Raw genomic sequence first — 144,179 nt, forward strand, 5'->3', positions numbered from 1 at the left:
AAATAAACAAATTAACAAACAAACTTATAAACAAACACATAAACAAGCAAATAATCAACAAAATATTAACAAAAAATAACAAATAAACAAACTTATAAAAAATAAACAGATAAACAAAATAACATAAAATAACAAACAAATAAACAAACTTATAAACAAACAAATAAACAATATAATTAACAAAAAGATAAACAAATAAACAAACAAATTAACAACAAACTTATAAACAAACAAATAAACAATATGATAAACAAACAAATAAACAAATTAACAAAGTTATAAAAAATAAACAAATAAACAAAATAATTAACATAAAAAATAACAAACAAATTTATAAACAAACAAATCAACAATATAATTGACAAAAAGATAAACAAACAAATTAGCAACAAACCTATAAACAAACAAATAACATTGAAGTTATAAACAAAAAAATAAACAAACTTATAAACAAACAAAATACAGACAAATAAACAAGGCCATTAACTAAAGATAAACAAACAAGCAAACAAACAAAACAAACTTTTAAACAAACAAATAAAACAATATGATTAACAAAAAATAAACAAATAAATAAACAATTAACAAACTCAGTTATAAAAAATAAAAAAAAAAAAAATATTTAACATAAAATAACAAATAAAATAAACAAACAAAATAAACAATATAATTAACAAAAATAAATAAACAAATTAACAATAAACTTATAAACAACAAATAAACAAACTTAAAAACAAATAAATAAACAAACAAACTTATAAACAAACAAACAAAATACAAACAAATAAACAAAGTCATTAACAAAATATAAACAAACAAGCAAACAAACAAATTAGCAAACTTATAAACAAACAAGTAAACATTATCATTAACAAAAAATAAATAAATAAATAAACAAATTAACATACTCATAAACAAACTAATTAACAAACAAAGCAAACGAATAAACAAACAAACTTATAAACAAATTAATAAAATCTTGTTTAAACAAACAAGTAAACAAACTTAACAAAAATAAACAAACAAGTAAACAAAACAATTAACAAAAATAACAAACAAACTTATAAACAAACAAACAAAATACAGACAAATAAACAAAGCCATTAACTAAAGATAAACAAATAAGCAAACAAACAAATAAATTAACAAACTTTCAAACAAACAAATAAACAATATGATTAACAAAAAATAAACAAATTAATAAACATAAAATAATATGCAAATAAACAAACTAATAAAAGGTGAGTGAGTGAGTGATTCAGTAAAATAATTAACAAACAAATAAACAATATAATTAACAAAAAGGTAAACAAATAAACAAACAAATTAACAACAAACCTATAAACAAACAAATAAACAAACAAAATACAGACAAATAAACAGTTACTAACAAAAGATAAACAAACATGCAAACAAACAAATAAATTAACAAACTTATAAACAAACAAATAAATAATATGATTAACAAATAAATAAACAAATTAACAAACTTATAAAAATAAACAAATAAACAAAATAATATGAAATAACAAACAAATAAACAAACTTATAAACAAACATAAACAAAATAATTAACAAAAAAACCCAAATAAACAAATTAACAACAAACTTATTAACAAACAAATAAACTTATAAACAAATAAATAAACAAATAAACTTTTAAACAAACAAACAAAATGCAAACAAATAAACGAAGTCATTAACAAAACATAAACAAATAAATTAACAAACTTATAAACAAATAAATAAACAATATGATTAACAAAAAATAAACAAATAAATAAACAAACTTATAAACAAACTAATTAACAAACAAACAAATAAATAAACAAACTTATAAACAAATGAATAAAGAAACGTTTCAACAAACAAGTCAACAAACTTATAAAAAAGTCTAAAAAATAAACAAGTAAACAAAACAATTAACAAAAAATAACAAACAAATAAATAAAAATCAAACAAATAAAACAAACCAAATATAAACAAATAGTTAAAATAATTAATAAGCAATAACAAACAAGTAAACAATCAAATAAACAATACAATTAACTAACAATAACAAATAAATGAACCAATATTGTCCATGTGGTAGTTCGTGCACACTGTACTGTGTATCTCGGCATTTTAATACTGCACAGAATACCTAGAACGCTTAATATACGTCATTTAATTAATTATTCATAAGTCGGTCCGGCGGTTGGAAATCAGTGATTACCACTCATAACTCCGCATCACTGCACTTGTTTTTACGATGACCCAACCTCCACATGCGATAAGGCACAGGGCTGACTTCCCTATTCCTGATGTATTTGGGTGGAGTTGTTGCATTTAGCTGATGAGTATTATGTATTAAATCTGACGAATGTCTATACAGTATCAGTGCTTTAAAACAAATCGGAAACAGTATTAAATAAATAAATAAATAAATAAATAAATAAATAAATAAATAAATAAATAAATAAATAAATAAATAAATAAATAAATAAATAAATAAATAAATAAATAAATAAATAAATAAATAAATAAATAAATAAATAAATAAATAAATAAATAAATAAATACATCAAGACCAGTCGGGCAAAGTGACATGCATACTAGGCATACTATAGACCTTTTTCCTCTATCCCACAATGCACTATTCCAGGGGGTATGACGTAGTTCATCAACCTCATAGATCGTGTGCATCCGATGGTCTTTGCCAGGCCGTTGCAATTATTTTGTCTTAATATGGGCATACTGATTCCATATATGCGGATTATCGTAAAGACCATCGATGTTACTAATTATGCAATTATTGAATACACGAGTGCTGCAGTTACGGAGCGATGCAGAACATCTGTGTAAGAGATTCTGTGTTCGTTTTATTTTCAACTCCGAAAAAAAAGTGAAACGGACGCCGGTAAAATACCACTGCGTGTCCCGTCATCAGTTTTTCACCATTAGGTCTATAAAATGTATACAAAGTTAGGTTTCAATAACGGGAAACTTTTTGGGTGAATACACCATGTCCATAAGGCATAGAAATGTTGTTTTTGCCCCGAAAGGTATCAGTGATCGTGGCGCCATTATCATCATTATCGGGGATTCTTTTTTTTTTTGTGATGAAGGCACCAGTCGAAATGTCCGTATTCCAGACTGTAATGAACATAACTCTGTACTCCCCCGGGGAGATGATGTATTTTGCGACACTCATACCCCCCTGGAATAGTGCATGATGGGAAAGAGGGAAAAAGGTCTATATAGAGCTGAAAAAAATCCGAAATAAATAAATAATCTACCAAATCGGAGGCATCATACCTGACTTTATTTTAACATTAGGCCTAAAAGTATCATCTTGGTTTATAAAGGACTGTGCAATATACCCTGGTGTGGTAAAAATCGCTTGCCCCTTTGGCCGTATCAATCCCCACCCCCTTTGACATGCCACAATATATTTGCCCCTCTTCCTCCCTTTACACAGGCTATAGAAATGGGAGTGCTCAAAACTGAGTGCCAAATATCTTTGCCCCCCCACATCATAAATAAAGAAGAAGGTACTATCTACTGATGATAGCAATGCGCACATAAGATGCTATCTACTGATGATAGCAATGGCCTTGGGACTCCAAATCCAGTACCGTCGCTCTATTTTTCCTTTGGCTAATTCCCCAATTTAGATTCATAATAATAGCAATGCTAGATGATGCTATCTAGTGATGATGGCAATACAGAATAAGATGCTATCTACTGATGATAGCAAATTGCTATATTATCAGTAGACAGCATCTTATTCTGTATTGCTATCATCAGTTGATACCATCTTATAATGTTTTGCTATCATCTGTAGATAGCATCGTATCCGCACTTCGTGCGTTACCGTTGATCATCCTTGATCGTATTCTGTATAAACACTTAGGACAATTATGTTTATGGCAAATTAGCAAAAAATAACACAATATACGCTTAACCCCTTAGGTCTATATTCAAGTGCGCCTACGTGCGGTATAATAAAAGTAAATCAAGGATATTTAACACATAGTGCCCCCCTGACAAAAAAATGAAAGAAAAAGTGCCCTCTGACAAAAAAATGAAAGAGAAAATCAGGAGGGCAAAGGAAAAGAAAAAAGGGCAAGGGGCCCTTTTCTAGCAAAATAGTGTAAAATACAAAATTTTTAGCCGGGTAATGAGCGAAAATAGTGTAAAATACCATTTTTTTCTCGCTACGCGCGCACATCATCCCAATAAGGCCCTTTTCGGGAAGCTCGAAGACAAACAGTCTTTATGTATTGTATGATGCAACTGCAATGTTTTTCGTCTGTGCCCCTAAAATTTTATTTTGCCCCCCCCCCCCTGACCAAGAAAGCTGGCTACGCCCCTGCTTCTCAGTAAAGGATCAATGTGAGGTCGGATCCTGTTCAAAAGGATGTTGTACTCTTTTGCGGCAATGGACATAAGCGAAATACCACCTAGCATTTTTATTCTAGCTTATATCGTCAGTAAATATCTTATTCTGTACCATCAGCAGCCCAGCAAACACAAAACGTTTTCGACATCATTCGCAAAAGGTTATAAAAGGTTGTCAGAAAACGTTTATATGTCGGGTTATATAAAGGGTATATTAAGAGTATAAAACGTTTTCATAACCTTAAAAACATTTTTTGATAATGTACTGCTTAGCAAACAAAAGTGTTTTACAGAAAACGTTTAAATGTCGGGTTATACATGTATAAAGGGTATAAAAACGTTTTAATAACATTCCAAATACATTCTTGAAAACTTAATACAAAACATTCTAAACAAAATGTTATTTTGGGATTGAAAAATATTTTGCGAAAAATGTTTGCCCAAAATATTTTCAATAACGTTTTAAAACGTTTTCATGACCTTTATATAACCCGACATTTAAATGTTATTAAAAGGTTTTGAACAAAATATTTTAAGAACATTTCTGTGTTTACTGGGTTCAAATATTTTAACATAATGTTATTTAAGTATTGACACAATATTTGGCAAAAATGTTTGCAAAAATAGTTTACAATAACATTTTTTGAAAATATTTAAAAATATTGTTGTAGTGTGTTTTCATACAAAACGTTTTTAAACGTTATCATGACCTTTATATAACCCGACATTTTAATGTTATTAAAACGTTTTTACCTAAACCAAAAGCCAAAATATAACTTATTTAAAACGTTTTTAAAACGTTTTTGTGTTTGCTGGGAGATAACATCTTATTCTGCATTGCTATCATCAGTAGATAGCATCTTATTCTGCATTGCTATCATCAGTAGATAGCATCTTATTCTGCATTGGGAGTAACTACAGAATACCCCTCTCGGGGGTATAGTTGTATAAAGTTGTAACATGTTTGTATGTATTGGAATAGGGTGTTTTGTGCTTGAGTGGGGTATTCTGTTTTAATGATTTGTGTATGGTAATGTTGTGAGTGTGTTATTCTGGAGACTAAGTATAGGTCTTGGTTTTTTTGTGGGCGCAGTTGGCGCAGACGTAGTCGAAAAACCGACAGAGTTGTAACATGTTTGTATGTATTGGAATAGGGTGTTTTGCGCTTGAGTGGGGTATTCTGTTTTAATGATTTGTGTATGGTAATGTTGTGAGTGTGTTATTCTGGAGACTAAGTATAGGTCTTGGTTTTTTTTTGGGCGCAGTTGTCGCAGACGTAGTCGAAAAACCGACAGAGTTGGCGTTTGACGTGGACGCAGTTTAAATTGGCGGGTTGATCAATGCAGCGTAGATGCATTATTTAAGTTGCAGATGAAACAAAGGAAGTATGTTTGCTGGTACTACTCGGGAGTAGGCCTATAGGCCCTAGGTGTCGGTTTTTAACAAGGCGCAGTCGGCGCAGACGTAGTTGAAAATTGACAGGTTTTTAAAAATGGAGCGTGGACGTAGTATTGCGGGGGGATTTGTCCCCGTTATACCGTTGAAGGAGTTCAAGATGTGGTATTTTTTTGTGTGATTGTATTTGAATTAGTTGTTGGTACATGTATAGGCCTACTAGGACAAATTCTATGTCTAGTTTTTATGTCGGCGTAGTCGGCGCAGACGTAGCTGAAAATTAACAGGTTTGGGCTTTGGGCTTGGACGTGGATAAAATTGGTGATTTTATGAATGGGACATAGTGTTTGGGGATTTGTGCCCATGATGTTGAATTAGTATAATATGTTAAATTGTGTGTGAATGTGGTGGCAGACTGGCAGTACATGAACAGTATGTTGGACATAGGTCTTGGTTTTTAAGTCGGCGCAGTCGGCGCAGCCGTAGTTGAAAATGGCAGATTTTGCGTTTGGGCGTGGACGTAGTTAAAAGTGGTGATTTTAAAATGGAGCGTGGACGCAGTATTGCGGGGGATTTGTCCCCAATGGCGTTGAAGGAGTAGGCCTACAAGATGTTGTTTTGTGTTTGATAGTGTTTGAATTTGTTGTTGGTACATGTAAATTGGACAAAGGTCCTGGTTTAATGTCGGCGCAGACGTAGTCGAAATTTAGCATGTTTGGGCTTTGGGTGTGGTCGTAATTAAAATGGGTGATCATTGGGGCATGGACGCAGTGTTGGAGGGGGATTTGTCCCCGTTGAAGTTGAATTGGGATGGTATGTTGTTTTGTGTTTGATACCAGAAGTGTTTGAGTGTTTTGCTGCTACATGCAGTGTTTGGACCGTAGGTCTTGGTTTTTATGTCGGCGCAGTCGGCGCAGACGTAGTTCAAAAATAGCAGGTTTTGCGTTTAGGCGTGGACGTAGTTAAATTATGTTAATCAAATAAATACCCTTATCTGGAATGAACTTTTGTTTTGGTTTTTAATACTGGAACATTTACGAAAATATTGCAGGCTATTCTTGATTTTTTTGCTTCAGGACTAATGTTGCTAAAGTTTTTACAGCCCCCCCTCTAAGTGCACAAAAACTTTTTAACCTCCTCTTCATACACCCAAAACTTTTGAATCCCCTATATTCAGAACTCCAAAATTTTATAACCCCCCCCCTACCCCCTAATAATTGAAGATTCAGTATGTTTTGAAAGTGATAGGCCCCCTATAGTTCTTTAAGGATGACTTTGGCTATAGGGGTGGGCTTTGGCACGATTTTATGGCACATGATTATTTTGTTAATTGCAATTTTTTCGCGCGCATTTGTCCTGGTAATTAATGTTTTTAGTTGAACGATGCGATGTGGAAATTTTGGCCCCTGGCTCCGGTATCCCCTTCGCATTTTAGCATTGATAGCAAATTTTCACGGGAAAAGAGATTTTTGGGACAGCTTGGAAAAGTTAGGTTACAGATCTGAAGGGCCAAAGCTGAATCATGTTGCCTTGCACAGGGCACCCCCCCCGAGAAAATGGTCTCTGGCAGGAGTGATGATGAGTTCACTGACCTTTTAACAAGTTCAACCATGGTTCAACAAAAGTCAATACGATTACGTAATTGTTCATGTGATGACACACACAGAGGGAAAGTCAATATTTACATTTCTTGGTCATAAACCTCACCTCCATGCAGTAGCCTTTATTATACGCATTATAGCTGATCTGGGTAATCAAAAACAAATCTACCCATCGTGGCTTAGGGTTTTAATAACATGCTTAATTTCCGGGATTGATTGAATTTAAATAATGGATACACATTTTAAGTTTAGCATCAGTTGTTGTTATTTAGTTAAGTTGGGTTTTGAGAATTAAAAAAATATATTTTGCTTAAATCATTAGAAAATATGTACCATATTGGCTGAAAGTGTTAGGTGGAAAAGTCGGGTGTGAGAAGTTAGGGTCACAAATTGTACCAACCTGAAATTTTTATCACTTTGTAATATTTTCATTTGGTATGTTTCTTATTAATATTTTTTGAGGAAAAAAGTGAGGATTTTTTATCACTTTGTAATTTTTTCATTTGTTATGTTTCTTATTTATAGTTTGTGAGGAAAAGTGATAGTTTTTCATCACTTTGCACATTTTGAATTTTTTATGTCTTTTAATATTTTGTGAGGAAAAAGTGAGAATTTTGTCATAACTTTGCAAATTTTTTATTTACTATGTTTCTTATATTTTTCTGGTGAAAAAAGTGAGGATTTTTACTACTTTTATATTTTTGATTTTTAATGTTTTCTATCATTTTGTGATGACAAAAGTGAGGATTTTTTCATCACTTCGCAAATTTTTCATTTGTTACGTTTCACATTATTTTGTATGGAAAAAAGATTTTGAAATTACTTCGGATTTTTTTAAAATTTTCTGTATAATGTACAATGTTGCTTTAAGCCCATGGATTGAGAAATTTAATATTATTATTCCATGCCTTGATATTGTTTGATTGCATTTTGTAATATTGTTTTCAAAGTGATGAAAAAAGTAATGAATTATTATGATGTCCAAAAAATAGGTGCCAAAATTTCTCCCCCAAATCGTGCCATATCTAATTATATTTCGAATGTGATAGAAATCCTCACGTATCTCATCACAAAATAATTTTAAAAATGAATGAAAAATTGGCGTCGTAATGAACAACTTTTTTCATCACAAAATAATAAGAAATATAACAAATGAAAACATTCCAAAGTGATAAAAAATCCTCACTTTTTCCTCACAAAATAATAAGAAACGTTAAACATAACAAATGAGAAGTTGGCGAAATGATGAAAATAATTCTCACTGTTGTCATCACAAAACATGATGATAACAAGTGAAAAATTTCCAAAGTAATACAAAAATTCCTTACTTTTCCTCACAAAGTAATAAGAAACATAACAAACGAGAAATTTCTAAAGTGTTAAAATATCCTTACTTTTATCATCACAAAATAATAAGAAACATAAAAACTGCAAAGTGAGGATTCTTTCTCATTTTTAACTTTCCTTAAAGTAGTACACTTTCTGGCCAATTTGTGCCTATTTTTTTTTTTTTTTTACAAATTATAGCGCATTGGTGACAAGTAAGATATGTATATTACAGGGGCAAGGACTACAACTACTGCACTGGAAATTTTATTTCAGCACAGACAACAGTTGTGGAGTTACAGTCAAAAATGAGGGAAACCCAATATTTGATCAATAAATCAATAACTACTTGGCTTGAGTTGCTGAATTTTCAGTGCAGTAGTTGTAATCCTTGCCCCTATAATATACATGTCTTACTTTTCACCAATACGCTATAATTTTTGAGAAAAATGCAAAAATAGGCACAAAATTGGCCAGGGTGTAGTACCCCTTAAATCGGGCCTCAATTGTCTGAAATTGATAACATTTTATTTTTAAAGAGGGACTATGAATTTAATTCCAATATCATATTATTGAAATTCTCATCAATATTAACTGTATAGTTACTACTAGCTAAAACTACTGTTCTTTGAATGGTACAAAATGCAGATGTTCAATCGAAATACATATTATGCAATATAGGACTGTCCGCATTTTTTTAGGTGGGTAATGTGTATAAAACAAATGAATATCTATTGTCATTATCATTTGTTTCCCAATTTTAAAACAAGATGTTTTAGAAAAGGAAAACAAATCATACATACAAAAAAAATCACATTTTTGACCAAAACACCTTCCAACCCAAAAATCACATTAATTTTGACCAAAAGTCACATTTTTGATTTTTGACCAACAAAAAAAATCAAATTATTGATCAAAAAGCACATTTTAGACCAAAAACTAATTTTTTGATCAAAAATCACATTTTAAATCAAAATATCACAATGTAAACCAAAAATCACATTATAAACCAAACATCACATGAATTGAGTAAAATTACCTGGTGTTGAGTAAGGGGAAAGATTTTACTCTGCTGTTTAGTAAAATTTTGCACAATACCGTACCTGGGCAAATGATAGCATTTTTTGCAAATCATTTATTAGACGAGTGGATTCTATAGCCATTTTGGGTGCTGAAACCGAATCCGGAAAGCTTTTTGCCGGTTTTTTGCATAAAATGTATCTACATTGGTTCAGTGGACTTTTTCAAAATGGCCGGCAGTATATTGTGGTAGGGTTAGGGTTAGGGTTAACCGGCCAATATTAAAAGTACATGACCTAAAATTACAGCTATATTTTATAGGTTAGATGTTCAGAAATTTGGTACTTTGGTAAAATAGTGAGTGAGGGCAAGGCATAGCTAGCCAACTCCCGTGTTAATTGAATGGAGATTTGACCGAAAATTTTGGTAAACGGACCGCTCACTTCTGAAGAATGCCACACGAAAACGGTACAAGCTACATTTAAAGTACTCTCTGTTCGATCATCATGATGAGTTTCTTATATAGTATGCCGAAATGGGGTACTGAAGGTGATTGACAAAGGGTCGTACTTCGCTGATGAGTAAGTGACAGTGAACATGAAAATCAGCGCCCATAACCCAAGTTAGTAGCTAGTTAGCGGAGACCGTCGCGGGACTGATTATTGATTATTGAAGTGCCTTATTTTATAGATATACGCACGATTTAGGGCAAGAAAAAAACCCGGGACACTTTTGGAGACATCATCATCATCATCATCATCATCATCATCATCATCATCATCATCATCATCATCATCATCATCATCACTTTCTACATTTTTTCTAAACAACATACTGTTTTAATAAGATTTTTCTTAAAATGCATGTAACTATAATTATTGTTTAGAGCGTGATGAAATAAAACATCACGATTTTCATCACAAAACAAATATAATGCATAAGAAATCGTTTGTTTTAGAGCGTGATGATGAAATAAAACATCACGGTTTTCATCACGAAACAAAGTAATACATAAGAAATCAATTTTTCGTGAGTGATGAAATAAAACATCACGATTTTCATCACGAAACAAAGTAATACATAAGAAATCGTTTGTTTTAGAGCGTGATGAAATGAAAATTGAAAGTGTTATACAACTCCCGGATACATCTTAAAAAACAAATTTCCATCTCATGATTGAATAGGAAGTTTGGTCAAACAGAGTATAAGGCATGATATTGATAATAAATACATAGTCTTAGGAAGCAAAAACATTTAATATTTCAACCATTTACTAGAAACATTTTACCTTCATTTGTAAATATTTATAAAAACGAAATATTTGAGCAAACATGAATAGAAATTTACAGATTGAAACATACTTATGAGACCTACCTAGAAACAAAAATTCAGCTTTGGTACTCAACTCCATCATAGTTAGATGGCTCTTGAAAATAGGGAGAAAAACCTGTTATTTCTTGTTTAAGGGTGTTGAATTCGGCAACCATGGCAACAAAATATGCAAAATTTTACTTAGTATATATGTGCATATTTTTGGGTCGTACATTACAGACCACTCTAGATGTGTTTATTAGCCTCTAAAACACACCCAGAACAAATTTCATATGACACTTGTGAAAAAACTTGGTCAAATGTTGCTGATTTTGTTGTCATGGTTGCTGAATTCAACACCCTTAGACAAGAAATAGTAGGTTTTCCACCCTATTTTCAAGCTGCCATCTAACTATGATGGAGTTGAGTACCAAAGCTGATTTTTTGTTTCTAGGTAGGTCTCATAAGTATGTTTCAGGGCTGTAAATTTCAATTCATGTTTCAACTGTCAACATGGTCAACCATTGGTCTGAAAGAGGGGTCTCCAGCAAATTTTCACCCGAACCCAACTTCGTATACCGCCCATTCCTCCATTAATGGTTTGATTTGCTCAAACTTGCTTGTGGGCTTAGATATGTACCTATAGACAATGTATCTATGACATTTGAGTCATATAACCACATATTTTTGACACCAGGGGACCCCCAAAATGACAAAATCACACTTGCGGTTGAATAAATGACCAACTTTGGGTGCTCATAACTTTAAAAGGAAAGCAGATATCTGAAATTTAGAGCCAGATTCTGAACATATGACATAAGGTTAGCTAGAATCCAAGATTGCGGCTTTATATCTGTTCAGAACAAGAAGTTATGAGCCACCAAAGTTGGTAAAAATCACCAATGACACTCGCGAGTGCCAAAAAGGGGGCCGGGGGGGTGGTCCGGGCCAAAATTCAAAGGGCCATTTCTCAAAAACGACATGGCCTATGAAGCCAAATTTTGTATGGGTTCATTGTGGCACAAAAGAATATTCTGATGGAATTTCATCAAAATCTGAGAGGGTCACCTGGGAACTTTTTTCAGAAATTGGTTGATTTGATATGGACTGATCCTGTTTAAAATTTCAACCATTTACTAGAAACATTTTACCTTCATTTGTAAATATTTATAAAAACGAAATATTTGGAGCAAACATCGTTTTCAAAATATTTTTTCAACTCCAAAATAACATTATGTTTAGAATGATTTGTACAAAGTTTTCAAAAATGTTTTTGGAATGTTATAAGAACGTAAAACATTTTAATAACATTTAAATGTCGCGTTATATAAAGGTCGTGAAAACATTTTAAAAACGTGATTGTAAATACTTGGACAAACATGTTTTTCAAAATATGTTTGCAACTCCAAAATAACATTCTGTTTAGAATGATTTGTACCAAGTTTTCAAAAATGTTTTAGGAATGTTACAAAAACGTTTTTACATTGTTGAGCAACGATAATGCTGTAGGATGTAAAACATATAGCCCTTAAGTTAGGCCAAATAAACAAAATTAACATGTTTCACGTCTTCTTTGTTTCCTTTGTTGAGGTTTCTTCAATTAAATTTGTATTTTGTGAAAGTCAGTTATTTTAACAAAACAATATATGCCTTGCTAATAAACTAGAAACACTTTAGGAATGTTTTGAGATAAATAAGGGGGTCCTATATGTCAGTATAACAAATAAAAGATTTCTCCTCTTTGTGCAGACATAGTGTATGCTAGAATAACTATAATTATGGGTATTCACGATTCTGCTCTAAAAATAAAATGCCCTTTCCTCCACCTTGTTTTGAATAAGTCGGATGTAAAACATGTTGTTTATTATTGAACTTGGCCTTCACTATATAATACATTAAAACATATTAGAAACACTTTGACCAAGTTTCAGGGCAAATTTATGCAAAATAAAAGTACCCCGAACATTTATGCATGGATTTTTAGCAAAATATTGGCAAAAATTATATGTTAATGAGCTTCTCCAGTCATTTTAGCTTATTGACTTGATTGATTATTGATAAAGACAATACGATACAAAGAAAATATAAATTGATGTATTTTGAAAACCGTAGGCCTATGTCCGATTGATTCCAAAGAAAAGGCATATTGATCAGTGTAGGCCTACTTTGGTCTACTCAATTAATCTGTTTAGAGCACTTTTATAATGCCTGCATAACCACCTTAAACAGCTCAAGACACAAAATGTTAGGCAGTAAGTAGTCCAGTTTAAATATTATTTTCTTCATGTATTAATTTGTAAGTATTTAGTGGTGGAGGGTTTTATGTAATGTTATTCTTCTATTTTGTACAGAGCGCAGTAAACATACGAACACATTGTTCACCCAATTGTAATTAGGTAATGTAAAACAAAGCTTTAACATAGAACTTATTATGTGTTACAATCAACAATATCATTCGGAATCCGGCAATCGTACTTTCGTTTAATATAAGACATCAAGAATGTAGCAATGGAAACAGGCCTTCCTGTTGAATTGTCAAAATGACAATGGGCTGAGATTGAACGTACCAGCCCAGAGGATGATTTAAGGAAGCCCATCATGCACTGTAAAAGTGTTATCACTAGAGTTTCAACCAGAGGATGATTTAAGGAAGCCCCATGATGCATTGTAAAAGTGTTATCACTAGAGTTTCAACTGCCACTTTACTTTTCAAATCCCATTGAACTCTGTGCAAAAGATGTTGTTTTAGAATTGCCCGTGTGTCATTATTACTTGGTCGATTTCAGATCTAAAGTGATGTATGCATGAAGGATAATTCACACCTTCTGTAGATAACATAAAATGTGAAATCGACCAACTTTTTGAAGGTGTTTTTATTGTAAATATATCTGTCCAAATTCAAATTTAACCATGCACATGTGTATGCAGTGGGCGGGCAGTGGTGTCATGTTCACTCACACAGCTGTGCTAACCGCAAGACTTGCTGGGAAGTGCTTTTAAAAATCATCCTCTGAGTTTCAACTGCCACTATATTTTTCAAATCCCATTGAACTCTGTGCAAAAGATGTTGTTTAAGAATTGTCCGTGTGTCATTATTACTTGGTCGATTTCAGATGTAAAGTGATGTATGCACGAAGGATAAATCACACCTTCTGTAGATAAGATAACATAAAATGTGAAATCGGCCAACTTTTTGAAGGTGTTTTTATTGTAAATATATCTGTCCAAATTCAAATTTAACCATGCACGTGTACGTGTGTATGCAGTGGGCGGGCAGTGGTGTCATGTTCACCCCACAGCTATGCTAACCGCGACTTGCTGGGAAGTGCTTAAATCATCCTCTGGTACCAGCCGTGGGACGTGCAATATAGGCCTACAGCCTACCCGTTTTGGGCCCGTGCTCCATAGCCAAAATTATCAAAAAAGTATCATTATCACCTTCAAAACATGCGGAATCTTCAATTACATGCTTATGAAGCTTGCATATTTTCAAAAGAATGACACATAGCCATGATTACCATGATCAACTCTATTGTACACCTTTCTGTATTTCTTAATAAGGGGCTGTGCAATAATTATTAGCCCGGGGGTAAAATTTCAAACGGCTCGCCAAAAATCGCTTGCCCCCTCTCGGCCCGCCAAAATCGCTTGCCCCCCTCTCGGCCCGCCAAAAATCTTTGCCCCCCCTTTGAACATGCCAAATTTTGGGATCCCAATTTGCAAACTTTAAATGGTCTATATGTATGTTGCGAGCGCAGCGAGCAGGAAAATTTGCATATTTAAGCGTTTCCGTACTGTTTTCTTAAGCCTTTTAGAGCGTTTTATTAAAAAGGCGCCCCGTGAATGTGTGCCAAAAATCGCTTGCCCCCCCCTCTCGGCTTGCCAAAAATTGCTTTCCCCCCCCTTCAGCTCGCCAAAAATTTCTTGCCCCCGCCCCAATTTTACCCTCCCCCAGGGCTCATAATTATCGTGTACATTCTAATCTTGTTATAACTGTATGACTACAATCATCTCACTTATATTTGCATCCAATTTTGTAAGTATATTTTGTTATTACTATCAATAAACCATCAAGAATTAAACAATAATTGTGTAGGGGGCCTATATGGTATATCTCTGTCTTTGAGTCACATTTGTATACCATATCCTACTTGAACCTCGGGGGGAGGGGGGGGGGGCACTCAATTTTGGAAGTGACGGGTATGTGCCTACCGGAGTCGCGAAGTAGGGGCATATCGGGTACAAAGCGTTATTTTAAAACTACGGGGGTCATTGGGTACAAACAAAATAAAAAAGGGGGTCATCGAGTATAAGATTTAAAGAAAGGGTCATCGGGTAGAAAATTGTGACAAAATGTAGCAAAATTTTGAAACTTTCGGCATAATTGTGAAAAAATGAAGCAAAATTGGACAGGTTTCTGCATTGTTTAGTTGCATTTAGATGATGCTATTATAGAAAAAGGGGTTATGGGTAGCCGCAACCAAAGAAAGGGGTTCATTGGGTAGCAGCAACTAAAAAAAAAAAAAAAGGGGGGGGTCATCGGGTATGGATTGTAAAGTCCATTTTATCACGTTAAAATTGGGAAAATTCTCCCGCGAATTGATGGCTGAACTACATTCTAAAAAATAATAGAATCCAAATTATATGACTTTGGTCTTGTTGCGATGCATTGCACTTACTATTACATATTTTCTTATATCAACAAACAGCAAAATACATAAAAATTAATGAGACTGATTGAGACTGTTTTTATGGTTTTTACAACTCAAGTAAAAATTTGATACGATTGATTCTAAATATACTACAAAAAATAAGGTCTCTCGTCCCAACGCGCAGTCGGGCTTTCTTGTTAGAACGAGGCATTCCCTCATACATTATGTTTAGTCGTGCATTGTGTTTACGCAAGTGTGTCTATGTCCTGTTAAGAAGCATGCTGTTTTCAAATCAAAGCCCCATATCGAATTCAGAACTACGTCTACGCCGACTGCGCCAACATAAAAGCAAGACTATAAGCCCTCTATCGAATTGAGAACTACGTCTGCGCCGACTGCGCCAACATAAAACCAAGACCTACACGCAAGTGTGTCTATGTCCTGTTAAGAAGCATGTTGTTTTCAAAGCCCCATATCGAATTCAGAACTACGTCTACGCCGACTGCGCCAACATAAAACCAAGACCTATAAGCCCTCTATCGAATTCAGAACTACGTCTGCGCCGACTGCGCCAACATAAAACCAAGAATTGCGTGCATATCCTATTTGGACATGGACGCACTTGGTTAATGGCCCATGGTGTGGAACCTTGGACGTACTCAAATAATGAGTTTTCAATTGAGTCTACGCCGACCAACACCTTCGGGCTGTTTTCAACCAACACGCCCTCTCTGTCTGAAATTATTTGTCCAAATACCAGAATCCAAAAAGCCATGTCGTGACTGTAGGGGGATTATTTGTCCAACTACTAGATAGATGGCGCTTCGTTGAAGACATTTGTCCAAGAACCAAAATGTAAAAGAAATTATGATGTGACTACAGGGGGATTATTTGTCAAAATACAAGAAAATATCAAATTGAGGGGGCTATTCCCTTTGAAGCAGCTCAGGGCTGTGCCCATGGTGTGGTGGGTATTGTGTAGTTATGCCCTGCATTGCTATCATCAGTAGATAGCATCTTATTCTGCATTGCTATCATCAGTAGATCGCATCTTAATCCTTATTCCAGCATTGCTATCATCAGTAGATAGCATCTTATTCTAGCATTGCTATCATCAGTAGATAGCATCTTATTCTGCATTGCTATCATCAGTAGATAGCATCTTATTCTGCATTGCTATCATCAGTAGACAACATTTTAATCTGCATTGCTATCATCAGTAGATAGCATCTTATTCTGCATTGCTATCATCAGTAGATAGCATCTTATTCTGCATTCCTATCATCAGTAGATCGCATCTTAATTCTTATTCCAGCATTGCTATCATCAGTAGATAGCATCTTATTCTAGCATTGCTATCATCAGTAGATAGCATCTTATTCTGCATTGCTATCATCAGTAGATAGCATCTTATTCTGCATTCAGTAGATAGCATCTTATTCTGACATTGCTATCATCAGTGGATGTCATCTTATTTTAGCATTCCTCATCATCAGTAGAAAGAATCTTATTCTAACATTGCTATCATCAGTAGATAGCATCTTATTCTGCATTGCTATCATCAGTAGATAGCATCTTATTCTGCATTGCTATCATCAGTAGATAGCATCTTATTTTGTATTGCTACCATCAGTAGATAACATTTTATTCTAGCATTGCTATCAGATAGCATTTTAATCTAGCATTGCTATCATCAGTAGATAGCTTCTTATATTCTATCAACTGATAATAGCAATGCAGAATAAGATGCTATCTACTGGTGATAGCAATGCGATAATACGATGTTATTTACTGGCGATAGCATTGCAGAATAAGATGCTATAATAAGATGTTATCTACTGGTGGTAGCAATGCTAGAATAAGATGCTATCTACTGATGACAGCAATATAGAATAAGATGCTATCTACTGCTGATAGCAATACAGAATAAGATGCTATCTACTGATGATAGCAATGCTAGAATAAGATGATATCTACTGATAATAACAATGCTATAGAATAAGATGATCTAAGGATAAGATGATATCTATTGATAATAGCAATACAGAACAAGAAGCTATCTACTGATGATAGCAATGCTGGAATAAGATGATATCTACTGATGATAGCAATGCTAAAAAAGCTATCTACTGATGATAGCAATGCTAAAAAGCTATCTATATAGTACATATTTCCTCGATCGAGTCATTAAAGAGATTTTCTCATAAAGTGTAATTTTTGGCAGGACGCGTATTTTTTGGGGGGCTTTGGGGTGCAAGCCCCGGGGTAAAAGCAGAGGGTGGCCAAAACGAAGGGCGGCAAAAAGAATTAGTAAAGAAAAAGGGCGGAAAAATGTGAAAAATGGTACACACCAAAATGTGTTGCTTTTAGCTTTTAGGGCGCTAACGCCTATAATCCTTTTTTTTTTTTTTGCTCTTTACTTTTTCAAACCACCGAAAAAAATTGGGTCAACCTTTTCGGGCTGTTGAGGAAGGGGCGGCAAAATTGAATTTTCTTCCGCTCCCGGGATAGGAGCGGCCACGGTACACCACTGAGCGGCATTGCTAGGCCCGAAAGAAAGAAAGAACAATTTTAAGTTTGCCCTTTAACTTAGCTCCTTTAGTTAGTTCTACATTTCCACTTTTAAAAGACAATGGCTAACTGTGATTTTTCAATTTTGGGGTCTGTCGGAAAAGGACAATCAAACCTTTTTTAGGCCTTAGCATTGATTAGTGTGTAAAAGTTTAGTTTAAAAAAGTCAAAAATTTGTGGTGAAATGACTGTCCATGAAGCCTTTCGTGGAAAAGTTTTCCCTATTATTGTAGGCCTATAAATAACATAAATTGGCAAATGTGGAAAGCAGAAGCGAAAATGGCTACTTGTTTACCCACTACCCCTGAAAAGTGAGAAACTTTTGCAAAATGAAGACCTAATTGAAGCGATTTGGTGGAGCATTTTTGAACTATTACTGTGTAAAATTAAAGATTGAAAAAGGCTAAACTGACGGTCCATGAAGCCTTTTGTATGGAAAGGTTTTCCCTATTAAGTAGCCCTATAAATTGTCGATGGAGAAGTGAATTGACCACTTGTCTATCCACTACGCAGGGGTGTCTGTTCCCCCTCAAAAGTTGGAAAAATTTACAAAATGACGGTCCAATTGAAGCCATTTGGTGCATCATTTAAATCATTGCTTAAACAGAAAAAAGGGCCCAAATTCAATTTGCAAACTTTTAAATGTTACACAGGTAACTGATACTCTATAAAAGCCGTTCCCCTGAATCCGCGCCTGGCGGTGTAGAAGTGAAAGTGATCACTTGTTTATATATACACAGGGGGTGTCTGAGGGGGGATGTCCCCCCTTCAGACGTTGGAAAATTTTGCAAAATGAAGGTCCAATCGAAATCATTTTGTCCAAATGTTGTCAAGATCGATGTTGAAATCAGCATCGAGTCCGTCTTAATACTGATTTTTTTGGTGATAAAATGTGACAGGCCCTGCATATCTGCGGGCCCACAGGAATTTTCACAGACTTATGGGCCGTGGACCCGCCTTCACGCAATGCCTAAAATAACCGCAGGCCTATGGATTTTGTAGGCATGGGCAGTGATGGGCATACTCATTAGGTGTAATTTAACTTTTTTCTTTTCTCTTCTCTATTTCTCCCTTTCTCTTCTGTATTTTCCTTTTTAGGGGTGGGGCCCAAAATGTGGGGGCATTTGATATTGTGTCCCCCTCAAGTGAGGGGTACGTGTCCCCCTGTCCCCCACCCAATTAACGCCCTTGAACTCGATCATTCGTGTACGTGCAATTCAAGAAAGGAGAAAAGGAATTTAAGAAAGACAGGAGAAAAGGAATGAAAGAAAGAAAGGAGAAAAGATCGAAAGAAAGAAAGAAAGGAGAAAAGAAAGATAAGGAATGAAAGAAAGGAGAAAAGGAATGAAAGAAAGAAAGAAAGAAAGAATGAAAGAAAGAAAGAAGAAAAGGAATGACAGAAAGAAAGAAAGGAGAAAAGGAATGAAAGAAAGAACGTAAGGAGAAAAGGAATGAAAGAAAGAAAAGAATGAAAGAAAGAAAGAAAGAAGAAATAAAGGAGAAAAGGAATGAAAGAAATAGGAAGAAAGAAGAAAAGGAAAGAAAGAAAGAACGAAAGGACAAAAGGAATGAATGGAAGAAAGGAGAAAAGGAATGAAAGAAAGAACGTAAGGAGAAAAGGAATGAAAGAAAGAACAAAAGGAGAAAAGGAATGAAAGAAAGACAGGAGAAAAGGAATGAAAGAAAGAAAAGAGAAAACTATGAAAGAAAGAAAGAAAGAAAGGAGAAAAGAAAGAAGAAGAGGAATGAAAGAAAGGAGAAAAGGAATGAAAGAAAGAAAGGAGAAAAGGAATGAAAGAAAGAACGAAAGGACAAAAGGAATGAAAGAAAGAAAGGAATGAAAGAACGTAAGGAGAAAAGGAATGGAAGAAAGAACGAAAGGAGAAAAGGAATGAAATAAAGACAGAAAGAAGGAGAAAAGGAATGAAAGAAAGAAAGGAAGGAGAAAAGGAATGAAAGAAAGAAAGAAAGGAGAAAAGGAATGAAAGAAAGGAGAAAAGGAAAGAAAGAAAGAAAGAAAGAAAAAAAGAAAGAAAAAAAAAGAAAAAGAAAGAAAGAAAGGAGAAAAGGAATGAAAGAAAGAAAGAATGGAGTAAAGGAATGAAAGAAAGAACGAAAGGACAAATGGAATGAAAGAAAGAAAGGAATGAAAGAAAGAAATGTATTTATTTATTTATTTATTTAATCTTTCTTTAACCAGGGTAGCCCCTTCAGTAACTAGTACTGATCTCCAAGGGGGCCCTGAGTGACAATTCACAATATACATACATTGTACAATTTCATAACAGCGGTTAATATAAAACAAGTACCGTCGGATCCGTAGCGGTCGCTGCGGGACAAGGAATTCAATTTTGCAGTGTTGGTGTCTTTGAAGCAGGTTAAAGTTTGACCCCTATTTTGACCTGTAACCCCTCTGTGAGCTTAACCTTTGAGGGCGCTCATCTTAAAATAATGCCAGAAAGGGTATTTCCACCCACACCAAAAAAAAAATCAAAATTTGAAAATTGTGTTCGAAACCGATTTCGGACACTTTTGATGTCCAAACGATTTTTCGGGAAAAAATCGTCTTGACTTCAAAAGTGTTCGAAACTGATTTCGACACTTTTGATGTCCAAACGATTTTCGGAAAAAAGCGTCTTGACATCAAAAGTGTTCGAAACCGATTTCGACACTTGATGTCCAAACGATTTTCGGAAAAAAGCGTCTTGACATCGAAAGTGTTCGAAACCGATTTCGGACACTTTGATGTCCAACCGATTTTCGGGGAAAAGCGTCTTGACATCAAAAGTGTTCGAAACCGATTTCGACACTTTTGATGTCCAAACGATTTTCGGGGCAAAAGCGTCTTGACATCAAAAGTGTTCGAAACCGATTTCGACACTTTTGATGTCCAAACGATTTTCGGGAAAAAGCGTCTTGACATCAAAAGTGTTCGAAACCGATTTCGACACTTTTGATGTCCACACGATTTTCGGAAAAAGCGTCTTGACATCGAAAGTGTTCGAAACTGATTTCGACACTTTTGATGTCCACACGATTTTCGGAAAAAAGCGTCTTGACATCGAAAGTGTTCGAAACCGATTTCGACACTTTTGATGTCCACACGATTTTCGGGGAAAAGCGCCTTGACATCAAGTGTTAAATCCCCTAATTTTGTCAATTTCCCTTAATTCACCAGAATTTCCCTTAATTCTCTTCAATTTCCCTTAACTTCCTCAATGTTCCCAATTTCCCTCAATTTCCCCTCATTTTCCCAAATTTCCTTAACTGCCCTCTATTTTCCCAAATTTCCTTAATTCTTATCAATTTCCTTAATTCACCTGAATTTCCTCAATTTCCCATAATTCTCTTCAATTTCCCTTAAATTCCCTCAATGTTCCCAATTCTCCCTCAATTTCCCCTCATTTTCCCGAATTTCCTTAATTCACCTGAATTTCCCTCAATTTCCCTTAATTCTCCTCAATTTCCCCAAATTTCCCTTAATTCCCCTCAATTTCCCCCAATTCCCCTTAATTGCCCACAAAATCAATTAATTCACCTGAATTTCCTCAATTTCCTTAATTCCCCAAAATTTTCCTTAATTTCCCCCATTCCCCAATTTCCCTCATGTTCCCCACTTTTCCCAAATTTCCCTTAATTGCCCTACAGGCCCTGTCCCTCACCAAGTAGTACCATAGCCATGCGACAAACGATGTTGACGTAACAGCATTTTTTAGAAATTGTTGAAAATCGTGTAATGCCCTTTAATGACCTAATTAGCATATTTCGGGACGAAACTCTTTTCCAGTATGGGGCCGGTACCTGCCTTCCCCTCACCAAGTACCATAGCCGTGCGACAAACGATGTTGACGTAACAGCATTTTTTAGAAATTGTTGGAAATCGTGTAATGCCCCTTTAATGACCTAATTAGCATATTTCGGGACGAAACTCTTTTCCAGTATGGGGCCGGTATAGGCCCTCCCCCTCACCAAGTACCATAGCCATACGACAAACGATGTTGACGTAACAGCATCTTTTAGCGTTTGTTACTAACGGACTAACGGACTAACAGACTAACGGACTAACAGACTAACGGAGAGACATGGTGACTTATAGAGCTGCTACCCGCAGCTAATAAATTAAAAGCAATGCATGGAATCAAAAGTTACATGATAAATTAGTTACATTGTACATCAGGTTCAAAGGAGAAAAGGAATGAAAGAAAGAACGTAAGGAGAAAAGCAATGAAGAAAAGAACGAAAGGAGAAAAGGAATGAAAGAAAGAACGAAAGGAGTAAAGAAATGAAAGAAAGAAAGGAGAAAAGGAATGAAAGAAAGAATGGAGAAAAGGAATGAAATAAAGAAAGGAGAAAAGGAATGAAAGAAAGAAAGAAATGAGAAAAGGAATGAAAGAAAGGAGAAAAGGAATGAAAGAAAGAAACAAAAAAGAAAGAAAGGAGAAAAAGAATGAATGATAGAAAGAAAGAAGCAAGGGAATGAAAGAAAGAAAAAAGGAGAAAAGGAATGAAAGAAAAAAAGGAGAAAAGGAATGAAAGAAAGAAAGAATGGAGTAAAGGAATGAAAGAAAAAACGAAAGGACAAAAGGAATGAAAGAAAGAAAGGAATGAAAGAAAGAAATGAGAAAAGGAATGAAAGAAAGAACGTAAGGAGAAAAGGAATGAAAGAAATAACGAAAGGAGAAAAGGAATGAAAGAAATAATGAAAGGAGAAAAGGAATGTAAGAAAGAAGGAGAAAAAGAAAAGGAAAGAAAGAAAGGAGAAAGGGAATGAAAGAAAAAAGAAAGAACGAAAGCAGATAAGGAATGAAAGAAAGAAAGGAGAAAAGAATGAAAGAAAGAAAAAAGAAAGGAGAAAAGAATGAAAGAAAGAAAGAAGAACCTTTTCTTCTTTCTGAAAGAAAGAAAGAAAAAAGGAGAAAAGAAATGAAAGAAATAACGAAAGGAGAAAAGGAATGAAAGAAAGAAGGAGAAAAGGAATGAAGGAAAGAACGAAAGGAGAAAAGGAATGAAAGAAAGAAAGTAGAAAAGGAATGAAAGAAAGAAAGAAAGGAGAAAAGGAATGAAAGAAAGACAGGAGAAAAGGAATGAAAGAAAGAAAGGAGAAAAGATCGAAAGAAAGAAAGAAAGGAGAAAAGAAAGAAGATAAGGAGTGAAAGAAAGGAGAAAGGGAATGAAAGAAAGAAAAAAGGAGAAAAGGAATGAAAGAAAGAAAATAAGAAGAAAAGGATCGAAAGAAAGAAAGAAAGGAGAAATGGAATGAAAGAACGAAAGGAGAAAAGGAATGAAAGAAAGAAAGGAGAAAAGGAATGAAGGAAAGAAAGGAAGAAGAAAAGGAATGAAAGAAAGAAAGGAGAAAAGGATTGAAAGAAAGGAGAAAATGAATGAAAGAAAGGAGAAAATGAATGAAAGAAAGAAAGAAAGGAGATAAGGAATGAAAAAAAGAAAGAAAGAAAGGAGAAAAGGAATGAAAGAAAGGAGAAAAGGAATGAAAGGAGTAAAGGAATGAAAGAAAGAAGAAAAGGAAAGAAGGAAAGTACGAAAGGGGAAAAGAAAGAAAGGTAGGAATGAAAGAAAGAAAGAGAGAAGAAAGAAAGGAGAAAAGGAATGAAAGAAAGAAAAGAAGAAGAAAAGGATCGAAAGAAAGAAAAAAGGAGAAAAGGAATGAAAGAAGGAAAGGAGTAAAGGAATGAAAGAAAGAAGAAAAGGAATGAAGGAAAGAAAGAAAGAAGAAAATAAATGAAAGAAAGAAAAAAGAGAAAAGGAATGAAAGAAAGAAAGGAGAAAAGGAATGAAAGAAAGAACGAAAGGAAAAAAGGAATGAATGAAAGAAAGAAAGAAAGAAAGGAAGGAGAAAAGGAATGAAAGAAAGAAAGAAAGAAAGAAAGAAAGAAAGGAGAAAAGGATTGAAAGAAAGAAAGAAAAGGAGAAAAGGAATAAAAGAAAGAACGAAAGGAGAAAAGGAATGAAACAAAGAACGAAAAGACAAAAGGAATGAAAGAAAGAAAGAAAGAAAGAAAGGAGAAAAGGAAAGAAAGAAAGAAAGAAAGAAAGGAGAAAAGGAATGAAGGAAAGAAAGAAAGGAATGAAAGAAAGAAAGAAAGAAGAAAGAAAGGAGAAAAGGAATGAAGGAAAGGAAGAAAGAAAAGGAATGAAGGAAAGGAAGAAAGAAAAGGAATGAAAGAAAGGAGAAAAGGAATGAAAGAAAGAAAGAAGGAGAAAACCCGGGAGAAAAGGAATGAAAGAAAGAAAGGAAAGAGAAAATGAATGAAAGAAAGAACGAAAGGAGAAAAGGAATGAAAGAAAGAAAGAACGGAGAAAAGGAATGAAGGAAAGAACGAAAGGGGCAAAGAAAGAAAGAAAGAAAGAAAGGAATGAAAGAAAGAAAGAAAGAAAGAAAGGAAGGAAGAAAGAAGAAAATGAATGATAGAAAGGAGAAAAGGAAAGAAGGAAAGAAAGGAAGAAGAAAAGGAATGAATGAAAGAAAAAAAGAGAAAAGGAATGAAAGAAAGGAGAAAAGGAATGAAAGAACGAAAGGAAAAAAGAATGAAAGAAAGAAAGGAGAAAAGGATTGACGGAAAGAAAGGAAGAAGAAAAGGAATGAAAGAAAGAAAAAAGGAGAAAAGGAATGAAAGAAAGGAGAAAGGGAATAAAAGAAAGAAAGAAAGGAGAAAAGGAATGAAAGAAAGGAAGGAGAAAAGTAATGAAGGAAAGAACGAAAGGGGAAAGAAAGAAAGAAAGGAATGAAAGAAAGGAGAAAAGGAATGAAAGAAAGAAAGAAACGATTGAAAGAAAGAAAAGGAATGAAGGAAAGAAAGAAAGAAGAAAAGGAATGAAAGAAAGAAAAAAGAGAAAAGGAATGAAAGAAAGAAAGGAGAAAAGGAATGAAAGAAAGAACGAAAGGAGAAAAGGAATGAAAGAAAGAAAGAACGGAAGGAGAAAAGAAATGAAAGAAAGAAAGGAGAAAAGGAATGAAAGAAAGAACGAAAGGAGAAAAGCAATGAAAGAAAGAAAGGAAGAAGAAAAGGAATGAAAGAAGAAAGAAAGCAGAAAAGGAATGAAAGGAAGAAAGGAGAAAAGGAATGAAAGAAAGAACGAAAGGAGAAATGGAATGAAAGAAAGAACGAAAGGAGAAAAGGAATGAAAGAAAGAAAGGAGAAAAGGAATGAAGGAAAAAGAAAGGAATGAAAGAAAGAAAGAAAGAAGAAAGAAAGGAGGAAAGGAATGAAAGAAAGATAGAAAGAAAAGGAATGAAGGAATGAAGGAAAGGAAGAAAGAAAAGGAATGAAAGAAATAACGAAAGGAGAAAAGGAATGAAAGAAAGAAAGGAGAAAAGGAATGAAAGAAAGAAAGAAAGGAGAAAAGGAATGAAGGAAAGAAAGATGAAAAGGAATGAAAAAAGAACGAAAGGAGAAAAGGAATGAAAGAAAGAAAGAAAGGAAAAAGGAATGAAGGAAAGGAAGAAAGAAAAGGAATGAAAAATAGGAGAAAAGGAATGAAAGGAAGAACGAAAGGAGAAAAGGAATGAAAGAAAGAACGAAAGGAGAAAAGGAATAAAGGAAAGAACGAAAGGAGAAAAGGAATGAAAGATAGAAAGGAGAAAAGGAATTTATTATTATTATTTATTATTTATTCTTTCTTTATTGAGGGTTATACTGCTTCAGTGACAAGCACTGCTTTTCAAGCAGGCCCTCATTGATACATGTTATATAGCAACAAAATATATTACGATACACAATATTTACAAAGTATCATACAGTATTTACAATGTATTTACAATATATTACAAATAAGTATAATGGTATCATCAACTACAAGATAATTATAAATACCATGATTCAAAATACAGAAATACAATAATTATATTTATATACAAAAATCAGCAAGTAAATGAATAAAATATAGATAAAGACAGGCCTAAATTTCTTTAATTTTTGATTGAAATTGGCCTAAAGTCATATTTTCCATCTGAGCTCTTACTGTCGGTGGCAAAGAATTCCATGCATAGGCTGCCCTGACATGAAAAGTACGTTGACCTGAATTTGATTTAAATTTGGGTACAATCAATGTATTAGAAGTATGATTTCTAGTTATATGATTATGGTTATCATGAACAAAATCAAATTGAGAAGATAAGTATGATGGATATTCATTCTTTAAACATTTAAAAACAGTCATTAATAGAGTATTATGCCATCGATCAAGTTTAACTCACTGCAATGTATTCATTAAATCATTAGTTGGTGTCCTTATACGGTATCTGCTGAGAGAATTATTCTAGCTAAATTATTATGAAGTACCTGAAGCCTATTATGGTACTCTACACTAAAATTTGACCAGACCATGCTTCCATAATCAAAGTGGGGAATAACAAGAGCATTGGATAACATTACAGTGGTTTTGTATGGAAGGAAATATTTTATACGTTTTATTATGCCAGTTCTTTTGGAAATAGTTTTACTAACATTATCGACATGAGCTGACCAAGACAGCTTGTTATCAAATTTCACACCAAGATATTTAAACTCATCTACTCTTTCAATATCATTGTTGTTATATATTAAATGTACATTGTTGAACTTTTCAAGCATTTTGTTTGTACCAAAGATCACAAACTTAGTCTTTTCAACATTTAAAGTGAGTTTGTTTTACTTTGAACCATTATACCCTACTTAGACATGACTCCATTTGAATTTTAAGATCAGATTCATTTTTAGCTTTACACAATAAAGAGGTATCATCTGCATACATTACAGTTTTACATTCAGACACAGCATTTATAGGTAAACAGTTAACAGAAATTATAAACAGTAAAGGACCTAAAATTGAGCCCTGAGGAATACCAATATCAATTGGCCTAAAGTCAGAAAAAGTTGAGTTAACATTAACAATTTGTTCTCTGTTGTTTAAGTATGATTTAAACCATAATAATTCATCCCCACATACCCCATATTGTTTAAGTTTCCTAATCAGAATATCATGATTTACAGTATCAAATGCTTTCTTTAAGTCTATAAATAAAACGCCTGTAGCATAACCTGTATCCATATTCTTTAAAATGTAATCTTGAACATCTAGAAGGGTTGTTGTTGCGGAATGATTCCGACGAAATCCTGATTGAGCATTTGATAATAGTCCTACATTACTCATATATTCATATAATTGATCATGAACAGCTCTTTCAATGATCTTTGATACAATTGGTAATACAGAGATAGGTCTATAGTTACTAACATTAGTTTTATCACCCGATTTAAATATTGGAGTTACTTTAGCCTTCTTCCATGCATCAGGAAAAGTAGACCCATTCAAAGACAGGTTGCAAATATGAACAAGGCATTTTGAGATGAAAGGCGCAGCCAACTTTAATAACCTTACATTGAATGGATCAAATCCTGATGATTTACAATTTTGCATTTTACTTATTTGTTTAAGAACAAATTCATTAGATATTGCTCTAAAACTAAATTTGTTTACACTATGATTTTGATGAGAACATACAGTACAGTGTGGGCCAAAAACAACTTTACCCGAATTAAAAGATTCATATCTCAAAATTGAAAAGTCTGCTGCAAATTGTTTTCAAATATTCGTAAAGAACATTTTCTTTAGAGTATTTGGTGAAAAAACTGTCCAAAAATGTATTAAATTAAAAACGTGACGCTAGTTTTAAATCAAAGAGTCAAAATTAACTTTGTCCACGCGAAGGCCTACTAACTGTCACATCGCATCACTTGCAATGGCGAGTTCATATAAAGAATGAGAACCACTCAGTATACGCACAAATTTGTTCAGCAATTTTACATAACACAATCAAATAAATCAAACATGAACAATTTAAATGTCAAGCTATGATATTTCGTCATGATATGCAGCTTTCACGCTGCAAACATGGCAAAGATAAACACAATTCTCTTCAAATATGCGCAAAGCAATTGTAACCTCAGACCTGATTTTTTTGTCATTACGAAATGTTATCTACAAGAAAGTTTGAAATTATTGAACTTATTGCGTTTGTGGTATGTTCGGCAAATTGTTGCGTCGACAACTGATTCTGCGGTTAGCTGCAAGTTCCCTTTGAACCGCTGCAATATTTGCAGCTGAACGACCAGTTCTTGGACGTCCGCTCCGTGCTTTGCATCTATTCATCACACTTCCGAGGTTTTGAAAGTTGTTCATGTGTAGAGTTATGGTAGGTTTCGGTGGGATCTTACGTTCGGGAAACGAATCCGAAATTGACGCTGCACTACCAAAAAGCTTTATGTTCTTAATTAAGTATACCTCTGCCATAAAAGTCATCTCTTGTGATGTGAATTGCCTTATCTTGACACCTTGCAAACCTATTTAGAAATAAGACACGCAGTCACAAAATGCACGAAGGCCTATTTAAAATTCAAAAATTGCGCCAGATGAAACCTTTGTAATTGTGTAATTGTTATGCTAATTGTTGGTCAATAACAGGAGTGAAGTTCGAGTACATGACAAGTAAATGGGGGTTTAAATCGATTGTATTTCTTTCATGCATGTAAAACAATCATCGCTTTTCAAAGACAAGCCAAACGTGTTTACCAATAATGTCTAACCATATGTATGCCGTACTCTTAGCAATCGGACACATACCATTGAATTACGTGTGGACAAAGTGATGTTTGACCCTCGGACGTAAACCTAGCACCATTTTCTTAATTTAGCTTCTTTTTCTTTCATTTCTTCATCACATACTTTTAGAAATACATACATTTAGAATATGTAACAATATTATGAATAGCTCTTCTACAATTCGAGCAACCACCCTCTGAAATTGGGTAAAGTTGTTTTTGGCCCACACTGTATTACAAGTGCATACATAATTATCATTGTTATTATTAAATTTACTTCCAAGTTCATTACCTATAGAAGTGAAAAACTCATTGAACTCATTTGCCATATCCTTTTTGTTACCTGAGTAATTACCATTCTTTTTAACAACTGCTGTAGGTATACTTGATGTTTTGTTTGGTATAATTTTCTTAATTGCTTTCCAAAGATTTTTACTATTATTTATGTTGTTATTTATAGCCTCGTTACAATAACTCTTTTTCAGTGAATATTTCATATTGTTTACTTTATTTCTAAGAGACTTTGCTTTACTCCAATCTTCAGCATTATTTGACTTATGTGCTTTTGAAAAATAGTAGTCCCTATCTTTACTTAGTCTCAAAAATTCACTGTTCACCCATTCAGGTAAACAACCTTTAACTTTCTTTTCCTTAAATGGTGCATGCTTGTCACAGGCAGCATTGAATGAAGCATAGGGCCTGCACTTTGGCTCGTTTTTTGCAGGTTTACATGGTCCAATAATCACAAGATGACTGACATGTGGTAACAAAGGAAGCAGTCACTGCAATTTGATTATGTCCCATATGATTGGCCATTCAAGACACCCCTGTGAATATACTATAGCGGCCTTTTCAAAATATAATACCTGTTTGCTTGACTGCATTGACAATACCCGGGAACAATACACACAGTATATGCATTGGACAAACTTTTTACAATAAGCATGATAAGTGATGATGTGACCTCCAGATTTATACATCGTTCGTCTCGCACACTGACGACATTTGATTGAATGGACTGCGCCGTGATTACGGTGAAGGACACCGGTTCAAATCCTTTGTTTGGAGCCAATCGATAAAAGCATGCAGGGCCTCTATACCCTATACCCATGTACAGTTTATCCCTTACATAACCTATGTCTTGAATACGCTGGCAAAGTTATGTAATAATCGGATTAATACTATATAGCAGTAGGTAAAAACAAGTTTTGAATAATCCGCGCTACAAAGTCCCATTCAGTGATCCCAGCGAAAGTGAAAACAAAAATCAAATTGTTACGTGTATACATTTTTTAATGAAAAACAAATGGCAAAAAAACAAAACAGGAAAACGACAGTATTGACGAAGTTGAAGCCCCATTCAAATACATGTAGCTAATTTATATACTGTCAGTACCGGTATATAAATTACAGACTCACGTAAATGCATTATTTTTTTGTCTTAGACACACGGCTTTCGGCTGAACCACTACACTAGCAAGCTATGTTAGCACATCTATGACAATGACGAAACGTACAAAATCAGCCATAGGCCTTTTATGACCTTTGACATTCTTTTGTGGCGAGTGACATGGTCTTTCAATTCACGCCGAGTGTCCTCGACAGGTTCGACTATGCTTCAGTGGTCATGAAAGAATTCAAAAGATAACCTCTGCCCCAATAATCCCAGGCAATTATCTGAAACTGCTCCTCGGATCATAAGAACTCAGTCCTCAAATGATAGTCATAATAATGTCCAAAATATAAAAATTACTGACTATCATTGAAGACTGAGTTCCGCAGTCTAGTATCCAAAATCTGAATTTTGATGATTTTTACGATCGTCGGGATGAAAAAAAAAATCAAAAAATCACTGAATGGGCCTTTAGTTCCCTACTCTCCTTACCCTGGCAATAAAAATCAAAGAAAAATAAAGAAAAAAATAAATAAAACAAGAAAAGAAAAAAGACAAAGAAAACGCATTCTGAATACGAAGAATGTCTTTCTGATATCAAATAAATTTCATTGTTTGGAATTCACGATATAATACAAATTTTATGACAAATTATTAAAATGTGATATTTTTCACATGTTTGATATATAACAGTCCTCGAAGTAAATATCATAAATCTAATGATATATTCTTAAACAGTCCCTGGCATACCATACATGTATATGCCTATGTATAGTACATTAGTCTGCTTTATCTGTTTTGTGCTGTTTAAGCAAATTTAAACATAATTTCCTTAAAATGTAAGCTTTTACTGTCAGATATGTCCCCTTTTAATTTTGAGCAGAACAAGTGAGGTAAAGCAAAGAAAATTGGAATTTACTACTACTAGCGCCAATGAATGTTATACGATTGTAAAGCGGTACGATCCTCTGGGTGTGTGTGTGTGTGGGGGGGGGGTGGGGGTGCGTATGTGTGTCCTGCACGCGTATTTTTCTGCAACTATAACGGGACGCAATACGATACCGGTATGTTATAAGAATCAAACTTACAAGAAAGATGGCTCTTGTCAAATCCTACAATTCTGTCAGAGAAAATATGCATATTTGCATTAAATTTTTATTAATTGACATAATTGATTAATTAATAAATATTTTATTTAATGATTTACCATAATTCCAAACATGTCAAACAATATGTCAAATTAAAGCTAATGAAATGCTTTATAAATTGGTAAGAGCACATTTTGCAGAATGCATTTAGTATTTTAGTTACATGATTCCAAACATTCTATTCCAATTTTTGCTACACACGCATAGGAGCTGTACTTTTAGAATCCGCGCCTAATCAATAATAATAGTCTTTCACTCCATTGTCAAAGTACTGTGCTCCCTGTTATAGCATTATGGATTGAGCTGTGTTCAGTTTTATACGACGGATTCATGATTGCCATAATTATTACCTCTTACTTAAGGGATCCAAAATGAGCGTTTATTGCGTTTCGACATTATTTTTTGTGGGACATGAGAGCACCTCAGACCTATCGAATTGCATTCTGAATACGAAGCATGTCTTTCTGATATCAAATAATTTTCATTTTTGAAAATCACAATATATTACAAATTTTATGACAAATTATAAAAATTTTATATTTTTCAAATTTTGATATATAACAGTCCTCGAAGTAAATTATATAAATCTAATGATATATTCTTAAAGTGTATGTAGCAGGGAGGAAAAGCCGACAGTCAATTGAAAATTTTGACCTTTCATATTGAAGATATGGATTTTTTCCCAAAAAGACCTAATTTCTTTTGGTGTTTTTGGGAAAAAAAACCATATCTTCAATACGAAAGGTCAAAATTTTCAATTGATCGCCGGCTTTTCATCCCACCTACATACACTTTAAGTATAAATCATCAGATTTATAAAGTTTACTTCAAGTACTGTTAAATATCAAAAATATCAATTTTTAATGATTTGCCATAAAATGTGTATTAAAATGCGAATTTAAAAAAAAAAATTATTTGATATCAGAATGACATTCTTCGTATTCAGAATGCAATTCGATATGTCTGATGTGCTCTAATGTCCCAAAATAAATACTGTCCAAACGTTCATACCCCAGCCCTTAACAAAAGAAAAACAAATGTATTCCAATTAAAATTCTACCAGGGTTCGAACCCACAACCTTTTATTTAACAGTCCAGATCGAATACCACTACGCTGTGAGTGCTTCTGCCAGAAATGCGTTTGTTCATCATACTTATTGATTACGGAATAAATCGCAAACACACGATATATATATATATATTACTTGTCTTAGTATTAGTAATTCAGTATCGAAGTTACGTAATGTTACTATGTCAACGGGATCACGCGCTAGAGTAATGAACCACGATCGAAATGATCACCACATAAAGTATATGGCACTCGAAGGCATACCAAAGTAGCGTGATCCGGTAACCAAGAGAATTACGTAACCACTTCGATGCTGAATAAATACGTATATAATCTCCAATCAATAATGAACCTTGCCTCCGACTATGCGGTTCCTATGCAAATGTTGACTAGTAAATTAATATAGGCGACCAGGTCCTAGAGTGTGATGGTTGTGTAGCAGATGACAGTGCTCATTCAAGCCTGTCAAGGTCAGTTAGTAGCCACTTGCTGAATGGATGGCCATTATCAGCTATCAAAGAGATGCCTTGTGCAGCTGCCAATCACAGTAGAGGTTTGATAACATTTTGTTAAAAACCCAAATGTGATATAAGGACAAAGCTGTGCATGTTGGTACTTAATTGTTTGGATTCTTATGTTGAAATTCCCTTGTATTAGTATTTTTATGTGTAGTGTATATTGTTCATAAATTATATAGCTTTTAAATTTTGGGCATTTTTGCTCTGTTGCACTGTACCATTATGGAATTTGAGCAAATCAATTACCGACAGTCCGACACAAGCAGGTATACAGTGTATTATTTTATTTTTATTTCGTATCTCAGGAGCACAGCTCACTTGGTAAGGCGTAAGAATTTGGTACACGAGCGCTTCGAACTTTAAATCGGAAGGTGGTGAGTTCGAGCCTCATCACGGTCACATTAATTTTATAAACCAAATATTGTTCGAACTTTTCATATTTGTTTTTCTTTTATTGTTTCTTTTTCTTTGTCTTTTTTTTCTTGTTTTATTTAATTTTTTCTTTATTTTTCTTTGATTCATATTGCCAGGGTAAGGAGTGGAGGGAACTAACGGCCCATTCAGTGATTTTTTCATCTGGACGATCGTAAAAATCATCAAAATTCAGATTTTGTACAATGATATAGTCAGTAATAATCTTTTGATCATGACTATCATCATCCGAAGAGCAGTTTCAGACAATTGCTTGGGATTGTTGGGGCAGAGGTTATCTTTTGAATTCTTTCATGACCGCTGAAGCAGAGTCAAACCTGTCAAGGACACTCGGCGTGAATTGAACTGATTTAATTTATATACTGACAGTATATATAAATTAGCTCCATGTAGGCCTATTTGAATGGGGCTTCAACTTCGTCGATACTGCCGTTTTCTTGGGTTTTTTGCCATTTTTTCATTAAAATTTTTTATAAAAGTAACAATTTGATTTTTTTTTCACTTTCGCTGGGATCACTGGGGCTTTGCAACGCGATATATTCAAAACTTGTATTCACCTACTGTTATAGCATTAATCCGATTATTACACAACTTCGCCAGCGTATTCAAGACATCCAATGCAAATAATCACCTAGATTATGACGTTCATACCGTAAATATGGCGGAGTACTCAAATTCATTCAACAAAAGCATGATTACAAGCTATTGCAATCTACCGCGACAGCTCGTCTCACACACATAACAAATGCACTATAGGATCAAATAGGTTGAGGACAACTTTGATTGAATGCACTGCATTGCGCCATGATTACGGTGAAGGACACCGGTTCAAATCCTTTGTATGGAGCTAATCAATAATTTCACGCACATCCTCTATTATTGCCCAATTATTGCCCGGGATGATTGCACACTGTAAAAGAGCTATTGTTATAATGTTTGATGAAATCGTGTTTAACTATTTGCTTAAGAAAGGCACAATACAGATAAAGCAGACAGATTTACTACATGTGGTACATGTATATACATATAGGGAATGTGTTCGAGTATTACCTAATTATAATAGGGGCGTATCCAAAAATGAATTCACACCCCTTTCAAATGTCGAGCCAAAGTGCAGGCCCTATGCAAGTGCTTGAATGAAAGAAAGAAAGAAAGGAATGAAAGAAAGAAAAAAAGAAAGAAAGAAGAAAGAAAGGAGAAAAGGAATGAAAGGAAAGGAAAAAGAAAGAAAGAAAGGAGAAAAGGAATGAAAGAAAGAACGAAAGGAGAAAAGGAATGAAAGAAAGAAGAAAAAGAAATGAATGAAAGAAAGAAAGAAGAAAAGGAATGAAAGAAAAAAAAAAAGGAGAAAAGGAATGAAAGAAAGAAAGAAAGAAAGGAGAAAAGGAATGAAAGAAAGAATGATTCTTCAAGTCTGTTTCCTTGCCCACAACGCACCCAGTTTTCGCTCTGGACCAGACGCATCATTTTTTAGGGATTTTATTTAGAGTTCGTTAGCTGTTGCAAAATAGGAATGTCAACCCTCAGAAAATATAATTGATTGGGCCAAGTTATACGTTGCCAGCCAATTTGTTATCAAACAATGTTGCCAAATACTAGTATGTTTCAAATAAAATGCTCTAAAAGGCTTAAAAGGGGGCTCATAATTATTGCAAAGCCCCTTGTGATCTGAGAGTCCCGCTGAGAGTCATTTTTTAAATGCCCAGTATTGCAATGGTGAAATTTTGTGTACTAGAGTTGGACTGCCCATGATTATTTAAAAGTTTTTAAACTTTAAAAGTTTTAAAACAAGTTGCCATGCTCCGCACACCGACACCGCCTGGCTAATAATTATTTGGTGGAGCAGAGACACTAAAATGAATACACGGGATCGATACACGTGAATTGCTATGCACGATTTTGATATCAGACGAAAATCTTCGAATACTGGGTTAGAAATTGATGAATATCTCCCGCAAATGAATTTTTCTCAAGAAACCAGATGTGGTCTCATACACTTGAAAATACGTGTTGAACAGATATGATAGTCGCTAGAATGCGCTTTGAACATTGGCCGTGCACTTTGAACTCATAATCTGACCATTTTACATTGCGTTGGTCCTGTATGGACTAGCGTGTACGCGTGTAGTACAGCTGCACTCACTGTAGGCAGTATAAAAGTCGATGACCATTGACCTCAATGGGGTAGGGCCTATACAAGCTTATTCACGCACAACCAAGATCAATTACCCGGCTACCTGGCATGTATGAAAATTCTACATACAAAAATTCAAAAAAGCAAGCAAAAAAAGTGTGATTCTATTTTTTAAAAACATTTTAGGATCATTTTTTAAATCAAGTAAAATTAAACAAGTAGGCCTAGGCCTAATTCATCCCAGGGAAGGACGAATGCCTACTGAGATTGTTAGTGATTGAAAAATCACTAACACAACATTATCAAAATCCCTCTGAGTAAACACCGCGCCGCTGTCAACCAGGAAGTTGGCCAAGTTTTCTCATAGATTCACCCCTCAAACAGCTGATGCTCATTTGACTAATTCTAGCAGCTTGCAAGTGTTGTAAATATTATCAATTTTTATGTTTTTAACAAATAATTTTCTTTGTTAATAATTTAAATAATAATAATAGCATTTAATTGTGCTTATACTATATAATCTTCATGTGAGAAGTTATATTTAATTAAAATTTATTACACGAAATGCACGAAATAACCGGTATTTTCAGCCCGAAAATATTGTCAATCATTGAGAGGAACAGCTTGATTGTGGGTAGAGTGAAGAAGTAGGTGGGACCCCGGCCCATGTTTTTAGTTGAAAAATCACCTTCTGAGCTTCTTTTCGTTGCAGAGCATTTCTTGGAATTATAAGGATATGATAAATTGACGTGATGAGCTAAGAATTGGTAAGGATATGGATTTCAGAACCATGTTTGAATGGTCGAAAAACAGCATGTAACAACTTGCAATTTCAGAAATGTCAAATAATATACGCATTTACACTTGTACTGTAGTGTAGCAATGACTGTAGTATTACTAGGACCCGGGAATGCGGGTGTAGGACAGTATAGGAAGTCGCATGATCAATGATTATATTCACTGCAATAATTTAGCAGTTGAGCTAGGCCCGTAGTAGCCAAGATTTTAGGGATGTACAATGTTGTACTACGGTTGTGGCAATGTGGGACTTCAAAAAGTGTACCTTTTTAATTTTTGTTTGTTTGGTTGGGTAGCAGCCCTCGAATTAACCCACGGCACCGACGGCATATTGCCGTGGGTGCCCACCCCCATTGCCGCAATGCCCTCAAAATATGTCCTTTACCGACGGCAGTCACTTGCCGTGCCCCTAAATGAAGTTGCCGTGGGTGCCCTCGCCGGCCAGCCCTGCCCTTCATTATAAAATCATTAACAAGTAGGCCCTACTGGTTAAATCCCAGCAAAATTGTGGAAAATTAAATCGAAAATCTTGAACACGATCGCTATTTTGAGCATCGTAACCCAGCTATCAATCACAGTATACACAATAGTTTGTTGTGAATTAATATTCATTACCCCTACGTATTACATATTCAGCCAATCACATCGGCTTATACATTATCTGGTTACTAGAAATCTGACTTCATTTTCTCGATTGGTCAGAGAAATACCTTCAACGTACTATCGATGTCGTGAACAAAATCTGAGCGCTGGGCAAATCAATTGTTCTCTCGATTATCAAACATTGACTTCTCGATGGCGATACCCTTCCGGTATCGCCTTATCTTGTACATGTGAGCCCATCTCTAGATATGTTTTGCACGAAATAGTTTTTATCCCGGCGAATTTGATCAATATTATTACCAAAGTTACAGCTGTTTCATCGCTACATTTCGAGTCAGTTTTGCAGCTCAGAACTAGGGATCGCAAAATTTAAGTAAATTAAACTGTATTATAAAGCAGGTTTTTAGGAAATCAGGTTAGTTGTAGTGTATAGATGAGAGTCGAATTTTACTTTGGTGTCGAATTCAGTGATTGGTAATTTGCATCTATTCACTTTTGAAAAATTGCCTTGGTGCCCTTCTCAAATTTTCAACAGTTGCCTTGATGCCCTTTTGAAATATTACAAATTGCCGTGCTGCCTTGCCTTTTCAGTGAAAATCCACGGCAATTATCAACTTGCCCTAAAAAAGTTGCCGTGCCCCTTCAGATCCTTAATTCGAGGGCTGTTGGGTAGTCCTAAATTAAAGTCTTAATAAGACTCTTATTCAGATTTCATTTGACAGCTTGACCATCGCGTATAAGTGTGCGACGTCAAGCGTGTGCATTGGACCTTGTGCAAATAATACGCGCTGGATGGCAAGCAGTACGCTTAATTTGTAAAAGGGAATCTGAATAAGACTTCACATTTATACCGTATCCCCAGAGGGGTACTCACATGTAAATGGGGTATGGGTATGTGCGGCGGTCAAGGCCAGGGTCCCTTTTTCAGGCTCCCCGTTTATAGTTCCTTAAGACCCACATTTGGATCACATGCTCCAGTTCTTTGAGCCTCAAACTCTGGCAATTGTAGCTCTTTGGAATTTTTTAGCTTGGCAAAGGCTAGCCTATAATTTGGCCCGATTTCAGTTCACAAGACCCACCAAAAATGTTGAAATTTCAGTTCATCAAGCCCCTATTTTTCCCAAAATCGGTTTCAGTTGAGTGCCCCCCGGACCGTATCACACTTTGCACACATGACACACTGGCACTGCACAATTTTTACAAATCGTGCATTTTCTTTTTTAAAAATATAGTCCCGGGAATATAGTACAGGAATTTATGTAATAGCTATAAAATATACATTGTGTAGTATAAATACCCGGTAGTAACTTTTTTTATTTTATAAGTTGAAGAAACGGGTTTGTACACCAATGCCTGGCTCAAATGCCCATACATATTGTCTGAATTGTTCCCGATCTCCAGAGGAGTTATTTTGTTAAATCTTTGCACAATCGGTCAATACTCGCAGGCACATTAACTCGGCCAAGCCCAAGACCTCTGGAGACCAGGAACTTTGGCTGGCGACCAGTTGTTCAACTTGTTGTTCTCGACATGACATGTTGGTCGGCAATCGGCACCTATAGTATGTATAACATGGTGCATACATCATTTACACGAATTGTAATGCAAAATTAGTCGTACCGGTACCTGAAGGAAAAGTCAAATTGAAAAAAAATTCTACGTATGACTTGATATTTTTATATTTTTATACCATCGTAAACCTCTGGCTACATCTGGGAGGGGGGCACTTAAATGATGATGGTTATGGTCCCCTGCATGCCTGGAAAGATCTTTTTGGATTTTGCAGCTCCAAAACGATTCTTAAATTCCTAAAGCTCCGAATTACCTTTGATTATTTCAGCTCTAAAAAGACCCCTAAATTGCTCATTCCTCACATAATTTCTGTTTTTCCCCAGGCGATTTTCAACCAGGAAGCTAAGAAAGACCCTTGATTTTGACTGTTCACTGTGCTCCAAAAGACCCCCTTTTACCAGTACGCCTTCAGCTCCCCACAGATCCACCACATCGAAATTCTGGGGGAACATACCCACCAAAAACGTATGATTTTCACTTAGCCTAAAACTATGTACATGTACCGTGCAAAATCAAGGTTTTTTTTGGGGGGGGAATCTACGAACAAATTTGTATGGGGATTTGCTAGGCAGACTTATGAATCCTGACTTTGGTAATATTTGCTCTTTTTGCAACCCATCAGTATACCGTACCAATTTTTCATTTTTATAGCACCCAAATTTACGCACATTGGTCGCTTTAAGGGTTAATTTTGCCCACCCATACCAAAAATCGCTTTAAACAGGTACATTGTACCCAAAATTTGGCACATCTCTGTACACCTACATTCCTACAACCAGGGAGAAACCACCCCTCCTGACTGCAATGCTGCCCTTAAAATATGTCACTTGCTGTAACCTCGCCAAAAAGTCGCCATAGGTCATGCCCCTTCATTAGATTGCAACCTCTAGCCAGTGACGGTGCCATGGGGGATAATCCCCCCAGTAAAAACCCAAAATTCACTTTGCCTTTGAATCCCCCCCCCGCCACAAAAATCCTGCCACTGCCACTGAAAACATAATAAATCTTAAAAAGGGGGAAAAATAAAACAAATGAAACTTTTCAACAAGAATTATGTTCAGCATGTCTAGTTCATTGCAAGGTAAAGGAATGCCATATTAAGCTACTTGCAGGTTCCGCCATTATGCATATGTGCGGGAGAGCCTCGAACTGGCAGCATACATGAAAGGAAGAATTATGTAACCTTACACAGAACGTTATGACTAGTTCAATTCCCATTCATGTATCCTAGCTGCCAGTTCGAGGCTCTCCCAAGACATAGTGCATAATGGCGGAACTGCAAGTAGCTAATACAGGATGATTTCTGCATTGTGTGTGTGTGTGTGCATAAAGCTTAAAATTGTAACAATAATTTATGTTTAAATGTGTTGTGTTGTTGACATATCCGGATTCGGGAAATATCCTTGATCTGTTGACAGGAAAATTTTGTTTGTGTTTTCTTCACTTTGAGAAATTGAAATATTACAAATTATACAAATTGCCCTTTTCAATGAAAATCCCTGGCAATTATCAACTTGCTCAAAAATATGTTGCTGTGCCCCTTCAGATCCTTAATTCCAGGGCTGGGAGAAACCCTCTGGGGTTGGTATAGGGTAAGAAATTCTAATTTAAGAAATTCGGGTGATATCATGAAAAAAACCTGATTTGACTAGTAGGCCTAATGATAATATTATAATGCATGATCATATACCTCAAAAAGAAATCTACCATAATTTACCAGCTACAATTTGAGCTTAAAATAGTTTTGTACAATGATTGATCGAAAAGGTGATACGACCTAGATACAAGGTGCGAATTGGGCATTTTGCAGAGCTTCTTACATGTACCTCTAGACATGTGCATTTTTTTACTTCATCAACAGAATATTTCAACAGGTTTTCAAGACTTCACAAAAAGAAGGTCATTTATATGCAGCACAGTTTGCACACAACATGTTGTTTGTCATTGGTTGTTGTCAGATGCCCCTATTGACAACTTCCTGCACCTTTCCTCAGGTCAGAAGGTCACATCCATATTGGCTTTGTTTGTTGTTGTTAGGTGGAGGAAAGTCAAGGTGTACTTCCTGGCGCACTGAGTTAACAGAGGTCAAAGGTCAAAATTTCCTATTTTCGCACGTTTTTACATGCCTGTATTTTTGCGCGCCAACGTCACCTGACTCTCCGAATAGCATTTCATCAAAGAAGAGGTAATTCTCTGCAAGTACTGAAAAAATTAGCTTGAGATCTCTTGATCTTCATATTTTTCTGATTTTTTTTCACTATAGTATTAAAACCCTTGTTCATATGGGCTTGGAGTAAAGTACTGTGCCCCAATAAGCGCCCACCCAGGGTATTTTCAATTTGCTAAAGGTACCATTAATTAATGTTGAAGTGACAGGTAGATGTTGATACAGTGAAATAGCTGCAGGACTACAAGTCCTGCGTAAACTTGCAATTTACATTTTCTGCATCAGAAAAGCTACTACAGAACCCTTTTATAACATACGTAAATTGGTCTCTAATAATCGCCCCTTGCGAAAAAATTAGGTAAACGAGGTAAAAAATAAGCGCCCACCCAAAATGACTTTGTTAAGCGATGAATATAGTAGATCAAGAAAGATATTACACAGAGAAATCTCTGTGGTAGCGCACTAACACAAAGTGATTGCTGCAGAGATATTACGGAGTGCTTAGACTTAGAGTTGATGACTGGTGGACAAGTATCAGTGTTAAATGATGACCTTACACTACTCTGTGTTACGCTAACACAGAGGTAAGCTCACTGTTTGAACATAACCCTACCACAGGATTTGAGCAGTTCTCAGAGTATACAGTGTATCTAAGCATAGGGTGTTTAAAAATCGGCGCTTTGATAGGGCTATCTGAGCAAGCCTTAAAATTGATGAGAACAGACAGTTCTGCAACACAAAGATAGGTATATGACGTAACAATTGTAGGAAAAGCAACATCATGAGAGTATAAAACCAGCATTTAGAATTTAGAAATATAATGAATACTTGTCTATCGTGGTAGTGGTGTAGTGTTTGCTGTAGAGTACTTTCATGTTGATCTGTTGCTTTGTTGACTTGTTTGATTTGAGAGGCCAAAATGTCCACACTCTACAGTCCAAAGTCTTCAATTGTTACCTAATTTACCTTGGTTGGAAAACAAGAATATCTGCAGTGTATCATTCAACTCACCATGGGATTTGAATGAATTCTTTTGAATCACAGATTACAATACATTTTTGTACATTGTACATTTGTTTTGTCGTTATAACCTGTAGGTAAATTTTGTGCAGTGGTGGTGTGTTGGAATGGTCCCTCCACTCTCCTCACGTTTAATAGATTTATCTCCTAAACTTTGTTTGCAACTATGTCAACTTTGTTGAGCCTACATGTAGGCCTATAACTTCTAGTTCCCATAAGGGTACAAACCATAAGTTTGATGATATCTTTTAAACGGAAGTCAAATAGTTATGAGGGAGAGGGTCAAAAAGTCTTGTAAAAAACATGTAAAATATGATGCAAAAAGTTGATCTTTCTGGTTGGAATTTCCAACATTTCACACTTACATTTCAGGGATGGGTCAGTCTCCTTTAATGAAAGCACTTTAGTTATAGAATGTCATCAAACTTACAGTTTGTTCCCTAAAGCAAAGGCATCTCTTGTGTTTAGTACTTCCCTGCTGTAATTTGTCTGAGGTTAAAAAGAATACTCAAGTCCTGGAAGTGCTTGTTCAAGTAAAACTCTTGAAACCAGTCCTCCCCAGAGGCATATTATAGGTTTACATTTCTCATGTTTGTTAAGCATAGGGGCGTAGGCCCGGGGGGGGCACTCACATTTCCCAGCTATACGGGTATGTGCCGCGGCGACGACCCCCTTTTTCAGAGCCGCTGGCCGTTCCTTAGACCCTCTAAATTCATTGTTAGCCCGCTCAGAAGCCCCAAAATTTTTCTAGCCGTTCCATAGACCCTCAGATCACCGATTTCCGCTCTCATCGGCATCTTGAGAAGCGTGTTTTCTGTCCTACTATTTCAAGCCCAAAAGCAGACCCAAAAGCTACTTTTGCGAGCCCAAAAACTTCAAAGGGAATTTTCCATTAATTTCTTCCCCATTGAAACACATTGTAAGGAATAAGGTGAACTTTGGGCGGGATTTTGGGCTCCTTCCTTAGTGGCAACACTGGTTGACTGTTCATAAACATTGCAGCACTACCGATCGCGACGCCTCCAGCTGGTGAACATTTAGCTAGAAATAAATGATTTTGAGATTTCTTTTGGGAATAAAATTGCCAAATATGAGGAAAAGTACCTTAAATAATTATGCACACATCCTTGCAGCTCTCCATAAACAATGAATTAAAAGGTAATTTACGATCTACTGGTCTAGTGAAATCGGGAGTGGAATGGCTGTCAAATTCTGCACACTTCACTCAATCATATACGAATGGCAGTTCAATGTAGTCTAAATGTTTTTCTTTTCGACACTGAAAAAAATAATTCTTGTGGGTTTGTTTTTATGGTGGGCTTTTATGTAATGTTGCTATCAGTATAGGCTAATACATAACATAGATTGTAGGTCTACAGGGTCTAGTAATTTTGATTTGAATGCTATTTTGCTTTGTTGAGGTTTCCATCGTAAATAGGCCAAACTAGCTCGTTCACGTAGCGTTTTCGTTGTCCCACTGGCCTACTACTAACGTAGATTGCCTGGCGATCGGAGTGTTATCGTCAGAGCACCTCGGACTAAGGCCAAACCAGACCTATTTTGCACTAATGGTTTTCCTGATTAATAATTTAATGCACAATTCAAAGTGAAATCGATTCCTTCACAAATCTGTGGCAAAAATGCAACAAAATTGAACCCTGGTTTGTCCTGCGGGTTTAGTTTCCGAGATTTTTCAGATTTTGGCGGCCGATCAGTTCCCAAGACCCCCTTTTTGGCCGGTCAATCAGTTCCCAAGACCCCCCTTTTGGCCGGTCAATCAGTTCCCAAGACCCCCCTTTTTGACCGGCCGATCAGTTCCCTAGACCCTCCTTTTTGGCTGGCCGATCAGTTCCTTAGACCTCACGTTCGAAACTGGCGGTGGCACACCCCTACCAAAAAAAAATTTGAGTGCCCCCCCCCCCCGGGGGCGTAGGCTTGTAATCCAATAGGAGGTTTCCACAATAATATTTTGATGAGCAAGTTAACCTGCCTCAGCATGAACATCACAAGTAAAGACAACATTCATGAAAGAGGATGAAGAAAAAGATTAATAATACAGAGAGGAGGCTTTTAGGGGTTCAATAAGTTTAAGCTGCTATTCAACTAGTGTGCATCACTCCACATGAGCTCTGACAAATCACCATAATTACGCTGTTTTTACTTTGGATTACCTGTTGAATTTTATATCAACATCTTCATCTTGATGTCTGGATTTTACTGATCAACTTTATTTTATAAACTTGATCACTGTTTTGGAGAAAATATATGACATTTGATTTCATATTTTGTATTATAATTCAACTTGGACTACAACTCTACATCACTGGTATTGATTTTCTTCCAAGAACATCCTGCCTATATAACAATGAACTTAACGAGCATAACAAAGGGAGCTGTCAATCATCTATGGCAGTCTTTCCATGGTACTTTCAATGGATTTACAAATGTGGACATATTTGATCACTCTATGTGGAAAATTGAACCAAAAACTATGTCAACAACAATAGCTGTCAACCCAGATATATTTGATCAACTATCTTATGAACTATGTGCTAGATATGGTACAGCAGAAGACAAGGGCAGGTACGGCCGTATCTTCAGATGTGTTATGCCTGGAGATACATTACAACATGTAACCATCACTTGCTATGCATCTACCAACACTATCTCAGTCCAAGGATCACTCCATCAAACTTGGATAGATACCATCTTAACAGAAATTGGTAAGAAATTAGCAGAAAAGAATGTTGCAGCCTTCCCCTTCACACCTGGTCCTTCTACTTCTACGCCAACACATAACCACGCTATCTCATCATCGGACAAAAGTGAAAATCTGCCAACATTTGAACTCAATCACGAACTGATGACAGACTCTTCTGTTCAAACTAGAGTTACATCTTGTGATGCACAAACTCAAACTGACTCCGCTCCAGATGAAACACCTCAACTCAGAAGGAAAATTCAAAGCCTGCAAGACAAGGTAAAGGATTTCACCTCACAGCTACAAGAATTTAGAGACTTGCGACAAAACTTTACCCAGATTTCATCAGCATTTCGCGAACTCAGTGAGCGTAACAGTGTACTAGAGGCTGAAATTTTCAGTCTAAAGGAGACCCATGTGCAGAACTTTGAACTTCCCAAAACAGCAAGTCGCCTATCCCAGCTAACAGAAAGTGCACCAGCAGTAACAACATCAAATTCCTACAGCGCTTTATTTGATCAGGTAGCAGAAACTGCTGTTCCTTCAGCCCCCAGCATCGACTTGATGACCCCAGACAAACATGTCCCCGCTAACTCAGCAAAGTCAAGGCCTACTACTAAACCATCTCCAAGACCAACAAGACAACCTATTTATTTATTCGTTATTTATTCAGGAAATTCCATCAATACAAATGTACTGGTCTCCCTGGAAGACCTGATTAAAATTATATATACATAATACATGAACATGATAATAATAAAATAAGAAATATATATATTATACAAAATGAAAGAACCAAACATGCATGATACAAAACAAAATGCAGCAATGTTGAGCTCAAAATATAAATACAAAACTTACAGCAGACCAATTGCATTTTGAATCCACCCAAACTCATTGAATTAAAATTGATACGAAGATTTGGAGGAAGATTGTTCCAAGCAACTGAAGATCTGTAAAGGAAAGTTTTCTTTCCAGAAGAGGTTTTCCATATGGGAACAACCAAACTGTTTTGAGACTGACCCTTGTACATTTGGAATGTGTAGAATGAGTGAAAGTAAAATGAGATGAAAGATAATTAGGAGCAATTTGTGTGAGACATTTAAAAGTTAAAATAAGTAATTGATGCTCCCATCTACAGCCAAGTTTAACCCAGTCTAGGTCCCTCATCATATTGTCTACTGAAGTTCTAATGTCTGCAGAGAGCAAAACTCGGGCTAGCCTATTATGCAAAATTTGGAGCTCATTTTTGTGACAGGCACTGAAATTGGACCAAACAGAACTGCAGTAGTCAAAATGAGGAAAGACAAGGGCTTGCGAAAGCATTTTGACAGTTTTCCATGGAAGGTATTGCTTTACTCTACGAACTCTACGAACTCCTATACGCTTGGATATGTTAGAAGATAAATAATTTACATGTTCATTCCATGATAGATGTGAATCAAAGGTAACTCCTAAATATTTAAACTTTTCCACTCTTTCAATTTGTTCATTTCCATAGACAAGAGAAACATTGTTAAACTTATGAAGAGCTTGTCTTGTTCCAAATAACATCAGTTTAGTTTTCTTTATGTTAAGAGTTAAATTGTTGGCCTGGAACCAATCAGCAATGTTATTCAGGTTAGCATTAAGATCATTTTGCAGAATATTGGGATCAGATGAACTAAGTAAAAGAGTTGTATCATCAGCATACATTACACACTTACAGTTAGAATTTACAGACTCAGGCAGAGAGTTAACAAATACAATGAATAATAACGGTCCCAAGATTGAACCTTGAGGAACACCGATACCAATTTCCTTAAAATCTGAAAGGGTAGAGTTTATATTTACTGCCTGAGATCTACCACTAAGATACTGAGTGAAACCAATTAATTGCATTTCCTTTAATACCATATGATTTAAGTTTAGAAATAAGAAGGTCATGGTTCACCGTGTCAAATGCCTTCTTTAAATCTAAGAAAATTGAACCTGTAACTTTACCATTGTTTATATTATTGAGAATATGATCTGTTACATCTAAAAGAGCAGTATTAGTACTGTGATTCTTCCTAAAACCTGATTGACATGGATTCAAAATATTATTACATGTGAGATAATTATACAATTGATCATGTACAGCACGCTCCAAAATCTTTGAAATACAGGGAAGAACTGAAATGGGCCTAAAGTTGCTGACATCATTTTTATCACCACTCTTGAATATAGGAGTAACCTTTGCTTTCTTCCATTCACTTGGGAAGGTAGATGTGAACATGGAAAGGTTACAAATATATGCAAGGGGGTGACAAATTACTGGTGCAGCTATCTTCAAGAGTTTAATACTGAAGTTATCAATACCTGAAGACTTATTGTTTGCAAAGTTACAAATTTGATCAAAGATGAAATCTGGAGTTATGATATCAAATTGAAAATCTTCATACATGTAATCCCCAGTATTAGACAAAACATTATTACAATCATCATTATTAAACTTATCAGCCAACGTATTACCAATAGAAGTAAAATAACTATTAAACTGATTGGCTGTTTCAGCATCATTACGAGTAAAACCATCCTTAGTCTGAACATTAGTAGCAGAAGACTTATTTTTAGGAATCAATTTCCTTATAGTACCCCATAATTTCTTTGAATCATTAATATTATTATTGATAGCATCATTGCAATAGTTCTTCTTTAATGTTTTATTAAGTTTATTTACATCATTTCTTAATTTTCTAGCCATTGCCCAATCATGAGGATTATTGGATTTATGTGCTTTTGAATAGTAATGATCCCTATCTTTAGAAAGCTTTATATATTCACTTGTAATCCACTCAGGAAGTGATCCCTTTATCCTCTTTTCTTTCACAGGACAATGCAAATTGCAAATTTGGTCAAACATGTCTTGAAAACTTTTATAGGCATTGTCCACATCATTACACATAAGTATCTTATCCCAATTAGTTTTCTTAACTGTGTCAATAAATTTGTGCTCATTGAAGTTTTTAAAACATCTAGATTTTATGATCTTAGGAGGTACCTTTACTTTTTTATTTTTACGAATTAAGTATGTAAGAGAGTGATCAGAAAGTCCTAGGCTGTGAACACCAGATGAATATACCTTATCAGGTTTTGATACAAAAATTAAGTCTAGTTTAGATTTAGTTGTCTCAGTTATTCTAGTATAATCATTGATAAGCTGAAGCATATTACAATGTGAAGAAAGATTATTAATTTTACGTGAGTTAATTTTCTTACTTATGTCTAAATTAAAATCTCCTACTACAACAACATCATCATAAAGGGAGGTATTATTTTGAAAGATTGAATCCAACTTGTCCAAGTATTCAGCTTTAGAATCAGGTGGCCTATAAACAGTACCCAGAAGGATAGGCTTGGTATGAGGCAAATTTAGCTCTATCCATAAAGCTTCAACATCATATGAACAATTATGCAAATTGGAATTTTCTTTAAAAATAATACCATCTTTAACATAACATAACATACCACCATGTTGCATATGGGTTCTATCAAGCCTACTTATGTTATAACCATCAATTTGTATCTCATTATCACTAATATTTTTATCCAACCAAGTTTCAGTGAGACATAACACATCAAAATTGTTGTCATTAAGTAAAATTCTTATATGATCTACTTTGTAGCGAAGACTTTGAATATTAACATGTCCTATTTTAAAACCTTTTGATAAAGAACAATTAAAATCAATAAATCTATCCTTGAAGGGAAGCTCATCATTGGCTATTCTGAAAAAACAATTGTCACAAAGCCAGTTACATGTGTAATCAGAATTGTTTTCAATACATTTCACATGAAAGTGAAGATCACAGTTTTACATACTTTATAATCACAGGTCTTAATTTTACAAACACATTTACCACACACATTCAAATTCTGTGAATTCCTCATAAAATATTCACCAAAAGGAATTTGATTATTGCAATTTTTAAAGAAGCAGCAAGCACATACCCAGTTATTACATGAATCTACCTGGGAACTATCAATACAATGAATGTGAAAGTCAAGTGTGCAATTACTACATGTTACAAAATTAATCTTCTTTTTCTTAACAATTTTACTATGACATGTACCACAAGATGACTTATTACCTGTACATGCAGACCCATACATGTATTGATTGGGTTTAATTTTTCCAAACCCACTTGAGTTCAAGTCTCTATTATTATCATCAAAACTTGTTGAAACATTATCAATATTACATTCACTTTGCATATATATCATACAATCAGGATTCAATGTATGCTCAACATTGAATATATTATCAGAAACTTTACCTTTTGCAGTATCCTTTGTTTTGTACATGGAATTAATATTATTTACTTCACAGTCTGATTTCTGTTGACATGAAAATCCCTAATAAACTGTATATAGTTCTGTGCAAGAATAGTCAATCCTTGTTTCCTAAGATGGAGCTTGTCATCGGCTAAGTCTTTGAGTGAAATGTTATTATTATCAATATATGTCCATCCATTGCTATGGCATAGAATTGCCAGTCTCTTGTTGAAGTCGGTAATCCATACATGTCGAGAGCGAAGTTCTTGACGAGTAAGAGATGAGATTGCAACATGAATTCCCACAGGAATATTGCACACAATGTCACACAGTAGATGTATACACTCAGAAGGTGTACGAGAGTTTACGTTATTAGTCCCACAGTGAATAATGATAGAAGAAGGCTTGTATTCTTCGATGAATGTTGGAAGTAATTTAGACCAGATAGTGAGGGTAGTCCCTGGAATGCACCTGTTGATGACTTTGAATCTTCGAGACATCCTGCGACCAGAAAGATCCTTGGGAATCGAATCCCCAACAATCAGAATTGTTCTCTTCTGGGGTGACTGAGGGGGAGCCGAGGCTGTCAGAGGGGGTGCAGGTGTTGCAGATGATGGAGATGGTGGTTTAGCTTTCACTGTTTTGGTCGCTGTAGGTTTCTTGGGTTTCTTCTGATCTTTTCTAATCCATGGAAGGGGCAGAGGGGGAAGATCAGATTCAACACAATCTGCTAAGGACACATCTTCAACTTCAAGAACACTAAATGGGTTGCTGGTAGGTATGGTTGGAATATCAAAAGTTGTCACATTAAGTTGTACATGAGTTGGTTCAGGAATATCTATCATAATATGTTGAGTGGTAGGGGTTGATGTTACAGGAGTTGAAATGGTTTCACAAATTGGAGATGAGGCATGACTAGTCTGAGTTCCTGTTGTATTGAGTTCACACTGATGAGTAGTCTGAGTTGATGTTGTCATGGTAACAAGCTGCTGATCAGTTTGGGTGCCAACTGACTTACATATCTGCTGATATCTAACAGGTGTGGAAGTAACAGGTACACCTGCCGCGAATGAAATTTCATCATCAGAGTCACAAGTTGCAGAGACATTTGATACATTGCTGGTGTGAGTGTCCAGTAAGTCACTAATGTGGCTTTGAAGAACAGAGGATACCCATGTAGAATGCTGGATTCCTTGCACAGACATAGTGTTCCTTGTAGGATAGCAAGTGATGGTGACAGCAAGTTCACAGCATCTAAAGATGAGACCATGTTGCTTGCCCTTGTCTTCTGGTGATGGATACAGTGATGTCAGTTCTCTTATAACAGAGTCAAAATATTCTGGGTTAATTGATATAGTGGTTGAAATAGACTTGGGTTCAATAATCCATTTTGAATCTCCAAAAATGTCATCTTGAGAAAAACCAGCAAAAGATAGGTTAAAGTTTGCCAGGGTTCTATGCATAATACTCCATGCTGAGTGCATTGTCTGATGAAAGGAAGATGCCATTGTCAATCAATAACCAATTGTTACTCCTTGTAAATTTGGATCAATACAGGATGTAGCTGGTAGACATGAAGACAACTTAATATGTAGAATATATGAAGACAGCACAGAATTTCAAACTAAATTCATTAAAATCTCCACAAATATATCAAAATCAGCAATAAAAATTATATGTAGAGATTCCTGGTGATAAGTCCAAGATGATGATATAAAATTTAACAGCAACACAATAGATTTTCAGCAACAACAAGTCAATCAAATGAGAGCTCAGGATATGTGTGTGTACACCTCTTGAGCACCATGTACCTACAAAAAGTACTAGTGAGAAACCACCACCGAAAAGAATGCCCACAGATCCTAATTTTAGTAACTCTATATGCAAGCGGATTGATGAAGATAGATTCTACAAAGGAAGGTCCACAAAAGTATTTGCTAAGAGTGGAGCAACCATAGTTGAGATTCAGAGACTTGTAGAGGATTGTGAGTATGTAAACCCAAAACATGTCATCCTACAAGCATGGACTAATAATGTAAAGCGAGAATCAACCGAGGCTTGTGAAGCCAAAGCGAGACGCCTTGTCAATGCAGCTCTTCAGAAATTTCCTAACGCACACATCATTGTATCAAGTATTCTTCCCCGACTGATCCCCTTTGCAAGAAGTAATGTCTTAAACGGAGTTATATATGAACTGAACACCATCTTTGAACGAAATTGTCGCGCTAGTTCTCGCGTATCATTTGCAGACTATGCCTCATCATTTGTTACAGAAGGAGGACATATTAGAGAAGACCTATATTGGGACAAGGTTCACCTGAACAACCATGGCATCAGCAGACTTGTAAGGAACTTTAGAAATGTAATAGACTCTCAGTCAACCCCTTTTATGTGGAGTCAACATCAGCAAGGAACATAGGCCTTTCTTCTCGTATATATAGTGAACATGGTGAAAAACAATGTGAAATTAAAAGGACTATTTCAAGCGATCAAACTGATCATTCATATTGTATAGGTTCTACATGTAATGATAACACATCTTCTTCATCTATGACTATTGTAAATAATTCTAATAATAACATCAATAGCCAAAATGTAAATTCTATTTATTCACCTCATCATCATGTCTCAAGTGATACCTATTGTGCTCATAAAGTCACTCCCTCTCATCACAATCATCCATTCATTCATTTTCATTCAAGTGTTTTTGATGTTATTGACCAAGGTAATAGTGATGATACAAGTAGATTATGTTTTGAAAAAGCAGATGTTTATCCTGAAAGTACTTCTGTAAATTACAATTGTTCCCACAATATTCCTAGTAATAACAATGTTCATGTAAATAATATAACAAATGATATAAATATTGTAAATAATATGAGTGATGACACTAAACATGTTAATGCTATTCTAAAGAAATCTGTACATATAACATGTAGTAATAATAATGTTTCAATCAGTACTTCTGAAATGGAAAATGAAAATTCTCATGATGTTTATGCCAATGGTGCAGACAATGGAAATCTTGATGATGAAGAAATTACTAGTGTCACAACATGTGACAACAATGAGTGTACAAACAAGTGTTGTAAGGTAAAAGATAAAAATAGTACCGGTAAAAAAAGAACTGAAACTTTAAAAACTGTAAAGAATGTCAAAATTTGCAAGAAAACTGAAAATGATTTTTGTGGTGAGTGTGTAAGAAAAATCTTAAAAAATGATCTTTATGTAACTTGTAATAATTGTACTCTTGATTTTCACCTTAGATGTGTTGATGATAATGATGTTAAGCAAAATAATAATTGGTATTGTAAGAATTGTTTTCACAAACTTGCTAATGATGAACTTCCTCTTAATGAGGGCTTTATTGATTTAAAGTGTAAGATTAGGAAGGGTCTTAAAATAGCTCATTTAAATATCCAGGGTTTAATCCACAAAGTTGATGAGGTTAATTTCCTTTTGAATGACAATGCTATTGATGCATTATGTATTAATGAGACTTGGTTAGATAAGGATGTTGATGACTCAGAAGTAGAAATAGATGGTTATAATACTTATAGACTTGATAGACAAAATGGTAAAATACGGGGTGGAGTTTTATGTTATGTTAAAAACAGTATTTTGTCAAAACAAAATGAGGATTTATATGATAATGATATTGAAGGTATTTTTATTGAACTTAATTTAACCAACACAAAGCCTATTTTAGTTGGCAGTATTTATCGCCCACCAGACTGTACTGTTGATTTTCTTGATAATCTTGATGATATATTTAAGAAATGTAACAATTTATATGATGATGTATATATTTTAGGAGACTTTAATTTAGATCAGGTTAAAATTGGTAATTTAAGAAAAGTGACAAGGTTGGCAAACAATTCTAATATGAAACAAATTATAACAGATTATACAAGAATAACTGAAACTAGTAAAACAAAAATTGATTTAATATTTGTATCAAAACCAGAACTTATTATCTCATCTGGTGTTCATAGTTTAGGTCTTAGTGATCATTCATTAATATATGCTGTAAGAAAATGTAATAAGTTGAAACTTCCACCAAAAATTGTAAGATCCAGATGTTTCAAAAACTTTAATGAAGCAGATTATATTGATACAATCAAAAATATTGATTGGGGTAGAATTGTAATATAAATGATGTCAATGAAGCACTTAATGAATGGCAGTCTTCATTCAATGCTGCCTGTGACAAGCATGCACCATTTAAGGAAAAGAAAGTTAAAGGTTGTTTACCTGAATGGGTGAATAGTGAATTTTTGAGACTAAGTAAAGATAGGGACTACTATTTTTCAAAAGCACATAAGACAAATAATGCTGAAGATTGGAGTAAAGCAAAGTCTCTTAGAAATAAAGTAAACAATATGAAATATTCACTGAAAAAGAGTTATTGTAACGAGGCTATAAGTAACAACATAAATAATAGTAAAAATCTTTGGAAAACAATTAAGAAAATTATACCAAACAAAACATCAAGTATACCTACAGCAGTTGTTAAAAAGAATGGTAATTACTCAGGTAACAAAAAGGATATGGCAAATGAGTTCAATGAGTTTTTCACTTCAATAGGTAATGAACTTGGGAGTAAATTTAATAATAACAATGATAATTATGTATGCACTTGTAATACTATATGTTCTCATCAAAATCATAGTGTAAACAAATTTAGTTTTAGAGCAATATCTAATGAATTTGTTCTCAAACAAATAAGTAAAATGCAAAATTGTAAATCGTCAGGATTAGATCCATTCAATGTAAGGTTATTAAAGTTGGCTGCGCCTTTCATCTCAAAATGCCTTGTTCATATTTGCAACCTGTCTTTGAATGGGTCTACTTTTCCTGATGCATGGAAGAAGGCTAAAGTAACTCCAATATTTAAATCAGGTGATAAAACTAATGTTAGTAACTATAGACCTATCTCTGTATTACCAATTGTATCAAAGATCATTGAAAGAGCTGTCCATGATCAATTATATGAATATATGAGTAATGTAGGACTGTTATCAAATGCTCAATCAGGATTTCGTCCTAATCATTCCACAACAACAACCCTTCTAGATGTGCAAGATTACATTTTAAAGAATATGGATACAGGTTATGCTACAGGCGTTTTATTTATAGACTTAAAGAAAGCATTTGATACTGTAAATCATGATATTCTGATTAGGAAACTTAAACAATATGGGGTATATGGGGATGAATTATTATGGTTTAAATCATACTTAAACAACAGAGAACAAACTGTTAATGTTAACTCAACTCTTTCTGACTTTAGGCCAATTGATATTGGTATTCCTCAGGGCTCAATTTTAGGTCCTTTACTGTTTATCATTTTTGTTAACTGTTTACCTAATGCTGTGTCTGAATGTAAAACTGTAATGTATGCTGATGATACCTCTTTAATGTGTAAAGCTAAAAATGAATCTGATCTTAAAATTCAAATGGAATCATGTCTAAGTAGGGTAGCTGAATGGTTCAAAGTAAACAAACTCACTTTAAATGTTGAAAAGACTAAGTTTATGATCTTTGGTACAAACAAAATGCTTGAAAAGTTCAACAATGTACATTTATTATATAACAACAATGATATTGAAAGAGTAGATGAGTTTAAATATCTAGGTGTAAAATTTGATAGCAAGATGTCTTGGTCAGCTCACGTTGATAATGTTAGTAAAACTATTTCCAAAAGAACTGGTATAATAAAACGTATAAAATATTTCCTTCCATATAAAACCACTGTAATGTTATCAAATGCTCTTGTTATTCCCCACTTTGATTATGGCAGCATGGTCTGGTCAAATTTTAGTGTAGAGTACCAAAATAGGCTTCAGGTACTTCATAATAATTTAGCTAGAATAATTCTCTCAGCAGATATAAGGACACCAACTAATGATTTAATGAATACATTGCAGTGGGTTAAACTTGATCAAAGATGGCATAATACTCTATTAATGACTGTTTTCAAATGTTTAAAGAACGAATATCCATCATACTTATCTTCTCAATTTGATTTTGTTCATGATAACCATAATCATATAACTAGAAATCATACTTCTAATACATTGATTGTTCCAAAATTTAAATCAAATTCAGGTCAACGTATTTCTTTTCACGTCAGGGCAGCCTATGCATGGAATTCTTTGCCACCGACAGTAAGAGCGCAGATGGAAAATATGACTTTAGGCCAATTTCAGTCAAAAATTAAAGAAATTTAGGCCTGTCTTTATCTACATTTTGTTCATTTGCTTGCTTATTTTTTTGTATAAATATAATTATTGTATTTCTGTATTTTGAATCATGGTATTTATAATTTTCTTGTTTGATGATACCATTATACTTATTTGTAATACTAGTATATTATGTATGCTATTTTTGTAAATATTGTGTATCGTAATATATTTTGTTGCTATAACATGTATACAATGAGGGCCTGCTTGAAAAGCAGTGCTTGTCACTGAAGCAGTATTACCCTCAATAAAGAAAGAATAAATAATAATAATCAAAACAGGAAAGTTTGTCTCATAAACCCCCAAAATTGTCGAACTCTGAAAAACATATTTGTCTCTGAAACCATCTTCAAAGAAAAAGAATGTTTGCACGAGTTGTAGATGTTTTTGAAGTATAGTATATATTTCAACTAAGCCAGGGATTTTCGGGCGGGCTCGCGGGTACCCGCCCGAGATTACATTACCCAGGAAATATCCTGCCCGAGTGCCCAAAATTCCAATAAAAAAAGGTCTAGGTCCAGGGATACGACAAAATCGGGTACCCGTCCGAAAAATGCGCTGGGTACCCGGGCACAAAATTGCTCAAAAATCACACCCCTAATTTCAACCACCTCTAACTTTCACAATGTACAATGTATCCGGGATATCTGTGAAATCAACATACTTATGCAAGCTATTTCAAGCACACATTTGTGTCTGACCTATTAAAGATGTGTGAACACTCAGCATGTACTAATTGGTCATATTATGGATGTAGGATCCATTTCTTGTTTTTCACTGCCAAGACTGAAGACTCTCAGCACCTGTATAGGCTGCCTCACAGGCTGCCTATTGCAATGTGTTGAATTGATGTGGTGTTTTGCAGGTTTATACTTTGCAGCAAGGACTTAGGCAGCCAGCCGTGTAGGGAGTGTTTTACACACCCAGATTTGTAAATACACACCCAGTTTTTGCCCACATGGCCTATACTTTGTACACAAATCTTAGATTTACACACCCAGTTTTTTTAATTTACACACCCAAAGCTTCAAATCCTGCCTAAGACCCTGCTTTGCAGCATACTTAAATTAAAAAACAGTGTTCCTGACACTATTTAAAAATTATGTCAACAACATTGTTTCATACAAGTTAGAGATCATTTGAAAACATCCTCTTTGTGGAGGTTTGACAGTGGAGGACTGTGCATATATTTGGAGGCAAAAGTTCGCACAAACTATACAGCATTTCTAGGGCCTTTGTGGCAACTGTTGGCTTTATAGCAACCAAAATGGCTTCATAACCTGAATAGCTGCTTCATACACTTCTAGAATTTGAATGATTTTACTTCAGGATGTTTTTATAACCTTTAATATGAAAAATGTGTTAAGTCTGTAGATTTAAGGTCAATTTGCAAGAAGGAAAGGTCAAAATATTTGTAGGCGTTACATGTAATAGACCATTGTAGACTGTAACAATCACAACTTAGTTTACTTTTGTCAGGTGGCCTCTGCTCTCTACAATGTGTCTCAATAAAAGGGTGTCAATGAATAAGGAGTTTGTTTTTATGGGACTTATGTAGGCAGTGAAGTACATGTATGACAAGGCCAAAGGAGATTGAAAATGGAATGCTGATGTTTTTATTTGAGTGTTTTTTTTCTAAATGATTTTACAATTATTTTTCGACTTTTTGATGATCATTATTGGACAACTTCTTCAAAAAGAAAAAAGAAAAGAAAAAGAAAAAAACTTTCTGCATGCTTTTTTGAACCTTCTGAACTATGCACTTGCATCTCTCTTGAACTCAGCTGATTCAATGTCAGTTTACAAATAACTGTTTGTACGGGTCCCCCTATGAAAATGATAATTTGAACTGCAGTCTTGCCAAAAGTCCTGAAATCTAGAAATCAACAATAAGTCATAATGGGGGCATGCATTTCATCACGTAGCTTCTGTACACTTGGCAAACATCTTTTATTGAGTAATCAAACAGCATGAATTGCGGCTGACCTACAACCTTGGATTGATCATGAAAACAATGGCAATTCAATATCAATTATCATTGGAGTTCATTTTAGAAGCACATTTTTAGAACAAATTACTTGAATAACAATGACATTGAGTCTCAGTGGTGAATGATGTTATCCCAATATTGTTGTACATTATGTGACACAAAATCAATGCCGAATGCCCAAATAGCGAGCAGATACATGTGCGTATACATGTAGCATTGACAGTATGATATTGTTTCGCTAATTCTGGCATTTGTCATTTATATCATGTATTATTGAAGTTATGAAATAAATGTTTCTTGAATTGAATTGAATTGAATTGACAGCGAGGCGCAAAGCTAGAATCAACAACCTACATGTAAATTTTAAAAGACTTTGACTGACAGACAGACCTCATCGGTGTATTTGTGGATATGGTAGCTCTTTGAAATTGCAAACTTTGTACTAATACATTGAATTTATAGGAAATTAGTCAAGAAAGCCAATAATCGCATAATAATATCTAAGATTGCAGTTTGTGAGTTAAGGCCAATAATATTTAAAAATGAATGTTTTGGGTGTTTCCCCCTCCTGATGAGAAAAATCATGCACATTGGGCAGAAATGACACCTCTAAATATCAAGCCTTATAGGATCTTCTTTATATACCCCATACCATTCCTCTTGTATGTCAGCTTTATTTGCCTTGATATCTGAGTACAAACACAGCTAAGTCATGCTCCCCTCAGACCCACCTTAAAAATTAATGGTCATTAACCTCTCTATAGTCAACTTTGTACCATACTTATTATTTTATCTTTACTTACAATCATAAAGTTACAATAAACTTCATAGTTTACTTGATTAAATTATTTAACATTGTAATTTGCTAGATACCTAATTTCACAACGACAAATAGTCCATATATTTTGCAAATTTAAATACCTACAAATTTTGTTTTTTTGCCCAGTTTATTATATTGAAATTATGGATTGGCAAAATTTCACATCCCTTCAAAAATGCTGGTTTTATAGTATACCTGCAATAAATAGTTTAATATTGTTGACAACACGTACAGACCGTTGTGCATGTAATACTTTGTACTTTATTAGCAAGTTTACACTGAAACAGGCTATTCCTGTTGAAATTCATACAACCAAGAAAGACATGAAGTGTGAATTTCAAATGGGGTTACCTGAATGGGTGACTCCATTTGAAATCTACACCCCCTGTATCAGCGATTAAGGTCATGTCTTTCATAGGGGTGTATGGATTTCAACTGGAATGACCCAATGACTTGTAACATTATGAGCCAAAATGGTCTCATTGCCAATGGCACAGTTCATTTCCCTATACACCCAAAAATCTTACAAGGAAACCACTGTATACATGTATCCCATGTGATGCCATGACGCAATCACCCTGGGTCATATACATGTACGCACAAATCGCTGACCTGTGTCTAACGGTCGGGGATCTGGTGCTTGGAACAGGAGGGGTCTAACCGCATGTTTCTACTGGGGAACGGTTGGCAGGTAATGTGGTTTAGTTTAGAGTGTTACCGCTTAATGTGCTTAGTGGAAACAGATCGGTTCAAATTGATGCGGTGTGGACAACCAGCAACCGTGATCCACCTCAAGAGGTAGACCATGTGGTGTGACACCCGTTATTTCTGTCAGTGGAAACACAACGGTTAACGGTTGCTGGGTGTTGAACTTCTTTTAATGTACATTTTATGTATCACATCGTGACCTTAAAAGCAGCTTGGGGTCAGGAAAATATTTTCAGTACTTCCGGTACACACCACAAGCATTATTTTAAGCATCAGTAGAAATGTGCTGGTTGTTGCCTGAATCGGATTGGGTAATACCGGGTAAAAATACAGAGTGCTCAGTGTAAACACGCAGTAAGGTTCAATTCCTGTGGGTAACAAGAAATTTCTTCATTAATTTTCTCTCCTATTTCGTTCACTTCTTTTCCAAGTTTCAATAGCAAGAAACCATGGCCTGTGGTAGGGGCAATCTGCATTTGACTATCAAGCTCAAAATGTTGACCTCAAGTTACGGAGTATTGAGTTTCTGTACAGATCACAATCAAAGGTCATTGTATGAATGTATAAACCTATTAGGGTTAAAGAACAGTGTCCTGACAGATGAGAATGTTCCTCTACAACTTCCTGATGTAACACATTTATTCATGAGGTTAATACTATATCACTCTCAATGTATACTAATAATGCACATTGAAAGTAATAAGGTTGATACTGTACATGTCATTCCCAATGTACATTAAATTAAAGTTACTCAGAAAATAATGGCAATTCACAATACGAAGCGGTACTTGCTAATCCAATTTTTAACCTGCACGGTTGACATCGCTGTTCTAGCCACCATTGGATTTTTATGCGAGTGTGATAATATAATGTTGAAAACTGCTTCACGATAGAAGGATTCTGTGTGATCAATAGATAGAAAATGCCTGGCAGAAAATGGATCTACACTATAAATGTTTTAGTGTGAAGTGCCGTATAACCTCATTATATTGATGTTTAAACACACATGACATTATGTGTTGTATTTGTAGCAGGCCTTGGATGTCGACATTTTCCCATAATGCAGTGTGTATCTTAGCCTAGACCACAAGCAACTGCTGGAGTTGCATCATATTGTGAATTGATTGAATTCAAATTTCATTCTAAAATTATAATCTCACTCATTTTGACACAAGCCCTGTAAAAATTGTATGAAATTTAGAACATCTTTTAATTTTTTTTAATTAAAAAAGATTAACTTTTTGATGCTGTGGTAATTCAAAATAACAAAATTTTGTTGTACATGCATGCATCCTTGATAAGATATTCATGAGTTACACTAGTGTAATTTAGACTCCATAGAGGAACTAAGCAGCTTATATATATATCTACAGGTATTATCCTTCAATAGCAGGTTTCTTTGCTAGGCTACCTTATGCAGTTTTACACAAATTTCAGGTCTTTTGAAGAGACCAGCTCATAATTTGTGTTTCTTTGTGACCTTGTATTAAAATGTAAGAAAAATAGGCATACAAAAGTAGTTTCCTAAAATATTAGAGATAACAAAATATAAAACTACAAATAAAATAACAAATAATCTTGAACATAATTTAATACTTCTTGTCTTCTGCAGGTAACATGCAATATATATGTTTCGCCAGTAGCAACAAGATGTTTGTGCCTATTATACTGATTTTCTATGCTCCACTTCATGTACATGACCTTAAATTTCCAATGTTCACACCTTTTGTGTTACCGGGTACCACCCTAGAAATGGTTGCATGTAAACACTTAATTTCCTATTTTTAGAATCTTGTGAGAGCTAGACATTATTCATATATAAAAATTCCTTTAAAAAAGGAATGGGGCGCCCAATGGGAGCTTTAATGTGATTTGCTGAAAAATCCGGGGGCACTCCCACTTTGGAGGTGACGCGTATGTAGGGCTGTTAAGACCGCAGAAAGCATAATCTTGGTCAGCGATCAAGTTATTTCCCCGATAGCTTTATTCCGTGCAGATTTTCGTGTGGAGGTAACTTGATATTTGACCAAGATTCTGCTCGCTGCGTTAAGACCCCTCTTTTCACCATCGTTCTCACCCAAAGACCCCATTACCAGCACATGCTGTGTCACCCAAAGACCCCATAGTTTCCTTTAGATCTGTCACCCAAAGACCTAGACCCATATATTTCCATCTGAACAGCAACGAGCCTCGTCTATCACTGATTTTGTTAATTCTTTTGAAATTCATATAAAAAGTCTTAAGCATAACTATTGTCTTCTTGTGCTGAAACATGGGAGGGATCTGAACACATTTCTTTTGAATGGTTGTTCAATTTCAATGGAGTTTTCTGCAAAATGCAGCTTTATGCTTTTTACTATCCTATAAGAAACTGAAAATTGAATATGACCGACTTCAGACTGATTTTGCTTGATCACACCATATATTTTAAAAGGAACCGATTATTTTAAATTAAGTTGTTCTTAGTGCATTGAACTTTGCACATGGTGTGTGATATTGTGATGTGTTATATAAAGTGGACAGTGATTTTGCTCCGAGTATATTTTCATGAATATAAGCAAACGTTCATTCTTCTACTGTATGTACATGTATGTAAAATTTGAAAGTTAAAACTTAATTAGGTATATATTTTGATGATCAACCACTAATTACGTGTGTACTGTTATTTAAAAACCAATGTGTTTTAAATATTTTACATTTTGAGACTAGTGAAATTTAATTAGAATGCCTGCTATTGTTTTTTTCAATGCGTGATCACAACACAGTGTTGTGAACTTGTGATAAGTATGACCCAATATTGGATTCATCCATGCGACTTCATTGCATAAGTATTGTGAGCAGTCATGGTTTGGTGCTGGGCTCAGTTGTTGGTTTATACATTGTACATGGTACATGTTTTCACAGACATGATAAAGAATTACTATTTTAAGAGAGTTCAATAGCATGTGGCCTTTCCAAATGTTTGTTTTCTGTAGCTGTGTTTATTTTCAAATATCTACATATGACTTCTACAACTTATAATCACATTGGATGTCATTGACAAGTTAATAAACAAGTGCAATCATGTTTTGTACTTTCACCCATATTTTCCAGTTTGACATGCATTTCCCACTGATAAACAGTGGCTGTTCAACTATAGAATTAGGAAGAACTAAACCAGTTTGTGGCTCTAAAGCTCAGCTTCTGAGTCCAGATGGATCTTCATCAATTGTTGTTGCTCATCAGAGCAGTTTTAATATGTGACATGATCAAGGGGAATGAGTCACATGTCAACCCTGGTCAAAAATGAGATTTACATAGGTTTCTAAAGAGGACATTTAGAGCTTTCAGAAACTGAAAACCCCACATTGATACGACTATTCTTTGCAGAGTTATAAACAAAAGAATTTTAAGAGGGTTTATCCGATAGACTCAGATGGTAGGTGGAAGATGGGGGTCAGCAAATTGTGTTCATATTTTGTCAATCAAACATGTGTCCATGAGTATTTACAGTGGAGGTATTAAAAATTTGGAGGACCCCCACTGGGAGATACTGGACCCCCTCAAATTGACCCCCATGATTGTCTTCTCAGACACAAAAACTTTGAAATGTGCACTAACTTTTGATTAGGGCCACGTAATAACGCCAGCATCTGCAGACATTTTATTTATACTTCACAGTAATAATACATTTTTGTCTCGACATAACAATTAAAAATTCTTTGTACAACATTTGGGTTGTTCCATTTTCAGAGAGGGGTGTAATGGCCTTTTCAGCAATTGTGTAAATGTGAAAAATCCTAATTTTGAAGCAAAGTTTGCAAGATGATTGTGAGAGTTCCTCAAAATTTTTGTCAAAGTTATTTACTTGTTGGATAAAGTAGATATAGGTTGATCAATTGAGCAAATAAAAATCGTGGAGACTTTTTCCGTTTTAAAATGAGCACATCTTACTTTATGCTCTTTTTCAGAAAAGTGCAAAATACTAATTTTGAAGCAAAGTTTGCAAGATGATTGTGAGAGTTCCTCAATATTTTTGTCAAAGTTATTTACTTGTTGGATAAAGTAGATATAGGTTGAACAATTGAGCAAATAAAAATCGTGTAGACTTTTTCCGTTTTAAAATGAGCACATCTTACTTTATGCTCTTTTTCAGAAAAGTGCAAAATTGCGATATTTTCATGCTAAACTCAGGTACGGTGATTTTTTTTTTTTTTAAAAATGAAATTTGATGAAAAGGGAGCCTATCAGAAGTAAACAACATCAACAAAACTATTACATAATAAATTGGGGCCTAAATTGTGTTGGATAAATGCTTATAGAACAGGACTATTCTATAAAGGGGTTCAGTACTCCGGGTCAGTACTAAAATTCTGTCTGTGCTGATTTAAAAATAATCTTGCTTTATGCACCCTCAAATGAATATTACCTTTTTCTTCCAAGGAACGCAGGTAGGGCCCTACAATAATTATTTTCTATCACTATGTAGTTAACAACAAAGACAATAATATATTGGAACACTACATTGATCAAGTAGGGGTGTTATTGTGTTAAACATAAAAACGCTTATGTATCTATGATTCTCGATTTTTGAAATACCAAAAATGCTGACACATTATATGGATTTTGGGGTTTGTATTGAGGATCCTTTGATGGTCAATATACTAGTAAACTGCTCTCTTTCATCTGAGTGACCTCTGTCTATTAAGGGGGTGCAGACCACCAAATAACCTCTCCATCATAGTGAAAAGCATGTAAAATCAACATTTTTAAGCGGCAATTCTACCACGCATGACAATAGTTTTCTTTATTTTTAGCTGTATTAAATAAAGCCTAAATTTTCACTTAAGCTCCAATTTTGTCTATCTTTACAGGTAAGGTTCAGTTTTTATTAACAAATGTTAGAAAGTGATGGCTGCTATTTCAACATCGAAATTACACTAAAACGGGCTCTGTTAGCAGTTATTCGGAGAGGGCCTATACTTTTCTTGTGAAATCGAATTTGCTTAATGTTACTGGGGAAATTCGCTTAAATATTAGTATAAATGGCCATTGCCATGACAACTGCCTTCTCTTTGAAATCTCCAATACATGTAGCTTAAAATTAAAGAATCCATGTATATCAATAGTATACTTATAAAGTGTAATACAAACTTTTTTAAATGCAACAAATTGCTCAAAATGAAGAAAATGGGTCAATTTGGGGTCAAACTGCCCAAAATTCAAAGATCATAGATTACTGGGGAAATTCGCTTAAATATTAGTATAAATGGCCATTGCCATGGCAATTGCCTTCCCTTTGAAATCTCCTAATACATGTAACTTACAATTAAAGAATCCATATATCAATAATATACTCATTAAGTGTAATACAAACTTTTTTTAATGCAACAAATTGCTCAAAATTTGGGGTCAAACTGCCCAAAATTCAAAGGTCATAGGTCACAGAAAAATGTTGTTGCTGTCATCTGGGATGAGGGAGGCAACAAAAGTTGGTATATTGGGTTTTACCTTGATGATAATGGGGATGAAACGCGGGGGACAAAACCTTCGAGTGGATCACATGATGCGCGTTGGTACTGATACCGGAGAGGAAAATTAGCAGCGACCACATGGCACTGATGATGATATCTAGGACACTATCATGCAGCAGTTTGAGATTGTGCCTGTGACACTTATCAGTTTTCATAGCAACATAACAAGTAGCCATTAATATTATGGGTTTTTTGTAAATTTTACCTCATATTGTGGAGATGTCCTTACAAATTTTACTCCCAAATAGCCAGTATTGGGGATAACAAATTTTCTTTCCCTCATCTTATTTTAACATACCACTGTCACCGTAGAAGGTCAAGGGTCAATACACATGGCTTAGTTGGAGCTCTCCCATACTGACAGTGTAAAAAACGAGATCAGGAAAAGAGAATTTATTATCCTGATACTGGCTATTCCGGTAAAATGTTTAGGTCATGTTCACATGATGAGGGAATTTATCAAATGTTACTGGGGAAATTTGATTTAAAATTAGTGGAAACTGCCTTCTCTTTGAATTATCCTAGCTCACAATTAAAGAAGCCTCATATAATCAGTAATATAAAGTGTAATACAAACTTTTGTAATGCAAAAAAAAACTAAAAATGTAAATACAATAAAATCCATTAAACTATCAAAATTGTATAAAAGTCTACAGTGCAAAAATCTACATTTTTTACTTGATGTAACGTATGTTGTGTGTCTATTTCGTTTTTCCAATTTATAGTGTTATGTATAAGTTTTAACCTGTTGTCTAGCTTTTTCTGTAATTTAAATATGAGGTCTATGGGCCTGGTTCAAAATTTGGGTAAAAAAGGTGCATTGGGTCAGAAATGATCGTAACTCAACACATGAAGATTTGAGACTTCTTCTAACTGCATAGATAGATTGATTGACCAAAACAAAACATAGACTAGACACCAGAACCTGGTAAAAAGACCCAAAAATGACAAAGTTATGGCTAAAAATTCATTTTGGATTTTTGCTGTGCACATTCTTTTTTGAAACCCAGGCTTAACATTTTGTAATTTCATGTTGAAATAGGCCTAGGTTAAATAGAACATACAAAAAACCTTATCCCGAAGCAAGTCCCATTTATAGCCCACTCCTAGCATTAAGTTCCACCCCCAGGTTATTAGGATTTAGTACTTTGGGGTATGGGGCCCTACTGGGTCTAGTTCCTATAGCTGTACTGCTGCATGTGAAATGATTAAGAATCAGAATAGGAGCTTGTGATTTTCATAATAATCATAATACCACTAACATGTATGAATACGAGCTTGTGACATGAGAGGGGCTCATATTCAAGGAGCATTATCTACTGGCGATTTTACCAATATGCTGTAAAAGAGAAACCCCTACCCCTGTACTTGATTTGCATTCTTAAATGTGGTTCTTTACTCCTCAATGGAAAAACTGACTATTGGCTCAAGAAAAGGGACTGCTACAGTGAAAAGATCTTATATTTGATGTTGGCGTTATATACAGCATCATTATACCAATGTCACATATTGGGAAAATCCATGTTTGTGTTCTATGAAAAGTAAAAAAGTCTCCATGATTTTTATTGCATTATATAAATGACCTATGTACAGAGGTATTCTCCTGTAATGAACAATTAGAGAAAGATTGAGGAACTCCTACAATGACGTCACAAAGTAGAGGGATATTTCACTTTTTTTCAAAAGTTGTAAAATGTGAAATATGGGCCCCCACCCCTGTTCATAAATGGAACATCCCAATATAAACATTTGTTGTTTTATATTTTTGATAAAGACAAAGGATGAAAGAAGATGTGTAGAAAAATTTACTTTCATAGATGCTTGTCTTAGGTGCCAAAAAATTGTTCAAAAATGGCATAAAACGGCATTTTACAAGTCAGGGAAATACGTGTTAGGGGGCATATTTTAGGCGGCCCATATTTCTCAGGAGGGGGCATAGCAGATTTTTTTATACTGATTATTATGAACACTTATCCAAACTTATTAAATTGCCAAAATATGGTTGAAATTTGCTGACCCCCATCTTCCACCTTTTTCCCATGGCATCAGTATTTCTCAGAAAATCTCTCTTAACATCTTCTTTGCCAATATCTCAAAATCAATATTAGCGACATCCGACTCATTTCCCTTGATCGTGTCACATATGTCTTCCATAGGGGGTGTAGGGATTTCATCTGGAATAGCGTAATCTATTCAGGACAATTGCAATCTCATCTCCACTTGGTAAGACGATAGATTTATGATGGTTGTGTTTTTCTTTTCATTGCATAACAGGTCTTCTGATGTGATCAGCTCTGTGTTGATGAACCACCAACTCTAGGCAGTGTGCTGCTGCCATCATGACAGTGGTGAACTTGAGTGGATTGTATGTACAGGACACTTGAATCGTCAGTGTAACTAAGTGGATGTATTGCTTCAGCCTAATGCTTCATGTGTGTGACTTGGACTAATTCACAGTCAAGATGGGGGACACAGATTATGAGGAAGAGAAGATGCGCATGTATAGGGGAATTATATCCAGGTAGGACATGCAATGTATTACATGTATAATGACCAGGGGAAAACGGGGGGAATATATAGGTAGGATGTAGACGTATGTGTGTGTGCTTGTAATACAAAGACACTCACAATACGGGGACACAGATTACGAGAAAGAGAAGATTCACAAGCTTGGGGATCTATGTAGGTAACATGTGTACATGTGAACATACCCATGTGCTTGCAACACACCCACACCACATAGGAGAGAAGATCATGCCAATGGAGGGGGAAATTTCAGAACAGACCTGAACAATTTTATTTGCTCAAATTGGTGTGTTTTCTTTTATTTTCAGTCCAATTTGAGCCATTTTACCCCAATTTCATGCTGCTTTCAGCTTTATTTGAGCATTTTCAGCTTTTTTCACTGTTAAAGTCAGTTTCAGTTCTGCATGTATGACAAAGCTGTCCTATAATGTGACATGTTATGCATAGTTGCATCATACACACATTAATTTAGTTTCAGTTTTATTTTTATTAATTGCCAAACATATCAAGACAGCACAATATTACCACTTTATGCAAGATTAAATTACAGTAATGCACAAAAATAAGGATGGGGAGGGGGCAAGCAATTTATGGCACACTATTTGGCTCATAATTATTGCACAGCCCCTTAATTATGATACAAAGACTATTTTAATATAAAAACAACAAAAAGTTGACAGCCTTTTTTGTGAAATTTCCACAATTACAGTCACACAGTACTCCACACTGTTACCAAGTAAAAGCACTATTTCAAATAGGAAAGACATGGTTGTCGTTTATTACATTTACTAGTACACTAAGTGGTTTATTATATGTGCACAGTCCATTAGTGCAATCTACCCTAACTAGCCTCATTTGCTCGCTAATCACTTTAATTAATTTCATTACTGTCTGTTGAATCATTGGTTCAGTTGTAATTACATAAACTATTCAACAGATTAAATGAGTCACCAATAGTGTCTGATACAAATGCTGAATAATATATCAGTTCCTTGGATGATATTAGTACTACAGATATGGATCACACATGTCGTATTGATATACGGTATAGCAGTCATCTTTTTAGGCTATGTATGTAGTTTAGAAATTTAACAAAATATAGATTGAGGAATATTTGTTAAAGGTTTAAATTGACCTGAAGTCATTGCAGTTACTTGCAGCATTTTTTAGCATTCTCAGGATCTGGTTTCCAAGAGTAAAATGTCACACAGTGACATTATTTCTCATTTTCATTAAAAAAAATCAAAATACTCAGATTTGATGATTTAGATTTGATTACATTTTTAGATAACGCCAGGTTGTTTGCCTGTCCTCGTCCAACCGACCATCCTAAACGTTCTGACTGAAAATCCTTTCTTTTAGAAAAAGTATTGTTTTTCTGTTCATCAAAAATCTTAAATTATTCCATTGAAAAAAATTGTCTGATATGAAGAAGCTAAAAAAATTCATTTTCTGTGTTTCAGAATTCACGAATCTGTACAAAAATGTTGTTGACAAGAATTGAAGCGTCAGATCATGCCTCCGATCCCCGCTCTGGTCTTTACATGTTGTAGACTCACCCGAGTGAGGAAGCATGAATGTTGGCACATTGGTCACCTTTGGAAAGACGAAAAGAAGAAGAAAAAAACCTTTTGCCAACTGCCCGACCCATCAATGAAAGTGGTCTTAAGACAATTTTTGCATTAATGTTGAAGTGATTTGTCTACATGTACATGTATGTACTAATGGGCACACAAACTCATGCTTAGTAATAGTATTTTTACACACACACACATTAATATGCAATGCACTATTCCTGCACACACTTTAGTGTTTTTTTTGTACATAGTACCTATTTTTACTGAAAATCACAGGGAAATTCATAGACATTGTAAAGGACTATTGTGCGGAGTCTACTCTACGGACTGTGTGAATCTTTCTATCATTGTGTCTGATTCACATAAAACATGCTTACTTGTTATACAATGTACTACACTTGCCTATATGCTTTTATTATATCACACTCACATGTCATGAATAATAAATGTATACAGTGGTAGTCTTGAATTTTAAAATTGTAATCATTCAAAAAACAATTCATGTTTAATATTTGTAACTGAAACAGCTTATTTATTAGCATGTATGATATTCTACTTCAATTTACTCGGATTCTAACAGTATTAAAAGCATTTTAGGGATAAAGTAAATTACATCACTTCATCATTTTCTTTTTAAAAAATGTGAAGTTTTTGTGGATCTTCATTATTATTTAAAAAATATTAAGCATGTACATGTTTTGAATTTGAGCATCTGACCGGGAGCTTCAACGGGTCAAATTAAAAGAAAAAAAAATTACATTGTTTAGCCATACAGTTTAGAGGAATCATTTGTAAAACTTATAATTATTGTATAGAAAAATTGTATAATTCAATTACGATTGTCTTTTTCATTTTCCAGAAATCAATTCCCACGACAACTTCATCAATATAACTTGTATCACCAAGACAGCAAACACCAGCCACAGTTACAAGTGGTTCAGGTAAGGTCATTATAGGTCATTCTTCTTCGTGAGATATTTGAGAATTTGCGATTTTCTTGCACTAACACTGAGCCTGGTTCATACTTTATTATTCAACATTAAATATTGAATGCAACAAGTAGAATCAAGTCATTTTTTCTAACAAATGTTTTTCTTGATGAAAAATTGATTGTATCTGATGTCCCAAAATATCAGTGAAAACAATCTGTCATCCAATAACCTTAACCCAGTTTCTGGAACTATTACAGGCCTGAAAAATTTGTGTCCTTGATATTTGTTTGTTTATGTATTTGACTCTGGTCAAAATGCATATTGCATAAGTAGCTAACTTAAAGCTGTGAATTGCACAGCAGCAGTGTCTTTACATGTTATGTAGCAGTAAACACCTGTGCCAGCCTATATAATCATCAGTGCACAACTTCCTTTTCTGTTTTATTATGAGTTCTCTACTCCTAATCCTAATACTTTAGTTGGAACTAAGTCAACTAATTGGCAATAAAAGACACATTTTAGAAAATTAATATCAAAAGCGTTCAACTCAGGACTGTAGCAAGGATTTAATTTTCTTTTTGGGGATGCAGAACTTCCAAAATGTGGACTTTTTAGGGAAAACGAGTTTTCCTCTCAAATGTGAACTTCTGACATTTGGGATTCTTTTGTAATATGTTTGCTAAAAAATAGGACACATATATTTGTCTTCCAAATTAGGACCTTTTGGGTGCATTTTAACATGTTGAAAAAGGTGAACCTTTTGTTGGGCGTAAGTTGAGCAGGGCGTAAGTTGCAATGTAAACGCAGATTACGCCTGGCACCCGGAGTAAGTTTGACCTTTTGTTGGTCAGAACTAAGAAATTACATATCGCGTGGTTGATAGGTCACAGAAACACCGGAAGTGGTAGCCAATGTTTACGCTGACCAGAAGTGAATGATTGGTGGAACTGGTCGGCGTACTGCTAGGAGTAGGCTAGGTGTGGACACGCAGTAGGAGTAGGGAAAATATTTATGGAATTTTGATCAATGTTAGCGTAAGTTTACGCCAGGTGTAACTCAAAATGTGAACACGACTTTAGTGGCAATTATGATGGCCAGTAAGATTGTTCACTTTGTTCACAAGTTGACACACCTGCTCATTTTGTTCTGTTATGCATGTGTGAACTTGATATGTTGCAAATAATAGTCTGCTTGTCCAAAAACAGGTAATGAAGCAGTTCCATAAATGGGCTATTCTAGATGAAATCGGCACACCCCCATATGGAAGACATGACCTTAATATTTCACACAGGGAGTGTGAATTCCAAATGGGATTTACCTGAATGAGTGACTCCCTTTGAAATCTACACACCCCTTTGTGGGAGATTAAGGTCACATCTTCCATAGGGGGTGTATGGATTTCAACTGGAATAGCACAATGCTTGCATCTTTAAACAGCCAATTGGCAGAGAGCTAAGTTCCATTTAATCTTTGTGTGTGGATGGCTTGACGTGACATGTGTACTCTGGGTTCTTAATTCTCATTTATGAAAGCTGATGTGGTCTTGGATCTTACATTTTAGTCTATACAGGTCATGTAGGGGGAATGAACTTTGTCAAGAGGAATGAGTATATTCTAGTCTCCTAGATTTATGAGCCCTTCAACTTGCTCTAATTTATTGAAGTATCTTCTGAAATTTTTTTGGACAAACACACTGTTATTTCCTCTATAAACTCAACTCAATTCTCTCGAACAGAGACGATACATGTGTACGATAGAGAGTTCAGAATTTTGTCCAATTTGAAATTAATTTTATACTGTTTTCGTTTGTGGGACGCAAATGCAGTGCTGATCAAAAAAGTACAAAAACAAATTGATGTCATTTAAGCTTATCTGCTCGTACAGGTATCTAAATATCAATAAGCAACATGTTGACATTAATTATTATTTATTATATCATGATTACAGTGACTTTAGCCGTGTGATAGTTTTTACTATCACATGGCATGATGAACAGAAACCATGTGATATCATGATATAAAACAAATATTACATGCCAATATTCGTGTAATAGTAAAAATATAGCATTTGGTCAAATTTTGACTGATCTATTTCACTCGGCTACGTCTCGTGAAATAGAAAAGTCAAAATTTGACCTCATGATATATTTTGTACTATCACACTCCTAGGCATGTAATATTTGTATAGCAGCATTGACAGAATGCACTCCAAGACACACAAAACATGAAAGACAATCATGCAAAAAAACAAAAATAAACCACAAAAAAACACCACAAATTTAACCTGGAAACAATTAAGTTTTTAGCAGATGTTTGAAGGTGGGCATAATTGGCTTCTCTGACATTAACTGAAAGATCATTCTAGAGGTGGCGGACAGGAACAATACCCAACCCTTTTATGTGAACAAACAGCCATGAGCCTTGTCTTGTCAGATGAGGAACAGAGTTTGCGTCAGCGCTCAAGAGGTTACATAATAACTAAATAATGTGATAAGATTGCTCAAATATGATGGAGCTGTAACAGAAATGCAATTATAAGCATGCAGAGTGATATTGAAAAGATTCTTTCCTTTACTAGAAGCCAGTGTAGAGAGTTTAAAAGGCCGGAAGAGCATGTATTCTGATCACATTTTTCTGGTATTGTTGGAATGGGTCACATATTTTGTGTGCTAGGTACTTCTTACTACAGAACCACAGATGTGAAATGGTTTTCTGTGAAGCAGGAAGGAAGTAGGTCTATCCCTATTTTGAACTGTCACAAGTAGAGCCCTGATACTGTATAGGTGCATATTTCCATGTGTTTTTTATTTTCAGGCTTTTCCTGCTTCGGAATTTGTTCAAAATATTTTGGTCCATTTAAAAGGCTTTATTTGTAGATTTCAAACCAGGAATAATACAAACCACAAAACTGCACAGAACTGTAAATGTTGTGAAAATTATAATGCTGCTAAAATATCTTGCTAGACACTATGTGTACTATGTACCAGAGCTGCCAACTCTCCCTCTTTTTGCAGGAGACTCCCTACTTTTAGCCCTTCAGAACCCTTAATTTTTGGTCATGTCCCTGAAAAGGAAATGGTTTCGTCCATTAAGATGTACACATTTTGATAAATCTCCCTGATTGCAACAGGCAATCTCCCTTTTTTCAAGATTCAAATGTTGGCAGCTCTGTATGTACATGTATCAGCCGGTTACACAGAATTAGAGAAGGAGAACCGGGACTCCCTATACCGCCACGTACAATCACGCCCTCAGCTACGGGGAGAAAATTGGGGGTATGCGGGTCCTTGTTAAAGGTACGTTGAGACGAACGAAAACAACTCTGCATCTCATCTGAAGCATCTTGGAATTTGCAATTCCTTGGATGCATTTAGCATGGATGAATATGTGAGAAGTTAAGTACAAACAAAGAAAAAAAAAATCAACTGATCATTTAAGAAGTTTTGATGAACTACATGTGTACTGAAAGGGGCCATTAATATTGGTGGTAAATTGTGTATTCTTTTCTTTTAATACAGGAAAAAGGTACTTTAGTCATATTTGGAATGCTCAAGATATACTGGGGCGTACAAAAGGTCATCCGTCTCAAAAAGGAAGAGCTATCATGGAAGCGACGAAGCACCCGCATGGCTTACGAGAACGGACTTGATGAAAAACTTATGAGTGCCATGGGCAGTGGTGCTAAAACAAGACGTTCTTTATCAAAACTGAATAGCGTCGATGACGATGCTGAAAATGATGGAGAGGAAAACTCCACCAATGGTCATGGCGAGGAAAATGGCCAAGATGAAGGTGGTGAGGATGGTGAAAATAAAACGGACAGTATAATTTTGACTGGTTCTGGATCATCGACGATGCCTCACAAAGGGCGTGGAAATATAAACAGACGGACGATGTCATTTAGTGGACATATATACAAATCAAATGTAGGTATCACATTTGTGAACCCCATGGTCACTGGGGGACTACCAGTCAAATTATCGATCTCTAAGAACTAATTGATTGGTTACAAAGTAATACCATGTGTTCAGCCAATCAAAAGATACAATGTAGCCTAAAGAGGATTAATGTGGAACATGTAAATTTTTTTGAAGCAAATCAGACATACGGTTTTCATAATACATCAATTTACATTTTCTTGTGTCATATTATTTTTATCAGTATTCAATATAGTTATGAGCTAAAATTACTGAAAATGCTGAATTAAAATGTAATTTTTGTCAATATTTAGCCAAAAATCAATGCATCAATGTTCAGGGTACTTTTATTTTGCAGACTTTTTTCTTGAAACTTGGTTAAAGTGTTTCTAATGTTTTCTGTTCTTATCTTTATAATCTGTTCAAAGCAAATGATTTACAAAATTTATGAGTCGATGTTGTCATTATAATCAGCTACAAGGGGTTGTTAAACTACCATAATTACAGAGACTTAAGTCTCTGTAAAATTGTTAAAGCTGAATGAAGGCAGGAAAAGGGAACCTTATACATGTGTTACTTATCATTTTGTGTACTATATTTTTATTCTTTCAGACTGCCGTTTTCAGGCCCAAATATGGGACGGTGTCTAACGTGAGAGTGTCAAGTAAACTTAACACGCCAGAGGTCATCTCACTTTTACTCAGGAAATTTGCAGTGGAAAATTCACCCGTTGAGTTCAATCTGTATGAGGTCATGCAACACGGAGGTAAAAATACAGCACAATTTTTTTAAAAACATTTGGTATAATAAGGATGATTATGTGCATAGTATAAAAAAGTTTTAACTTACGTCTCACGACTTATAATTCAGAGCTGTGGTAGCCTGCGGCTTGCATCCACAAGCCTTCCGAGCCACTGGTTTATTAAAATTAGCATTTCAATAGGTGCTAGCCGCCTAAGGAACCCTGAAATGCTTGGCTATATGAAACAAGGTAGACAACAGATAAACTATGAATCCGGCAGTATGCTCATGCATTATGTTTGCTGCTGGTCCCTGCTTTAAAAACTGGTGCCAAATCAGATAGGCAATTAGGCTATTGAACAGTGGTCATATGCCATTTCCTCAAGCATATCGATAGACAAGCCCATTACTTTTGTAGTCACCTTATCTACAGAATCTGATAACTTAGCTCCCACAAGTTTGAATTTTTAGATTTCTGTTGCTATTTTATATTAACTGGACCAAATAGCTCAAGTGATATTGCCTTGTACTCATGCTTTGATGAGTGTCTTGCATCCGTGGGGAGGAGGGGTACTTGACATTTTTGTTGGTATGGTGTGAGGCTCGACCCATATCTAAAGTCCATGTTTTTACCAATTGTTTCACGTAGTATGATTTTCGGTGTAACATTTGTATCAAATTCAAAGGAGGCACATGCATGTCTACAGATTTTCTTATTCAAAACAGACACCCATGTCTAAGATTTCTCACAAAAAAATTACCTATATGAGCACCACATTATATGTACATGTATCAGCCAGGATCGGCTCCCCATGGGTAGCTGGTCCTGGCTGTGATGGTTTAGTAGGTTGATTATAGCTTGCACTGATCTTGAACTGCAGCTGCACATCCCTGAATGGCTTCATGGAATGATTTGGGCCACTGGGGTCAGCGACTTTCTGTAATGAGTGCAGCCTTTTAGTTATTGGCAGCACAGTTTAAAGATGAACATCTCGGGTTGGGTCTCATCAGATCAATATTTTAATAATTTTATGAAGAAACTAAAAACCCGTTAAATATTATTGTCTCAAGTCAGTGGCTTTTAAGGTTGTGCAACTGAGTTACTTGTAAACAGATTAATTTCAAGAACCGCTTTTGGATACAATCTCGTAAACATTAAAAATAAGATTAAACAAAGCTAACATTAGACAAGTTTTAATAGCATGTTTTCTTTTCAGAATCACGAGAAATGAAGACGGTGGATTTCCCATTGCTAAGACGTGTGGTACTCGGACCCGATGAACATGTCGCCAAAGTATTTATAATGGAAAAGAAAACTCAAGAAATCTCACCAGAGGTAAAGTGACCTGTAACATTCTGTTTCACAGGGCACAGTTCACAAGTTTGTATACATTAAGGCTGGCATTTTCGGGCGGGCTCATGGTACCTGCCGAGATTACATTACCGGGAAGGAAATACCCTGCCCGGTGCCTGAAATTCAAAACAAAAAAAATTGGTTTTTTTATAGGTCAACCATGAATGATCCTAGCATTTAGGTCTAAAAAATGCCCGAAAAATGCGCCAGGTACCCGGGCACAAAATTACCCGAAAATACCAGGCCTAGTATACATCTGTAAATGGTAGAAATGACCTTGTGTGATTTGGGTACACTAGTGTGTGAGTGTTGCACTCCAATCCATACACGTTACCAGTTCATACACACTACTAGTGCATGTCCGTAATTTTTAATGCACTCTGTTTACAACACTGTACAGTGTACAAGTATGAAACATTTGTATGTAATTTCATCTACAAGCCACGCCCAGAAACTTCGTGCACACGCTTTCTGTGGTGGATTCTTTGGGAACATTAATCTAGTAGGGACCCCCTATGAAATTTATATGTGTGCTGAGTGTCCTTTCAATTCATTTGTATCTCTGGAGGCTCGGGACTGATAATCCAATATCCATGCAGTTAACACACATTTGTGACGTGAGTCTGATGTCGATCAAAATCAAACTTCACTTTTTAATCTCATTATATGAGCTATTTTCATAGCTTTAATATGCTGAAAACCCGACCATAGTTAGACATGCGTCAGTTCCAGAGATATGGTAATTTTACTTTTGCTCAGAACAATAAAATACAAAAGAGGTTGAATGCTATTATTGGTTATATTTGAAAAGCAATATTTCCGACATCCGACTCATTTTGCTTGATCGCATCACATGTACACAATGTTGTGATGTTTTTATCCTATGAGAGCAGCTTACATGTCAATCAATATACGAACCATGCAATACATGATGTTCAAATTAATTACTGGAAGTTTATTTGCTGAAATTGCACTGGTGGTTTGAGCTCTATATTGATTTTGTGTATATGTAAGCATGTGAATTGGGCTACTGATAATAAGTATGTGGAAAATGATGAGAAGAAGAAAGCAAGATATATCACAACTGGTCATGTTATCTGCATCACCAAGTCATAGGGTGAAGTTCTCATACCTATATACATCTATAGAATGTATGAACTGACATTTTTGTGATTTGGGTATGCAATATCACACTCTAATAAAATTGTTTAAGGGTCTACAATATCGGTGCGTGTAGACATGTGGACTGTGTGAAGGAAATCCAAGAGTGTTTTTTGATTGTGATGAGAAAAACATGTGCAGGTGTATATACATAGGGCTCTTCCTGGTAAAATCCATACACCCCCTATGGAAGACTTACATGTCCATAATCTTTCACACAGGGAGTGTGAATTTCAAATGGGGTTACCTGAATGAGTGACTCCATTTGAAATCTACACCCCTTGTGAGGAAGATTAAGGTCATGTCTTCCACAGCAGGTGTATGCGTTTCAACTGGAATAGCCTATAACATGATTCCTTCTCGGATGTGTAGTTTACAATGACTGACAGGTTTAACAGATGTTAAACTTTCACATTTGCTTTTGTGAAAACAGTTCTATTACCAATGGTTGGAAAATATATTAAACCTAATAGAGAAATGTATTTGTGTTACATGTGTCTTCAAAGCATGTGTCTTTAGGTTTGGTCTGGAAAACGATCTTGGCTAACTTCCCTGAGAAATAATTTCAAAATTCAGTCAAGTGGAGGATTAATAGGGATACGAAAATAAGATTTATTTAGACATTTAAGTTAAACCAGGTAAAATTCAATCAAGTTGAAGGCTCTGTTGGTGGCACAGGTGTAAATGAGACCTGAATAAAAGAGGTAGAATGTTGTATAGCAATCACTTGATGGATTTTTTTTTTGGTAGTTCACATAAGTATCAATGTATTACTAAACCACTCTAAACACTTTTGTAATATCAAGAAATATTTCTATATGTTTAGGTTAGACAGAACTTCAGTATATGGTATATTAATTGAATTAATTATTCTAAATCCCAACATTTTTCATCCAAAAACAATGGAAAAGGCATGAACAATTTGGAATTCTTTACCAAATTTCCAAAATAGTGACTGGAGTTGATTACTTTTTGCAGGTTTCAGCTAGATTTTAACACAAAATGCACCTCAATTTCCACCTAGATTGACCATATAGTTCAAATACTTTCAAATTTCAGTACCAGTACTTGGTTCCAGTGCACAAAGCTAAATGTGAAAAAAAAAAAAATGTTATTTATTTTCTCGACAGATTGCCCAGTACATAAATTTACAGATGCCTGTGCTTGACGCCATCATTCGCAAATTTAATGAGGAAGAGGAGAGGGAACTGGAAAAAATCAAGCATAGGTAAGTTTAGTCAGGACCACTTTCATATTGTTCAGCAAGTAAACTGCGGTTCATAATTAATACACTACTAGATTCCTATTGCGGCCCCCCTGAACAGGTATGCCGTCGCCAAGGTACGTGGCTGGTACTGTGCCGTACCAGGGGAGTACCAGTGTAGTACCAATGCAGTACCACTCACTGCTGGTGGATCCTGTGCTGTAGCAGCATCGGTACTGTGTAGGTGCTCTGTGTGTACCAGTGGGGTTCCTGAATCCTTGGCGATACGTGTACCTGTGCAGAAGGCCACAATAGGACTATTGTAGTGTTATCATTGTGCTATTTGAAGTGGAATGCTGATTTCAAGTAACCTCCATTTGAAATTAGTCTGGTATTTATTCCTAGCTATTATGTAAAAAGAGACCCACGTAGCAGCCAACAAGTGCATCATTTTGATATGGATGTACACATTTATTATGTCAATAGGAATTTGATTTTTAAGCAGTGAAAAACTTTTTTTCTTAAATACATCACACCAATGTATACATCTTCGCTTGCACAGTTCACCATGAAAAGGTGAATTGGTCTTCATGACAAATCCGTAACTTTCCAAACCATGCAAAACACTGAATATTGACTTAGTTATATTGATTTTACAAAATATTTTCTCATTGTTGACAGGTATGCTCAGTACAAGGCCAACTTACAAAAGAAGATGGCGACGATATCTACAGACGTGTGAGTTGTTTGTCCGTGCTTGCCGGCCTTTCCCGGCTTCTTGCCGGTCGTCAGCCGGGCCCTTTGTTATTTCCTCCTGCAACCTGTATTGTTGTGTCTTTTCATCAAGCAACCATATTAGCAACTTTCTGATGCTTGTTTAGCCTGCATAGAGATCATAGACAAATATAAACAGATAGTGCACCAAGTGGCAAACTTCAGCATTTTGTATGTTAATGAGGGCCAATCTTTTCATGAAGCACGAGAGACAAAAATACACACACTCGGCGCCTGTTACCGCATATGATAACACATAGGTACTCAACACCATGCATGATTGTTAGACATGGATGATAGAACAATTGGCTCTCATGAATGTGCAAGAATATCGGAAAGCATACAAAGCACAGGGACTTTGCCTGATGGTGCGCTATCTTTACCTCTATGATAGAGATATTTAAACCAAAAAGCAATGATGAAGTGAAATTGGAGAAATATGGGCAAGTTACCTTATAAGGCAAAAATAATTATTGAATAAACCAATGAAAAGAGAGTTGGCACAGTCATTCTGAAATACATTTTGACTGCTCGTCAAAATGAGGAAACAAATTAGAGAGAGGCATTTCTTATGACCATAATTATAAGCCAGTAAAAGTATTCTTTTTATCAAAAAGAACAGTAATATAAATCATTTGACCTCTTTTCAAAGCAATACTGCAAACTTCCGTGCACTTGGGGGGGGGGGGAGGTTGCTGAGTTTGTACATCAATGGTTTATTTTGGTTGTCTCCAACATTTCTCCACTTCACTTTGTCATTGCATCAACCCAGTCTGAGATCTACGACTACTAATCTAGTAAACTGCATGATGGGAAATTGCCATGGCAACTAACCTGCATGATAGTTATCCAGAGGTTGATTCATTGTATTATCTTCCCAGCATACAATGTGTACTTATTGTGCAATGTTATATAGGAACAAACTTCACTGCTAAAGGAAATATTTTCTGATTTGAAACCTGCAATGCATTCTGGGATTGCAATGAAACTCCCTCTGCTAGTTATCATTATTAGCTTTAGCTATCATCTATATAATTAGCATTCCAAATATTATAAAGGTGGCTTGCCATTATGTAATATAGTATATCTAATACCATAAACCTGCATAATATTTAGTCAAGTTTGCATGATTCAGCATGTATTGAAGTTCAGTAGAACATATTCACAAAATAATGACAAAACATGTTGTTATGGGCACACTAGCAGTGTAGGAAATGACACCCATCCAAACAGGCTGTGTTCACATCGGATATGTTACTTTACCGGCTTATCCCTCCAACATTTTATTGTTCAGGGCAAAACTGCAAGGAATTAACCTAGCACAAAAATCTTCTTCTGGAAGGCTGTATTCTGTACATGGCTAACACTAGCCTAACTCATGAATATCTTGTACCAAGGATCCATCCATCCAATAGAATCCTATATGTATGCCCCTGCATCTCAAACCAGCAGCTACTGTACAGCAAATTTTCTCTGTCATTTTTTTGACATCAATATTTGTCCCTATCCTCCTCAAGAGTTGGGCAGATTTGGTACCTTGCTATCCCAAAACGATTTCAAAGTAAAATCACCCTTCACTACTTTTTCAACAGTTTTGGTACAGAGACATTTTAGGGAAGGTTCTTTCCAAAAGGATGCCCCACTTTTTGTTGGACAATTAATATCTTTGCAAGAAAGTATCAGCCTGAACTGCTAACCTTTAAGACTAATCTGACCTACTGGAGTTTATTTATATCTATTTGGAGTTAAACTTAATTTCCTACACTGTTTATATGTTATGATATTCAAGTCTAAGAAATTGATTGGACAAATAAAATGTTAATCCAGTTTACCATAATTTACCATCATATTATATAATTACATGGGTTCCATAAGCTTAACAAACACCACAAGTCAAAGTCAAAAGTTCATAGTACTATTTCTGGTAATGAGCCATTTTGTTAGTTGACCAATTGAGCTTAGTCATACTTTCCAGCCCAAAGTCCCCTCATTGGTCAGTATTCAACCAATCACTGGTCAGTAATTTAACCAACCAACAGTCATTGTGCTTTAAATAAATCGGAAAATTTCGACAAATTCTTTAGCATACATATATTTTCCTAGTTATTTCTCATTTTAAAGTCTATGCACAAATCATATTTTTAGAATTCACATAATACCAGTTTTTTGTCATTTACTTTTCATTAGTTTTTGTATAAACATTTTTTACTTTTTTAATCTCTGATTTTTGTTTCTTACAAATTTGATAAGGAATTCCTTTAGGTACACGAATTTGAATCTTATAGTTGTTTGAAAACAGTGCTGCAATATTACCAAATGAAACAACTCGTACTAGTCCAGTTGAAATTCATACACCCCAGCCCCTATGAAAGATGAAAGACATGGCCTTAATTCCCACACAGGGAGTGTGAATTTCAAATGGGTTTACCTGAATAGGTGACTCCATTTGAAATCTACACCCCCTTTGTGGTAGATTAAGGTTGTGTCTACCAGGTTGTTTTCAACTAGAATAGCCCATTGGAGACAATATCTTATTTAAGCCATTTACAATGGCATGTGAAATAGGCAATTACCGGTTTCCTAAGTTACACATTGGGTTTCCGATATTGCGCGGATTTGGGACACATACGTAGGGTGGTGAAATGATTTACGAGCTTTAATAGCTGAATCATACAAGCTTATCGTGTATATTAATTTGCCTTTCTACACTATATACTGCCTTATGTCTACTTTGCTGTGTTCTTTGTGTGGCTTGAATTAAAACAAATCTTTATTTTCTAGTAATAAAATGTAATATTGCAATGAAGTTGAGCAATATGTGAGATACCTACTGCAACTAGATAAGTTATATGAATTGCTGAAAAGATTCAATGCCTCCATTTCTGACCAACAAAGAAAGTAGTTTTACAGCAAGCAGAAAATACAAAGCTGTTCTTTGCTCTTTATTGTGTGAGAAGTGAGTGGATGAAAATCAAGAACACCGGTTTTGTTCAAATTCTTAGACTTATTTTGATTTTTGTTTGACAAATATTGGACCATGTGCTAGATAATTCCAGTGTAATGCATAGCAGCTGCCGTAGTCGTTTGATTTATATCATTATTTACACAGTTGCTGTATAAAAATGGTTGGTATCCAATCATTTCTAATAGTTTGCCGTCACAGCAGCTGATAGGTGTATCCCATCATGCTATGCAGTATCATAGTAGAACTGCACATGCCATAGAAATTGTATACAAAATCCCTCACTTATATCAGAGGAGATTAGACTTTTGTTTGAAAAATATGATCTCTAAAGTATTGTGAAACTATCCATAGCTTTTAATATTTAAGCAGCTCTTACTTTTATTTTGTATGTATTTGCTATGGAGCAAGCAGATAGACTGCAATGCATGATGGGATACTCCCTTCAGCTGCTGTGGTGTGCCGTATAGGAAATTATGATAGCGTTACTTGCATGTTATAAGCAAATAACTTGTTCTATTGAAGCTTGCTTCTACTATCAGTGTATTTTTAATGAATGTTGCATATTATTTTGTATATAATCAGAGCATATTAGCTGTAAATAAGCAAAGTAGCAAAGCATGGGATACTATGAAATTACATATTTTGTGTATATTTTAATTCTGAGAAGTGATAATAATATTGATCTGTACATGAATGGTGCAACATTGCTCTAGATTGGAATTGTCATGTAGGCAGAAGATGCTGCTAGCAAGTGTAATTCACCCTTTGCACGGATATGCCAGAAGGAGGTCCTCCCTGCAAACACATGCCCAAAAACTGCATTTTTGTTTCTTATGCTTTTGTAGCAACATGCCAGAAGGCTTTTCCAAAGCGTATGCAGTAATTAAAGCATGCATTTGACAGGTGTATGCACACACAATACACATTTGCAGAAAGCCAAACTTCAGCTTAAACCCATGGACACAATCAGCCAAATTAACGCCTGTAAAAACTATTTTGATGGGTTACAAAGAGGGCTATTTCATGTATTGAGCCAATCAGAAGGACTGAAGGGGATCAGATTAAGCTGAAAATTGCTAAGAGATCTACAAGCTGTATTTTGATTGGTCACTCATATGATTATATCATGTAATTAACCAATTAGGGGCATTGTGAGAAAGGTGGTAGTGACCATGGGATTCAGCTTTTGTGAACCGTTTCTGGTAGTTACTACCCTCTTTCAGATGCATGACAAATATTTGTAAATACAAATCGTTGTTGGACAGGAAAAACCTCCTATGTGTCATTGGCCCCTGAACATGGTTAAAGCAAAACATCCTATGTTTAACCTGTTTTGTTTTGTTTATGTTAAGGGGCCAAAAGCACATAGGTTTTTCCTGGCCAATGCTGCAATAGATGTACATACAACACATTATGTTGCCTTGAATGACGCTAGTCTTTGACAATCTAGTCGCAGCTTACTTTTGCTCTCTTATATCAGAGGTGGAAAATCATTTGTATGTGTAATTATTAACAAATGTAGTGTGTGCCTTGAACAGTTCAACCTGTCCTTGTATATACAAAATAATTTAAAATGATAGAACTATGGTGAATGCCCATGTCGGTGTGTGATGAAAGCATGTGAGCCAAATTATTAAGATATTTAAAAAGATATTATTTTCTTAGATGCTGTCAAATATAAATGTATAGTGAAGTGGGAAACATGTGTTTGAGGGAGTTGATCATATCATGTGATGTGATCAAGCAACAAAATTTTTTTTTAATGGAGATACTGCCTCGAGTTGAACTTGCGTTATATTTCGATGATGTCTGCAATATGAGAAGGAAAAAGGTCCAACATTATTGTGATCACTGCATATTGCAGAATATAATCAATATAGACTTTGGGGCTATTCCAAGTGAAATCCATACACCCTTTATGGAAGACATGACCTTAATTGCCCACACTGTATATTTTAAATGGGTCACCCATTCAGGTAACCTCATTTGCAATTCACACTCCCTGTGTATTAGATTAAGGTCATGTCTTCCAAAGGGGTTGTATGGATTTCAACTGGAATAGTTCATTGTGTCGACAGAGGCCAACATTACCAATTTGGCAAGTTGAACTTTCAATGCTTTTGATAATTTCTACTAGGATCAAAGTCATACTATACCTTGTAATTTACTACACATGCTTTTAGTGTAGATAACAAAGGGATTAGAAGAGAGTCCATACTCCAAACAGCCCAGCATGTAATACTATAACGCTGCCATATTGGATTGCTGTGGATGGACACCAAAATCTCTGGCATTTAGCAGCAAGAGCCAGAAATCAAACAATGATTTACATCTTGAGCGTTGAGCCAGGGTCAGAATTTCGGCGTGAATCCTTGAATCGATTCTGGCAAAGATTCTCGTAAACAGATTTGCGTGAATCAAAATTGATTCTTGCAAACTTTTGTAGTTTACACAGAAGTTGATTTGCGAGAATCAAATGATTCCCGCAAATTTATTCTGCCAGAATCAAGATTGATTCTCGCATTGTGAAACAAAATTCTGACCCTGGTTTCCAAAAGTGTGCACATCTCAAATTCTGACCCTGGTTTCCAAAAGTGTGCACATCTGCACAATGCATTACATGCAGAATGCAAAGACCTGTATATGGTGAAATAAACCAGTGGTACACTATTTTACCCTCCATGAGTGACATGTAAACATGCACTCTCTTTGTCTAATCTCTTTGGCAACTGAGCAGCTGTACAGCAAACCTAGCTTCTTATACTTATAGGAGTTATCGATGCCTTTGGCATATACTAGTACCATGCAATGGGCTATTCCTGTTAAAAATCCAGGCACCCCTATGGAAGACATGACCTTAACCCTATGAGAACTACCTGCCTATTGGTCAAAAAGAAGTTTTCATTATCAATTGGACCAATCGGCAACATTGTTAGAATAATTACACCACCCCAAAAAATTGGGGTGAATTATTTTTTGCAAAGCTCCATTCTGATTGGTGATTAAAATGAAGATATCATGTAATTGACCAATCAGAGACAATGCTAGATGGGCAGGTAGTGCTCAGGGGGTTAATCTTCTTCACAGACAGTATGAATTTCAAACAGGGTTACCTGAATGGATGAAATCTGCACTCCCTGTGTGGGAATTATGGATTTTAAATAGAATGGCCCATTGTTGTGATATAGTACACAGACATGAAGCATTTTCTTGAATTAACCATGTACAGATAGTGTAGGCTTGTATTATAATACTTTACAACCATTTGAAAGCAATTCTCTACACTGCTTTAGTTTTAATTGAGGCTTTGTAGCTAGTAATGTTAATATTTAAAGTGCAAGATGGGTCATTTACTACATGTAGTTGGATGCTTTATCATAATATAATAGCACATCAACTTCTATACTTTATTTAAAAAACACTTGCAATCACAACATTTGAGGGTCTTTGCTTGGTTCTGACAGAATTTGGACATCTTTGGAGAATAACAGATGGTAAACATAGATGAAGTCTGTCATGGAGAATGCCAAATGGTTAACATAGATGTAAAGTTTATCTTCCATTTTGGACTGAGGGTCAGCAAAAAAACTGTCAAAAGGTCAAATTGTGGCAAATTGTTTTTCTTTGGTCATTGTATGGCAGGAACATTTGACGATAAAGAAGGCTTTTGCGTTATTTAGAGGTTGCAGATCTGTCCACACATGTTGCCAATCAATCCTAAAATGTGTAGATTTCTTCCACTATTGGCACCCCTTCAGGTGGGATTTGATTTTTTCATTTGGTTTTTTCATTACAGCTTGTCCTTATTTCATTCACATGTGATAAGTTGCTTGCTGGACAGAGGTGGCTGAATTTGCAACAAAAAATTGCGAGTCGGCATGGGGTTTTTAGCCTGAATTCACTCAATTTGTCAGCTTTCTTACCAGTTTCAGGTTTTGTGAGTGGAACTGAGTGGTATATGTGATGTGTAATATTGCTTTTTAAGGCTAGATGTCATGATTTCACTCTCTACCTACTACCCAAGTCAAATGGAGTTAACACTTGGACAACTGGTGGTCAAGAGTGCTATTTCCCTTCTGGTAGTGGTGCTGGTAGGGGAGCATGGTGGCCGAGCGGAACGGGCTCCGACTCATAATCGGGAGGTTGCGGGTTCGAGCCCTGGCGACGCCATCATGTTGTGCCCTTGTGTAAGGTACTTTATCTGGATTACTCCTCTCCACCCAGGTGTTTAAATGGGTACCGGCATTCTTTAATGCTGGGAAGGTAACAGACTCGCTGTGGAGGAGGTGTAGCGATCCCCCTACGGCAACATTACATGGAGGAGTCTGGCCCAATCACCAATGAAAGAGAGATGGGCACTCCGTTCACTGTTTATATACAGGTTCACATCCTTCACCTAGTAGTGCTGCAAATAGTGGTCTATATAAATCTGACTAACATGATCAATGTGGTGGACATACCTGGCTGCTTGCTTACATATAAGTTATACATATAGAGGAAATATATCTTGGTTTGGGCTACTAATAAGTGAAGTTGGTTAACAACTTGGGTGATAATATCCTGTTTAACATGTCATCGGTGATTTTATGGTCTTGAATTCTTTTTTATCTATCCTCTAACCCCCCAAAGAGACCAACGTCGTGCTTTACGCCGTAGTGATGCATTTATAGGCACTCCAAGAGGATTCCAGCCATTACCTATACAAGCAAGATTTGTGCATTCACCGGCTTTACAAGTTAGGTTTGTGCAATCTGCTGCCATTGAATCATCTGTGGTGCCGTCTTCTCCTCCAGGTGGTATAACAAGGGTTGTGTTGACTGATAGGTAAGCAGACAAACACAAAATGTATGCTGACACACCTAGATAACAATAGATATAATAGTGGTGAATGCCGATAGGAAAGAAGGTAGCAATTGTTTTAGAGTTTAGTTACTGAAGTGGATACAAAATAGGTTGCAGTTTTTGCATGAAATCTATATGAACTAGAATGTATACCATGAACATATTTGCTGACACAATCTGATACAATGATTTTGGTGATGCATTTGGAAAGTAGCTAGAAATTGTAGAGTGACAGTCAGAAATAGACTTTAGAAGAGGAAGAAGGATTATGTTTTGCTTATTAGTCTAGCAATAGACCTTGTTAAATCTAAGTTTTCCAAAGATGGCTGCCGTTTGTTTAATGGTGACCCGGGTCATCAAGCTAACTCAAATGTAACTATTTAGCCTGAACACATTCAAGCATAGGGTATGTCTTGTGTAAGAGATAGGTGTTTACATTGATTTGTCCAAATCTAAAGTACTGAAAAATGATGAACATTTCTTTTCTTTCCATTACTGTCATATTTAAAGTACCAAATAGTGGAGGTGTTATTTCAATGTGTTAGCTTACTGAATAAATATCACTCACTTGATTCAGCTTGTATACACATCAGCACTTTTCCGATCTTGAAATGGTCTATAGGCATTGTAAATCATAAAGAATTTCTGGGACAAGACTGTCACATCAAAATGCAACATAAGATCCCCCTAATTAATATAATGTTACAATATGTCTTCAAACTATCACTATCAGTTCTGGCCATGTCTACATGGCCGAATGTTTCATTGGGAAGAAACAGACTTTGCAATAAACATCCAAGCTGACAGGCAGGACCAATCATTTTGATTCATCAGCATAAAGTAAAATACACTGTAACCACTTCCACAAAGACTCATGACTGATCTTAAGGTGGGTCGGTAGGGGGCATGACCCAGTGGTGTTTGCACTCAAATATTTAGACAAGGGCAATGGTATGGGCTCTATAAAGGAGATCCCAAGGCTTGCCCGTGGGCTTGTTATAAGGGGTATCATTTCTTCCCCATGTGCATGACTTTTCTCGTGATATATTATTGACCTTATCTCAAGACCTGCAAAACCCATGGAAATATAAAATGTGATTACTGGCTTCCTTGAATCATATCCTGTAAAATCAATGAATTAATAAACACTGGAGTGTTTTTGTTAAATGACTAAAACTGGAAAAATGTAGGTCCTGTCTTTCCACTCACCCAGAGTAAAATACACCTGAAAGGTGTAACTCGTCTCACAAAGATAGTGATTGCTCTGAAGTTGGATTCAATAGATAAAACAGATTTAAGTTTGATCATAAGCTTTTGTTATAGGGAATACCTTGACCTAATTTATTGAGATTTCTTGCATTTCTCAAGATGTCAGCCAACATGAAGTGCGAATCAAGACTGACTATCTACAGCTAAAACATCTTTGAAAGGCAGGTGTGAAATTTGTTTTAATACCATTTGTAATTATTGGAATTAACACACAAAAGATGAATAAATGACCAATTATTCAGATGGAATTGATCAATTTCAAGTTATTAATTTGTCCCTTCCATGGGACGGGTATAGAATTAATATGGAATATTTGAGCACCTTGAATACCTTGACTTAATATTAGTTTTAGTTTAATAAAAATATTAGACATGCTAAATGTTTCAAAGCAGTAAATATCTTGGTTATTTTTTTAAATAGATCATTTGTGTCAAAGCAGCTGATTATGATCACTTTAAGAAGAGTTCAGTTGCAAAATGGGGTATTCCAGTTGAAATCCATACATTCCCTATGAATGAAATGACCTTCCAAAGAAATGAAAACAGGGGGTGGAGATTATTGTCATGTCTTCCATAGGGGTATATGGATTTCAGCTGGAATGCCCAATATAATGTATCCAAAGGCTGCCTAGTTTAGTTCTTGTAGTGGACGCAGGTGTCCCAAAAAGGTTCCATGTAGATCTGAGTTAATGTTAACAAAATATAAATTATCTTAAACTGACATAATCTATGTACCCTCTACTAGTGCACTGTGAATGTCAAGTTTACAACTTGCATACTTAGCCTACATTCCTGAAAAAGCTGTTTGTGTGACATAATACAACACAAGGGACATTATCCCTGTGTATTTGGCAGGACATTTGAGTAGACCTAGCATATCAGACAGTCAGTCACATTATTTATTCTGTTGAAAATAAAATAAACCTTGTACAGTTTTATTTCTCAAGTTTAAATTTGATATAGTTTTAAATATATAATTTATAGATATTAAAATATTTTGTTGTGCGACAAAATGCATTTATTTTCTGCATGTAACCTTTGGGGACACTCAGAACTCTTCACTTATATTAGTTTTAATTAATTTGTATAAGGTTGATTTGTGCAATTTAAATGACTGCAAATGTAGTTGATGGTACTAAATAAAGTAGTTTTAATATTTTTTTAAAAATATCCTGCATGCTATTTTTTGTTAGCAATAACCTATAAAGTAGAGATTTGTACAATGCAATGTATGTTTTTTCTTCTGTTACCCTAATTTTCAAAACCAATGTACTGAGGGGACAGCCCAAAACATCAATGACACCCTATAACTGAAACAAAACTAGTTTGTTTGGGTGGAGGGTCTGAAGAAGGTTATAACAATATTTCAGGATACCGATAACATTGCTGGCAGAGAGAAGGGTCTGCCGAGAAACAAGTTTTGTGTAAAGGATTTGATTATGGGGTTGTTCCCTTATCTTGCAAATCTTCCAAATACAAACAGGGAGATAGCCATTAAGTCTTGCAGAATGAGTTATATGCAATGGTTTATTGGGTTATTCCCGTTGAAATCCACACACCCCCTACAGTTTGTCCACTCTGAAGTACAAAGTGACAACGCGCGCGTATACAGTGTGTAAACAGTATGCAGTGCTGCGTCTCTGCTGCAGGTATGCGCGCCTTCAAAGTCGGCACAATATGTGTGTCCGCGTCAGTACTTTGTACTTAAGAGTAGACTGACTGTATGGAAGACATGGCCTTAATCACCCATTCAGGTAACCCCATTTGAAATTCACATTCCCTGTGTGGTAAATTAAAGCCATGTCTTCCAGAGGGGTGTATGGATTTCAACTGGAATAGCCCGTTAGTGGAGCAGTATGGCAAAATATGTTGGTACAGAAAATCTGATTGCCCCTTTTAATATTTTCAGACCATTGTTGAAAATTTAAAATTAAATTTAGCAAGAGATGCAAGGTATACATGTATGTATAACCTGGCATGCATTTTCAAATCAGTGTTGTAAATTATTGTGCATGGTGATTGACAAGCAGGTTATTATTTGGCGGAGTGAGAAAGGTATACAAATCATTTTCAAAGTGAAAGTGTTGGAGTGAATACCAAAGCCTCGATTAAATTATTCAATTTTTTTTGGTGGGAATTATGTGAAAGTTTATAAGGGGATAAGCATATCTAAGAATTAAAAAATAATGTAGTACTCAAAATAATTTTATATTTTTGTATTAACAGTGTAAATATCAATTGTTGATTTCAATTGTTGGAAGTCAATGAAATAACCATTTAACCAGAAAGGTGTTCTTTTAATGCAAGTATTAATAAATTGATCAATAAATGGATTGATTGATTTCATCAACCAATATCTCAGTTATTTAACTGATTTGTTTGCTTCCATACTTATCTTTGATGAATGAATACATTTCCCTGGTGTGAACAGAGTCTACTGCCGATTACAATTTGGCAACTTTTTTTTATGGAATTAAGGGCCAAAAAAACATGCATTTTTCGGGTATTTTTTGTATGCTGTGATAATCAAGACTAAAGGCTTGTGCAAGTTCGTAACATCAGATTTTTATTAAGCATTGTTAGTCTGGGGAAAGCACTGTGCTGATTATGCAGGCTACATGCGTAAACCATTGTAATACTAATGGTTTCACGCAGCAGGTTCATTGTTTAGGCCCCACACATAACACCAATATGGTTAATTTCCCATAGCATTGCACACTTCCGACTAAGTAAAAAATATTTCATTAGTTTAATTGCCATATTTTTACTTAGCTTTTTGTTTTACATGAACAAATTTGATTTAGTTGCCATATTTTGCTGAACTAATTCAGCATGTTTGCATATACTTGCATGAAGTGTTAGCTGGGCTATTCCAGTTGAAATCCATACACCCCTTATGAATACATGACCTTAATCTCCCATGCAGGGAGTGTAGATTTCAAGTGGAGCCACCCATTCGGGTAACCCCATTTGAAATTCACACTCCCTGTGTAGAAAGAAAATTAAGACCATGTCTTCCATAGGGGGTGTGTGGATTTCAACTACACTCTTCAAAGTAATTGTGACTCCTCGCCACAACTGAGCCCGGATGTCGCCAATCATCATTTTTGAGATATTCAACCAAAATATTCTGCTTGAAATTAGCTTGAAAATGATGTATATCATGTCTATAGTACTTGACATTTAAGTAGTGAAAAATCAATACAACAGTCAATAAATCCTTTCTTTCCTATTGTTTATTGTTTATTGTTTATTGTTAAGTTCGATGGAGCATATCTCAATAGTGGCACTGGCTCAGTTGTGGCGAGGAGTCACAATTAAAGGATCAAAAACTTTCATCCAGATTATCTTGACCATACTTGTACCTAATCAAAATATCTTTTTATATTATGTGGCCTTACCCATGCTCTACTAAACACTGTAAAAAGTCTCATCATGGCTGTTTCATCTGGCACTTAAAACATCTTGAACGATAATTTTGTTTTTGAAAAATATTGAATGACATTTTTTGATCCTTTAATTACTTTGAGGAGTGTAGAATAGCGCATTTAGATGATAACAATGTCTTCTGTTTATTTTTCATACATGTGTAGGTGTAGAACTTCAGATAATATTTCATTGAGTATTTAATATCCACATCATGAGTATATTTCCAGCATGATAATATTCAGTTGGTTTGGTAAAAGTAATGGTCATATCATACAATGGACTAAAGAGATACAGACTAACCACAAACAGCCAAAGTCCCAGCCTCACCTGATAATTAGGGCCGATTGTTCATTGAAGTATGACAGACGAAACTTCTACGCACATACCGCATATTTTACGGTTTTCATTAACGTGAAGACACGCAACGCTCTATCATGTATATGCGAAGGCACGCAATTCTAGCGTGATTGTTAGACACACACAATCGGATGATCGGCCCTCATGAATATGCGAGAATTCACAGCATACAAAGCACAGGGACCTTGACTGATGGTGAATAGTCTGTATTAGTTTATGGCCATCACTACCAACCAAAATGGTCTCATCTGCAAGGACACAGTTCATTAACCTCAACATTCAGCTGCGAACTTTACCGCAAATCCTACAGAATGAGTTTTTGTACCCAACATATTCAGAGGTCATGAATGGGCTATTCCAATTGAAATCCATACATCCTCTATAGAAGACATGACCATAATCTTCTACACACAGAGTATGAATTGCAAATGGGTATACCTGAATGGGTGACTCCTTTTGAAATCTGCACCCCCTGTGTGGGAGATTGCGGTCATGTCTTCTATAGTGGGTGTATGGATTTCAACTGGAAGAGCCCAATGTACAAGTCAATTAGGGTTAAAGAACTGTATTCTATCAGATAAGATTGCATGAGACCCTGTGAGTTACTGTCAGCATAGTGTTAGATGGATGATGTTTGCATCCACAGCAGTTACTATATTTGAAAGTGACATGCCAATATTGATCTCAAGTCACTAGCATGCCCAGTGCCAAATTTGTACTAAATTTACTCAAGTCAGATGGGAAGCAATCAGGATTCGAATTTGTTTAAAATTTTTGCGTAGCAGTTTTTGACTAATTCATCATATTCAAGATACTTACATAGCACTATAAAAATTGTTATACAAATGCAAAATTGGGTAGCAATTACTTCAAAATATGGAGCAAACTGCTATGCGATACAGCCGAATTCGATCCCTGGAAGCAATACAATTACACTTACAGTCACTGTATAGTATTTTTAATCTCGGCAAATCTGTTACGTCAGTGCGCATTTCTGGTGCAGCTTCAAAATCAAATCGCTAGCATTTACTCAAAGCTCTGGTGAACATTTGTACACATGCACATGTTTAAAGACACGGCATAGATGCACATGCAAAATTCTATAGCAATGACTGAATCACTGGTTGTGTTTGTATAATCACTATCAGTGTTTCATCACATTTGGGGATGGATTCTTGTTCACTGTGACCTCTAGTATGATAGAGGCATAAGTAGGTATAGTTTATTTGACTTCATCGAGGCAGTGATGTCAGTTCTTAATTGCAGTTACTTCATCAACGCCTTTCATTACGCGTAAACATTCCAGTTCTTTTTGAGTCAATGCACACAATTGAATACTGTACACAATAGCAAATGCTAGGTAGAATGTCAAACTACATTATGACTGGAGGAAGTAATATCAAATCAATGCTGTGCACAGGTGCGCGATCATCTGGCCAAGGGCCAGTTCCATTTTCAGAAAATTTAGCAATTACCCCACTTGCATCCCTGCATACTAGATAGGGATTCCATTGTATCATAACTCATGCTTATAGATAGAACCATTTTTAACCATATTTATGTTTAATTTTTTTTCTTTGCTTTAACTCATTTGTACAGCAATAAAAAGAAGAAAGGAGGCTTCTTTGGATGGAGAAAGTGAATGAACCAATATTATAGATGGAAGAAAGTGAATGAAGGAATTCTGGTAAAGGGCAAAGTGCATATATGAAGCAATGATCACCTATAAGCCACAGTCACTATGAGTCACAATAGCATCATCTCCAGTGGCGCAGTTCATTAACCTCCCTTAAATAATCAGAGATCAAATTTTGACCTCCACTTGTAGAGTATGAGTGTTTGTACCCAACACACTTAAAGTTCATTCTATGCATGTAGAAGCAAATTGGGGTTAAAGAACTGTGTACTGACAGATGAACATGTATGAGATCCTAGTGAGTGGTCTCATTTGCAGTGGCATAGTTCATTAAGCTCTATTCACAACCAAAGCTCAAAATTGTGGTGTATGAGTTTTTTGTACCCATTACATTCAAAGGTCATTTATGAGTGTACAGACATAGAGGGTTAAAGAACTGTGTCCTGGTATAGATGAGTTGACCTCAATGTTTATCAACAAAGGCAAGGGACTGGTAAATCGATATGCTTGAGTGAACCCCATGCAACCACTACACTATTCAATAGCCTTATTGTGATGTGGCGGGAGTTTTAAAAACACAAGCCCTGAACAAAATATGATGTGCGCGCATACTGCCAGGCAAAAAACAATGGAAATTGTGAGCATGTGTGCGCATACTGTCAGGCATTGACGTCAGAAGTCAACTCATCTATATGAACATGTTTGAGATCCTAGTGTATTATGAAAATCAGTCAGAACTTTGAGGTTGAACGGTGGGGTCAAAGGTCAGGATGAAAGTGATAATACCATCAGATTGGTCTTAAAATGAATGTTGTATGAGCTATATCCTATCCTACTACTTATGTTTTGGTTGCATATGTGCTAATGATATTATGATATAGATTTTGACCTTTGACCCACACGTTCATTCCTCATTATTTCTGGCCAATTAAACCTTGCAGATTTATGTCAGAATTGTCTAGCTACCAGAAATCAGCCAAATACTTGCATTGGCTCAGTCTATTAGTGATGTACCCAAAGCATGGTTTGTTCATTGGGTATGAATATAAACTTGAAATTGCGCATATGTTGAAGACAACACTTTTCATCAATGTTTGTTAGCGCTTTTTGCTCATTTACAGCATGCATTGTGTAAGCAGTGACTGTGTTCTGATTGGCTGAATGGAGCCATGTCATGATACATCAGCACCCCATTCACTATACAAGCCGCATAGCATGATGTTATGTGAGATTGGGTTCTTTCTTCAAAATGAAAACCATGTATGTATTTAACAAAGTGCTGAAGAACTGTGGTAAATACTATAGCGATGTAATATGAAGATGTTGAACCTTAGCTGTCAAACACCTTGTCACATTCCCGGAAGACAAAGTTCAGCGTCTATAGAGCTTAATATATATATTTGACCTGTACATTAGACCTATAACCAAACAAACTACCTACTTACTAGCATACCAGCACACCTTTGTCGAGAAAGATGCCCAACATGTGCTTCGTTATCAGGGAGAAATAACTCATGGACCAGGTGAGATGCATAGAGCAAATGTGTTGTGCATTCCAGGGATGGGAGGTTCTTCCTTTATTTCGACTGCTCAGTGCCAGAAGTGGGTAAGTGCAATAGCTGCCCTGTGAACATTTGGCAATTTGCACACAGTATATTGTACTCATATACATATGGCAGCTACACATGGCAGCTATTGCACTTATCCACTTCTGGCATTGAGCAGTCGATTTACTGGTTGATCTGAATAAAAGACTCAAACAGGCATGGTATACCGTAATTGAGTCCATTCAATTTAATATTGTGTGGAACAATAAGGTGATGCATTAAATAACTAAAATGTGGATATCGTTTTCTGATACCATGAATCCAGTTATGTTGAATGGACTTCTGTATTACGGTATAATATGTCATACCCATAACCCACTAGGCTTACATGTTGAACTTAAATTGCAAATGCTATAAACATAGTGTGCCTAAATTTGAGCTATTCCAGTTGAAATCCATACACCCCTATCTACGACATGCATGTCTGTAATTTGACACAGTGAGTGTAGATTTCAGTGCAGTCACCCATTTGGTAGCCCATTTGAAGTTCACAAAGATCATGTCTTCCATAGGGGGTATATGGATTTCAACTGGAATAGCCAGATGTTGAACTTATTTATACACAGGTGTGTTCATAAAATGGGTTTCTACTTGAGAAGTAGATTTTTAGTACCAGGGGTTTCATCACCTTGGTACTTGACTAAAGGCAAAATAACTAATTCTCGATCATGAGAAGATGTACCTTATGCGTCAACGTACTTTTCGTAGAATAACACGATCATGTGACCTACATGACCGAACCTTGACCTTGCCTAGCAACGACTGTGTGATTGGTTAAATTCTCAAAAGCTGTGTTTGAGCCGTAAACGCTGGTCTTTGCGTAGTATGTTCGACGCAAATACCTGTTCGTACCCAAGTTGGCTCTCATGATCGAGAATTAGATATTTTGCCTACAGTTATCTACTTTTCTAGTGCTCCAATACCAATGGCTGGTATAAAAATACAAGTTACATGATTTAAAAAAAAAAGTTTAAAAAAACCGTTAATTGCTTTTTTTCAAGTGATTATCCATCACTTTTAAAAGGCAACAGACAAAGCGGGAAAAATGTTCTTTTCCTGGGAAGATTTTAAGCTAAATTTCATAAGATAGCAATATTTCCAATATGTTCTTATGTACTTCTTACATGGGGAAGCAAACTTTCCTTCCAAATCTCAAAGTTTCCCTCCAAATCCACAAATTTTCCTCAAAGTCCAGAAATTTCCTGGGAATGAGCTTCCAATATTCTAATCATTTTCCAGCCCTGGTGGCAGATCACCATCACGAAGCAATTTGGTGTAAATCTAACAGATTAGGCCCAAGGAGTACCGACTCTGCCTATGTTTGCGTGTTGCGCATGGATGGCAAAATATTTTACCATGTGCTCGGTAAACTTTGATTTAAAGTGTGTGCAGATGTGATTATGAAATAATGCAACTATTTAAAGGCTGACTGTACATAGTGTCCATTGACATCCATGCACCTAATAATGGGCATGATGCACAAAATGGGTCTTATTATCACCTTTGCAACTACCGTATTCATTCCAATAAGCGCCCATGCCCCAATAAGCGCCCACCCAGGGTATATTCAATTTGCTAAAGGGTACCATTAATGTTGAAGTGACAGATAGATGTTGATATAGTGAAATAGCTGGAGGACTGCACATCCGGTGTAAACTTGCAATACATTTTCTACATCAGAAAAGCTACTAGAACCTCACGGGACCATTTTATAACGTAAGTAAATTCATCTCTAATAATCGCCCCTCACAAAAAATTAGGTAAACCAGGTAAAAAAGCGCCCACCCAAAATTACTTTGTTAAGCGCCTTGGGCGCTTATTGGAATGAATACGGTACAGGAAAAATTTCAAATGAATGAACACACCAAGACAAACAAGTACTGGATGCATGCAATTGCTTGCATGTTTAAGATGATACCCTGTTTATTCATTTGCAATTCTTACTGTAGTCTGCTATTGTAGTGCTCTGACCAGATGGAACAGTCTGTTTGTCCGAGGGGTCTTTAGTCTGAAAAGAAGTTAGGATTTGGGCATTTAAAGTTCAGTTAGGATTGGTGTTTTGGATATAGTTAGGTTAGAGTCAGGTTAGAGTAATGTATAGGATTGGGACTTTGGTTATGAGTAGGGTAAGGATTAGCTTTTATAACGATAAACAATAGACTTAATTTTGTTTTTGGACTGATGACCCTTTGGACTATCAACCTGTAACAGACTAGGGGCCAGTTTCACAAAGACTTGTGATCGATCTTAATTAGGGGTTATATATGTATAGTAAATCAATCGTAAGATCGATTGTAAGGCTTTGTAAAACGGGGCCTAGACCAGTGCTATTCCTGGACCAATTTGGACCAGTGATTATCTATTGTCTTATGCATATATTTCTTTTGGCCACTCTTGATTGCATATGGTAGCACCACAATAATTATATTGAATATAAATATATCAAAATTATAATTATAATAAACATTTGAAGTGACAGCTCATAATAAGAAGAATGATACCAGTCTATAATTGACTGAATCAATGCAATCTGAATACATGTATTTATAAATTGGTATTTGATGAAGAAAGTCCTAAAACGTAATGTATAAAATTATCAAAATGCAATACTTAAAAAGCAAAGATACAAAGGAGCTTGGCTTAACGCTGTTTTGTATGCGTGCTGTTTTGTCAGTGTGTGATTTTGATATCAAATTTATTTCAAATATAATGTTATAACACACTTCTGCACTAGGCACAACCATGGATATGATTTTATACTGATTATATTTTTCATAGAAATAAAAGAGTAATATAGTGTTATTATAATCACACTGACACAGGGATTTATAAATTCCTTTTTTTTAATGAAGAATGATGCAGCCTATATGCTTCACCCTAGCAGGAGTAAGACAATGCGAGGCACAAGTGATTTTTTAATAGAAAATTTTGCTATTGTTTTTAATTCTGATATTTAAGAATGTACCTAGTAGGATTGTTATATGCAAAATTTGAGTTATGTGGGGCCTGCTTATTGTAAGTTATTGTAAGGCTGAAAAAACCAAAAAAGGTTTGTTTCAGGGGAAAATGGAACAACAGCAAACTGTCAAAATGGGGCTAAGAGATTTGTGTGTGTGTATGTTTTGGGGTGTTTTTTTTTGCTTTTTTTACAACTTATTTTTCAGATTGTTTCCCTGATAATTTTCAAGAAAGCAAATAAAAAAGGCATTCTGGGAATATAGAATGTGGTCCCCTGAGACACTTTTTGGTGGGAGGGGGATGAGGGGGTACTCGGTACAAATCACCATAATTATGGGGATGTGCCGCAAACGTGGGTTGCATTTTTGGCTATTTGATGTATCAATGACCCCTTTTTCTATGCTTTTCAATATTTTTCCAAAAAATATTCCAATTTTGCCTAACTGTAGCAAAAGTTTTTCTAAATTTGCCAAATATGTTGGGAAATTTGTAAAAAACTGGTAATTTGTCCAAAAAGTTTGACTTTTGGTATCATGATGGGTCCAAATTTCTTGAAAAATTGGTATGGATGGTCCACTTTCAAATTCTCAGCGGCACATTCTTACCCAAACCAAATTTGAGTACCCTCCCCCCTGATAATTGCCGTATTGTAATATGGATTACTGCACATGTCTGCAAATATCGGGGTGGTCAGTATCCCACATTGAGGCAAGACTTCATAGTAATGGGGGTGATGGGCAGCTGAAACCCTTGGCCTCCCCCCTTGGCCATCCCTTGGCCATGACACTGATTTAGGGTTACTTTTAATAATAATAACAAGGAACTTTCTGGGCAACTATGTGTAGTAACTACTGAATAAACATACATGTAAATACTACTAAGGTTACTTGAATCATTTTTAATGTGCCAAATTTATGTTTATTTTTATTTGTAATTATCCTGTATTGGTATTGAAATTTTATTGGACAATCTTCTAATGGGCCCAATTTTGCAAAGATTTGGGGTCCAAGGCTTTGGTAATATCGGGTTGAAATGAGTTCAGAGAATTAACGAGTGTGGAATTAGGGACAATTGCCTGTCAGGTCTATAAAATTCTGGCCTTCTATAGAATCAACATTTTTTCACTTTTTCAAGGAAATGAATGAATGCAAAACAGTTGTAGTACATAATATACATATAGTAAGGGAAGAAATCAAAACTCGACCGGCGGTTAACCGCAGGTTCCGTCTGGTTCCGTCCGGTTTCCATTGTTTAGAACAATAGAAACCGGATGAAACAAGGGTGGAAGCGACGGTCAAACACCTATCAAGTTTTGATTTCATCCCTAAACCACTTGCAACCTTCTGACATTCAAAGAAATCACTCATTTTGCATGATTTGCAAAATATCATATCGTTTCAAATGCATAAATATAAGGGCCTCGACCCCAAATCTTTTAAAATTTGGGTCAAATTTGGAGCTACAACCCTAGGAAAAAATGTTGGCACACTTTGAATCTCTGTCCCAGCTCCCTCAATTCAATATTCGACAAAGCTAATCTTGTTGCCAGGTTTGTGAGACTCTCCAACATTGGTAGATAGGGAGTGGGGAAGGGTGAGATACAGGGAGGAGTCTATGCTTCACGTTTACATTAATGCGTGCATGTGTCACTTACCTCTCAAATGTCGATAGCGCACACATTTTAATTGTTTAGTACAAGTGTGCCAACTATTTTTTCCAGAATAGGTTTAGGATTAATGAATATAAGAGTGGATGTTGAACATTAGGGTTATGATTAGGGTGAAGTTCCTTATCCTAATTCGATTTCAATACTGGTATTTTTAAACAGATTTTTATATTTTTTCAGATTGGTGTAGATTGAAATTGCTATGAATTGTTGTATAATTAAGGTGTTTTATCATGTATTATTTTGTTTGTTTGTACTGTATGATTATGTATGTGTCTATTTCTCATAATATAATTTAATGTCATGAGTTTTTTTCCAGCTGTGCATGTGAAATTTGCATAAAGAAGATAATTCAAATGATGAAGTTGTTAAAAGATTCATGGAATTTCCAGCGGGCAATGGGGAGGAATTTACCTAATAATGGGCATTTTTTGGCCCTAAAGTGGGAAATCGGATTCTTATTTGACCAGAGGACCCCATGATTTAGGGGAGGAGAATTCCTAGATACCCCACATTGGTACCATAACTGGGGAGGGGAATTTTCCATGCCTCGTCCCTGGTATACCATCATTGTACAGCAATCAAAGTTAAGTTTCAAAGTCGCTTATTCCTTAGCATTGAGGGTCAATTGTTTCACTAACTGCATGAGACAAATTAAGCACACTCTGCGCACTGTGTATCTGTCACTGAGTATTATTCCAAAGTGCAATCATATATTTCTTCCTGGTGAACACAACTCCAGGATGGAACAATTGCCTCTCATAAATGTGCGAGGAACATAACTATATAGAAATCACAGGGACTTTGGTTCTTTGTATTCTGCATGCAGGTGTGAACATAACACATGAATCACGATCAAGCACACATTTGAAATCAACATTTTAATAACGTTTAAGATGGTACTACACCCCTGGATAAATTTGCGTCTATTTTTGCATTTTAATCAAAAAACAATAACACAGTGGTAACAAAAGTTATGTATATTACAGGGGCAAGGAATCAATTACTACACTGGAATTTCAGTGACTCAAGACAAGCGGTTTGTTATTTATGATAAGAAATAAGGTACCGCTAGCTAGGATGTACCTCATTTCCTATCATATATACTGAACCGCTTGTCTTGAGTCACTGAAATTTCAGTGTAGTAATTGGATTCCTTGCCCCAATAATATATACATAACTTTTGTTACCAGTGTGTTATTATTTTTGAGAAAATGCAAAAATAGTCACAAATTACCATAGAGAATGTAATATACTTAAATGTCGGATTATAATAAAAGTCATGAGAACATTTTTAAAATATAATGTATTATATGAAAAAAAAAACATTTTGTAAATTTTGTCAAAATGTTATTGCAAAATATTCTTTGGGAAATATTTTTGCTAAATATTTTGTCAGCAATTAAAACGTTATGTTTTAATGTTTTGAATCATGTTTTCAAAAATGTTCCTTGAATGTTATTAAAACGGGTTATTAAAACGTTTTGTACCCTATATAACCTGACATTTAAATGTCTTTGGTAAAACGTTTTGTGTTTGCTGGGTAACCAATCAATCTTACATTTAATTTAATCATGGGTTTGCATGTGATAAATCTTAACTTGGATTAAAAAGTTTTTGTGAAATTGGCCTCAAATAATCATAATGATAAGGTTCTGGGGCAGTGCTCAATTCACATGAATCACGATCAAGCACACATTTGAAATCAACATTTTAATAACGTTTAAGGTGGTACTACACCCCTGGATAAATTTATGTCTATTTTTTTTTTTCTCAAAAACAATAACACAGTGGTAACAAAAGTTATGTATATTACAGGGGCAAGGAATCCAATTACTACACTGGAATTTCAGTGACTCAAGACAAGCGGTTTGTTATTTATGATAAGAAATAAGGTACCGCTAGCTAGGATGTACCTCATTTCCTATCATATATACTGAACCGCTTGTCTTGAGTCACTGAAATTTCAGTGTAGTAATTGGATTCCTTGCCCCAATAATATACATAACTTTTGTTACCAGTGTGTTATTATTTTTGAGAAAAATGCAAAATAGTCTAAATTTACCATAGGGGTGTAGTACCGCCTTAAATGTCGGATTATAATAAAAGTCATGAGAACATTTTTAAAATATAATGTATTATATGAAAAAAAAAACCATTTTGTAAATTTTGTCAAAATGTTATTGCAAAATATTCTTTGGGAAATGTTTTTGCTAAATATTTTGTCAGCAATTAAAACGTTATGTTTTAATGTTTTGAATCATGTTTTCAAAAATGTTCCTTGAATGTTATTAAAACGGGTTATTAAAACGTTTTGTACCCTATATAACCTGACATTTAAATGTCTTTGGTAAAACGTTTTGTGTTTGCTGGGTAACCAATCAATCTTACATTTAATTTAATCATGGGTTTGCATGTGATAAATCTTAACTTGGATTAAAAAGTTTTTGTGAAATTGGCCTCAAATAATCATAATGATAAGGTTCTGGGGCAGTGCTCAATTCTATTTTGAATTGTGGTGTATACATATTGTACTTTTATAAAGTGGAGTTTTGTGCATTGCGCTTGCGTGACAGACGGGTGAAGTTAAAGTTTGTTCAAAATGACGCCCCAAGTGAAGCCATTTGGTGCACATTTTTACACTATTGTTGCTCAAATCAAACAACACGTACACGTGACTTTATAATTAAAGTTGACTAAATGTACTTTGGGGGCATTTGAAAATGTGCCCGTCTAAAAACGTGGGGGCACCCACGGGATTGACGCACATGATAAGGATGATATCAAGGTATTTGTTTCTGCAGTTAATTTGCTGATTGTTTTGTATACGAGGGGGTATCCAAAAGTTTTTGACATCACCCAGAAGCGAAGGAGCTATATTGATGAAATTTTGTCAGTGTAATTACTGGTCCTTACGTACATTATGGTCCAAAAATGGTCTCATAAGTATGTTTACTTTTTTTACAGGTGGCGCCAGATGGGCAGTAGGCGCATAACCTGTAAAATGGTGAAAATTGAGGCACGCAGCAAGATAAAGTTCTGCATTGGAAGGGTTAGGCCTACAATGCTCAGAAAATCTATGCTGAAATGAAAGCTATCTACGGTGATGATTGCCCATCATATGGCACTGTTGATTTTTGAAAAAGGAATGTCAAAACTGGCCACATGTCCCTCACAGATGAACCAAGAAGTGGACGTTCATCACTTTCGGATGATGCGGAAAAAGTAAAAAAATTCAAGAAAGTGGAGGATCTTATCATGAAAAGATTATCGCCTACTGCCCATCTAAGCGCCACCTGTAAAAAAAGTAAACATACTTATGAGACCATTTTGGACCATAATGCACATAAGGACCAGTAATTACACTGACAAAATTTCATCGATATAGCTCCTTTGCTTCTGGATGATGTCAAAAACTTTTGGATACCCCCTCGTAGAATTAAAATTTTATTTTATTTTGTTGGTCAATTGTATGATTGCTCAGAGAATTAATGTTGTGTGATATTCCATTTGATTTTGTATAGCCATTATTGGAATTTGAAGTATGAATATAATTATGTTTGTATAAATTAACGGATGAAAACAATTATGAATAGAAATATGTATACACTTAAAATTGTGCCTGTATGTGCGTTTGTGAAAGTGAAGTATTGGGAAATTCGCTTAAATAGAAATGAATAGGACATTTACAAAAAAGATCCCTTAGTGACTGAAGAGGTTCATCAGGTCTGTTAATTAATCAGCTGTTTAGAGTTAATTTGTCAAGACCAAATGAAAAACTTATGTTTTTCTGCTGACAGTTTCGCCTGAAACCTAGATTATCATGAGAAAATCAATGTTTTGCTTTTTGATGAAAAAACATGAAAAGCTAGCTACCGACCCTACTGCCAAATACAAGAAACAACTTAATATGACAATTTTGAGCAAGTTACGCGATGAATCCAAAATTACTCAAGCTCAATATGATCTGCTTAGACCATCTTGAATCTTGAATTGTATACTCCAGAAGAAGCTGAAAACTTGTCCAAGGAGTTGTGCTGTGCTGACCATGCTGACGTGTTAATTCGTGCTCGAAAAAAATAATCGTTAGCAAAGCGTAACTACAATAATGATCATCAAATTTGTAAATAATTATGGTCATGAATCGCCATGGCTTCATGCTTACTCCACAGAGACAAAGTTGGCAATTATCTGAAAATGATGGCCCAATTACTAATTCAAGCCATTTGGTGCACTATTTTTACATTATTATTGCTTTAAACAATAGTTGTCCAAACCAGAAGTCAAAACAGCCGCTTTCATTTTATATCCATAAGGCAATAGCCGACTTGGTCCTAAAATAATCATCATGCTCATAATACACCCTACCCCCCTTCTATAAACAAAAATTGAAGAATTGTTTGGAAAATATAGTATTTAAAAAATAGAGTAAAAAGAAGATAAAGAAGGAGAAAAGGGGAAATAGAAGAGGACGAAAAAGAAGCCAAAAGAAAAATGTAGAAAGAGAGGCGCAGGAAGAAAAACCTACTTCACATAATCTCGCCCACCATGAACAAATTATGAGACTGGCTGCGCCACATTTTAAGAAACGCCGATCTCAACTAGAGCGATAACCACACCATAGCTGAACCATGTGGCTTCGGCAGTATATTGTGGTAGGCCTATACCTACAATTGAAGCATTTTGAAAACTTGACCTTTGACCCCTTTATTGCCCCTTAATGACCTTAAATGAATTTAAAATATTTGCAACATGTTTAGAATGTCATAAGAATCATTGCGTTTAAATTTCAGCTCAATCGGAGCATTTTGTAAAACTTGACCTTTGACCCTTTATGACCCCTCAATGACCTTAAATGATTCTTAAAATGTTTTTAAAATGTTTAGCATGTCATAAGGATCATTGCTTATAAATTTCTGCTCAATTGGAGGATTTTGAAAAACTTGACCTTTGACCCTTAATGACCTTAAATGAATTTTACAATATTTGCAACATGTTTAGAATGTCATAAGGATCATTGCGTTTAAATTTCAGCTCAATTGGAGCATTTTGAACAACTTGACCTTTGACCCCTTAATGACCTTAAATGAATTTTACACTATTTGCAACATGTTTAGGATGTCATAAGGATCATTGCATTTAAATTTAAGCTCAATCGGAGCATTTTTGGTTTAAATGACCTTTTTTGACCCCTGTGACCCCTGGATGACCTCTGACGTTTGGAAATATTTTTATCATATTCCTTATGTTTTCCTCTTTCATATGACACCACTCATGGGGTCATACCTTCGTGGCATTTAGAGATATGTCCATTTCAGACCAAATGGTTAGTTAGTAACCTAGTAACATACACACTTATAGGCTGATACCATTTCATGGTTCAGCAAAAATTATGTGCAGCATTTATAAAATATTTATTCAAAGTATGCACAAATCATTTATGCGTCAAGATATTCTATGGCTAAAATGCATCAATACTGATCGCTTGATGGAATTCCATGCATTTTGATATTTAATTATAATACGAGTGTTCCAAATGATTCAGGAATATAATGATGAAAATTGTGTGATATGAAATAATAATATTCATATTTTTTAGCTTCCATTTTGTACAAGTAATTTTTATCAACAATGTCGATCAAGGTTCTCCGTTTAAGCTTAAAGTCTTTTTAAAATGAAATTTAAGTTATAAATCATGATAATATCTGGGATAGTTAACAACTTCATTTTATGCGGATACGTGAATTGTCATTCTCACATTTACGATGTTAGCACGTTTTTCACTAAAGAAGGAACCAAGCCGGCTCTATTAAATATCAAGGTACATGAGATGAGCCGTAAGATGTGCTCTGAAGTGAACTTAATTTCAGATAATATGAGGCAAAACTGTTTTTGAACTTGCTTTTCATCAAACAGTTTACCATATACCAGATAGTTGACAACTTCATTGTATGCGGATGAGTGTTTAATTGACATTCTCAGAATACAATGTTTAACACATTTTCACCAAACAGTAGACTTCGGTTGTATATATAAATGCGCTTTTATAAATGCGCACGTGACCAGATGGCCAGCGCCATATTTGCATTACATCACTGTCAATCACTGAAATGGCGACCATTGAAGGAGTGGCTACAGTTGTGACCTTGTTTCGTGGCTAGCACTGGCAAGGAACATTGGCTGGAGGTTCGATGCTATAAATTTGCAAGGATAAATCATGGATATCAAAGGATCATGATTATTGCACAGCACCCCCATGTACAAACATAACTAATGTTTATTTATTTATTTTTATTTATTTATTTATTTATTTATTTATTTTTTTATTTATTTCTTTATTTATTTATTTATTTATTTATTTATTTATTTATTTATTTATTTATTTATTTATTTATTTATTTATTTATTTATGCGACGAAAACCCTGTTCTATTTTGAACAAATTGGGAAACAAATTTTTCCTGTACAAATGAATGCCGACCCCAAATTTCGGAAATTTCAGGACAATTTTTTTTGTATTTTCTCAAATTGAAATTTATTTACAGATTTTTGTGATTTTTTGGGTTATTTAAAATTTAAAAAAACAAAAACCAACCGACCGACCGACCCTACTTGAAAGGTCCGTTCGCCAATAGAACAGGGTTTCTCTCTTTCTCGCCTTACTTATAATTTTATAAATATTATTTCCCCCCCCTTTTTACACTCATAAATTAATTGTTTTTTGCTAACTTTCCCCTTCCGTGTAAAGTAAAACTTTATAAGCCGGTTGAATCAAACTGAACAAAATTGACGTATACAATTACAATATACCATGACAATAATGTGTATGGCGAGATCTAAAATACTAGCTGAATAAACCTCGAACCATGCATCACATACGTGATTGTACGTCATATTGTCATATAACGTATGAGCGTAATGTATAGTATACAAGTCTTCCTCAACATCTTCCAGCCGGGATGATTAGATCATGTACAGTCATCTACGTGTTTATACTCTAAATTGTACGTCAAAGGGTGACAAAGGGTGTACAGATTACCGATTTAGCATGGGGGACACAAAAAGGTGCTTAAAAACACATTTTGAATTTGTTTTTTGTCCATTTGCGAGCGAATGAGTAAATTAGGATTGAGGAGGTCGGGCGGGGACATCTAGCCTATTAGTTTGAGAGGGTCATTATACCGAAAAGGGCTAAAGTTATAGTTTCCTCAATTTACGTTATAATTAGAGTTAAAGTTATGGTCAGAGTTATGTTCATTGGCGGCGCTACGGGGGGGGATACTTATCTTGACTCCCAAATAAATAAATCCATGACCCCTTCCTTCCGAAGAAAATGACAGCCTCCTATGTTCCCTACGTGCAAACATTATCAAATAACATCATCGGCAGCTACCCAGTTCTGACCTTAATGCCAGTAAGAATCACATTTCGTCATCAATATGGCCAATTGCCACGCCCATTTAGCACGGAAATAATGAAATATAACTTTTTAAATCAGCTATATCTAGCTTTTCCGTCATAAATTTATTTTTTCCGTGATGGAAACTCCAAATAAAGAGTTTATGTTTCGGGTCAAATTATTTTGCCCTTTGCAATCAATGCCACTATTTTGCAAAACCAATTTTCCTTGTAACCTGTCATTTTCGCCTATACTTTTGCGTGTGGAATTTGTGCACATCCGGGTACCTTACATCGTTGAACACGGTATGGCGACTAGTAGATGTCACGTGCGCATTTATATATATACCTGAAGTCCACTGCCAAAGAAGGAATCAAGCTCTAAAAGCTTTGACCTATAGTGTAACAGTGATAAAATTGATATTTAAATTTGCAGCTACCTGCGTCATAAGATGTTCTCGGAAGTGGACTTAATTTCCGATAATATAAGGCAAAGCATAAGTTTCTTGAATTGCTTTTCACTAAAACAAGGGGTTATAACTCTACAAAAGTTTTAACTATTCGTTATGAACACGGCAGAGTGCCGAATATGCAAAATTGCTGTTCTGAGTAAACGGCGTTTGAAAATCTTGGTACCATTCCATTGGTCCTTCTAAAAATATATCATGTGTGGAATGTTTGTACTTATTTTGGTATCACTGGATGTTTGTACTTATTTTGGTATCACTGGATAGAAGATACCTACAGCTAATCAGCTATACGTTGGTATCAAATACATTAGTATAGGACATGTAATATAGAAAATTCGGAGTTTCCCGCTATACAATACTATAGATCAATATGATTTGTACAGCTAATTATACGATTCGTCTCTCTGCCGAATTCATTTATCGCACTTAGGCGCGATTCGTCCAAATCAAAATTTCAATAGCTACGTCAGTGAGTAAGATTTACCACTAATTTTTGGTGGAAATAAAAGATAACCTGAAACATAATCATAAGCATACAAAAACTCAATTTGCCCAAATTCTCGATTCGTCACTCTGCCGAATTCATAATGATATGTAGTGTAACAATAGTAAAATTTATATTTGGTTTTGTAATTAATTTGGACTTGTGTTGATACAGTTACATATTACTTGACAGATCTGTTTCGTAAGGCCATAGGGCCTCACTCATCAGAAGCACATAACCATATGAGGTAACCACAAAAATACACACTCTATACCTATCATGATGTCACATGATATAACTTGACATTAAAAGGATTACATAATGTTACATAATAATAATAACAATAACCATAATATTTTGAATGGCCACACTTGACATTGCAGACAACTTAATATGCTGGACCATAAAAATGCTTGACTGGCCACTTGACAATTCAGATGATAAGTGCAATTATATTTATTTATTTATTTATTTGTGACATATTCATATCGTGTTGCATATCAATGGATAGCTGCAATACTCCGCTTTACAATGACACCCCATTTGAAACAATGACATTTTTCACGGCTGAGTACACGCCTTGTGAATGTAGTGGGGTCTCAAAAAGAATTTGCCAAATTGACCGTTATTCTGTGCAGCAAGCTGCAATCCCATATCTTCACAATCTGGGAACTAATGCAATCCTCCAAGGGGACACCGCTCGCCCTACATAGCCACAGTGGTCAACGACTACCTACAGAATAATGGGAGTAGAGTCAAAATGGCATGCCATCAGGCCAGACCCGTGGGCCAGACCTCAACCCAATTGAACACTTGTGGGACCAGCTTGATCGTGCTGTGCGTGCCAGAGAAGCCCATATGCAACCGCATTGAATGATCTGCGACGAATCCTTGTTGAAGAATGGAATCCCATCCCATAGTAACGTGTAACCAGGTGAGCAACATGAGGAGAAGGTGCCTAACTATTGTGGCTGTCTATGGTTTTTCCACCCGCTATTGAGGTTATAGTGGCTAGCGTTGTTTGAGCACATAATAATGGTCAATTTGGCAAATTCTGTTTGAGACACCCCCCCCCCCGGGGAGACCCCACTACATTCACAAGGCGTGTACTCAGCCGTGAAAAATGTTATTGTTTCAAATGGGGTATCATTGTAAAGCTGAGTATTGTAGCTATCCATTGATATGCAACACGATATGAATATGTCACAAATAATTGGAGATACAGATGCTTGAAAAAACTTTCCAAACTTTTGTTGAGGAGTTTATATAAAATATATAGATTATATTAAACAAGCAACGCAGAATTTAGCACAATTATTTGTTGTCAGTAGTCTTCAATTCTGATCTTGATTTCCACGCTCTCTTTGCGAAAGATTTACAGAATTTATCAAAAATTTGATATATATCATCAGTATTACTTAAATTACAGAAATTACACAGATTAAATTTTACATCTAGATTGCCAGAAATAAACAATTCCCATATATCAAGGCTATTTAAATTAATCAATTCATTCTCCAGTTTACAGTATTCATCAGCTCTAATATTGTTAAGTGCATGACAAAAGAAAATGCTTTACATCTTCAACACCAATGTTACAAAGCTTACATATACCGTTGTTATATGGAGTCCATCTGCTTATACAGCCTGTCTAAAAAAAAATTGTGCAAGTGAAAAGCGCCCTTTCTGGCAATTAGAAAATACCGTTGTGACAGAATGCTTACCTCAACGTTAAGGGCGTAGTCTTAGCTCTGAAATGCCGTTTGTTCTGTTCAGTTTGCTTGTTTTAATCTCGAGATATGTTTAGTTAAAGACGAAAGGGTAAAATCACAATTGTGCCACTTTTACTAGGGAAGAGGACTTTACATGTAACAGTGAATCAGTGAAATCGTGAAATCAAAAGAATGCATCAATAACACAATACAAAATATTTTTGACTGTTTTTAATGTTTTATCATGATGCAGGAATGATGAGTCTTTTTTCCCACTTAAAAGAGATTAAAAGATAAATAAATATTTCACATTCTGCTGTAAAAATTAAATACATGTGCATGTCAATGATTGTATCATGATTTTATCATGGTAAATGCTGTTCTCTTAGTCACTTAAGACATTAATATTGCGAACTTATACATGTTATAGGTTAATGAACGCGAAATACTTGTTGGGAGAGATATTAGACAGAATAATGCACGCGTGCTGATGTTGATGCGTCTTATGCATGCGCCCGAAAGGAGGAGTGCAATAGACGCATCAACATCAGCTATCATTGATTTACATAGCTCTCTTCCCTAGTAAAAGTGGCACAATTGTGATTTTACCCTTTCGTTGTTAATTAAACATATCTCGAAATTGGAAAAAGCAACAAACGGCATTTGAGAGCTAAGACTGCGCCCGTGACGTTGATGTAAGCATTATGTCACAGCGGTATTCTCTAATTGCCATAAAGGGCACTTTTCACTTGCACAATTTTTTTTTGAGACAGGCTGTATGGTACCCATTCATGGGGATTGTAAGTAGTATGCAACATAAACAGTCACTTGATCAATAATGTCAATTAAACAAATAATTTAAGTGTGGCAGAACAATAGCATTATACACAGTACATAAAATATCCTTAGGGAGAGAATTTGCCCTGCATTGTTTTAGCAACCTTTTTTAAATATTTCAACTTCTTTCTCAATGAAGTAATTTGAATGTCCGAGATAAAGCGGTGTCGATTGCGACGTTTGTGTATGTTCAGTAAATGGCTCTCTTTTGATGTAAGATAATATCCTTGATGAATGTGAACACGGATACAACAACAATTGCGTATTTTGAAGATATAATTAATATTGATAATATTCTTTAGATCACTCGATATCATTGTTTATCAACAAAGGCGAGGGACTGGTCTACGAACCGCTACACTGTTCAATAATTTTCTTGTACTATACGCTGGCGAAGTGACGTAATAAATCGGTTTAATTACCATAGCAATAGGTGAAAACAATTTTGAATATACCGCGCTGCACTACAAGCAGGTTGCACTCATCACCTGTGTATGTCTGTAATCATAGATTGAATACAATACTCATTTCACAGATACTCATCTTACAGGTTAGACTTGTCACTTTGTCAATCAATAAAACTGGGGGGATTTGATTTTGTGTCCCCCACCCTTCAGAAAGTGATCGACGCTCATGATCGACGCCCAAGCTTATTTAGCATAACAATCACGTCCTATCAATGATTTCACCAGTGTCATGAGTACACTCACCATAATGAACATGTATTTACAATTTATTTTGCATGTTAAATTATTATCTTAACCTCTATTTACCTATTTCCACGAAACCTCTGGTTTCGTCATTCAGTCTGTATGACCTTTTGTCAATTGATTCATTTAGATGTTTGAAATGGCTATGTCGGCTGATGCATTATACGACAATTCTTCTCGACGATCTTGAACATTACTGTGCCTGTGGAGTAGAAGAAAGGTTTTGCAGCTCTATGTGTCTTGTACCAGATGTCTGTTGCCGATTCGATTGATGAGGCGTAGCTTCTTGCTGATTCTCAGCTGTCGAGTTGCGTTTCTGTTTGCGACGATTGCTGATGATGGCCGCAATTGTGTGCAGATATGGGTTGATCGCAGAATTAATAGGCAGAATGACCGTAACAGACCATGCGAATACTGAAGGGGGCAAAGTCAGTACACCAATTTGAACCAGAATCCCTAGTAAAATAATCGGGGACCAACAAAAGAAGTCCGTGAGGACTATGGCAGCAACTTTAACAGTCAATTTGATCTGATCGTTCATATCCTTGTTTAAACCTACGCGTTTCGATGACTCAAAAACAAATCGCACAATCTCCACATAGCACATCAGTATGACAAAGTAGCAGATGCCGTTTAGAATTAGGAACAAGGCTGTGGCATAATACAAGCCTGGAACATACCCGAGTGATTGAGATTTTACAAAGTACTTTTGATACTCGTAATTGCCATCCTCAGACCAAATCCATTCTATCGATACATTCTTTGTGAACTGTTCAATTTGGGCCAGTGGGAGGCCAATGCAGACGTGAGAGTTATCGTAGAATTTATAATTTCCCCCCGCTAAAACAGATGGAACAATTCCCAATGCAAGGGAAATCAGCCAAAGTAATATAACTATTGTAGCCGACAATGTCCTTCTTAACTTGATTTGTGAATAAGGAAAACGGATGTTCATGAATCTGTCAATGCTTATCAGCGTCACGAAGAAAACAGAAGCTTCGCTGGATATTATTGAGATTGCTCCAGTAATTCTGCAGGTAATACCAGATCTCCAAGTTTCAGAATGCATCGGAAAATATTCACCGAAGTAATTATCAGCAGATGCAATAACTAGCATATAGATACCCATGAGTAAATCAGATATTGCCAGATTGCTAAGCAGAAAGGTTTGAACTTTGTTCTTTTTATTTTTTGGTTTCTTTCTGCTCAAAACAAATACGTTCCCACCTAAAGCATTCAACCCAATAACCCACATCATAACCATCAACACTCTATCTGACAATAACCTATCGCAAGTCAAATACGGGGATCTTACATCTAGAGCACTACAACTAATATCACTTGGTACATAGCATTCACAGATTTCAGTTTGGTTTACCACTATTTCAGCCTGCTTTGGGAGTCCAATAAATGTATACTTATCTATCATAGACAATCTGTTTTCTAGTAAATCAAGGTAGGAAAGTTGAGCTAAGTTGTCAATATTTGGAATACTTGTTAACTGGTTGCCAGATAATTTCAGGAAACGGAGGTTTAACGTATCTTCAAATATACTTACATCTAATGCATGAAGTAGATTGGATGTTAAGTATAGGATTTGCAAGCTTCTTAATCCCAAAAATATTCTGTGATTCAAATGTGATATTTGATTGTATGACAAATCAAGAAATACTAACGTTCTCAGCTTCCAAAATAAATCATAACCAATTTTGTCAAACTTGTTTTTGCTCAATCCGAGTACCTGTAACTTTGGTAATTCGTGAAATATTGTACTGTTTAATGATATCAGCTCGTTTCCAAACAGGTGTAGATCAGTCAGGTTATTCAAACCACGAAACAATTGCTGAGGTAGATGTTGCAACTTGTTCTCATGTAGATTCAGTAAAATAAGCTTACTGGTTTCATTGAACAAATCTACATGTAATGACATTAACTGATTTTTCATTAGGTACAATGCTCTAAGGTTTGTCAACCCTTTGAACAATCCTCTCGGCAGCGTGGTAAGGATGTTATCATATATAATCAGAGTAGCCAGCTTATTGGTCTCATTAAACAAGTTCCCGTGTAGTGAATTTATCTGATTTCTCGAAAGGTACAATATTTCAAGATTTAACAACCCGTCAAACAACCCTTTCGGCAAAGTGGTCAGGATGTTGTCATGTAAATAAAGTTTACATAGCTTACTGGTCTCATTAAACAAATCCCCGTTTAGTGAAGTGATCTGATTTGTCGAAAGGTATAGTATTTCAAGGTTTAACAACCCTTGAAATAAACCTCTTGGCAAGGTGGTCAGCATGTTGTCATATAAATCCAGATAAACCAACTTACTGGTTGCTTTAAACAAATCCCCGTCTAAAGAACTTATTTGATTTCCAAATAGATATAACTGTTCAAGGTTTACCAAACCTTTGAACAACATATTTGACAACATTTTCAACTTGTTATAAGCGAGATGTAAAACACTAAGATTAATTAATTCGTCAAAAACATGGGCATCTAGAGTGTCCAAATGATTACCATTCAGGAACATTACTTTGAGGTTTTGCAAACCTACAAACGCTCGAGAGTGTAATCTAGATAATCTACAATAACTGATAACAAGTCGACGTAAACGTTTGAGATTGACAAAGGCATTTTCAGATATCTCTACTATAAGGCCCCATGTCGCATGGGGGAAAATGGGAGATCACACGAAAACAGCCAGATTTACAGTCCGTAAGTAATATGTGCGTTCTCGAAAAGAAACTTTAATGCGCGAACAATTCTATTTTTTTGACGACAGAGGAAAAAAGCACTTGAAATTCCGGAAAAAATCATTTAAAGTTTGAATTCTCCCATTGAACCCTGTGGTAAAGCACATTTTGGAACTCAAATTGGGCAATATCCCATATATTGACTGCCTTCAAATTGCAGGGGTTGAAAGTATGGGTAATTTCAAACATTTTATTTTTGGACCCCCCCACACACACACACACCGACCCGCATTTTTCCCCTTTAAAAATTTGGTGTAAGGTGGGTGATATAGTACACGAAGAAACTCACACAGGTGATTAAACCATTGGGCTATTCCAGTTGAAATCCATACACCCCCTATGGAAGACATGCCCTTAATCTGCCACACAGGGAGTGTGAATTTCAAATGGACTTACCTGAATGGTTGATTCCATTTGATAACTACACACATGTGTGCGCGATTGAGGTCATGACCTCCATCTAGGGGGTGTATGCATGTCAAATGGAATAGCCCATTGGTTGCAAGAGTGTGGCAGTCAAATTACACATTGAGTATGTACAGCACACAGCTGTGGAATGACAGAGGAAAAAAGCACTTGGAATTCCAGAAAATGCATGTGAAGTTTTAATTTTACATTGAACCCAATGCAAAATAATCAAGTTGGAGCCAAAATTGAGCTATATCCAACACATTTGCTGCCCTGAGATTCCAGCGGTTGAAAATATGAGCGATTTAGAACGTTTTGAAATTTCACCCCCCACCCACCCCACCTAACCACATACCCCCCCTACGGATTTTTAAAAAAATTTTAAGGTGAGTGATTTCAAATGTAAAATCATGATCTGAAACGAGGCCCCATGTCGCATGGGGGAAAATGGGAGATCACACGAAAACAGCCAGATTTTCAAAAATAACGACAAAATCTGTTAAAACAGGCTGCTGAATTCTGCAAAATTGTGAAAAATGAGGAGAAATGCTGCTACATATGTGTGATTTACCATTTTCCCCCATGTGACCTGGGGCCTACTATATACTGCCCTGATAGATCTAAGATAATGATATCATTGGGATATATTATCAGAGATGTCTGACTTGAAAGGAAATTGTCATTATGACAAGTATATTCTACATATCTGTTGCCAAGTGCGATATTACAATTCGTTGGAAACTCGAACGAACACATATTATCAGAAGAGAGATAACATGATACAGTACGATTGAATCCAGTCTTTTGACAAAAAATAATAGTGTTCTTACTGAATCCTAAAGCCGCTTGCCTTTGTGTTCATTATCGGAATTTTCTTGGTTGCACTTAGACAGGGTCTGATTTATTCCTATATCACTGATGAGGATACTGGCATTATCTTGCATAGACAATTGAAGGTCTGCGTGCGAAAACGCGATGGAGCAAGATTTATCTGTTGCAATAACTTCATATTTGTTTTCGCAATTCAATAGATCACCTTTTTTCTGCACAAAAACAAATGAATCACAAGGCATTCGATGAGGTATGTGTAAAATGGTTTCTCTTCCGACTGATGTTGTCAACTGTACGTTGCAAATGTCGTCTGGATTACCAGTAAATTTAGTCCAGTTTTGCCCTTCGATGTTTTTCATTGCAAGCAGGCAGATGTCAGAGTTGTTCTGAACATGCTGAAGAGTAGTAACATTCCAAAGAGGAACAACTTGTAACTCGGCACTGGCGTACAATTTCAGATTGCAGATGGTGAGTGCAAATAACAACAAAGTGGTGAAGAGTTTGATGTACAGAATATTTCTCTTCATTTTGGTTGTCCTTTAGTGTATTGCAAAAACAATAAAAACTGTCCATCAAATAGCAATAATAAACAGCAAAAATTTATAAAGCGCAATTAGAAGGCAAACCTCAAAAAAAGCGTTGTACAATGCCAACATAAGAAAAATACATTAACAATGTATAAATCATGGAGTACTGCAGAGTACTAAATATATAATACTGGTAAACATAAAACACGAACTAAGAATGCTAAAATGACTGCAGTAAATAAACAAGTTTATAAAATCATAAAACATGCGAATGTTAGTCAATGTAATAGTATAAGCGTTTTAAGTGATGGTTTGAACTACTCCAAAGTTTGTTTTTCTCTTCAGCGTCATCGTATAATGATGTTCTCCGTTACTTGTTACTTGCTACATCGTTAATTCAAATGTTTCACCATGTCCGGGCACCATTTTGGCAGATACATTGATTTGTGGACTTCAACGCAAAACAGATGGTTACTTCATTCTTGAGCAATTGGGTCAAACAAAAATAAAGTTTACACGTAATCTTGCTGATTTGTTCGCACGGTTTGTTGTCAGTTGATAATATACATGTATATACAATCTACCAAAAAAACGTTGACAACGTAAAGAAAGCAGCAAGTTTAAAAAGCCCCCACCTCGGCTCACTTTTTGAAACTTGGTCCCATTTTGAATATCAACAGCAAATCGGTGTTTTTAGCATCATTGCCATTAACATGCCTACTTGTTATTCGTTTAATTCAATCATTGATCATGAACTTAATAATTATTATAAAACAAAACATATATAGGATATTGGCCAAGAACAACATAATAACCTTTCTGATCGTTCCAGAATGCTAACAACTTTTAAGTAATATATCGCATCGGCACATTAAAGATTCATAACACTTCTGGAAATGTTTTAAGTTGATAATTATGACAAAGTTTAAATCAGTATATTTTACAAATGGGACCAAGTTTCAAAAAGTGAGCCGAGGTGGGGCTTTTTAAACTTGCTGCTTTCTTTACGTTGTCAACGTTTTTTGGTAGATTTCGTTTCTTTATGAATGAAGCCGAGTAGCTCCAAGCTTGAAAAGTCATCCGGTTACGTAGTACTCCATAAGACGAATAAAGCGAAAAATAGAAGTTTGAATATTTTATCCTTGATTTATGACAATAAAAAATACGAGTATATGTAGCTATAACTAAAATGTACGTGGTTCTTTGTAGCACTGGGGCAATCTAGTTGGATATCCAAATTTCGCCGTTTGTGGTTCTTTGTAGCCCTGCAGGCAATCTAGTTGGATATCTTTATTGAGCGGCGGTTGTTGGCGGTCTTTCGCGGTTCGTGGTATTCCTTTATTCTTCAAGCCCTGTCCTCTATCGGGGCTAATTTATTGTATAAGCTTGTTGGAAATCCATATTTCGCGGTGTGTGGTTCTTTGTAGCCCTGCGGGCTATAGTGGGATATCTCTATTGAGGTGGTTGTTGGAGGTCTTTCGCGGTTCGTGGTTATAATTTTCCTTATCCTTCAAGCCTTGCCCTCTATTGAGGGCTAATTTATAGTTAAAACTTGTTGGACATCCATATTTCGCGGTGTGTGGTTCTTTATAGCCCTGCGGGGTAATCTAGTTGGATATTTCTATTGAGCGGCAGTTGTTGGCAGTTTTTCGCGGTTTGTGGTTTTAATTTGTAGGATATCCATATTTCAAGATTTGTGGTTCCTGAGTCCTGCAGGGCAATCTAGCTAGATATCCAAATTTCGCGGTTTGTGGTTCTTTGTAGCCCTGCGGTAATCTAGTTGGATATCCCTATTGAGCGGCGGTTGTCGGTGGTCTTTTGAGATTTTCCCTTTAATTTCGGGCCGCCCTCTCCTCTACATCCCGAGGATGCTTTTCAATAATTTAAATTATACGGTGTCAACAATTACTATTACTTGGTATGATAACTTATCTTACCATGTTGACTTATATTGTTTGTTAAGGCAACTTTCGCGGTTCGTGGTTATAATTTCCCTAATCCTTCAAGCTTTGCCCTCTATCGAGGGCTAATTTATAGTTAAAACTTGTTGGACATCCATAGTTCGTGGTTTATGGTTCTTTGTAGCCCTGCGGGGCAATATAGTTGAATATTTCTATTAAGCGGCAGTTGTTGGCGGTTTTTCGCGGTTTGTGGTTTTAATTTGCAGGATATCCATATTTCAAGATTTGTGGTTCCTGAGTCCTGCGGGGCAATCTAGCTGGATATCGAAATTCCGCGGTTTGTGGTTCTTTGTAGCCCTGCGGGGCAATCTAGTTGGATATCCCTATTGAGCGGCGGTTGTCGGCGGTCTTTTGAGATTTAATTTTACCTTTAATTTCGGGCCGCCCTCCTCTACATCCCGAGGATGCTTTTCAATAATTTAAATTATACGGTGTCAAAAATTACTATTCCTTGGTATGATAATTTATCTTACCATGTTGACTTGTATTGTTTGTTAAGTCAACTGGACGTGACAAAATATCCTGCTATGTAGACATTAATTTGTTGCTAAATTGACTTGGCATAATAATTTATTTCGGGAAGAAGACATCCATTTTTGGTATGTCGACTTAGCATGATAATTTATCTTGCCATATTGACTTGTTTGTTCAGTTGTCTTGGCGAGATATTTTATATCGTCATGTTGACATAATGCTGATAATAAGTCGACATGGCAAGATAATTATCTTGTCAAGTTGTGTCACATAGACGCTTCCGTACTATATATGCTTGATAAATGTTATTTGGATATTATTTTTTTCCTGCTGGCCTTCCATACTAGCGGAACAATTTTCCACACCTACAGAGTGTTTGTAATCAACCTACCGGGACGGTATGACAATTGTCATGTTCTACGATAGCTGAAGATGACAGAGAGTCAGGTCTCTCTAATCGATTCAACAACCATTCATACATATCACAATCATCATTGTCCTATTATCATGCGAATTTGCCCGTGGTAGGACAAAATATATTTAAATGAGAATAACAATGAGTAACGTCGTATTGCATACCCTATAATACCTGATCTGGTTTCTTGTGTTATTCAGATTTCTTTTGATCCTTGATGGTGTTGTATCACATTATGCTGTGTTTTTAAATAGGCCCTTAACACAAAAAACAATTTACATGAGAATCAAACAACTTGCTTTAATAAAAAAATAATATCACAATAGCACTGGATGTTTAAAATTATGTTATCCTTGATTAATGACAATAAATTGTTTAATAAAACATTGAAAAAAAAATCAGTTGGTCACCGGGTTTCGAACTCGGGATAGCGTATCTGGAGTCAAGCGCACTAACCATTAGGCCACGGACCTCTGCTGTAAAATACTTTGTCGAAATACAGCATTTATTATATAAATGGATGCGTCGTCCGATAAGAACAAAAGAATTGTGAAAAACTTGATTTTTTTTGGCGAACGGGGCTCAGAATTTGTATGTAGGGTATCCAGGAATCTGCTAGGGTATATTTGGAAGTGAATCTGAAAAAGTAGTGTGAAGGTGATAACCAGGTAGACCTGTAGCAGTGTCCAAAAATTCTGGATCAGTATGATTTGCAACTAATTTTCGCTATGAAATACCGCGTGAAATGGAAGCAAAAATATTTGTTTATTACGAACAATGATTGACTGTAGGATTGGTGGCCCTTTTGGAATTAATGAGTTGTCACGATATTACACCTGGGACTGTAAATAACATTTAGCATGGTTTTAGATACATTTTGTACCCAGCGAAAAATAACATCGAACAATAGAAGTCAAGTGTTTTAATGTTACGTGTAAATATAGTCTCGCAGGAGCATCTGTTATTAGTCTTCTTTATCAGTCTTTTTTTTAAAAAACTTGCTGGTCACGGCTACCGCGTGACTCTAATACGTGTAAATATAGTCTCGCGGGAGCATCTGTTATTAGTCTTCTTTATCAGTCTTTTTTTTAAAAACTTGCTGGTCACGGCTACCGCGTGACTCTAATGGAGACGAAGCAAAGTCAACAAACTCGGTGTGCATCAGGTACCTCATGCAATTATTTCTTGTCTTTGGTAAGATTACGAAAAGATGGCGACTGCGGTTTATGCCTAATAGATATTAGGACCCATGTGACAAATTTTTGATGTTCTAGGCAACCATCAACAAACAGAGTACAGTTTATATCAACGAGTCCATGATGCAGTCATGGTCCATGGCAAAGGCGATTCGACCTTTGTGGCATTAAACCCAGTTAACAGGAAATTAATCCAGTAAATCGATTCAGTAAAGCAAATAAGGAGCTATGTGGCATTAAATTTAAGGCCAAACGTCCGGGCTAATGGACGCGTCCGTTAGGGCAAAAAAGGCCAAACGGCCGTAGGGAAATGGCCTAACGGACGCGGTAATGACCGTGGCGCTATAACCCTATTGTGACAACGGCCATCGCAATGGACGCGTCCGTTAATTCGAAAATGGCCAAACAGCCTTGCAAAAATGGTCAAACGGCCGGGCAAAATTCAAAATCCAGTCAATTCGGCCACACGCCAATTCGGCCCCTGTATAAAACCTCATAGGGTTTCAATGAGAAGATGTTATGTTTTATTAAAGGGCGAAATGAAAGAGGATAATATAAAAAGGGGGATATGCCATAATTAAAGAAACAATATAGTCACATGTTTAATGTAATTTAAAGCATAATTTTAAAAAGTATAATAATTTGTGGAATATATTTTCATGTTTTGTTTGTTGTTGTGAAAATCTGATTTGGCATCACCCAGCTACAGATATGATCCACTCTGGCTTTCATGCATGTGCATAATAATAAATGGAGTACTATAAAAATATAATAATAATAATAATAATTGATAATAATAATTATTATTATCATTATTAGGCCATGTTTTATTATTATAGAGCACTATAGCAATATTTTGTTAGGCCTACTGTCCACTTGATAAGGTGAATAGCACATTGTCACTTTATATAAAAGCAGAATGTCGCAGTAGGTTAAATATAACGGGTTGAGCACTTTCCTTTTGGATGGTTTCAACTCACCTGAATTTAATTATATTTATAGTATATTTATTAAAAACACATTGCAGCCAAGTGGCTGAATTACATGAATTTTACTATTTGATTTAAATAGTATAAAAAACATCAAATAACATTTTAAAGACACATTTAGAAATTGTAAAAACATCAACATAATGCACATTGGCAACAGAACCCATGCATGCATACATGTAGTCTATAAGGCACGCTGGTGGGCAACGGAACCCACGCATAGCATGTGCGCGTTCAGGGGCCGCAGAGTACAGGATTTGTGTTTTATTTGATATCACTTCAATACGTTTGACATATGCACGGGAATAGATGATGTTTCATGCATGTATTTTCGCTATCTACTGAAAATATTATTTAGGGTCCAATAACAACAGATGTTAATGCACACATTTGGCAGAATGCGTGATAAGAAAAACTTGGTATTATTGTGATATTTCGTGTTTGTTTTGTTTTGTTTTTTCATTATCTACTGAAGATAGCGTTTTGCGGCGCGGCGGCATTATATCAACTTAATATAGAACATTGAAAAAAGTTGAAAAAGCCTACCTTTAATATTTGGCAAATTTGAAAAGTTGAAAAAGCCGAATTTCGGATTTGAAAAAGATTGATAAGACCACAAAGGTTGAACAAGCCGACTTTCAATGATTGAAACATTCTTTTGAATCTATAACTTGGGTCTTTTGGTTGCACATGTAGAAACTTTACAACTTTCAGTTTTGAATGAAATAAAGATATGATATACCGGTAGTCTACATCATGCCTGCAGGAAAGGAAGACGAATGAATTCGATGGTGTTGCATGTATTATCTACAACAGTGCGTTGTACTGCGCAGGTGCTCCTTTGCTAGAAGGAAAATCCCTGATTGGGGAACTTCTGAAAAATATCATTTGCACGAATGTAACAAAGTATTTATATCAGTTAATACAAAATATGATGATGTAGTTTTTGAACCAATCATTATCGATCGAATTTTCACCAAAAGACTCATTATGAACATAACCATGTACATGTACATCCATAACATTTTCCCTTTATTTATTTCTTGAATGCTTTACCACGCCCCCTGGGGAGTTGGAAAGTGATATTCACGTTCTAATGAAGTCATGGGCATATCATACAAGTCATTGTCACTTGTCAAAATAATTCCATCCTTAGTTATTTCTATTACAAGTATTATGTTTCTTTCATTTATCATGCTATGCCATGCTTTTCTGCCCATTATACATCCCAGCATGCACATTGCACATCATATTTCTTTACTGATTTCTAGCACACACCACACCAATATTAGCTTATATTAATGTATTAATCATACGTAATGAAAAAAGGGTGTAATATGACTATTCTGTTTGTAAATGATTGACATTTATTTGATCATGCCGATGAGTATATGCTAAACATGCTGCAGTGCATTGTACTGCGCTGGTGCTCCTTTGTTGAAAGGGAAATCCTAGATCGGAGACAGTCAAAGAGCTTAATTTTTTGGGGTGATTAATAGCATTTTCATGAATGAAACAGAGCACTAGCCTATACATAATAACTTTAGAATGTAATGACTATTATCATTACCAGTAAAATGATTAGGGGGGCTTAAAATGTGACATGCATAATTATATGCATGTCTTCCCAATCTAGGTATATCAAACACCCAGATTTGGAAGTTTTACGAAGTGGTCCTTTACTGTTACCAAAAATAGGTTTGAATTGGCGAAATTAAAAATACCATTGCTGTGTCCGTGTCATCATGTCAGTTGTTATTTTAACAACTTTGGATGAAACTGAGTTTCTCTTATTTGTTAGAAAATTAATTTAGAGGATGTCGTTTGCATGATCAGGCTGGCCATACACATAAATTAACACTTGTCTAAATTAATAATTCAATTGTTATTATTATTATTGTTATGTTTCTTTCTTTCATCTATCATGTGTATGACTATACCTTCCTGCACAGTGCACATCATATTTCTTTACTGATTTCTAACAAACGTACACCGTCAAATACCGAGAAAGAAAACTCAAATTCAGTTTATGCGCGCAAAAGTAACATTTTCCATTTCCGCGCTCGATTCTTCGAGGGGGTGTGTTCGTGAAGGTGTGTGTTGTGTATGGGGGTGAGGGGGTGCGTTTGGGGTGTGTGTGCGGGAGTGGATGTAGAGAGAACAAATAAGCAACCCAAGGTCAATGAGAACGATTATAGAACTACAGGAGAAAGAAAACAAAACACGCGCGCAAAAGTAACATTTTCCATTTCTGCGCTCAATTCTTCGAATACAGGGTATAAGGGACCGCTCATTATTTACAGGGAGGGGGGGCCGGGGAAATGTAGGGGGGGGGCTATGTGATTTTCACTTTAACAAACAGGGGGGGTTAGGTGATTTTATTTTTCCTGATAGGGGGGGTCTAGTGAAATATAATATTAAATTATTCACTATATGATTATGATTCACTACAATATTTACCTCATATTTGGCCATTTTAGCCACAAAAATATCAATTTTTGCGCGCTTCGCGCGAATTTATTCCTGCACCGTATTTTGTGTTTAGCTTCAATATTTTTTGCGATTCGCACGCATTTGTGTCATAAACTTATTCTCTCACCAAAAGGTGCTGGATTCACATAATACTTCAAGAAATCTTTCCAACCACCTCATGTCAAAAAGAAATCTATGCCACTGTTCATCAGCACATTAGCCATATGGCAGGGTGGCAAGTCAGTCCCCTCCCCTGCTCAGTCGGCAGATGTATTGTGACAAAACTTATGATTTGCATCTTCCTTTTGGTCTATTTTAGACCCTAAATTAACCCCATTTTTTAGTATCAAAATGCCAAATTGCCACGCCCTTCGCGCGCATTTATCTCAGAAAAACCATTCTCTGAGTAGATCTGCGAGACATGCCTTTGTAAATTCTGGTGTTTTTTTCGTCTTGAAATTGAACACGAATCTCGAATGAGAGTTATAATTCCATCCATTCTATAATGTAAATCATAAATATGAGTGCTATGGCAGCTCCTCTGATGCTTGGAAAAAGTATAAAACTTGTATATTGGATCAGAATACTGGGACTAAATTAACCAAAAGTTGTGCAAGCCCTATGATCATCCTTTGGAATGATTTTAGGGCATATATATTTTTATGTTTTTTTGCACCCTTCGAGCGCATTTATCCAGGTAATGTTCTTTTAGTAGCAGATCAGTGGGACGATTTGGAAATTTTGTCCCCTGGCTCGGTGACTCCGATACATCTCTCTTTGAATTTTAGCATTGAAATAGCATATTTTCTGGGGACAGCTTGGAAAAATACATGGATTACAATTGTGGGGAGAGGGGTGTCTTCTATACGAAGAGCCAGAGGTGGCAATCATGTTGCCATGCCCAGGGGCCATCATAAGGTGAATCCGGTCATGGTATACCAGCAAAATGTATATCTCGATGTGAGAGGGGGGGGGGGGTTACGTGTTTTTTTTGGGCGGCAGTGGGGGGGGTTATGTAATTTTAGATGCTGGTAATAGGGGGGTTGTGTAACTTTATGAGCTCAAGTTTGAAATTCCTCCGCCCCCCCCCCTATAAATAATGAACGGTCCCTAACAATAACATTTATACAATTGAATTTCGACTTTCAGGAAAAAACTAAAAGAGTTATGCCACAAATGTTATATGCAATATAATTAGTAATATCTCAGCTAAAAGAAGACGTTTAGTTGGTCTCTCTACCGGCATTGGTTCAAAAGCTATGTCCGATAAACTAAACCGTCCAGAAAACGTGGTGGGCCACTTTTGCCATAATCAAGTTTCCACCGCGTAAAAATGCTAATTGTGCATTAAACATCAAGAGCTGACACAAAAGAATCATAAGTAGTTTTTTCTTCTTATAATTAACATTAACTAAATAAAAACATGATATTTCTTCAAATGAAGTCATGATATTTCTTTCAACATATCTTATAAATAACGTAATTTCTCACATCCCTGAGATATCATCATGGGTAAAACTAAGAACAGTTTTTGCATCCATAAGTACAAAACAAACGGTAAAAATGTTTTGAAATGAAATTCAGCTGGGCTTCTAGCTGTTCTGGGGCGACCACTATTGCTAGCATTTCTGTTGGTAGGCTACTCTTACTGAATTCTACATACTTCTCATATTTAAACGTAATTATTGTAGGCCTATGACTTGATGGAAGATGTGATTAAGCCTATACATGTGAAAATGGATGAAAACCATGATGCAATAATAATAATAACGTGTTTTCAATAATTTTAAATTTAATTTACCGGGCGCGTGTTTTCATAATTTTAAATTTAATTTACCGGGCGCAAATCATTGAGCAGAAACTATATCAGATATAGGAAAATAATGAGAGACACAAAGGCACGAAAGAAACATAGGGCTAAGTATTTTATGTCAATCATAATAAGTATTTTAGTGTCATAGGCCTAACGGCCTATAATAGGCCTATGGCTAGCCTGAGCTGAACATGCAAACGACATAAAGCCGACCCACTTTCTACGCTTCCAAATCTGGTGTTTGATATACCTAGATGGAAGACCTGTATGTGTGCTCGTTAACAGAAAAGTGTTTTCAATAATTTAATTTATCATGTTTGGGGGGAGGCACAAATGTGATACCAGCAGAAACTATAGAAGGAAATAATGAGAGACACAAAAAGCACGAATGAAAAAAACCACGTAATAAATATTTTTGACAAGTGCCAATTATGTATAGGCCTAGCCTATATCTGAACATGCAAACGACATAAAGCCGACCTACTTTCTATGCTTCCAAATCTGGGTTAATATACCTAGATATGGATGTGTGCTCGTGTATATGAAAAATAACGAACTCAGAAAAAACTAGAAGTGTTTTTAATAATTTAATTGTGCTGTTGTATCATGACGCGTGTTGGTGCCGTCACCATGGTAACGCGCGACGCGTACGCGATACGCGTACAATATTCAAGAAATATTGTATTGTATCCGGGTATTTTGAAAATATTGTACAATATACAGTTTTATTGTATCGCTCAAAAGCCTGATATAAATAATAATCCCCGTTACCCATCAACGTGCTTGCGGCCGGGATAATAATAATTATAGCAAACTATAGGCAAATTCATCAAATGGGTGCACCGTGCACAATGATATATAATTTTTTTTTATACGCCTGTCTTTTCTGTGCAGTTGGCACCACTAATCGTTTTTCTGTTACTAGCAAAGTAGAAAATGACGTATCTCAACTAAACAGACACAATCTTGTCAACTTTCGTTTCGGCCCAAGTCAATATAAAAATGTTAGTATGAAATAATAACTAAACTGTAAACGACTGCAAAAAAAGACTAACACGTTATAGCGCCACGGTCATTACCGCGTCCGTTAGGCCATTCCCCTACGGCCGTTTGGCCTTTTTTGCACTAACGGACGCGTCCATTACAACGTCCGTTACGGGGTTTTGAGTAACTTAGATACCTGAAATAAGCTCATGCATTCGATCACTAACGGCAACACAGTCAGCTACCTGCACAACCGATTCTTTTGTTCTGCAAGGCTCACTCAGTCATTTAATGAGGCAATACAAACGATCGAAATTGGTGTTGAAATGAGCAAAATGTTGAGTTACACCTTTTCAGTGTAAAAATTGTTTTCTCAGCCAAATGAAAAGCAATAATTTTCATTTTTTCAGTAAATGGCTGGAAAAACTATAATGCTTGATACTGATTTTTTTAAAATCCTGGTGTTAAACTTAGGCCTGAAATTCAGTCATTTAGTGTAAGATATTCGATTTTTATAGGCTTCAGCTCGGCCCGCGAGCTTTTTCTTGATCAACCTTTTAGCTTTTCAAAGTAATATAGTTCGCTAATGAAGGATTTTCCCCAACTTTCTAAAGCACATCACCGTGAGCTATATATCATAGTTTTGTCAGAATTTCCGTTTTGATTTCACCATCTTTCACTGTCGGCTGAAAAATTTCTAAATCAACACGTGAAATCTAAAGGCTAATACTAGCATTGTGGATCGATATCCCTGGGTTTAATAGGAATACCGGCATGGCTATAGTGTTGCCAGAACTTCAATATAGCAAAGAAATTCCCAGACCTATAGCGCTCCTACTGATCATGTTTAACCAGAACACCCAATTGGGGATTTAATCGCTGGTCGGGCAATTTGCTTTCAATGAAAAATTGACCTGGATAACAACAAAGGAAATATCGACTATTTCTGCTGGTTGCTCTCGAGATAAAAGTACTCACCATTGCCTACTTTTACTTAGTTTGACATTTTCTGAGCATGAATGGAAAAAGGGTAAAACAAAAACGGAAATTCTGACAAAACTATAACATATAGACCCACACGATGTGCTTTACAGAGGTGGGAAATATCTTTCTTTAGCAAACTATGTTAGTTTGAGACGCTAAAACATGAATTCCGTAAAAAGCTCGCAGGCGAATTCAAGGCCTATAAAAATCAAAATATCACACTAAAAGACACAATTTGATGCTTAATTTTAACACCAGGATTTTAAAAAAATGTATATCAAGCACCAAGTTTTTAACTGACATTACTGAAGAAAAAAAAATATTGCTTTATATTTGACCGAGAAAATTAATTTCATAGCAAAAAGGTGTATCTCTGAATTGTGCTGATTTTTACATGTATCGATCGACTTTTAGCGCGACTAAGCATTTCTAAAGAATTGGTTGTCCAGGCGGCAGACTGAACAAGCTTCGGTCGATTACCCCAGCTGCAGCGTGTGTAAACTCTAATTTGCATAGAGGCTGTACGTGAAATTATTGATTGGCTCCAAACAAAGGATTTGAACCGGTGCACGTAATCATGGCGCAGTGCAGTCCATTCAATCAAATGTTGTCATCAACCTATTTGATCGCAGTGCATTGTTATGTGTGTGAGACGAACTGTCGCGGTTGATTGCAATCAAACAAACGATGTCTTATGTATTACTTTGTTCCGTGATGAAAATCGTGATGTTTTATTCAATCACTCTTGAAAAATGTATTTCTTTTGTAGGCCTATTACTTTGTTTTGTGATGAAAATTGTGATGTTTTATTTCATCACGCTTTAAAACAAACGATTTCTCATGTATTACTTTGTTTCGTGATGACAATTTTGATGTTTTATTTCATCACTCACGAAAAATTGATTTCTTATGTATTACTTTGTTTCGGGATGAAAATCGTGATGTTTTATTTCATCATCACGCTCTAAAACAAACGATTTCTTATGCATTATATTTGTTTTGTGATGAAAATCGTGATGTTTTATTTCATCACGCTCTAAACAATAATTATAGTTACATGCATTTCAAGAAAAAAATCTTATTAAAACGGTAGGCCCTATGTTGTTTAGAAAAATGTAGAAAGTGATGATGATGATGATGTCGATGATGATGATGATGATGATGATGATGATGATGATGATGATGATGATGATGTCTCCAAAAGTGTCCCGGTTTGTTTTTCTTGCCCTAAATCGTGCGTATCTATTAATAGAGGCCTTGCATGTGACGTATCATCCCGTAAATATGGCGGACTACTCAAATGCATTCAACAAAAGCATGATTGCAATCTACCGTGACAGTTCACTCACACACATAACCCTGCACTACCATGACTACGATCAAATAGGTTGATGACAACATTTGATTGAATGGACTGCACTCCGCCATAACTACGGTGAAGGAGAGCGGCTCAAGTCCTTTGTTTGGAGCCAATCGATAATATCATGCAGGGCCTCTATAAGGCACTTCAATAATCAATAATCAGTCCCGTGACGGCCAGACAGGGTCTAATTCTGCATAAAACCGGGCAACGTTATTTCTATAGATCTGCTGCGCATTCAAATTGCATTGTATTGCATCGTAATTTCATTTGTGTCTATGCTAATTATGTTTACACAACATGAACTCACGTGTTTTCAAGCAAATTCGCCGATAATAGGTGATCAAAAGCGATCGGAATGTTACAAAAGTACAGATCGCATTCAGCTTACTTCATATGAGATGATCTTTGAAAAAATACGGCATAATTTGTCTTGGTGTTTGCGGAAAGCCATGCAGTAAAATATTAATACGTTGCGGCAATTCATGATTGACAACTAACAATCGGCGTGTCCTTCGTATCCTCCACTGTCAATTTCTTATCCACTCACTAATCCTCACAAAAGCTTTGTGTTGATTACGTAATGTGTGGAGGCAAATTGCAATAAGTACAATGAAATAATGAGTAGGGCGGGCTCCGAGGCGGGTTTCTTCTTCATCTTACGTAACAGTATTGTTCTCCAAAAAAACCGGAAGCTTGTCGTTTGGAGCTCTAGCTGAAATACAGCAAGATAATGTAAGATAGTAAATGTAAACCTGTATTTTAGCTAGAGTATCTCGAGCTAGTGACGGCCTCCACTAACTAGCTACTAACTTGTGTTTATGGGCGCTGATATTTCATGTTCACTGTCACTTATTTATCAGAAAAGTGCGACCATTTGTCAATCACCTACAGTACCCAATTTCGGCATACTATATAAGAAACTCATCATGATGATTGCCAGAGAATAGTTAAAATGTAGCTTGTACCGTTTTTTGTGGCATCCTTCAGAAGTGAGCGGTCCGATACCAATATTTTCGGTCAAATCTCCATTCAATTAACACGGGGAGTTGGCTAGCTATGCCTTGCCCTCACTCATATTTTACAAAAGTGCGACTATTTCTGAACATCTAACCTAGCTGTAATTTTAGGTCATGTTAGAGAAATATATTTGCTAGAAGTTTGGAGAATAGCTAACATATTGGCTGGTTATTTTTCACACAGTGATGTTAACTAGGCAAGTGCCCATTCTTCCAACGTAGATCATTTGTAGGGGTCATGCGTCAATGGTGAGAGCACTGTGTATTGTGTATAGGAAAACGGACAGTAACTGCAGTATGCTTAATCGTGAAAAATCTAATTATCACATAAATAATGCATTTATTCAATTTCAATGAATTCCATTTCCATCTGCTTACAAGTTGCTTTTCTATAAACTGTTTAACAGCAGATTGCAGTTGGATACGAAATATTTCAGCTTCCTTTTTCAGTGATGTAATGGTGATGTCCGAGGTAAAACAGAGCTGTGCTTTAGAATCGACTGAAACACTTGGTCGAAAACAATGATTGTAGCAACATGTAAAATGGCTTAATGTCATGCCGCAAATAATCCTATTGCAATATAAGATCTAAAATCTTTCAGTAACAATAACTTATGGTTGTTGTAGTACATACAATGTAAACTAGCAGCCTGCTAGGACAAGAGTACGGTTTGATTTGACAATTGATTCACAATGACGTAAGCAATGATGAAATTTTCCGAGTAAAACCAATAATAAATTGTGATTGAAGCATAGGAACAACACTGGTCATAATCCACCCACGCACGTTAATCCGTTCTAAAAGTTTTTTTTTTAAATCTTCTAAATAAGCAACAAATCATTTCATGTAAGAAACTGCTTCTAAAGAACTGCCTTACAAAAGGATTTTGTATTCTTTAATGAAAGAAAATGTAGATAGCTTATTGATTTTGGAAAGTTAAAATCATCAAAAGAATTGTCAAAAAAATTAAAAGTTAAGACATTCTTGTATTCGCAACCAATAGCAAGAGAGTATTTTATTTCATATCATTGATATACAAGGCTTCTTTAATTTTAAGCTATTAGGAGAATGCAGAGGTAAGGCAATTTCCATGGCAAGGGCCTTTTATCATATTGTTTTGTTAATTTTACTGGAAAATGTGTATATTTTCACCCGAAAATCGAATGTGTTGTATGAAAGAAAGATTTTTATACTTAGATATAATATCCACGTGATATGTATTCTTCACACCAAATATGAAGTTTCTACGAGTCGATAGTAACTCAAGGCCAAAATACCTTTTACCCAAATTCACCTCAGAATGCACAACAAAATACAACGTTATATCTGAATCTTGAATCAAAAATAAAGGATTTAACAATAATGAACATAGCGAACATAAATACATACAATCAGTCAGAATCAATCAAATACATTTAATAATGTTACTCAGCCAGCAGCCTTCTTCTTGTTGTTGATTTCAAAGTTCTAATTTAAAGTATCATATGAAAAGGTTTGACTACAAAAACGATTCTATTATAAATGCATCTACGTACATGTTCCACCTCGATATATCCGAGCACACAGATATTTCAAGCACAGCGAGTCTAGCCTAGTACGCAGTCTGTGTTATACTACACGGTTGAGTGCATAGCATCATACGAACTTTGTGAGATCTAGTGGAAAATAGGATTCTGTGAATGGTTTTTGTCAAAACCTTAAGTGTTCCCTTCATCCAATCACAATTTTTTTATATCAAATGAAAGCTAACCCCCCAAATACCTTCACAAACGTATCACCCCCAAATACACAAGTACCTTTCTTTGAAATGTTGGTTTTAATTTGTTTGGTTTGTGAAATGTTTATGTAAATACCGGTACTTTCATCGATGTCTTGATTTTCGGCTCACGTGTTTATACTTCTTTGTGATATACTTCTTTGCTTCCAATTGCTTGCCCTGCTGTTTTGTTTGTAATTGTGTTTGTTTAAGGGATCTGGAATGAGCGTTTTGAGCGTTTCGACAGTATTTTTTATGGGATATGAGAGCACCTCAGACGTATCGAATTCCATTCTGAATACGAAGCATGTCTTTCTGATATCAAATAATTTTCATTTTTTGAAAATTACGATATAATACAAATTTTATGACAAACTATTAAAATTTGTTATTTTTCAAATTTTTGATATATAACAGTCCTCGAAGTAAATTTTATAAATCTAATGATAATTCTTAAAGTGTATGTAGCTGGGAGGAAAAGCCGACGATCAAATGAAAATTTTGACCTTTCATATTGAAGATATGGATTTTTTTCCCAAAAAGACCTAATTTTTTTGGTGTTTTGGGGAAAAAATCCATATCTTCAATACGAAAGGTCAAAATTATCAATTTTCAATTGTTTCATCCCACCTACATACACGTTAAGTATAAATCATTCAGATTTATAAAGTTTACTTCGAGTACTGTTAAATATCAAAAATATCAATTTTAATGATTTGCCATAAAATGTGTATTACATTGCGAATTTCAAAAATCAAAATTATTTGATATCAGAAGGACATTCTTCGTATTTAGAATGCAATTCGATATGTCTGATGTGCTCTATTGTCCCACAATAAATACTGTCCAAACGTTCATACCCCTTCCCTTAATAATTTTTAATATCGTTTTGTAAATTACTCCTTGCTATGAATTGGTCGCTGAGTGTTTTGATGTATAATATTTACTTATGTTTCCTTGTTTACTCTCATTTATTGGACTATACAAAAATGAAGTATTATTGTTATTATAATTATGGTTTGAGTTATGATATTTTTGATAAATTTAATTAAACACATTGTACACTCCGGTATAGACCCTTTTCCGGTAATTAATTATGACGTCATGGAAAAAGGTCTATAGTGGCATACCAGTATTCTGTTTCTATACGGTGTGTCATAAGTCTGTTCCTCCCCCCATAGGAAAACCATTTTAACATGCTTGAAATTAAACTTACACAATTAATTTGATATTAATTTGTTACTGGTTATTGTTTTGGATTAATGTAAATGTCACTTAGCAATTTATTTGAAGTGGTTGTCTTTTTATGGTCGATAGCCTCCGAAAGTCTGCAAAGCTCTGTTATTGTTGTTTTTCCATTGAAAATCAAGGTTTGCACACCTTTAAATCTGCCATAACATACAAAATTAGCTCTAAAATTCTAGAACAACGGCCGACATATTTTTTTCGCTGCAATGAGCCTTAAGGTTCATTGCAGCTAATAGCCCAAAGGCAAATAAACAGAGGGGGTACTTCCATATTGAGGTTATGCTCCAGGGGAAGTCGGAATATAGGCGGAACGGACTTTCGACACACGGTATATTCATCGTGCCATTTGCGATAGAAAAGACAATTACCTTTCATTGTTATCGAAAGACGTCATTTATTATTCAATGTGAGAGGAAATATATACAACAATATTTTACCAACTTCGAAATTCCATCCTCTGCATAAGCGGCCATTTTGGATTTATGCAAATTAGGCACTGTTCTACTACTCGGATTTGTGATGTGTTATATGCGTTTCTGAAATGAATGCTGATTAAATGGATTCTATTGCAATTAGTAGTGGGTGATTTCATATTTTGACTGGCCTAGTAGTATTTATCTGCCCAAAGGAGCACCCTCTAAAATTGATCTAAATTTAATGAAATGATGTATTTTTATACCAATATGAACAGTATCAGAGGTTGACCCGTTAAAAATTTGTTTTAATTGTTTTGTTTGATTGCTTAGCAAAGTTTTACCTCAGTGCCATAGACACAACTACTATAATTTTACAATACAATTACTCTCAGCACAACAACCACAATGATTTGTTTGCACATTGCTATATAGATCCCTTATCAAAATGTAATCACCTTTTATTTTGATCTACTTAGGTTAACAAAATAAATGTTCAACTATGTTATTCTCACGAGTTTACAACAATAACGAAGATACACCCACGATTAATATTCTGCACATAATTTATAATCCTCTTTGTTGACATCTATTTAACATAAAACCTATATGTTCTATTATGATCTACCAATAATTTTACCACAGTGCTGTCACTACAACACCATTACTAGTTTTGTTTCTATCATGATGATACAACAACAACAAAAACAAAAACAACAATAACAATAACAACAAAGCCGTATTATAGCACCTCACCATGCTCACGAAACACCTCAAGGCGCTTTATAGAAATAAATTTACTTACATATTAATACAACAACTTAAATTATACAACTATATTACAAGACGTGTTTTGAAATACTAGTTAAATACTGGTTTTTCGATGGTTTAACAATCACATGCTACCAATAGAGGTTATCCATGTTCTATAAGCTGCATGTCATATCAACAACTGCTATACCTTGTTTAGGACATACTAAAGAAGTACTTGCATGTGCAACCATGACTGTTTCAAAATAGCCCGCCAAAGTCATGCAGGTAACTCCGAGGTCGTGCATTGAATTAATTTGAATGAGGAATACTACGGGAACCAGAAGCCTTTTGTTAGAAGTCACACATGAGTGAAGTGGATAACCTCTATTAATACAAGAACCATTAATTTGTTTAAAAGTGTTTTTACCTTGTAATTATATATCTTTTCCACTGAAAACCTTGGTTACTTTTTTCCGTTTGTAATACGTTTTGTTAATTGACGCGGTTATATGCTTCAGTTGGCCATGTTTACAGCGGATGCATTTGATAACAATTCTTCGCCACGATCTTGAACATGACTGTGCACCTCTTGAGTAGAAGAAATGGTTTGCAGCTCTGTGTCCTTGATACCAGATGTCTGTCGTCGACTAGATTGATGAATGTTTTGTTGGTTCTCAGCTGGTGAGTTGTGTTTGTGTTTGAAACGATTACTGATGATGGCCGAGATAGTGTATAGATATGGGTTGATCGCAGAATTAATAGGTAGAATGACCGTAACTGACCATGCGAATACTGAAGGGGGCAAAGTCAGTACACCAACTTGCACCAGAATACCTAGCAGAATAATCGGGGCCCAACAAAAGAAGTCCGTGAGTACTATGGCAGCAACTTTGACAGTCATGCTGATCTGGTCTTTCATATCCTTGTTTAAACCTACACGTTTCGCTGACTCGAAAACAAATCGCACAATCTCCACATAGCACATCAGTATGACAAAGTAGCAGATGCCGTTAAGGCCTAAGAACACGGATGTGGCATAATATAAACCAGGAACATGGCCGAGTGATTGAGATTTGACTAAGTACTTTGGATATATGTAATTAGAATTCTCCGGTTGAATCATTTCTATTGATACTTTCTTTGAGAATTTTTCGACTTGAGCTAGGGGGAGGCCAATGCACACGTGAGAGTTATCATAGAATTTATAATTTTTCCCCGCTAAAACGGAGGGAACAATTCCCAATGCAAAGGAAATCAACCAAAGTAATATAACTATTGCAGCCGATGAATTCTTTTTTAACTTGATACGGGAGAAAGGAAATCGGATGTTCATGAATCTGTCAATACTTATCAATGTCACAAAGAAAACCGAAGCTTCACTTGATATTATCGACATTGCTCCAGCAATTCTGCAGGTAATACCAGATCTCCAAGTTTCAGCTTGCAACGGAAAATACCCACCAAAGTAAATATCAGCAGATGCAATAATTAGCATATAGATGCCCATGAGTAAATCGGACATTGCAAGATTGTTTAACAGCAATGTTTGAATTGTGTTCTTTTCCATTTTTGATTTCTTTCGGCTCAAAACATATACATTTCCACCTAATGCGTTCAAACCAATTACCCACATCATTGTCATCAACACTCTATCTGACAACAATCTATCACATGTCTGATATGGGGATCTAACATTTATAGCGCTACAATTAATGGCACTCGCTACATAACATTCGCAAATTTCTGTTTGGCTTACAACTAATTCTACCCGTTTTGGGAGGCCAATAAATGTATTCTTGTCTATTAGAGTCAATATGTTTTCTCGTAATCCGAGAAAGGCAAGTTGAGTTAAGCTGTTAATCTTTGGAATATTTGTTAACTGGTTGCCAGATAATTCCAGAAGACGGAGGTTTACTGTGTCTTTAAATAGGCGTACGTCTAATGCACGAAGACGATTGAAATCCAAGTACAGAATCTGCAAGTTTCTCAACCCAGCAAATATTCGGTGATTCAAATTTGTTAGTTGGTTGCCGGACAAATTAATTAATATCAAAGTTTTCAGTTTCCTAAATAAATCAAAACTTAATTTTGAAAACAAGTTTTCATTCAATTCGAGTACTTGCAAACTAACAAATTCTTGAAATATTGTACTGTCCAATGATGTCAGTTCATTACGATATAGGTATAGATCAGTCAAGTTATGTAAACCATGAAGCTTTGGTAGATGTTGCAACTTGTTTTCAGCCAGAGCCAATAAAGTCAGCTTACCGGTCTCATTAAACACATCTTCATGTAATGACACCAATTGATTTTGCACAAGGTACAACAATTTAAGGTTTGTTAACCCTTTGAACACGCCTCTAGGCAAGGTGGTCAGGGCGTTATCATATAGATACAAATAAACCAGCTTATTGGTCTCATTGAACAAATCCCCGTCTAGAGAACTTATCTGATTACTCGACAGGAACAATGTTTTAAGGTTCAACAACCCGTCAAGCAACCCTCTAGGCAAAGTGGTCAGGATGTTGTCATGTAGATTAAGATTAAATAGCTTACTGGTCTCATTAAACAAATCTCCGTTTAGTAAATTTATATGGTTTTTCGAAAGGTATAATACTTCAAGGTTTATCAACCCTTTAAATAACCCTCTTGGCAAAGTGGTCAGGATGTTGTCATATAAATCTAGATAAACCAACTTACTGTTTGCATTAAACAAATCCCCGTCTAAAGAACTTATTTGATTTCCAAAGAGATATAAATGTTCAAGGTTTACCAAACCTTTGAACAACATATTTGACAACATTTTCAACTTGTTATAAGCGAGATGTAAAATATTAAGATTAACTAACTCGTCAAAAACATGGGCATCTAGAGTCTCCAACTGATTACCATTCAGGTACATTACTTTGAGGTTTTGCAAACCTGCAAACGCTTGAGAATGTAATCTAGATAATCTACAATTGCTGATAACAAGTTGATCTAAACGTTTCAGATTGACAAAGGCATTTTCAGATATCTCTACTATATACCGCTCTGATAGATCTAATATGCTGATATCATAGGGATATATTATTAGGGATGCCTGACTTGAATGGAATTTGTCATGATGACAAGAATATTCTACATATCTGTTGCCAAGTGTGATATTACAATTAGGTGGAAACTCTAACGAACACATATTATCAGATGAGCGATAACAAGATAAAGTACGATTGAATTCATTCTTTGGACAATAACCTTTCTCACCTACTCCAGAAACCGCTTGATCTTGTTCATTATCGGAATTTTCTTGGTTGCACTTAGACAGGGTCTTATTTATTCCTATACCGCTGATTAGGATACTGGTATTACCTTGCAGAGATACTTGAAGTTCTGCGTGCAAAAACGCGATGAAGCAAGGTTCATCTGTTGCAATAACTTCATACTTGTTTTCGCAATTCAATAGATCACCTTGTTTCTGCACGTAAACAAATGTATCAGGAGGCATTCGATGAGGTATGTGTATCATAGTTCCGACAGATGTTGTCAATTGGACATTGCAAATTTCGCCTGGATTACTAGTAAATTTAGTCCAGTTTTGTCCTTCGATGTTTTCCATTGTGAGCAGGCAGAAGTCTGAGCTGTTCTGAACATGCTGGATAGTAGTATCATTCCAAAGAGGAACAACTTGTAACTCTGCATCGGCGTGCAATTGTAGATTGCAGATGGTGACTGCAAATAACAACAAAGCGGTGGAGATTTTGATGTGGAGCATAATTCTCTTCATTTTTTGTCCCTGAATGTAATGCAAAAACAATACAAACTGTCCATCAAATACTAATAGTAACAATAATAATAAACATATATGATATTTAAAATGCGCAACTTGCAGGTAAAGCGTTGTACAATGCAAACATTAAAAAATGCATTAAAATACATTAAATTATAACCGGCTGGATCTGAATATAAATACTGGTAAACACAACAGATGACATAATAAAAACCGAACAGACCTTTGTTTAAATCACAATGGTGGTAAACAGCTGAACGTGCTATAATGACTTCAGCAAATAAACAAATTTTAAAGGAAAATAATAAAATCATAAAACATGCAAGTGTTAGTCAATGTACTACTAATAGTAGTGGTGGTAAGAAGACAAATCTGTCAGAGGTAATAATGCTTGAAAAGGTTAGTTTTCAGTGCTCGATTGAACAGCTTAACATTTTGTTTTCTCAATAGCGTAATCGCATGGTACAGGTGCTTTCCGTTACGCATTCCTAAAATATTGTTGATTCAAATGTTTCACCATTTTCGCAGTTACATTGATTACTTCATTCCTGAGCACTTACAAGGATGCAACCACCACCCAACCACCAACCAACAGAGTGTCATTAATTTATCAACGAGTCTTACTTACATAAAGAATGCGTTATTCCATTTCAATGAATTGTATTTGCATCTGCTAACAAGTTTCTTAACAACCGTTTAACAATAGAAGGTTACAGTTGGATATGAAAGATTTTAACATCATCTAAATAAAGTTCATGTTGATGTCCGAGATAAAAATATGTGCTTTTACAATATATTGAAGTACTTTGTCGAAAACAATTATAATCATCAAAATGTCATGCCATACGAGAAAACAATAATTGAAGAAAAAATTGCCACCTACTTAAAGGTTGCGTTTCTTAAACAAGTTTAACAGCAGCAGATGATTGCGGTTGGATATGACCGATTTCTTTCTCGATGATATAATTATCGTGATGTCCGAGATAAAGCTGTGTGGATTGCGAGGTGATCGTTTGCGTCTGTGAAGTCCTGAGCCGAATGTTCCATACCTCTTCCTTATTTTATAGGTTTTTAATGATAATAATGCGTTAATAATGCTTCAGTTAATGGCCCTATTTGAATGCAAGAGCAATGAAAAGTAACAATGTGAGTAAATACCATCTACTTTTGTTGCAACACGGACACACCAAAAACAAAATAACGTACATGTGTATTTTGAGGCTATAATTAATATTAACGTTCAGTTTGAGGTCACAAGCAACAAAAAGTAATAACCTTAATGGTTGTCAGTAAATCCTATCTACTTTTATTGTAACACGAATACAACACAAAGCAAAATAACGTATATTAAATTTGAGGAATTAATATTGATAATCTTTTTTTAATTAGATAAAACTTGGACTGAAAGAAAAGAGCAATTAGATATGTTAGGGACGGAAGATGTAAGTAATAAGTCGTTTATTGATAAAAGCATGGACCGTAGAAAGAAAAATGGCAAATTATACCCATTGGTACGCAAATGTTAACAAACTTCAGATAACCATGGTAATTAGCTACACGGATGTTGTATTTGCATGGGTCTATTGATGCAAACATGCCTTGGGTGATTTACCATTAGCAAAAATTAAGTTGTAAACCCTTTAAAAAATTTATATACATATATCATGTGCTTCTTGGAAATAGATTTTTCTATTGTAAACATTTCGACAGATGTACGCGACACGAAATCGATCGACCGGAACGTACGACACCCGAGGGGGAGGGGCAGTTAACACAAATGACCATACGGGTATGTTCCCGGAACTTCCCCCGGAAAGACTCCCCTTTTGGATTTCGCAGCTCCGAAAGACCCCTATATTTGACCAAAATAGAGCCACGGAAGACCCTTGATTTTGATAATTTCAGCTCTAAAAGACCTCAAAATAGCCCATTCCTCATATTTCTGTTTTTTCAGGCGATTTTTAACCAAAAAAGCCAAGAAAGTCCCTTGATTTTGACTGTTCGCAGCTCCAAAAGCCCCCATTTTACTTGTTCGCAGCCCGGTTCGCAGCTCCAAAAGACCCCCTTTTACCGGTACGCCGTCAGCTCCCAAAGACCCGCCACCTCCAAATTCCGGGGGAACATACCTACCTGAATGTTTTGATGTGCCCCCGTGGTACGGCATTCGAAAATAGTAACCAATTAAAGTATGAAAGTATTGTTTTGAGACCCAACCGTGTTTCTATCGCCTGATAGAACATGGAAAAATCATTGCACTTAAAATAATGTTATCTCCAGTGTTATCAAAAGAATACTTTAATTCTCTAATTAAAAGCCATACCGCCTAGTTTGATAAACGTGCAAAATAACGCCCTGGTTGCCATGGTAGCGTAGGAACAAGGGCTCTTTTAACGTGCCTTCTGCACGTTCGTGCAGCGAGATTAACAATCCGTGCAGTGACAATTAAAAATCCGTGCTTTAAATTTGCAGCAGAGATGCGCAGTAGAGCCTTTCTTACGGTAGCTTTCAGATGAAAATGTCAAATTTTTCACGTGCTTTTAAGCGCACGTAACACTTCATCAGCACTTCAGTATCCATTTGACTGACAAATCCATTTCATAGGGCACAAAATTTAAAAAACGAGCAAAAATTAAGTTGTAAACCCTTTAAAAAATTTATATACATATATCATGTGCTTCTTGGAAATAGATTTTTCTATTGTAAACATTTCGACAGATGTACGCGACACGAAATCGATCGACCGGAACGTACGACACCCGAGGGGGAGGGGCAGTTAACACAAATGACCATACGGGTATGTTCCCGGAACTTCCCCCGGAAAGACTCCCCTTTTGGATTTCGCAGCTCCGAAAGACCCCCTATATTTGACCAAAATAGAGCCACGGAAGACCCTTGATTTTGATAATTTCAGCTCTAAAAGACCTCAAAATAGCCCATTCCTCATATTTCTGTTTTTTCAGGCGATTTTTAACCAAAAAAGCCAAGAAAGTCCCTTGATTTTGACTGTTCGCAGCTCCAAAAGCCCCCATTTTACTTGTTCGCAGCCCGGTTCGCCGTCAGCTCCCAAAGACCCGCCACCTCCAAATTCCGGGGGAACATACCTACCTGAATGTTTTGATGTGCCCCCCCGTGGTACGGCATTCGAAAATAGTAACCAATTAAAGTATGAAAGTATTGTTTTGAGACCCAACCGTGTTTCTATCGCCTGATAGAACATGGAAAAATCATTGCACTTAAAATAATGTTATCTCCAGTGTTATCAAAAGAATACTTTAATTCTCTAATTAAAAGCCATACCGCCTAGTTTGATAAACGTGCAAAATAACGCCCTGGTTGCCATGGTAGCGTAGGAACAAGGGCTCTTTTAACGTGCCTTCTGCACGTTCGTGCAGCGAGATTAACAATCCGTGCAGTGACAATTAAAATCCGTGCTTTAAATTTGCAGCAGAGATGCGCAGTAGAGCCTTTCTTACGGTAGCTTTCAGATGAAAATGTCAAATTTTTCACGTGCTTTTAAGCGCACGTAACACTTCATCAGCACTTCAGTATCCATTTGACTGACAAATCCATTTCATAGGGCACAAAATTTAAAAAAGAGAGTGGGGGAAGAATAGGAGAAAAAAGTGGAGAAAATTGAAAAGGAGGGAATAGAGAAGAGAAAAGAGTGAACGTGAGAAGAGAAATGTTAAATTGAGTAGGCACATACATTTACATACCAGGGGTGGATCTTGGTTTTTGAAAGGGGAGGGGGCAGTGCGGTACATAACAGATAACATGGGTGGGTAAATGCGCACCCAGTAAATTATTTTGCCCACCCTGTAAATTCAACCTGCTCATTGCCTCAAATTGCTCACCCGTTAATTTCTTATCAAATAATTTCAACACATTTTTAGAAAATGCTACTCAACTAAACCAGGTAATTACATTTCAGTAATATGTGAGCGAAGCGTGTCTATTACCCGGGATCTATGATAAGATATTACACAGTCAAAAGTTAAAAACAACATTTCACTATCAAATAAACATTCGAACTTTTGGTTTGGTAATATGATAATGCAGGTTATTTACATTGAAAAATAGATAACATCTAATTTATACCCTTCCCATTTACCAACTGCTTTGTTTCATTTAACAATCATTAGTGATATCTATTTACAGCTCTAAGTAAATTATTAATGATTTGAAATGCAATAATTTTATTAGTATTTCGCAGTAATTCCTGGCCTTTCACCATGTTCACTTCAGTCAAAATTCCCTGAATGGTAGTAGTTATTGTTAAATATCCAGTAATACAGTATCCCAGCAAACACAGAAATGTTCTTAAAATGTTTTATTCAAAACGTTTTAATAACATTTAAATGTCGGGTTATATAAAGGTCAAGAAAACGCTTTTAAAACGTTATTGCAAATATTTTGGGCAAACATTTTTGTAAAATATATTTTCAACCCTAAAATAACATTCTGTTTAGAATGTTTTGTATAAAGTTTTCAAAAACTTAAATTATCCGAAATTATGTCCACTTCAGAGAGCATCTTACAGGTAGCTACAAAATTGAATATAAATTTTACTATTGTAACACTAGAGATAAAAGCTTTTTAGAGTTTGATTCCTTCCTTAAAGGATGACTCCGGCAATCACAACATTATGCCTTATATGTTAGAAAAATAATTATCAAGCACGAATCAAATGGTTTTATTAAGCACGAATTATCGAGCACGAATCAAATGGTTTTATTTAAAACAATCTCATATTTACCATAAAAATGAATAAAAACATCCCGGCTCTCAACACGCGATATTCAAATTTTCCGCGCCGAAATTGTCCAGTGCAATGACGTCGTGGTTATTTGTTCTCAATTGTTGTTAGCCTTCATTGTATTACTAGGACGTCATTGCACTCGACAATCTCGCCGCCCGGGAATTTTGAATATAGCGTGTTGAGAAACGACTGTTTTAATTCGTTTTTATGGTCAATATGAGTTTGTTTAAAATAAAACTACGCGGTTCGTGCTTCATAATTAATTCACTAACATATGAGGCATAATGCTGAGATTGCCGGAGACATCCTTTAATGGAAAGCAAGTACCAAAAAGTAAGTTTTGCCTTATATTGTATGAAATTAAGTTCAGTTCAGAGCACATCGTACGTCTCAATTGTCAGGTAGCTATACAATTTAATATAATTTTGATATTGGTAGCCTGCAGTAAAAGCTTTTAGAGCTTGTTCCTTCTTGAGTGAAAACGTGCTAAGTTTGTGCGAGTGACAATAATTATTATTGCAAAAGACTCCGCATACAAAATCTACCATATGAAGTTTTCAACTGTCCTACATGTACCTTCTGGTATGTAAATTCTGTTAAAAAAGTAAGGAGACGAAAAAAAGCCTGTTCTACGGGCCCGATAGACCCAGAATTTGCGTTTTGAAGACTTTTTAAAAAAACATTTGCTAAAATCATGTAAATCAGCCGTTTTGGGGCCCAAATTGATTAATTTTAGCTGAACATTTTTAGAAAAATCTTTTTCCCCCATTTTTCCAATTATTTTTGAAAAATTAGGGTATTTTTAGCCTCCAGAAAAAAAACCCGCCTGACCGACCTATCATAGTTTTCACCCTAACCGTACCAAATATCAGGTATCCCACGTGATGCGATTGCGTCATCATCATGCGAACAGTCGTATGGCGACGGAAAGCCGGGCAAGCTACACCCCCGTGGCAAGGTAGGCCCGTGCACGGGCGTGGCACCCGAGGGGTCGGGGTTCAAAACCGCACCCAAGAAAAAAGGTTTTCTCTTCTCATTGTTTCTTTCTTCCTTCTTTCCTTCCCCTCGCCAAAAAGCATCTGAGGCTTTAGGGCTGAATCTGTCCCTCTTTTGAGGTCACGAGCAACGAAAAGTAATAACCGTAATGGTCGTGATTACATACATCTTCTTTTGTTGTAGCACGGATGCAACACAAAGCAAATGACGTACATGTGCATTTTGAGGCAAAATTTAATACTGATAATCCTTTTTTAATTAGGTAAAACTTGGACTGAAAGAAAAGAGCGATTGGTTATGTTAGGGATGGAAGATGAAAGTAATAAGTCGTTTATTGGTAAAAGCAATAAAGCATGGACCGTAGAAAGAAAAATGGCAAATTAAAGCCATTTTTGCGCAATTGTTAGCACACATCAGATAATCATGCTAAGGCAAAAAAAAAAAAAAAAAAAAAACATTATTTGGTTGCCCTTCCGAGACAAATATTTAAAGGGTCAGTAGGTCGATCCTTTCTTTTTTCACGGGCTCTTCCTCCAATTTCCCTCCAGAAAAAGGCTAGTATTGACAAGTGCCTGATCATTTCACGGTAAAAAAAATATGCGTGTTTGGATTGAATTTCAACGGAAATACTCCTTGTTTTTAATCAAATATGCATTCAATAAATAAAATGAGTGAATAACAAATATAAAATATCCGAGGTAGGAATTAATTTCTTGTGTTTGGATCAAAAGTTAAATCAAAATCATAAAATATCCTTGGTACTGTCCAAGATTTCTAATTTTTTCGGTCGGCCGCTGAAGGCAGCCAAACATATTTTTTGGTTAAATTAGCTACACGGATGTTGTATTTTTATGAGTCTATTGATGCAAAAGGCAAAACTATTTCCTTTCGTTTATACTAGTGTTACGAGTCCTACTGACTCAAGGCCAAAATCACCTTTTACCCGAACTCACACGAATGCACAACACAAATACACTGTTTGATTTAAAGCTAACAAAATCTAAGTCTTTAATTGAAAACAAAGTATGCGTGGTACAAAATCACACAATCAGTTTTATTCTATCGGTACTTAACCAGCGGTCTTCTTGTTGGTGATTCTAGAGTTCTATATCTCCTTTCGCTGCTTTCTCCAATAATGGTGTTTCTTTCACCAATCACTTTTTTTCCAGGGAACAGGTTTTTTTTTTTACAGATGCGTGGCCTTCACAAACCCAGCAAACTCCAGCAATTCGACAGAAGAACTTTATTCCTTTGATGAGGAAGAGCACTTTCGTATGCTCGCAATCTCCTTCGTTGCTGTATTGAAATAGCTCATGATAGAAACTGGTTAAAATGTACTTCTTTTTTGAAGCACGAAGACCATCACACACATGTGGAGTTTACAATCTCCCATGACATTCTGTAAAGTCCAAATTTAAGCCTCCAGCTTTTTATATCAGTACTCATCATCTATTAATAAAGCATTACTTCAATCACATTTTCACAACATTGCTGCAATCTTGGGATTTCCCAATATTAATTATACAAATTCACCTTTCACATTACATCACTTCCTGGGGTTTTTTCCTGATGGTGCAATAATGAACTGGGGATTTCCAAGTTCCACACATAGCTCTGACTTTATTTACAAATATTTTTGGGAATTCCAAAATGACTTTCCACACCATCATCTTGCACGTACAAGGGGCTTTCCCATCTCATGAAATACTTTCAGCTTGTAAACAAAGTTAAATAATTAAATTAAATTACTCAGGGCACATTACACTAGTATTATACATATCATGTGCCGCTTAG

At 35.6% G+C, this 144,179-nt stretch overlaps 1 protein-coding gene across 2 annotated transcripts; it reads left to right on the forward strand.

The window, feature by feature from the left end:
* The first annotated feature begins 36,173 nt into the window (after nucleotides 1-36,173).
* Nucleotides 36,174-92,790, forward strand: LOC140171149 (ras association domain-containing protein 2-like). 2 transcript variants are annotated; one of them, XM_072194335.1, is made up of 10 exons: nucleotides 36,174-36,315; nucleotides 66,256-66,502; nucleotides 68,944-69,025; nucleotides 72,534-72,941; nucleotides 73,545-73,698; nucleotides 74,891-75,009; nucleotides 77,319-77,416; nucleotides 78,074-78,130; nucleotides 85,761-85,955; nucleotides 92,627-92,790. In XM_072194335.1, the coding sequence occupies exons 2-10, from the start codon at nucleotides 66,444-66,446 to the stop codon at nucleotides 92,667-92,669; spliced, it is 1,215 nt and encodes a 404-aa protein (XP_072050436.1). In that variant the 5' UTR covers nucleotides 36,174-36,315; nucleotides 66,256-66,443; the 3' UTR covers nucleotides 92,670-92,790. The 2 variants fall into 2 exon arrangements, with proteins under 2 accessions (XP_072050436.1, XP_072050437.1); XM_072194336.1 differs by lacking the exon at nucleotides 85,761-85,955 and having other exon boundaries at nucleotides 92,627-92,789.
* The last annotated feature ends 51,389 nt before the right edge of the window (nucleotides 92,791-144,179 follow it).

This window comes from Amphiura filiformis, chromosome 15 (genome assembly GCF_039555335.1).
Source record: "Amphiura filiformis chromosome 15, Afil_fr2py, whole genome shotgun sequence".
NCBI lineage: Eukaryota > Metazoa > Echinodermata > Ophiuroidea > Amphilepidida > Amphiuridae > Amphiura > Amphiura filiformis.

Bases quoted from the DNA above. Each gene is read 5' to 3' on its own strand.
- LOC140171149 (XM_072194335.1), top strand. From the start codon at position 66,444: ATGGGGGACACAGATTATGAGGAAGAGAAGATGCGCATGTATAGGGGA. The intron at 73,699-74,890 runs GTAAAAATACAG...TTTTCTTTTCAG, and splicing joins TGAGGTCATGCAACACGGAG to AATCACGAGAAATGAAGACG. The intron at 77,417-78,073 runs GTAAGTTTAGTC...CATTGTTGACAG, and splicing joins CTGGAAAAAATCAAGCATAG to GTATGCTCAGTACAAGGCCA.